The 144,179-nt window shown below is 40.6% G+C and overlaps 1 protein-coding gene across 1 annotated transcript; it reads right to left on the bottom strand.

Annotated features, from left to right (window-relative positions):
• Positions 1 to 36,172: 36,172 nt before the first annotated feature.
• SCN11A (sodium voltage-gated channel alpha subunit 11) lies at positions 36,173 to 121,269 on the bottom strand (the record flags this gene model as incomplete). Its single annotated transcript, XM_081283224.1, has 26 exons — positions 36,173 to 37,200; positions 40,126 to 40,396; positions 45,178 to 45,278; positions 51,057 to 51,198; positions 56,007 to 56,060; positions 56,221 to 56,475; positions 56,886 to 56,987; positions 59,434 to 59,607; positions 62,524 to 62,678; positions 64,398 to 64,515; positions 65,216 to 65,323; positions 71,072 to 71,503; positions 73,091 to 73,459; positions 81,828 to 81,998; positions 85,578 to 85,816; positions 86,891 to 87,020; positions 89,867 to 90,040; positions 90,863 to 91,060; positions 91,636 to 91,777; positions 94,971 to 94,975; positions 97,581 to 97,780; positions 101,887 to 101,981; positions 103,460 to 103,588; positions 118,983 to 119,120; positions 120,355 to 120,506; positions 121,003 to 121,269. The coding sequence occupies 26 exons, from the start codon at positions 121,267 to 121,269 to the stop codon at positions 36,173 to 36,175; spliced, it is 5,349 nt and encodes a 1,782-aa protein (XP_081139350.1).
• Positions 121,270 to 144,179: the final 22,910 nt, after the last annotated feature.

Raw genomic sequence — 144,179 nt, 5'->3', positions numbered from 1 at the left:
TCTCTTGTGCCTAATAAAGGTACACATTAATGTCTTCTACAAGTTATGCCCTTTCTTCTGTGTTTTGTAGGTGCATCTCTTATGTTCACCTCCCTAAGAAGTTTTATTTGTGCTCCTTGAGAACAGTGTGACTGTGTTTATTTAGGAATGCTTCACAGTGCTAAGCACACAGTAGGTCAATTCAGAACACTCACAGGAGGCTGAGAGTTCCTCCAGAGCAGGGGCTATGACTTCTTTCTAGATTGTTGTAGCACCCTGCCTGGCCAGGTAGATACTGACTTATTGAAGGAATAAAGAAATTTGCTGATTTTAGTGATCCCTTAGTATTTGGGGTTTATGTATTTACCTAATTCTTTTGAACACAGATAATATTTGGAACCTGCTATAATAACAATACCTCATACATACAATGGCTTTATAGCTTATGCTTTGCCTGTGACTAATGATATCTGGTGAGTATCTGGGGAATACTCAGTACTTTATATGTAAGGAAACTGGGCTTAAAGAAGGTGAGAGGCTTCACTAGCGACACCCAGCTGTTAAGCATCAGAACAAGAACAAGAACTCAAGATTTCCTGCTCCAAGTCTTCTGGCACCAAAAATGTCCCAGATTTGACTCTTGCCTTCTCTGGTTATTGCTCCCTGGGTAAGCCCACTCTTTTCAGGGGGCACCTGGTCCTGGGAACTGTGGCAGAGATCAGATGAGGTGGAAGGGAGAGAATCATGGCCAGTTTCTTGGTCTTCTCTGATTCTTTGAGCTCCTACATCCAGCTTTTTGTTCACGATGTACCCTGGACACAGGCTGAGAGCGTGAGGGACAAGCTCAGGGATGGGGATGTGCTGGTGGAGTCTGGTATCCCTGTCAGAACTCTGAACACCAGGGAAAGGCGAGCAGTTTGGTTTCCATGGCAACCTGCCCACCCAGTTCCTGCAGCTGCAGCCCCTCACAGGCTCCTATGGTGGGGGCTGTGGGTGCCCCCAAGCCAACCCTGTGCCCCCACATCAGCCCCCGCTGGGTTCTAGGGCCACAGCAGGCGGGAGGAAGTTCAGGCCAGAGGCAGCTTGCTCACTCTGAGTTGGAGCTTTGCCTGACACGGTTCCCATGGGGACGGCTGTGGGCACACATTGCCTGTGGTCAGACGCCCAAATCAAGACTGCCCTGTAATTCAGGCAGCAACTCCTGGTCTCAGAGTCTTTGGAAGACAGACTGAGTTTCAGGTGCCCAGCCCCGCAGCCTCCCCCTCCCCAACCAAAGGAAGATTTAAAAACTTGGGGCTGTGCAGCTGTTTCATGCATAGGGCGTTCTCTCTATGCCAGGCCCCAGAGACGCCAAGATGACTGAAGCAGTCACCACCCTTTAGAAGGGGTGAAGAAGACAAGCCACAGGGCTCATCATTTCAAAGCAACAAGGCTCAGCAATGGTGGGGCTCAAAGCAGGAAGCAGGAGGGATTCATAATCTCTGGGAAAGTTCCAGAGGTGGAGGGGGATATTTCTGGCAGAGGGAGGGGCTCCTGCAGAAATGTAGGGTGGAAGAACACACTCTATGAAATCACAGCTTTTGGGGTGGAATGAAAAGGGAGGAAAGGGGATGCATCTGGGTAATAGGTAGGACCTGAGAACTGAACTGCCCTGTGCAAAATCTGCAGAGTTGGGGTTGTATCCTATAAGAAAAGAGAGGTCACCCTATGTGGGAAGGAAGCAGGGTGACTTAGAGAAAGTTCGTGATTCAAGGAGTTCTCTGTGGATGCTGTGAGAGGACCCATTTAAGAAGAGGAAATGAGATGGGGAGGACAGTGAGGGGCCTGCAGAAGTCCTGTCAAGAATGCTGAGGCTGGAAACTAATATCTCTTAGCATCAGGGTTCTCTGTCCATGTGGGCTGTGGCCATGGTGTTGATGCTGTACATTTGTTGGAAACAGCAGGAAGTGGAACTGAGAGAGAACTGGCTGTCTGCTGGCAGATGCCTCATTCACCTACTAAGGTAAGTTCTTGGGAAGATGCTCAGAGATGAAGATCAAGCTAGAGGAAGCTTATGAGGGAGTCCCCTCAGGCCAACGACTGTAGAAAAGAGGGACAGTGGCAGTGCAGGGTGACAGGCCTCGCCAACCTCAGGCAGCTGTGGAGCTGAATCTGCCTGTCAGAGTTGGCCAATGTTAGGAGAGATGGCTGGGAATGGTCACTGGATGTGGGCCGTCCCTAGAAGGACATGATCTCTGGGACACAGCTGTCTGTAGCTGAGAGTCATGAAAGATTGGCAGCTGGAGTCTACCTCCAGGGCCCCCAGAACTGGCCAGAGAAGGATTGGCTCACAGTTCATACCACAAACTCTGCATCTACCAACTTTTCCCTGCTTGCTGTGGGACCCTTGGCAGCTCTCACAGCTGGAAAATGGGTGGATTTGGACTTGAGTGGTTTGGAAAGTCCTCTCATGTTCGCCTTTCATGTTATATGGTCCTAGCGTTGGAAAGATGGTAATCATAGCAAAAATGGCAATGTATTGAGTACCTACATCATGTACATGGATGGACTCTGCACCTTACCTACGTCATCTTGTTTCATCCCACAAGACTGATTCACCTAGTATCCCATTTTATAGATGAGAACGCTAGGGTCAGTGACGTGGATTTCCCTATACAGCCAATGGCATGTGATGGCAGGAAGGGATCTGAGTCCAGCCCCGGGCCACATTCCTCAGTGCAGGTCCCACAGCTGTGCTGGAGACTGGCTGCAGATGTGACCCCAGACTTGTAGAAAGATTTGAGGGATGAATATGTGACCTATCGTGTGAGTACAGGGCGATCAGAAAGCCTGGTAGGAGCCCCATGTCCCAGCAACAAGGAACTCAGGAAAGCCTCATCCTGCTGCCACTTCAGGGTCTATTGTTTGGGCTCGTCTCCCTCCAGAATCTGCATCCCTTTCCCTTGTAAATACCATCTGAGAGGTGAGCTCTCTTTCTCCCTTTCCACCTCCTGATTGCTGGTTCCTTAGCAACATGGTCTCCTGCAATGTCCCTTGTGTTCCCTCACCCTAGCCCTGGGAGGCAGGTGCTGTCACCTCCATTTCAAAGAAGAGAAAGTTGAGTTCAAAATGCAGGCAGAGACTTGCCTGCGTCACACGGCCATTATGAGGCAGGGATGAATCTAGACCAATCCATTTGCACAACCCTGGCATGGTTGAGGGCGTTGAGAGAGGGTCTGGATCAAAGGGGCCAGGATTACATAAAGACAGAAGCACAGAAGGATACAGTCTTGTCAGCTTCAGTGAAAGGAAGGAGAGTCATGCAGAGCTAGAGGGGTGTTGGGGCTGGTTAGTCTGGAAGCCATAGCAAGGAGACCTCTTGAACTGACTCTGGAGAGAAATCTGGTATGTGGGGAAAGCTGTAAGCAGGTGAATGTCACAGGGCATCTTGAAGGGGTTTTAAAAGGACAGATTAAATGACACTGAACTAGAGACTCAGGACACCTGTTCTCTCCTGTCTGGGTCTTAGAGTTCTTTGATGAAAAATGGGGGTGGGGGTGGGGGTGGGATGAGATGAAGTGAACTAGATTGTGGATCTCAAAGAGAGCTTGTTAAAGCAAAATCCTGGACCCCAACCAGGGATTCTGAGGCAGGAGAAGGTCTGGGTTGGGGTGAGTTCTCCCTTCCTAAGAAAGCAATAGGTCACACTGACATTCATGCTGCAGTTCCCAACCCACCATGCTGCGGCGAGCACCAATGGGATGGCCTCTCCTGCCCTGGCCTCCCAGCTTTCTAAGGCTCTGGGATCAACTTCCCAAGCAGGGCCCCTCTCCCTAAGGAGGGTCTCTGCTCACTCAGTGAGTGGGGTCCTTCTTCTCCAGGAGCCATGATTGAAAGTGGGTGCCACTAGGAATATTTATTATTATTATTATTATTATTATTATTATTATTATTATTATTATTTTGTTTTTAGTGAAAGTTTACAGATAACAAACCTGGAGCTCACAAAGGTTATTCCAGATTTAATCCTGGAGTTTATCTGAGGCCCAAGGAGTTGAAGCACCATTGTAATGGGGGACTCATGTGAGACTCTTCAGGACCTTGAATGGCCACTGTTCTGTAAGAAGGTATAATGGATATTTTGAGGGGAGGCTTGGGGTTCTGTAGGCATGAAATTAATTGACCCACTTCCCATTCCAAACTGCTGGGACAGGGAAGTTGCTGGGATAAAAGGGGGACATTCTGCATAGGGGTCATCTGAGATGAATTGGATTGTGTTTTTCCCCTAGGGTCTAAATTACCAGGACATGGATGGACAGAGTTCAATGAATCATTGGGATTCTTGACCTTTTCATGAGGAGGTGGCACTTGGGAAGAAAGAATCCTTCTTGGTGAACAGAACTGAGCTTGGAGTCTTGTTCATTTGAATACTAAAAGAGATGGGTTTTGTTTTGTATCTCAAGTTCCTCATTACAATAGGCCTGGGTGGGGGTGGGGAGAGAGATGTACTACTGCTCACATTATCTTTGAAATAGATTCATATTCATTTAAATGACAATTGTTTTAGAGTCATAATTGATCCCTGTTTTTATAATTGCAAAGTCAGAGAAAAAGATAGGTAGGAAAAAAAAAAAAGACACCCAAATCAGCAACAGCGATGTAAACCAAAGGCACCATCCTCAGACAATAGCATTTCATTGTACAAAGGCCTGTTCAAAGAAAAATGCCTCACAGGCTGCGGATTCAGAGCAAGCTGGATGAAGAGGTTTTCATAAGAAGAGAAAACATTTGGGATCTCGACCCTCTTAGCCCTGGGCAGGAAGAAAACTCAGAGACGGGCAGAAGGAGGCAGGGTGTGCTCTAAGAGCTGCGCCAGGCCCGGGAGAGTCAGGAGTCGGAATACAGCTTCATCTAAATGGACAAAGGAAATACAGAATGGATGTTAATGGATATTTCAATCCAAGATGAAATATGAGTCCAAGGAGCATTTCAATATAATATATATTTAATTGAAATGAACTACATATCTTAAATCAAGAATGATGTTAGCAATTCTATGCCAAGGGAGAATTGCTTTGTGAAATTTATTTTTACCCTAACACTTTATCTGGGGAGAGAACTGTTAGCTCAAATATTCATCGAATGAATGATTGAATGAATGAATGGATGGAATGGAAATCGGCAGAGAAGGGTAGCAAAAATGGACTTTTCATAAAGCAAAGAATCCTCTGTGCTTTCTAGGTTTTCTGCAGTGAAAAGATACTATTTGATTGTTGGAATAACATTGAAAAGAGGTTGGGGGAGCCGGTCAGGGGTCTGTTCTCTTGGGGGACAGTTTTCTAAGGTATCCACTCTCCCAGGCCAGGAATGGTGCCCTGCCCAACTATAAACCAACCACAGGATGATGTGTACTAGCCAGATGCTGGTCCCAGGACTGGGGCAGTGATCAACCAGGACCCGGCTTCTCTGTATCAGAAGGTGTGTTAGAGCTGGATTCCAGGGGAGGGTGAGCAGATGGCCTCTCCCTCAAAGAGCTTATGGTTTGGCTTTGAAGGCTCATGCACTTAGCCCATGTACCTCCAGAACAACCTGTCTGTGCTTGTGGCCATAAAGACAGCAGGCTTGGGAGCTGAAAGATAGCTGGCAGGTGGAGGGAAATGTGTCTATTGAGAAACCACTGTGGTTGCAAAGGAGAAGTGTGCACCTAACCCCGACCCTCTTGCCAGTCAGAAATGACTAGTGGGACACAGCAAAACCATTTTGCATCTCTCTAGCTGTTCTTCCTGGCAATCGGAGCAGAAAAATGCATGTAAGGATTTCACTGGGGTTCTGGGATTGAGGTGGGACTGCAGCTTTCCTGTAAGGGGCGGTGCTGTATCTGGGCTCCCTGGGATAGGAAGTCTGGAGAAGTGGGACAGGGAGACCCAGCAATGGGAGTGGCAGAGGGATAGCAATGTCATTGGCAGCTGTGCCTGTCAATCTTCAGGAATCACCCAAGGGGTTCCTAAAATACAAAGCCTCATTCTAGAGCCCCATTCCTGGAGATTTTTCTTTTCTCCTGTTTTTGGGTAGATATGGAGTTGGTGCTAAGAATTTACATTTTTCACAAATGCCCTCAGTGAGCCTGATGCAGAGGATCAAGCATTATATTTTTTTATACTGTATTAGACAGCTCGGACAGCCCGAACCAAATAGGATAGGCTACATGGAAGAGATCTCTCACTGGTCCTTTTCTTATAAGGTTAGCAATGCTATTTAATTAAGGTCCAGTCCTTGTGGACTCATTTAACCTCAGTTATCTCCTGAAGGTTCCATCCTCAAATGTAGTCAGATTAGAGGAGGTTAAAGCTTCAACCCATGGATTTTGGATTCAGTCTTCAGCCTGTCTCTCTTGTGGGAGATGGGGCTGGCCAAGGATGGTGGAGGATATCCAGAGAGAGGAATGAAGACTCTAGTGAAAGAGTCGGTGCCAGAAGGTGACTGGACATCAATGCTGCCTCCCCATTCAGATGCTCTGAAAACCTGTGTGTAGCAAGCGGGGGATTTTACTCCATTATAATTTTGTGGGGCAAGTAATGCTACATGACTTTTTTTTAAAACTAAATTGAATGGCTCTCTGTGCCCCTGTTGTTCCAGGGGACAAGAACTTCATCTTCTCATCCCTGAGGACTCTTCATCTTTCTACATACTCCTGGGGGCCAATGAATCTATCCAGTTCTTCCTTACAAATCTAGAACACTGGAGAAAGGAACTCTGGCCTTGTACCCACACTGGTCATGGTGACCATGCTCATGGTCTAAACCTGCATGATCTCTTGGAGGTGGTGGGCTACTGCTTGGTGTCCTTATGGGAAGACTTCTCCTTCTAGGACTGGGACATCTAGGGGTAGGATTCCACCATCCATGAGGCTATTTTGTTTTGATGCCCTCATCTCCCCCAGCACGTCTACTATTCCTATCTCAAAATGTCTTCCCTGCCAATTTTTTTTTTGGGTGGAGAGTGTACCGGGGATTGAATTCAGGGGCATTCAAACACTGGCCACATCCTCAGCCCTTTTTGTATTTTATTTAGAGACAGGGTCTCACTCAGTTGCTTAGTGCCTTGGCTTTGCTGCGGCTGGCTTTCAACTTGCGATCCTCCTGCCTCAGCCTCCCATGCCGCTGTGATTTACAGGCATGCACCACCATGCCCAGCTCCCCTGCCAATTTAAGAGAACACATAAAGTATTGAGGTCTCTGTTACTCAGGAAAGTTCCTTTACTAGTTCAAGAGAATATCCATTTCATCCTTTGGACCTGGATGGTTGATCCAGCCCTGCTCCATGCTCTCCTGCTCTGGAAGGGTCCCACATCATCTGTGTCCAGTAGGCCTGTGACAAGATAGTGCTCTTCCTCCGTGGAGATGGGGTTTGGGAAAGAACAGGATGAAGGTGGGTAATCTGCTGAAGTTTGAGTATTGCTGCCCTGCAAAGATTAGTGATCTACCTCTCAATCACTAATCAGTGATCAATGTTCAGGTCTCTGGGACTCGGTGCAGTATGTGACATCACTTGGTCTTGTAAGGCAGAAAAGAAACAGGCACATGTTTTATCACTGAGACCATAACAGCCAAAAGGGATGCAGATTAGCTCTTCTAGAGTGAGTGCATCACCGAATGTCAATGCAGGGAGAGAACCTAAAGCTCATCTCATCAGCCTCCTAGTTTCAGATAGCAATCAGAGACCTAGAGAGGGAAGGGGACTTGCCCAAGGTTACACAGCCATTCAGCGTCCAGGGCAGGAATGGAGCCTAAGACCCCTGATTTCAAACTCTGACTCTGTTCCTCTCATTCTCATTTGGTGTGAGCTAGCTTCCTCTGCTCTAACTGAATCCTGTAATTTACTTGGTTTTGCAAAGCTTAACATTTGGTTTTGCAAAACCGAAACTCACTATGTGATTCATCTGAGAATTCTTAGGGAAACACTGTTAGCCCATGGGGCATATTCTTCTAAGATATGAGGAAAAACACCTGTCTTGGAGCTCTGGCATGCAGCTGGGATAGCAGCATTCACACTTCTATTTCTGAGCATCCTCTCCACCTGAGCAGAGTGGACGGCTGCATCCCACCCTCACTGCTAGGCTTGGAACAGGAATGTGAGCATAGAGGCAGTGCTGCTGGCCTGAAGAAAAGAAAGAAGGTCCAGATATTCCATTCTAGCAGCACTAGAACTGCTGAGCTGGAGAATCCACTGGGCCATTACGCAAGTGCAGAGACATGCAGTGCATTTTGGCGGGGGGGGGGGGGGCATGGAAGCCACACATCTTGACCTAGGAATGCTGCAGTCCAGGCAAAGAAGGCAGAGGACTGGGGTTCCTTAGCCAGCAATGACCTTCTGTAGAAAACTGCTCTGGCCTATGGAGGGAGGGTGAGGCCACAAGGGATGGTGAGAGCAAGGGAGAACAGCACTAAGGCTACCCTAGCTGACACTTGCTGATATATTGTGTGCAAAGAGACTGATAAGGATTATATCATTTAATTCTCAGAATGAAGTGTGGACAAGGGTGGTGGAGCTGGAGGTAAGGAGAAGGGACTCCATGTGTGACATTTGGGAGCTGCAGCTGACAGGGCACGCTGGTGGGTCTGCATATAGCACAGGAGAGGGAGGAACAAGAACAGCTCCTTGGTTCCTCTGATAGAATATTCAAAGGGAGTGCTACCCCTGAACTTGCCCATGAACTCTTCTGCTGTCAGCTAGGACCCACCCTGGTTTATCAAAGCAAGTGTGTGTATGTGTGTGTGTCCTGCTGGCCACAGCTCCAAAGAGAGGGTGAGCAAAGGAGGCTGCTCTCAGGACCCCTTCCTGATCTGAGTCTGGCCCCAAAATCACATTTCCCTCTCCCCACATTTTTACCCCAGGCTGATGCCAGGAGAGACAGACACATGCAATAGGGGCATAAGAAATTAGCTGTTGGTAAAGAGAGAGGAAAGCAGGCTCACTCGGGCCAGTTTCTTGTATGGAAAGTCAGTCCTGGGCTGAGCCCAGACAGGCCTCAGACAGGCAGCCCTGGGGGCGGCTGCCGGGCTCACTGCCTGCCGAGCACTGACTCATTTATTTGGATAAGTGGTGGTTTGCCATAATTATTCACGGGGCTCCCCCTCCTTCCACAACTCCAGGCCCAGCACCAGGAGGGATGCTCCAGTTCTGTTGTGAGCAGTCCTCTGGCAAGCAGCCGGCTGGGCTGGCAGGTGGGCCCCGGCACACAGTTCTACAGGACACCCAAAGAGGCTGGTGAACTGAGGTCAGGGACAGGCAGATGCCCGGCCCCTTCACCCACAAGCCAACCCTGAGCCCGGCACAAGCATCTCTGGACATGACAGGCTTTATCTTTCTCATCTTGATGCCAAAGAAAACAAGTCAGTAATATACCTTTCCCAGAGAAAGTTCCAGAAAGCCGCTGAAGCAGCCAGTTCCTTGGAGACCTCAAGCTGTCAAGTGCCTGGAGAAAGTCAGTTAGAATTCATCCGCGTCACCCCTAGGGGCCCTTGGGTTCCAGCTCCTGGTAGAACATCCTGGGTCCGGAGCTCTAAACTCACCTGTGAGCTCGACTCTTCGGCAGCATCTGAATCATGTACTTAAAAGGGCATCAAACACCTCCCAGGAATGGGACTGGGAGTTCCTTGAGGGAACAGGACTGCTCCTTTGTCATCTTTGTACCTCCATCCAGATCTTTCAAATTCTAGCAAAAACACACCAAGTACAACATTTAATACATAGTGTTAGTAGTCGATGCTAATTGAGCTATCTTATTTAAGGATCTCAACCCTCTAATGAAGTATGGTCATTATTGTCTCTGCTTTTTAGATGATTAGAGCCTCAGAAGATGGAGGAGTGGGGCCAAGTTCACCCCACTGCTATTTGGGAGAGCAGATGTGATACCCAAGCAGCCTCCCTGTCTGGTCTGTTTTTCCCTCTAGAGATTTTTAAATATTTTTTAATATTTATTTTTTAGTTTTAGGTGGACACAATATCTTTATTTTAAATTTATATGGTGCTGAGGATTAAACCTAGTGCCTCACTCCTGCTAGGCGAGTGCTCTACCACTGAGCCACAATCCCCGCCCCTCTCTCCAGAGATAAGAGTCCTTGCACTGAGGTTAGTTGGGGTCTTGGAGCAGCCTGTCCACATCTACTCACAGACCCAGCGGCACCCTCTCTAACTCTTCCCACCCAAATTTGTGCATTTATGGTCATTTTAAATCCAATTTCATTTCCATTATTTCATTCTGAGAATGAAATAATACATAAGGACACGTTATATTGCCCTTCAGGGTTGATGATAGAATCACTGTATCAGTTAGAAGGTCCCCACAGCTGCTTGAAACAGAGACTCACAAAATAGTGGCTTCAAGGCTGCTTTTCTCTAACGTAAGGAGATATGCAGAAGTAGGTTCAGAGTCATGCAGCAAATCCATGATTCCAACAGGTCTCTTCCTTTCCATCTTTTGATTCTGCCATCCTTAGGATATACCTTTCATTTTTTAGAGTATCTCATGGACACAAGGTAGCTACTGGAGCCTTACTTTCACATCTGAATTCCAACCAGCAAGAGGGAAGGATGATGAAGGATCAAAGGGCATATACCAATGGATTTAGCCTCTTCTTTTAAGGATGTTTTCTGGAAGTCTCACCCAACAATGTCCACTTATAATATTGGCCAATATGCAGTCCATAAAAATGTAGCCTCAAGAGAGGATGAAAATTTGCTGGGCATGGTGTCACATGCCTGTAATCCTAGCAGCTTGGGAGGCTGAGGCAGGAGGATCATAAGTGCAAACCAGCCTCAGCAAAAGCAAGGAGTTAAGCAACTCAGTGAGACCCTGTCTCTAAATAAAATACAAAATAGGGCTGGGGATGTGGCTCAGTGGTTGAGGGCCCCTGAGTTCAATCCCTGGCACCCCTTCTCCACTCCTCCCACTCCCAGAAAAAGACGGGATGAAAATTGTACTTTTTTTGTGGCTGGGAAAATAATCCTTTATTTAAAAAAAAACACTATCTGATGGTTCAATTTAATCATATTTGTGAATATATATATTATTTTTTAAAACATGGAGTCAAGCACAAAACTCTATTCTCAACCAAAATTTTTTAGATGTTTCCAGATAAGATGAAAATTGACTTTAAATTTTCTCATCAGTTCAGGAGTACTGATCCCTGAACAAAATAAAAATTAAAAAAAAAAAAAGGTTCTTCTGGTCTGAGGAGAACATAGGGTTAAATAAAGTTTGTTCGGTTGCTTTTTCTTTCCAATGTGTAAATTAGAGCAAGAAGTTAGAGATTGGCAGAATTTTTTTGAGCATGGTGAAGGGCATCATAGAGTCTCCTGCAACCTGGAAAACAGACCAATAGCTAAATGAAACAAAGTTGGTAGCAACCATGGCCAGAGAGATGATTACGTGGAGTTTGGAGAACATGCAAGTGTGGTTGTAATTATACCTGTTATACAGCACAGCCAGTCAGGGAAGTGGTAGGTACAGAAGGTTCTTTTCATATCGGTCCACAAAATGTCCTAAAGCAGGTTTTCAGAGGTGGCTCCTGGATCGCCAGCAGCTGCATCCCCAGGATTTTAAATTCTCAGGCCCATGCCAGACCCACGGAAATCGTATTTTTTTTTTTTAAACTGGTCACTGTGATGGCCTCCAATAAAATCAGATTTCTTTCCCTAAGAAAAGGAAGGGGATAGATCCTGTATTAGATGTCCACCACCTTTGGCCTGGCTTTGTTCTCTGTAGTCAAGGATAACTCTGGAGAGCATTTTCATAGAAATGGAACTGCTAGTGACTTCTACCCTCCAGAACTTTGAAGGGCACTAAGCTCGTCAGTCCCTGCACTAAACTCATTTCTACAACAGCCTCACCAGCACAGTCCCTCTCTGGGCTGACCTCAGACAGGAAAACACCTAAGGATGGAGAAAACAGGCAACTTTGGCCTGGCTGTCCCCGCAACAGCAGTGAGCCTGGGGAGAGCCAATGCGCGTGACAGCCCATCTTGCACTCTGGGGCCTCTTCCCGGTGTCATCCAGGTTACTGCTGCCTATCTTAGTTCATTTTGTGCTGCTCTAACAGAATACCTAAGGCTGGGTGATTTGTAAGGAGTAGAAATGTGTTTCCATGGTCTGGAGGCTAGGAAGTCTACGATTAGATGCTGGCCTCTGATAATGGCCTTCTTGCTCCATCATCCTGTGGCAGCAGGATGGAAGGGGGCAAAGGGGACTAACTCACACTTTTATAAGGGCATTAATCCCACCCATGAAGGCAGAACCCTCAGCTCGGTCACCTTCCAAAGGTCCCACCTCTTATCACTCTTAAAATGTCAGTTAAGTTGCACCATGAATTTTGGAGGAGACCAACAATCAAGCCACAGCAGTGACATTGTCCGGGACCTCACGACTCAAAGGGTCTCATGACTCACAGCACTGGCATCTCCTGGAGCTATTAGAAATGAAGAATCTCAGTCCATTGCAGAGCTATGGGATCTGAATACGCATTTTTAACAGAACCTGGGAAATCCGTGTGCATGTGATAGTTTGAAAAGCACTGCTCTAAGGTCTGTGAGTGCCTCCTGATGCTCCCCTTCTCCCCATCCAGGGTAGGTAAGCACACCTGAGGAGCACTGGGGAGCCATGAGCCCACTGCTGAGTCAGTGAGGTCTGGTGACAGGAGGAAGGTGAGCCTGCCTGAGACACTTCTCCAGACTGATTGAAATATCAGGAAAATCATCTGCCCTGGCTTCAGTCTTCCCTGTTCAGTATGAGGGTGTGCACCGCACTCCTGCTCCTTGAAGTGTGGCCTTGAACCTGCAGCATCAGCATCACCTTGTCAGAAATGCAGAAATTCAGGCCCATCCCGAAGGAACTGGATAGGAGTCTGCCTATGAGCAGGCTCCCTGGTGATGCACCTGTGCATTAAAGCTTGAGAAACTCTGAACGTAGGCAGCTGGTTCCAGGCTCCTGAGCAGGTGTGGATGATGGAGATGACTGATTTCCGTAGCCCCATGAGTCATGTTGGGTGGAGAACCATGCCCTTTGAAGGCACAATGACTAGCAGACCCCAGGTCACGGAGCAGTGAGTATAGTGAGTCTCATGGAAGGTGCTACAGAAGCCTGGGCCAGGGAGTAGCATAATTGGGTCAAATGGTGGTTCCATATCAAGTTTTCTGAGGAATCTCCATACTGCTTTCCCGAATGGTTGCACTGATTTGCAGTCCCACTCGAGCAATGTATCCCCCATATTCTCGCCAACATTTATTGTTACTTGTATTCTTGATGATTGCCATTCTGACTGGAGTGAGATGGAATCTCAGTATAATGTTTTTTCAAATATTTTTAGTTGTAGATGGACATATCTGATTCCTGTAGCACCATTAGTCATGTTGGGTTATTTGATTGATTGATTGATTGATTGATTTTTATGTGGTATTGAGGATTGAACCCAAGGCCTCACACATGCTAGGCAAGAGCTCTACCACTGAGCCACAGTACCAGACTTCAGTGTAGTTTTAATTTGCATTTCTCTAATTACTAGGGATGCTGAACATTTTTTTCATATATTTGTTGACCATTCATATTTCTTCTTCTAGAAGTACATGTTCAGTTTCTTTGCCCAATTATTGATTGGTTACTTGTTTTTTTTTTGTGTGTGTGTGTATGTTAAGTTTTTTGAATTCCTTACATATCCTGGAGATTAATTCTTTATCTGAGGTAAGATGGCAAAGATTTTCTCCCATTCTGTAGGCTTTCTCTTCATGTCCTTGATTTTTTTCCTTTGCTGTGAAGAAGCTTTTACTTTGATACCATCCCATTCATTGATTCTTGATTTTACTTCTTGCATTTTAGGAGTCTTGTTGAAGGAGTCACTTCCTAAGCCAACATGATGGAGAATTGGGCCTACATTTTTCCCTGGTATATACCCAAAGGACTTAAAATCAGCACGCTACAGTGGTGCCACATCAATATTTATAGCATCTCAATTCACTATTGCAAAGCTATGGAACCAACCTAGGGGTCCTTCAACAGATGAATGGATAAAGAAAATGTGGTCTATATACACTATGGAATATCGCTCAGCCAAAAAGAAGAATTTGCCAGTAACTGGATGGAACTGGAGAATCCCATGCTAAGTGAAATAAGCCAGTCCCAAAAAAACAAAGGCCGAATGTTCTCTCTGATGCATCGATGCTAACACATAATAAGGGGACGGGGCAAGGGAATAGAAGTCCATTGGATTAGACAAAGGGGAATGAAGGAAAGGGAGGAGGGATGGGAATAAGAAAGACAGTAGAATGATTAGAACATAACATAAGGATATATTCATATGTGTGTGTGTGTGTGTGTGTGTGTGTGTATGTGACCAGTGTAACTCCACATCATGTACAACCACAAGAATGGGATCCAAATTAGCATAAGTTATACTCCATGTATGTATAAAATGTCAAAATGCATTCTACTGTCATGAATATCTAAAATGAACAGATTAAAGAAAACAACAACCCTGGACCAGGTCTGGAGCAGGGATCAGGTTTTGGGGGAGGAGGTTCTGACACTTCTCCATAGCTGGATGGGTACCTGGAGACAGAAGCAGGAGCTGCAGGCAGTGCCCTTGGGACAATCTTGGGCTACATCTCCCTCCTCTCCTTCTCTCTCAGGGTAGGAGGACACTTGTGAGGGGTGCACGGTGGAGTGGATGCCATCTGCTCTCTCCGTAGCAGAAGGAAGCAGAGCCCCCCTTGCCAGTCTTCCTGCCACTGAACACTTGGTTGTTAAAAAGAATCCTTTAAAACAGTTTGATGTTTGGGACTAAATAAAGCTACGCTCCCACTCCAATTGAGCTTATAATGGAGTCTAATTTTATAAAGAAGCCAATTAATGGCTTTGTAAATATAAAAGAAAGGATCCCTGCTTTTTTTTTTTTTTCTTGACCAAAAGGCCCCAGAAGTTAGTCCTGCAAAAATGTCAAATTTTGCTCTAAAGAATGGCAGGACTTCTTGGAGGAGAATAACAGGAAATGACTCACAGAGGGCACCCTGAGGCCGCTCCTCCATACAAAGGGGCCCCCTGTGCAGTAATGCCTGGCTGCTGGCCCCTGCCAATTGCAAGGAGGAAAGTGCCCCGCCCACGAGGGGGGCCCTTGCCCATCTTCTCTAGGCAGGGGCTGCTCTGTGGGGCCCTGGGGACTGCTGGCACGCTGATTGGTAGAGCTGGAGCAACGCTTGAGGCTGGGAGCCAGACAGAGTCTGGGTTGGATGCTCAAGGAAAATACATCCAGAAGTAATGCTAAATTAACAGCAAAGAATGGTCAGCCACTAGGCTCTTACCTGTACTGGATTCGCTCTGACTCTCACCTCTATCCCATAATTGAGTTTGGTGGGGCTCCTTGCAGAGCAGATGGTGTCCTCAAAGATGTCTCTCCTGATTTCAAGCTTGAGACTTTCATTTTTCCATCTGCTCCCCACCTGCCCACCCTGTACTTCCCTTCTCCCATTTCCCTTCTCTGCCTTCTTGTTCTAGTCCTTCCTCAATAGAACTCCATCCCATCCAGACTTCCCAGATCTCCAAGCCATGAATGACAGGATATTCAGACAGGACATACTGGTATAACCAGAGTATTGTTAAGTCAGCAAAACTTTCCCATTCCTGGATGCTGCCCTGAGCCCCTCTATTAGTCAAAAAGAAGAACCCACCTCAGATGGTGCAGGAAACTAATGAAATGGCTATCTGCACAGGTATGGATAGAGTTGTATCAGTTATCTCCTGCTGTGTAACAAATCACTCCCATACTTTCAGTTTCAAAACAATAAATATTATCCCAATATTTCTGAGGCATGAGAATACAGAAGTGGTTTTGCTGGGTGATTCTGGCTCAGGGTCTCCCTTAAGGCCAAATAGACAAGCTGACTGTAGAGAGGTGACAGCCATCAAAGTCACCTAGAAACTTGCCTGAGGCTGCAGAATCTGTTTCCAAGCTCATTCAGGGAATCTTTAGCAAGCTGCTAAAGATTAGCAGCTATTAGTTAGGAGACTTCAGTGTTTTGTGTGAGCCTCCCCCAGGAGCTACTCACAATGTGGTGGCCAACTTCCCTCCTAGTGAAGAAAGCAAGCCAGAAGGTAATCAAGACAGAAGTTGCAATCTTTTGTAACTTAATCTCAGAAGTTGACATACTATCACTTCTGCTGTAGGCTATTGGTCACATAAAATGAACCAGGTCCAGTGTGGAAGGGGACCACTCACAGGCACAAATATCAGAAGGCAAAGACCTGGGGGTCATCTTTGAGGCTGCTACCCCAGGAGCTAAAGATGTCGAGGCACTCAGAGTCAGGAAGCCATTTCTGCCCTTGGACTGAAGGGGCACAGGGAACACAGTGTTACTGGAGCCCAGGGAGAGCTGGAACAATGGAAAACAAGTGCACAACAGGAGCTGGAGCAGCCACAGAGTAACGCAGCCACAGCTACAACCATGGCCCCGAGCAAGGAGGAAACAGGGAAGAAATACCCCAACAAATGGGTCTCTTGCTGGTCTCTCCCACCCACTGAACCCCACTGGAAGTCCATCCACAAGAGAGCCCAGTTGATGCAGCCTGAAAGGATCTGTCTCCCTGGACATAGATCGAGGAAGATAAAAGCAGAGAATGGATCTGAGATGGGCATGCAGTGAATGGTTTCTAACCAGCACCCCTAAAGGTTCCCTGGGCACCCCCCAGCTGCCCTGGCTCCTCTTTTGATACCTCAACCCCCAACATGTCCTGGGATCCAACAACTCAAGGGTCATAACCAAACACACTTCTCACACACTGCTCACTACCCTGATTTTAGCCAATGTCAGGGACCTACTCCAACACTCAGGGGCATCCATTCTGTTGGGCCAGCATCTAAGCCTTACCAGAGGTTAAATACTTTGAATATTGCCTCTGGGAAGAACAGACAACAAGGAAAATAATTGGAGCCAAAGCAGAGCAAGACAGCTGAAGGAGAGGTGGATGGGGAGTTTGGTTTAGAAAGGGGAGAACCCACATTGACCCACTGGTCTCCATTACCAAAGCAGGCTCAACCCAGAGCAGAAACAATCTCTTATGTCCCATGGCGGAGGACTCCCCTAGTTCAGAAGAGCTGCCATTTTGGATGGGTATGAGTCTTTTGGGATTGCCAACATTTTGCCTGTGGCCTGGCATACTTTACAGGATCCCAGTGGCAGGATGAGGGGCAGGGGAGAGGAAAGCCCACATTCTCCGATGGAACCTCCTCCAAACTTATTTCTACCATGTTCCCTGCACTGCACTAGAGGGATAACAGGCATCTTCTTGGTTAGCTTGGAAGGAAGTGAAGCAGAGAAGCTACCAAAGACTGAGTTCAGGGCTGCCTTGGAGAGGAAGTGAGAAGGGAAGGGCACTCCAGCGAGGGAATTGGTGTGAGGAGGGTAGGAATCACCAGGCTTATGCAAGTACCAGCTGGGGCTGTTGGAGCCTGAATGAGAAGTAAGGAATGGGTGGTTCGGAGGTGAAATGACCCTTGAGTCCTGCACAAGAAGGCCCTGGTGCCCTTATTCCCTCTCTTCCTGGGGCCTTCTAGAGCAATTTAGCCCATGTTCAAGGCCTGACCTTGCACCTCTGGGCCTGCTGATGAAAGGATGCCCATGATGGATGCCATACAGGAAAGGTGGCCAGGTCACTGTGACCTGAACTGTGCTTTTGCATAACTCTTTGCATCTCGATTATAGTGTGTTTACTCTCTAACTGAGCAGCAACCCATCCAGAATTTCTCCCTGTTTTCAAGAATTTCTGGTTATTGGCATTTCTGCCCTTGACTGTTCCCTTAGAGACATTCAACCAGGTGTGTGTGCCCTTGCTCTTGTTCTACTACCCAAAGATAAGGGCCAGTGAGGAAGAACAGATGGAGCTACACCTGCAGGGGTAGCACAAACAGCCCTTGACATTTCCTTAATGTCAAAATTGGGCTCAGAGAGGAGATAGGCTTTGCTCAAGGTTACACAGACAATCGGTGGGAAAGCAGGGCTCTCAGCTTCCCTCCACCACCGCACTCTAAGGAAGGGCAGGGAGGTTTTCTCAGCATGGCGTGGTGGGAGTATAGGATAGTAGCTGCAGCCCCAGTGGCTCTGAGCAAAAGCTGCTGTTGGACTCATCAGAGCATTCTTAAATGTAATTGACTTTTAGGCATTAAACTTTTACCATAATGAGCTCACATGGTCTGCAGGGAGAGGGAAAGTGCCTGGTGTTTCCTGCCTCCTGGGGCAGCGTCTGGGGTGCAGAAAGCCCATCTTCCTGACTGATAGAGCTCTCTCCTGGGAGGGAGAAGAGGGGCAAGGCCTCAGGAGAGGGTAAAGGCCCAGATGCAGTGGCCAACTGGTCCTCACCAACTCTGGTTGGGCTGGGAACAGGGCTAAGATCACCCACCCAATGGCCTTCAAGCAGTTGTGTTCTGCAGTGAGTGACTACAGCAGGGCCAGGAGGAAAGACACCCCTTTCCCTGCCCATAGGGCACACCCCTTCCCTTCCCCAACCCCATTTGCTTCAGTCATCCTCAAATCTGTGCTACCATCGATCAGCACCCTGTTTAAACTTCTAGCCGTCTCTGGGCATCGGTTTGGTTTTGTTTTATCTGTGCAATGAGGATCTGGACCAGATGGAGTCAAGTTTTCTGAGCACTGTCATTCCCTAATGTGGGACTTAGAGTTCTTACACTCAGGGCTTCTTCCATGTGTGTGGGCAGCCACGTCCCTCCTCTGGAGGAATCACTTTGGTTTGCTGTCCCAAAGGCAGGTGGGCAGATGGCCAGTCTTAGCCGTCATCCCTGGAATAGCAATGACTTCTCCTTCAGAAGTTCTAAAATGAGGGATCCATTGGCTTAGGAGCCCCCACTTAGTCCCCAGACCTTAAGGGCTGAGTGTTTTTAGTTGTATATAACATTAGGATACATTTTGACATAGTCACAAAAGCATGGTACGTAATTTACTGTATGTAATTCAGTTTCTAGCACTTTCCCCTCCCCCATCCTTCCTTCCTTTGCTCTCCATTTCTGATCTTCCTGCAATTCATTTGTAGTGTTTTTAAAATTAGTGTCTTGGAGATATTCTTGACGTTGATATTCACTGTGGTATATTCATGTTTGTGCAAAGTTCAATCACATTCATCCCATTTTTCTTTTTTAAATTTATTCTAATTTGTTACATATGACAGAAGAATGCATTTCAATTCATATTACACATACAGAGCACGGTTTTTCATGTCTCTAGTTGCACACAAAGTAGAGTCACACCATTCGTGTCTTCATACATGTACTTAGGGTAATGATGTCCATTTCATTCCACCGTCTTTCCTATACCTCCACCCCTCCCTTCCCTTCCTTCCCCTTTGCTCTGTCTAAAGTTCATCTATTCCTCTCATGCTTCCCCCCAATCCCCATTATGAATCAGCATCCTTATATCAGAGAAAATATGCAGCATTTGTTTTTTGGGATTGGCTGACTTCACTTAGCATTATATTCTCCAACTCCATCCATTTACCTGCAAATGCCATGATTTTATTCTCTTTTAATGCTGAGTGATATTTCATTGTGTATATATATATATATATATATATATATATATATATATATATATACACCACAGTTTCTTTATCCATTCATCTACTGAAGGGCATCTAGGTTGGTCCCACAATTTAGCTATTGTGAATTGTGCTGCTATAAATATTGAAGTGGCTGTATCATTTCGGTATGCTGATGTTAAATCTTTTGGATATATACCTAGGAGTGGAGTAGTGGGTCATATGGTGGTTCCATTTCTAGATTTTTGGGGAATCTCCAAAATGCTTTCCATATTGGCTGCGCCAATTTGCAGTCCCACCAGCAATGTATGAGTGTGCCTTTCCTGCCACATCCTCACAACATTTATTATTATTTATATTCTTGATTATTGCCATTCTAACTAGAGATGAAACGTCAATAAAGTTTTGATTTGCATTTCCCTAATTGCTAGAGATATTGAGCGTTTTTTCATATTTTGTTGACCAGTTGTATTTCTTCTTTTGAGAATTGTCTAGGTTTATTGCATGAACTGCATATATTTAAAGAGCACAATCTGAAAAATATTGGCAAATAGTATTTAATTGTGAAAATAGCACCATAATCAAGATAGTGAACATACTCTTTATACTTAAAAGTTTTCTTAAAGGGGTATTTTATTCTTCCTTCTTATCAACCCTACCTCATCTTCTGATTACCCCTGATTTACTTTCCATCACTCTAGTTTACATTTTCTAAAAATTTATGTAAATAGAGTAATCACTTATACTTTTCATTTTTCTCAGTAACTTTCACTTTGTGAAGTTATATTGGGGATCATTCATGTTGTATGACATTGTGTATCAATAGTTCATTCCTTTGTGTTTGCAGAATAGAATACAGAAATAGACGCACACAGTAGGACAGTATTGAATGGATATATCACAATTTATTTATAAATGTACCTGTTGATGGACATTTGGTTTATTTTGCAGGTTTTGGCTATTAAAAATAAAGTTGTGGGCTGGGGATATGGCTCAAGCGGTAGCGCGCTTGCCTGGCATGCGTGCGGCCCGGGTTCGATCCTCAGCACCACACACAAAGATGTTGTGTCCGCCGAAAACTAAAAAATAAAAGATTAAAACTCCCCCCCCCCTTAAAAAAATAAAAATAAAAAAATAAAGTTGCTATTAGCTTCATGTACAAGTTTTTGTGTGAGCATATATTTTCATTTCTATTGGGTAAATACCCAGGAGCAGAATGACTGAGTTTTGTGATTGGTAAGTATACATTTAACTTCACAAGAATGAGAAAAATATTTCCCAAAGTGGCTACATCATTTTACCCACCAGCAGTGTATGGCAGTTTCAATTGCTCAACATCCTCACTAAAATTTGGTGGAGTCAATTATTTTTTTCTTTTCTTTTCCTTCAGTTATTTGGAGGAAGTTCAATTTATTGATTTTTTCATTTAAAAATTAGGGCTTATGTGTCGTATTTAAGAAATCTTTGCCATCTTAAAATCATTAAGATTTTTTCCTATATTTTTACAGAAATTTTATAGTTCAGCTCATACTTGGGCTTATGATCTATTAGAGTTTATTTTGTATATAGTGTGAGGCAAGGATCAGTGGCTTTCTATTTATTTTACTTTTTGCAATTCAATATCCAGTTATTCCAGAGCATTTTTTTCCTCCTATTGAATTGCCTTGACAGTCTCGTTATAAGCCCATCCATTGGTGGGCTTCTAATTGAATGGACTCTTGGGAGGTGGTGGAAACTTACGGGGCCTAGTTGAAGAAGTAGGTAACTGGAGGCATGCCCTAGAAGGATATATTTTGTCCTTTGCCTCTTCCTCTTGCTCTCTTTTTTTCCTCTCTGCTCTTGGACACCATGAGGTGAGGAGCTTCGTTCTCTGCCAAGCACTTCAATGATATCAACTGACAATGGAATGAAACGCCTGAAACTGTAAGCCCCAATAAACATTTTCTCCTCTAAGTCATTTTTCTTGGGTATTTTGTCACAGCAACAGAAAGCTGGCTAACACAATATCAAATGAACACATATGTGTGGCTCTATTTCTGTATTCTATTCTACTTCATCAAGGTATTTGTTTTTATTTATGCCAGTAACATTGTCTTGACTATAGTAGCTGTATAATAATTCTTGAAATCAGGTAATGTTGGCTTTTCCAGCTTTCTTCTTTTGCAAATTTGTTTTCACCATTCTAAGCTCTTTAGAATCAGTTTGTTAATTTCTGTTGAAAAAAAAAGAAATTTGATTGGGATTGCTGTTGGGAAAAATTAATAACAATATTGAGAATTCTGATCCATAATCTTTAATTATTTAGATCTTCTTCTCTCAGCAATGCTTTGTACTTTTCGGTACCCAGGGCTTTTGCACCTGGGTAGTCATATCTATCTCTAAGTATTTCACAGTTTGTTTTGGTTTTTGAATTGTTTATCAGTGGATTTATAATTATACATAATAGTGGGATCCATTGTGATATATTCATACAAGTTCATAATATAAATTGATCTGTTTCATTCCCCTGAGTCTCTCCTTTTCCTCCTGTCCTCCCTCCTCTATCTTCTTTTTCTCCTCTACTGGTCCACTTCTATTTTCATAAGGTCCTTTTTTCTCCTTTCTTCTCTCTAGCTTCTGCATAAAAAAAAATTAGCCCTTGACTTTCTGAGTCTGACTTCTTTTACTAAACATGATGTTCTCCAGTTCCATCCACTTTCTTCCAAATGACATGATTTAATTCTTCTTTCTGGCTGAGTAAAATTCCATTGTGTACATACACCACATTTTCTTTACCCATTAGTCTGTTGATGGACACCTAGGTGAGTTCCATAATTTGGCTTTAAAAACTATTTTGAATCTTAACTTACAATTGTTCATTGCTCATGTATAGAAATGCAATTGATTTTAAAATTATGATCTTGTATCCTGCTGCCTTGCTAACCTCACTGTTTTGATTTTTTTTGTTTGTGTTTTATTGTTTTTTGTTTTTGGTAGATCCATAGGATTTGCTATGTAGTAGGTCACATAATTCCTAAACAATGGATAGCATCACTTTTTTTCCCAATCTTTCTGGATGCCTTTACTTTTTCTTGCCTTATTGCTCTGGTTGGAATCTCCTGTACAAGAAGTGATATGAGCAGACTTCCTTGCTTGACCTTGAGAGGAAAATACATCTTCACATAATTAACTCTCATTTATTTTATGCCTTTCATCCAGTTGAAGAAGCTCCCTTTTATGCCTAATTTGATGACAGCTGAGAGCTTTTTTATTTTAATCAGAATGGATGTTAGGATTTTGATAAATGACTCTTTTTTTTTTCGTCTTTTGAGATAACCATTGGTTTTTCTTTTGTATTTTATCAATATGATGCAGTACACTGATTGATTTTTCAGAATAATGCCAATCATGTATTTCTGGACTAAATTTCAATTGGTTGTGATGTGGTTTTTTAAATGTATTTCTGGATTTGGTTTGCTAAATTTTGTAAAAAAAAAAAAAAAAAAAAAAAAAAAAAGAACTGAACCTTGTTCATGAAGGATATTGGTTTGTTGTTTTCTTTTCTTGAAATGTCTTTGTCTGTTTTTTGTATCAAGGTAATATTGACCTCATAGAATGAACTGGAAATATTTCCATCTCTTCAATTTTCTGGAAGGTTGTGTAAAACTGGAATTATTTTTTCCTTCAATGTGTGATATAATGCACCATGTGAAGCCATCTGCTCCTGGTATTTTCTTTGTGGAAAGTGTTTTAACTGCACATTCAGTTTTTTAAATAGACACATCACTATTTAAGATCTTTATTTCTTCTCAAGTGAGGTTAGTGTCTTTTAAGAAATTTGTTTACTTTCTTTAAGTTGATGAGTTAATCAGAACAAAACTGTAATAACCTCATAATTATCCTGATATTACCTGTGGAATCAGTGATTATATCTACCTCTCTTGTTCCTGATATTTATCATGTATGTCCTCTTTTTTCTTATTAGTTTATCTAAAGGTTTACTGATTTTTATTGATCTTTCCAAAGAAAGTTTCATTGACTTTCTTTATTATTTTGGTGCTATCCATTTCATTAATTTCTCTATTATTTAATTTCTTCTGGTTTCAATTGCTCTTTTTTCCATTTATTATGGGAGTGAAGTTGTTGTTTGGGAACTTTCTTCTTTTTTCTTTTATTTCCTTTTCTCCTAACTTAACAATTAGTGCTCTACATTTTCCTCTTGCTACTGATTTAGCCGTATCCCACACATTTTCAAAGGTTGTGGTTTTGACTTCATTTTTATTTAGTTCAAAGTATTTTTAATTTCCTTTTTGATTTCTTCTTAGACCCATGAGTTACTTAAGAGTAAATTGTTTTTTGTTTCCACATTTTAAGAGATTTTTTCCTGACATCTTCTTGTTGTTGATTTCTAATGCAGTTTCACTGTGATTATAACAACATTATTTATGATTTTGAGTATTTTAAAATGTATTAACACACTTCATGGACTTATCTAGGGAAATATTCTATATATACCTGAAAATAATGTATATTTTGTTCTTATCAAATTCTATAAAAAGCAAGTTGATTGAGTTGGTTGACAGTCCTATTCAAGTTTTTCACACTCATCTATATTTTTACCCCCATCCTGGTAGTAGTCACTCCCAACTTCAGGCTAGGTCTTTCCTTTGCTGGACAAGTCCCCCTAGATGGGTGGGCCATCACCTGGGGGCTCAGCTGCTTTCCCAGGGAATAGCAAAACCTCCCCTTTCAAACTTTGTTGCTAAAATGGGTGATCCAGAACCTTCTTGAGACCTCCATTTACACCCATAAAAATGTTTTTCAAGTGTTTCTCTTTAAACTACTAATTTTTGAGAAAAAAACTACCTGGAATTCTGAGTAGAGCTCATGAATAAGTAGAATATGAGCTACCAATGTGAGTTGGCTTCATAAATGATTTTAAAGTATCGGAAAAGTTTAGAGGGTGGAAAGAGAGTAACGGGACTTTGTTGCTACATCAGCACAGAAGTCACAATATTTTTAGATAGACTGTATGTTAATTCAGGGTGTCTTGAGTTGGGGGATTGATAGAGATTAAAGGAAAGTTAAATTAGTATCCCCAGAGCAACTCTTGATACGACCACTGTCTAACCAGCACATTTGAGTCTATATTAATAGAAGTATACTGTCCAAGGAGAGGGGATGGTTTCACTGCTCCCTGGGCACCTGATTTGAGAGGAGGTAGATTAACCAGAGTTTGCCTGGAGAAGGGGAGAGAGAATAATAAAAGGATAGAAACTCTGTCAAAATATTAGGAAACCAAATACATCAACTGAGATGAGTATGTCAAATTGGAAGAGGAAGCAGAACATCTCCTCAATGCAGGTTTCCACACTGTGAGAACTTTGAAAGCATGCATCATATCTAGAGGAGAGGAAATCACAGAAGGCACCAGAAAATTGCACCCTCCCTTCAACTTTCACGATGAGATCCCTTGTTGTCTGTGGGGCAGAGCAATGTAGTGGTTGATAGCTTGAGATCTAGAGCCAGATGCTGGGGTTTGAATCCTGACAGGGATTCATGTAGTGGCTGTGTAACCTTGAATAAACCTCTTACTTCCCTTTTATGCCTCAGTCTGATGAGGGTTAACAATAGTTTCTATCTAAGAGAGTATTCATGGTGATTTGATGAGGTCATGCTGGTGAATTGACTACCTGGTCCATAATACGTGTTCAATAAATATTATCTCTCATTTTCTTGTTGTCTCTTTGATTAGTCCTTGTGTACGGAGCATGGGATTGCCCATTCAATGACCCCAATGGTTCCATCTGGGTTGCCAGGCAACAACCTATCTGGGACCAGTGGGAACTGTGCAGGCTTTCGACTTCCCCAAAGGCATTGGGTGCTAGTAGCTGACATTCCAGGACTGTTGCAGGGCACCGCTGCTTCCTGAGCCTGATTAGTTGTAAGGCAAGCTCTCTTTCTTGCCCTATCAAAGGTAAAGAAGTAGCGGGTGGAACTCTGCTAGAAAACCACAGCATGGCCTGGCTCCTGCATGCTTCTAGGTGAGAGTGTTGAAAATCTGGGACCATGCATCTCATCTTTTGACTGTGAGTTTCTCCAGTGGAACCTGCTCTGGGTCTGTACCTCGTGTCATGGTATTCACTGTCACACCCTCCCCACATCTTTTTCTGAACCATCTCACTCCACATCATCAGGGCAATCCTCTGTCCCTGAGATCTGTGTATGCTCTCTCCCCTGATTTCACCTGCTCCTGGGGGTTCAGATGTCACCTTTGCATTGAAGACTCCTGATCACACCTTGACCTCACTCTCTAGGCCTGGCTAGAAATTGTCACCTCAACCTGTCATCTCAAACCTGCAAAGAACTTAAAATTGAATTAATTTAGGGATTTTCTTTTTCCTTAGCCACAAAAGCAAATAAAAAGAAACAAAGACTTGCTCTTCCGATACTCATTAACTTGGTAACCTGTACTGTCATCTCTCTTGTCCCCTAATTAAAAATTCTGAGGTCCTCCCAAACTTCTCCTCCACAGCAGTCAGTCGGGGTGAACATCTCAGAGTTCCACTACACTGTCCCTTTCCAGGCTCAGTGGCTTCTCCTTCACCAGGACCAATATGACAGACTCCTTCTCCTCTGTTCTACCCTGCACACCCTGTCCAGTAATTTTTCCTACACTGCTTAAACACCTTTAATGCCTCCCTATTACCTTAATAACTCTTTGCTCTGGCTTTGTCCAGGCAATTGGGTAACTCAGACTCCCTCACACTTTCTAGCACCCAGGGTGCTGCCTGCGCTGTCTTTTCCATTTCAGACACCTTCTTAAACCACCTCCACCTGTCAAAATCCTATACATTTATCAAGCTAATCTCAGATGTCTGAAGGTTCATCTCTCACAAGGTCTTCCTCTATTCACATCCTCAGAGCAGAAGTACTCCTTGGTTTCTGGCACTTGTCATAATGTATGGCATTACCATCATATGAACACCTGATTCTCTTCCTCATTAGCATGTGCTTTTGAGGCTAAGTAAGGGTCACTGGTTAGTAGCCATTGCACAAAGTGTTCTACATTGGTCCTCAAGAACACGTTTCTCGACTGACCTGAGCAGGGCTTCATTTACCTGGAGAAGGCTCGGAGGACTAGGGGACTGACCTGGCCTATGTGCCTGTAGAGCTGTTTACCATGGACCGTCAGTGTGATCACTGGTGAACAGATCTCAGATCAATATCTCTGCCTCTTGGGGGAACCTCGGTGTTCTCACAGCGTGAGGTACCTCTGGGGAGGCTAAGTTTTCTGGAACTCATCCAAGGTTGGTATAATTCAGCACTTCCTGCCTTGGCTTCTCTCCCTCAGCTCTCTGGCTCTCTTAAGTGCTGGGCTCACACATAGATTGCTGTGTAGCTCTAAGAACGTGTTGGTCATTTGCTGCCATCTAGTGAAAGAAGCATAGTTCAACCTCTTGGTATAGCCAAGCAGATCCTGTGCTCTCCCTAGGAGGCAGCTCCAGGATTTCAGCCTGGTCCGCTGGTATTCAGGTGTATGTAAGGATGGCTGAAGCTTTGCAGAAAGCAGATGATATCCAAGCCCCTACCGGGTAGTCTGATATGATAAGATCATATCTTTCCCTCTCTTCCTCCTGCTCCAGCAAAGAGGTACCCTACTGGAATGATGACCACCATCTTTTTCAGAAAAGTTCCCCCACTTCCCCAGCAAGACACAAAGGCTCAGGCTTCCCCAGGTGAATGATGGTATGCAAGTCACCAACCTCTCTGAGCCTCAGTTTTCTCATATTTAAATGGGTACATCTTATTCATTGGGCTGTTATGAGGTACAAATGAGATGACTCATGACAAATGCTTTAGCCAGTTCCCCCTGCAGAACAACCACTTGATAAATATTTGTAATGATGCTATTACTGTTTTAGTCAATGATCCAGAACATGAGACTACCTACAAAACTCAGATGCTAGCTAAAAATACATTGCATCAAGTTTGGATCTTACATACATAATCACTGCCTCAGCCCACCACAGTATCCAGTGCTGGGTTTCCATCTACTGGACAGTGGTGGCCAGGTCAAAGGCTTGGACCTCAGGCTCCAGGCTGCTGGCAGACCCATGGACTCTTCCCACCTGGCCGAGTACAGATTCCAGGGCTACACCTAGAGTTTTCCCTCTATACCTAGAATATTACAATGCAGTTTATTTGTACCCAGTCCAGGCACTTTGAAGGCTGAAAACCTAGTGCCTCTTTTGACCTCTGGGCATCTCTAGTATTTGTGGAAGTCCTCGGCTGCCAAGTCCTTCTGATAGGCCTGGGTTTTGCTATGAATGTCACAGAACTGAGTGGAGGGCTCATCTGATGTCTAAGATTGCTGGCTAACCAGTATGTCTTTTTTTTATTGGTTGTTCAAAACATTACAGAGCTCATGATATATCATCTTTCATACATTTGACTTAATTGGGTTATGAACTCCCATTTTTACCCCAAATACAGATTGCAGAATCACATCGGTTACACACTCACATTTTTACATAATGGCATATTAGTGACTGTTGTATTCTGCTACCTTTCCTATCCCCTACTATCCCCCCTCCCCTCCCCTCCCATCATCCCTCTCTACTTCATCTGCTGTTGTTCAATTCTCTCCCTTGTTTCCCCCCCCTTTCCCCTCACATCCTCTTCTATGTAATTTTGTGTAACATTGAGGGTCTCCTACCATTTCCATATGCTTTCCCTTCTCTCTCCCTTTCTCTCCCCCCACTCCTCTTTGTTTAATGTTAATCTTTTCCTCATGCTCTTCCTCCCTGTTCTGTTCTTAGTTGCTCTCTTTATATCAAAGAAGACATTTGGCATTTGTTTTTTAAGGATTGGCTAGCTTTGCTTAGCATAATCTGCTCTAATGCCATCCATTTCCCTGCAAATTCTATGATTTTGTCATTTTTTATTGCTGCGTAGTACTCCATTGTGTATAGATGCCACATTTTTTTATCCATTCATCTATTGAAGGGCATCTAGATTGGTTCCACAGTCTAGCTATTGTGAACTGTGCCGCTATGATCATTGGCGTGGCAGTATCCCTATAGTACGCTCTTTTAAGATCCTCAGGGAATAGTCCGAGGAGGGCGATAGCGGGGTCAAATGGTGGATCCATTCCCAGCTTTCCCAGGTATCTCCATACTGCTTTCCAAATTGGCCTTACCAATTTGCAGTCCCACCAGCAGTGTACAAGTGTACCCTTCTCCCCACATCCTCGCCAACACTTATTGTTGTTTGACTTCATAATGGCTGCCAATCTTACTGGAGTGAGATGGTATCTTAGGGTGGTTTTGATTTGAATTTCTCTGACTGCTAGAGATGGTGAGCATTTTTTCATGTACTTGTTGATTGATTGTATGTCCTCCTCTGTGAAGTGTCTGTTCAGGTCCTTGGCCCATTTGTTGATTGGGTTATTTGTTATCTTACTGTTTAATTTTTTGAGTTCTTTGTATATCTGGATATTAGGGCTCTATCTGAAGTGTGAGGGGTAAAAATTTGTTCCCAGGATGTAGGCTCTCTATTTACCTCTCTTATTGTTTCTCTTGCTGAGAAAAAACTTTTTAGTTTAAGTAAGTCCCATTTATTTATTCTTGTTATTAACTCTTGGGCTATGGGCGTCCTATTAAGGAATTTGGAGCCCGACCCCACAGTATGTAGATCGTAGCCAACTTTTTCTTCTATCAGATGCAGTGTCTTTGATTTGATATCTAGCTCCTTGATCCATTTTGAGTTAATTTTTGTGCATGGCGAGAGAAAGGGATTCAGTTTCATTTTGTTGCATATGGATTTCCAATTTTCCCAGCACCATTTGTTGAAGATGCTATCCTTCCTCCATTGCATGCTTTTAGCCCCTTTATCAAATATAAGAAAGTTGTAATTTTGTGGATTGGTTTCTGTGTCCTCTATTCTGTACCATTGGTCCACCTGCCTGTTTTGGTACCAGTACCATGCTGTTTTTGTTACTATTGCTTTGTAGTACAGTTTGAACTCTGGTATCGCTATACCTCCAGATTCACACTTCCTGCTTAGAATTGCTTTTGCTATTCTGGGTCTTTTGTTTTTCCATATGAATTTCATGTTTGCTTTATCTATTTCTACAAGAAATGCTGTTGGGATTTTAATTGGCATCGCATTAAACCTGTAGAGAACTTTAGGTAATATCACCATTTTGATGATGTTAGTTCTGCCTATCCATGAACAGGGTACATTTTTCCATCTTCTGAGATCTTCTTCTATCTCTCTCTTTAGGGTTCTATAGTTTTCATTGTATAAATCTTTCACCTCTTTTGTTAGGTTGATTCCCAAGTATTTTATTTTCTTTGAGGATATTGTGAATGGAGTGGTTTTCCTCATTTCCATTTCAGAAGTTTTGTTGCTGATATACAGGAATGCCTTTGATTTATGCGTGTTGATTTTATATCCTGCCACTTTGCTGAATTCATTTATTAACTCTAGCAGTTTCTTTGTAGACCCTTTTGGGTCTGTTAAATATATTATCATGTCATCCGAAAATAGCGATAATTTAAGTTCTTCTTTTCCTATTTTTATGCCTTTAATTTCTTTTGTCTGTCTAATTGCTCTGGCTAATATTTCAAGAACTAAATTGAATAGAAGTGGTGATAGAGGGCATCCCTGTCTTCTTCCAGATTTTAGAGGGAATGCCTTCAGTTTTTCTTCATTTAGGATGATGCTAGCCTGAGGTTTAGCATATATAGCTTTTACAATGTTGAGGTAAGTTCCTGTTATCCCTAGTTTTTCTAGTGTTTTGAACATAAAGGGATGCTGTGCTTTGTCAAATGCTTTTTCTGCATCTATCGAGATGATCATATGGTTCTTGTCTTTAAGTCTATTGATGTGGTGAATAGTATTTATTGATTTCCGTATATTGAACCAGCCTTGCATCCCAGGGATGAATCCTACTTGATCATGGTGCACAATTTTTTTGATAAGCTTTTGTATTCGATTCGCCAGGATTTTATTGAGAATTTTTGCATCCAAGTTCATTAGAGATATTGGTCTGTAGTTTTCTTTCTTTGAAGTGTCTTTGTCTGGTTTCGGGATCAGGGTGATGTTGGCCTCATAGAATGAATTTGGAAGAGCTCCTTCTTTTTCTATTTCTTGAAATAGCTTGAAAAGTATTGGTATTAATTCTTCTTTGAAGGTTTTGTAAAACTCCGCTGTATACCCATCCGGTCCAGGGCTTTTTTTGGTTGGTAGTCTTTTGATGGCTTCTTCAATTTCTTCCTTTGTTATTGGTCTGTTTAAATTGTGTGTGTCTCCCTGACTCAATCTGGGCAGATCGTATGACTTAAGAAATTTATCGATATCTTCACTATCTTCTATTTTATTGGAATATAGGGTTTCAAAATACTTTCTAATTATCTTCTGTATTTCTGTAGTGTCTGTTGTGATATTGCCTTTTTCATCCCGTATGTTAGTAATTTGAGTTCTCTCTCTTCTTCTCTTTGTTAGCATGGCTAAGGGCCTGTTGATCTTATTTATTTTTTCAAAGAACCAACTTTTAGTTTTTTCAATTTTTTCAATGTTTTTTTTGTTTCAATTTCGTTGATTTCTGCTCTAATATTAATTATTTCTTGTCTTCTACTACATTTGCTGTTGTTTTGCTCTTCCTTTTCTAGGTTTTTGAGGTGTAGTGTGAGTTTATTTATTTGTTGGTTTTTTCTTTTTTTGAGGCAAGAACTCCAAGAAATGAATTTCCCTCTTAAAACTGCTTTCATTGTGTCCCATAGATTCCCATATGTTGTGTCTGTATTGTCATTTGTCTCTAAGAATTTTTTTTATCTCCTCCTTTATGTCTTCTGTAACCCATTGATCATTCAGTAACATATTGTTCATTTTCCATGTGATGTAGGATTTTTCCTTCCTTCTTTTATCATTGATTTCCAGTTTCATTCCATTATGATCAGATATGGTGCATGGTATTATCTCCATGCCTTTATATTTACTAAGAGTTGCCCTATGGCATAATATATGGTCTGTCTTTGAGTAGGATCCATGTGCTGCTGAGAAGAACATGTATCCACTTGATGATGGTTGATATATTCTATATATGTCGGTTAAGTCTAGGTTATTGATTGTGCTATTGAGTTCAATAGTTTCTTTATTCAGCTTTTGTCTAGAGAATCTGTCTAATGGTGAGAGCGGTGTGTTGAAGTCACCCATAATTATTGTGTTGTAGTCTATTTGACTCTTGAACTTGAGGAGAGTTTGTTTTTTGAACGTTGCAGCTCCATTGTTTGGTGTATACAAATTGATAATTGTTATGTCTTGTTGGTGGATGGTTCCTTTTAACAGTATATAGTGTCCTTCTTCATCCCTTTTGATTCACTTAGGTTTGAAGTTGATTTTATTCGATATGAGTATGGCCACTCCTGCTTGCTTCCTAGGGCCATGTGAGTGATATGATTTTTCCCAACCTTTTACCTTCAGCCTGTGTACGTCTTTTCCTATCATATGAGTCTCTTGAAGGCAGCATATTGTTGGATTTGTTTTTTTGATCCAGGTTACTAGCCTATGTCTCTTGATTGGTGAGTTTAGGCCATTAACATTTAAGGTTACAATTGAAATATGATTTGTACTTCCGGTCATGTTTATTTATTTATTTATTTTAGTTTGGCTAGTTTTTACTTTTTGGTTATTTTCCTCCCCCTTTACTGAGATACCTCCTGCTGTTAGTTTTGGGCACTATTTTTCAATTCCTCTTCTTGTAGTATTTTGCTCAAAATGCTTTGCAGTGCTGGTTTTCTGGCTGCGAATTCTTTTAGCTTTTGTTTATCGTGAAAGATTTTAATTTCATTGTCAAATCTGAGGCTTAATTTTGCTGGATACAGTATTCTTGGTTGGAATCCATTATTTTTCAGCGTTTGAAATACATTGTTCCAGGATCTTCTCGCTTTCAAAGTCTGTGATGAAAAATCAGTTGTTAACCTAATTGGTTTACCCCTGAATGTAATCTGCCTCCTTTCTCTCATAGCTTTTAATATTCTCTCCTTGTTCTGTACGTTGGATATCTTCATAATTATATGTCTTGGAGTTGGTCTATTACGGTTTTGAATGTTTGGGGTCTTGTAGGCTTCCAGGATTTGGCAATCCATTCCATCTTTCATCTCTGGGAAGTTTTCTAGAATTATTTCATTTAATAGGTTGTCCATTCCTTTGGTTTGATTCTCTATGCCTTCTTCTATCTCGATGACTCTCAAATTTGTTTTTTTTTTTATGACATCCCATATCTCTTGAATAGATTGCTCGTGGGATTTAAGCATCTTTTCTGTGTTGACTATATTCTTTTCAAGTTGATAAACTTTGTCTTCATTATCTGATGTTCTGACTTCTACTTCTATCTAGTCTGTTTGTAATATTCTCGTTTGAGTTTTTAATTTGGTTTATAGTTTCCTGCAATTCTAGGATTATTGTTTGATTTTTTTTTAAGATCTCTATCTCCTGGTAAAGCTCGTTCTTTGCCATTTGAATTTGTTTGTTTAATTCATTTTCAAAATATACTTTTATTGCTTGGACTTGCTGTCTCATGTCTTCTCTAATATTCCTTTCCATCTGAGTTAGGTATGCCTTGAGTTCTTCCCCTATCCCTGTTTCTGATGCTTCTAGGTCCTCCTGTAGATTTAAGTTGTCCTGCATTGTTTATACTCCTCTTTTCCCTTGTTTTTTCATGATGATCACGCTACTTTCCAGCTCTATTTGATTGCTGTGTTTCTGCTCTCTTCCATAAATTTGTTTTGGTTTTTTATATCTCAGTTGTCTCTCCTTTGTGTTGGTAGACTATGCCTGCTAAAGTGGATTCCGCTGGGAAGGAATTCCGACGGCCGAGCTCCAGTGACGTCACCTCTCTGCTATGGCGGGCCCCAGGCTCCTTACTGGGGTGTCCGAATGGAGGGGTGGGACTGGACTGTCTCTGGTTGGTTTCAGCTCCTGGACACCGGTGGCCAGGTGGTCTCCAGCCGCGCAGTCGTGCTGGCAGCCAGTGGGCGATCGGTCGCCAGCGGGCGGGCAGACTCCAGCTGCCCAGTCGCGTGGACAGCGGGTGGGCTGTCGCTGGCAGGTGGGTGATCTCTAGCCACCCAGTCACGGGGTCGGTCGCCAGCGGACAGGCGGTTTCCAGTTGCGCAGATGATCGGTTGCCGGTGGGCGTGCGGTCTTCAGCCGCCTAGTCGCACGGGCAGCGGGCTGGCTGTCGCCGGCGGGCGGGCGATCTCTAGCCGCCCAGTCGCTGGGGCAATGGGCCGGCTGTCACAGGCGGGCGGGTGGTCCCCAGCTGCCCAGTTGTGTGGGCAGCTGGCAGGCGATTGGTCGCCGGCGGGCGTGCGGTTTCCAGCTGCTCAGTCGCAGGGGCAACGGGCCGGCTGTTGCCGGCGGGCGATCTCTAGCCACCCAGTCGCAGGGGCAATGGGCCGGCTGTCGCCGGCGGGCGGGTGGTCTCCAGCTGCCCAGTTGCAGTGGCAACGGACCGGCTGTCGCTGGTGGGCGGGCGATCTCTAGCCACCCAGTCGCGCGGTCAGTCACCGTCGGTCGGGCGGTCTCCAGCTGCCCAGTCTCGCGGGCAGCCGGTGGGCGATCATTCACCCGCGGGCATGCGGTCTCCAGCCACTCAGTCACAGGGGCAAAGGGCCGGCTGTCGCTGGTGGGCAGGCAATCTCTAGCTGCCCAGTCAAGCGGTTGGTCGCCAGCGGGGAGCGGACTCCAGCCGCCCAGTTGCGCAGGCCTGGCCTCTAGTCCCCTGGTTTCTCCTGCTAGTCCTGGTTTCTCCTGCTAGACCAGATTTCCCCTGAGTGATGCCTCTCAGCAGTTCAAACTGTACTCTGGGCCTGCTGTTTGTTGGGCGTGGAGGGTGGCTATTGAGACCCCCGCCCCGCACTCTATTGTTTTGATTTTTTCCGCTTTCCCCTCCCCCCACGCTGGCAATACAGGTTTCGTTTTCCCCACTGATGGGAGGGGGAGTTGAAGGTCGGGTGTCTCTAGTTTTCCCTGCGCCTTTATGCAAGCTTGCTCTGATAATCCCTCCCCCGGAGAGCCTAGGAGAGATTTTATGCGAATTCCCTGCTGTATGGGAGATGAGCTGAGTAACTCGCACCTGTTTTATTGTTGCAATCTGTCGGAGAGTGGCGGTGGTTACTTCAGCTCTTCAAGATGGTGGCCGCTGGTTTCCTTGGTGGAGTTTCCATTGTGGGGGATAGAACTGTCCCGCTTCCTTCCCCGTCTGAAATCCCGAACTCAGCCCAGAGCTCCGTGAGTGCTCAGGCGGCAGGATTCCACAGAATCTGCAGCAATCTCCCTGCTTTCTGGTCGCTTCTTGGCAGCTCCCTGCCGTCTGTAGGCGCGGATCAGTCAGTCCGGATCTCGGTCGCACAGTTGGCTCATGTATGAGACTCAATTACCGGACCTCGGTGCTGGAAATCCTTCCTCTAGGTTTCGGTGCACCCCCATTTTGCTGTATGTTCCTAACAAGATAGTTTTTTGTCATTCTAACTCGTTATTCACCCACGCAGTGGCACGGTACACGGGGTGTGATGCACTCTATTCGCAGCCATCTTGGGTAACCAGTATGTCTTATGGTCCCCTATCCTGTAGCCCAGATATTGCTTTAAAATGCTCCCTCTGTCCAAGGCAGATGTTATAACTAAGATTTCCTTATTAATTCTGGCTAATGGTATACTGAAGCCAGCTCAGGCCACCTCTCCGAAATTTATTATAGGCATCTTTTCCCAACATGTTGTTAGCTTGAAATCAGCCGTGATGGGAGTATTCACATCACAGAAATCAGTGAATGCTATAATGCAATGGTTTTTTTCCCCCTGAAGAGCTCATTGTTAAACACTTATCAGACAGACTGCTGGCACCAGCTTTAATTCCAAGCAAAGACCCACATTAAGCCACCACATAGGCAGCCACCAAACAAGAAGGAAATATTAGTGTACTATCTCAATGAAGCACAAATGGAAAAGTCTCATTTATTTATTTACTTGCTAAGTAAATATAACAGAGATTGCAGCTTTTAAAAAGACAGCTTGGTAACTGAGAAGTCAAGATTGTGCTTTTAGGTTTGAGATACACCCCCAAATACTTAATGTTGGCCAAAAAGAAAAAAAATCTGTGATAAGCAACTCATTTATTGGCAGGTTTTTATTTTTCACTTAGCACATAAAAGAGCTCTATGTGATTAAACTACATACTCACATTGGAAAATCATTCAGCAAAGGTATTATACCTAGAAACATATGGGGACACAATTTAAAATTTTAACATGATTTTTGTTTGTTTTATTCTTTTGTTTTTATGTCAGTCAAACAGTGTTTCAATCCTAACTTTAGTGAGGATATCCTCTGCAGCCCTATCTAGTGTCTTGTTCCTTACTAAAATAGTACCAGCATTTTAAACAGTTAAGGCAGCCTTATCTTATACCTCTGCAAGAATCATTTTAAATGAATACTGAACTATCACTTGTTTCCGTCCAAAAACCAAAATAGAATGGCTCATCCAGTGAGTCCATGGCTTGTTCCTATACCGAGCTGCAGACCTCTGAGCTAAGGCTGGAGGCAGGACTGTGAGGCTGTGAGGTAGGGGTGAGGTGAGGGGCTCAGTCATAGTGCACTTTGCCCTTGGTTCCCTCAGAGCTTGACAAGTCTCCATTGCAAAGTGTCTGGAATGACGCAGGAGGCCTGTCTTCCAAGGCACACTTGGTCATCTTCATCATGTACCTCCGAAAGGCCTTTTGAATAATAGCAGCACCTCTTTCCTCTTCCTTTCTCTTGGTGGTAGTGACTATGGGTTCATATAACTTCCTGAAGGGATTGGCTTCCATGAACTTTTCCTCCATCATAGCTTTCATGGTATCCAGGCCAGTGGAGTCACCAAGGACCCTAGTGGTGAAGGCAAAGAGAATATCCATGCAGTGGAGACGATCCCCACTCACCATGGGCAAGTCCATGACAAGGAACTGGAATTTATTTGGCTTGGCCACACGCAAAGGCTCAGGCAGGGCATCGGCAAAGTCAGAAAGGGCAGAGTAGTCAATAAACTGTGTGGCTTCAGGGTCAAACTTTTCCCAGACTTCATAGAATATTTCAAAATCATCTTCCCCCAGAGGGTCCTCACTTTCTTCCGTGGCTGTATTGAAGTTCTCTAAAATCACAGCGATATACATGTTGACCACAATGAGGAAGGAGATGATGATGTAACTAACAAAGTAGGCGGTGGCTACAGCTGGGAGGTGACTGTTGGCTGTGGAGTTACCTGAGTCTCCTGAATTCAGCATGGGGTTGAGGAGGGAGTCCCAGCCTGCTGACGTGGTTATCTGGAAGAGACAGAGCATGCTGCCTTCGAAAGTTTTGAAGTTGAATATGTCATCGATCCCAGCGCCTTTCCTCACTTCGGAAAAAAACTTCATACCTAAAATGGCATAAATAAACATGACCAGAAAGAGTAGAAGACCGATGTTGAACAGAGAGGGAAGGGACATCATCAGAGCAAAAAGGAGGGTCCTGATTCCTCGTGCCGCCCTGACAAGTCTCAGGATGCGCCCAATCCGAGCCAGGCGCACAATTCTGAAGAGTGTTGGTGGAAAAGGAATGTGATTCTGATTTTCCAAGGCAGAGACCATTGTACCTGGAGAAAGAGAAAAGCCAGTGAATTTCCACCTGATCTTTAACATGGGGAATCATTTCTAAGGACCATATAATTTTACATAGCACTTTCAATGGGGTCAGTTATATAAAATATCCTGGACGTACAAAGAAAAGAATCTAATTTATGAAAGGCTACTTTGGGAATTATCTCACCTAATGAGCATTATCTACATTGGATTTTTAAAGCCCACTCTTAGAGCAGCAAATGAAATCATTTCCCTCATTTATTGAATATGAAAATGCAAAAAGGATAAACTATGTATACTTGGAGTCTTTCAGAGTCAAGGAGAAATTTCTACTACTGGAGACTGGCTTGAGTCATAGCAACCAGGGAATATTGTGGAACCCTAATAACCCCCAAAGTTCCTTAACAGGGACAGGTTCTTGTTTATTTAGAGAAATTCAAATATAGCCTTGCTACAGGTGTGTGGAGGGCCAGAGGGAGACAGTGACATTGGGACGCTCCTCTGAGGCTAAGGCTGCCCCATGGATTGCTCACATTTGTCAATAAGCTCCTCCAAGGATTCCAGAGGGCTGAGCCCACAAAATTTGAGGCATGAAATTGGGAGATACTTTCTCTGTTGTGGTGGACACCCCAGAAATCGCACTTCAAGCAGAGCTTTGTGCAAACATCTGAATATTTGGCCTTAAATGTCACCCTTGTTCTCTCATTGCCTGCTCTCCAGGCAAGTGATACAGGGGTGAAAGCAGTCACATTTTGGCCCAAATATTATAGAATGGCTGGAACATGCTTGCCCTGTGTAGGCCTGGCCTTGTTCTTGCTTTGAGGATGCTCTAAGGTCATTAGGGGTCATGGGCAGTGTAAATGGTTCTGCCATCACCTAATGACTAAAGAGAACTAGTTGATGATATCCTTTACTAACTGCCCCATTGTGCCAAAGAAATTTAATTCATGGGGCTGGGGGTGTGGCTCAAGCAGTAGCGCGCTCGCCTGGCATGTGTGCGGCCCGGGTTCGATCCTCAGCACCACATACCAACAAAGATGTTGTGTCCACCGAGAACTAAAAAAATAAATATTAAAAAAAAAGAAATTTAATTCATATGTTAACTGGGAAGTCGACCCTGGCAACAAGTGAAATTTATTAAGTGCCAATTCAGCAACATCCATCCTTTAAAAAAGGCCTGTCTTCTGCATAGATATGACTTTGATTAATCAGGTCCACAGTTATTTGTCCTTTCTCTGAACTTAGTTTTTTTGTGTTGCATGTTATTGGTCCCTAGTTTTTTTCTGATACTTTAAGACAAGTATGCTTTAATTCCTCACTTGGATTGCTAACTCCTAGAGAGAGACTCACTCAACTTGCTCTGGTTTTGTTTTACTGTACAAGCTTAGGAAGGAGCTTGGGAATGTGTTGAGACAAAGCGTTGAATGGCAGATGAACTGGCAAAGGCACATTAAGTTCCACCCACACTGGTAAGTAGGATTTGGCTTAAGGGGTAAATTTTCTCATTCACTGGAACAAAATGCTATTTGACACATGTAACTGCAATGGTCTAGCAGCTGTCCAAAGCACAGATGTCAGAGATATTTCCAGGAACTGTACAATGCCAGGCACCACCCAGAAGGAGCTGTGGAGTGAACGAGCCTCTTTGCCCATCAGAGGAAGGACTCTGAGCTTCCAGAGGGCTGACCCAGACCTGTCCTAACACCATTTTCTAGCTTTTATTGCTGCTTCCAATTTCACCAGGACTTGTGATTGGAATTGACTAATAAAGTTTAAAGGTCTATTTAACTATAAACTTTATCTACATAAACCTTATGGCTTAGAAACTAGAGCAGACTAGAGATATTTTTGTTGTTGTTGTTATTGCTCTCTGGCATGGCTGTGTTGCTTCAGTAGCAACAGGAACCAAAATATTTTGCTCTATCCTATCTGTTTGATGCATCATTTCTGAGATTGCACGAAAACATCCACTTGTGAAATCAGTTTTCCTTGTTTTCGTTGCTTGTTGAACTAGGAGAAGGGCCCCTGGACAGTTTTACATAATCATAAAAAGCATTAGACCATGGTTTAGTTAAAACCAGGCTTCAAAAATCCAACAGTAAATGCCAATGAGTTAGCTACGAAGAATTTAATTTCAAAGTTGTGTGTGTTTTATGAAAAGATATCTGGCAAGGGCTGGGGGTGGGGGTGGGGGTATAACTCAGTAGTAGAGCACATGATCCCCAGCACCAAAAAAAGAAAGAAAAAAAGGTATATGGCAATAACTTTCATTCTTCTTGCCTAGGTTTGGGAAATTTATATGCTTGTAGTCTGGGACAGATCGGTGAGCAGGGTCAAAACAGTTGAGAGAAGCATGGTTCATTCACCCTAGGATTGATGTGAACATGGATTCAGAATAAAGAGAAAGCACTGCTTCTTGCTCTCAAACACTTCTGGAAGCCCAGTCTGGAATAGGCCATGGGCCCATACAGGAAGTGAGGGAAAGGCCAGTAATGTTAGATGATCCGATCACTGTGATCTAGCATCTGCGTGCATTTTGAACAAAACAAAAACATGAGCATTAAGTGCCAAATCCTTTAAATCATGGAGGGCTCATTAGAGTTCATGGTTGCACAGTAAAGGTTGATTTTGATTCAATTACCTGTATAAATCAGGCACCACCACAAGAATTTCTAAATCATCTTAATTTTGTTCATCACCATTGAAAAAACCTATTTCATTGGTGCTGACAATCAAAGGAATGGAAATTACTATCTCCTAGCAACTCCCCTTTAGAGATGGCATTAGTACACCTGTCTGTTTTTTTTTTTTTTCAGACACCACATTAAGCCTAATTTGTTGCTTTGTTGGATAGTTTGGACATACTTCCAAATTATAACGTTTACAGGTTTACTTCTGGTTCTCAGTTAAAAGCCTCTCTGGCTGCTGATTTTACTTACTAATAATAGAAAGAACCACAACCACACAATCAAATAAGTTCCAGCCATTGGTGAAGTAGTATTGCCTCAAAGCAAAGATTTTGATGAGACACTCTATCGAAAAGATGATCACAAAGGCTATGTTGATGTAATCAAAAGTAACTGTCACGTCTTCGGATTGTTCATATGATTCAGCCATCATGCCAACCATGTTTAGGACAATGAGACTCATGATGAAGATGTCAAAGACCTGGTGTGTGACCAGGTCAAACACAAGACCTTGACATTTGTTCTGAGGAGAAAAAATAAAAGAAGAAATCATTGAGTCATTTTGAGTCTTCAGAATGAAATCATGTACATTTAAAAGACATGTTAGTACAACAGAATTTGTTCTTTCTTACAAGTAGGCAGTTCCTTGAAATAAAAACAGACCTTTCCAAAGGGCAAGATATTCTCATAGATCCCCAGTGTTGCCTTAAATTTATTTAAATTTAATTAGATAACTGTTTTTAAGCTTATAATTTTAATTCTACTTTAAAGCAAAAACTGTAGATAAAAAATTCTTGGGAGCAACATAACTTTGAGGTGATGGATGATGTTGTTTTACTGAAGCAAAACAGCTCCCGTTGGATTTAATAATAAAAGGATGAACCTTGATCTCCAATATTTCATCTGTTTTGGTATTTTTACTTCAACAATATTAATGCAGAGAACATTTGCTTACATAAGTGTCTTGGGCAAAATGGGAACGAACATCTCCAAACTTCTGTTTATCAGTTCAGAACAATAAGAAATTTTATAACTTAACCAAAACTCTGTGTTCAGCCAATTCTTTTCTAATTCTTGTTAGAATAGGGTAGATAAATAGGGTTCTAATCCAATAATTACCCAAACTGAAAAAACATAAATGATTATTTCCTATTATTATTGATGATCAGCTTGCATATTGGCTTCTATGTAGCCAGTGTACTGCCCTTAATGTGACTATAAACTGACAGCTCTGGTCCAATTTCTAACTCTAGTTTGCATATACAGAAAAAAAAATCAAACCTCGAATATTTCATTATTTTCTTTAACTCTTCTGCTATGAAAGAGTGCAAAACTATTCTGAAACACAAACTCAGACCTGAGATTGGATGGCTTTTTGACTATATGTTGGTTGTTTTACAATACATGTATACATTTGATTGTTTTATATTATCATTGAATCAAAGAATGCACATACTGTTCTATTTAGCAAACTCATGGATCCCTAAGAATGCATCATGAGAACTCCCAGGGATCCATTATGGTAAAACAGCAAAAGATGATGTAGGTTTGTGGTGGTACCAGTAGGAAAAAATACCACATGCAAGTTTAAAAGCTATGCAGAGGTTGAGGCAGGAACAGTTGGAGTGTTGGGATGAAGGGAACTATGGGACAGACAAGGCAGAGGCTATTGTTTCTGGTTAGTCGGTTCATTTCAACATCCAGAGAATGAGGAGTTTTTGAGGGAAAGAGATGAGATCTGTCCTGAGCATGTTAAGTTGGAGGTGTCAGTGGGGCATCTAAGGGCCAGGAGCAGGCAGAGGTGTGTGTTTTGAGCTCAAATGCAAAATTTGGAAGGCAGATATGGAGAGTTCCATAGCCATCAACACTGATGTGAATCAAAACCATGAAAGTGACTGATGTCATTCAAGGCAACAAGAAGAAGGGTACAGATCATATGGAAGGGATGTTATGTATAAGTAGGTAATTTTCAAGCCATGTGTTGGAAGTCCTAGGATTTTATCAAGGAGTCCTGAGGAGACACTGGAAATCCAACCATTTCCCAGGTAAGGATGCATGTGGAATGTCAGTAAGGAGATGGAGAAGAGATATGTTCAAGGGTGCTCTTCAGGGAAGCAGAACAAGGGGCAAGAAGAAATGTGTGTGTGTGGGGGGCTAAGTACAGGCTTTAGAGTTAAATCTAACATTTAGACAAATAGAGATTATGAGTATAAACTACTAAAGTTTTAGATGATCAATATACAGACTTCAGAATATACAGACTCTTAAAAATTATTATTATTATTATTATTATAATTATATTTTATTTTGGGGGGGGGTACCAGGTATTGAACCCAGGGGCATTTTACCACTGAGTCACATCCCCAGCTCTTTTAATGTTTTATTTTGAGACAGGGTCTTGCTAAGTTGCTGAGGCTGGGCCTCAAATTTGTGATCCTCCTGCCTCAAGCCCCTAAATCTCTGGGATTACAGGTGTGTACCACTGCCAACCAGCACTGATTTTTAAACCAAGTAATGAAGTCACATTGTGGGGATGGGATGCTTCAGGAGAAACCAGAAGTGACTCCAAATCCTTTCCTCTATTGCTAGAAATGAAATACATCAATGCTCAGGCTAAACCAATTGTATTTTCTTCCGTGGGTCATTGCTACAGATTTTTTTTCTCAAAGTCAAAATATAAGGTTTAGATTTTAGAGATTTAAAAAAAAATCTCTATGGAGGTGAAGTTGGGGGTGACAGGTTAAGAGTTGACTTGAAGTCTTATCTCAGGCTCAGGGACATCTGGGAACATGATATTGGGTTTATGTCATGCCACACTGATCTCCGAAATAGACAAGTTAAGATCCATTAACATATTAAGATATATATGCAGTGTTAGCTGGAGAGACTGTATCAGAACCATTCGTTGAAGGCTTGACTGTGGGTTGTGGCTACACAGGGAGGCCTGGCACTTGGCACCTGCTTCCAGATAACCCCTGGATAAACATGCTATAGAAGATGGTTAGGAAAGGAGGTGACAGCTTTCCTGCAGGAAAGTCCTCCACAAACCACTTTAGGTTGATGTCTCATGTCTCGCATGCCCCTGTGCAGTGGAGGGGTCAAGGAGCTTTATCTGCGCCTGACGTTCTGTTTGGCTGTGTGCTGCACTGCTTGAAACAAACTGGTAAATATGAGGGAACATGCAGTGTCTTGTGAGTCTTTGAATTAGTGAATTTGAATCCCTGGACCAACTGGTATTAAGCCAGTGGTTGTATAATAAGCACAAGAAAACACAGTCTCTGGGTCTTGTTTTGTTGGCTCAAGTCCAAATAAGAACTTCAAAGTGAAAGGAGTACTAGAAAGTGAGATTGGTATTTTTTTAAATACCTTTATTTTATTGATTTATTTTATTTTTATGTGCTGCTGAGGATGGAAGCCAGTGCCTCACACATGCTAGGCAAGTGCTCTGCCACTGAGCTATAGCCCCAGTCCTGAGATTGGTATTTTTTTTAAGCTTCTAATTTTTTTAAGTTTATTTTGGATATAGTTTCATTTGTTTGTATTTAGCGTAAGAGTTTTTCAAACCATCTAACCAAGTCTAATAATGAAGATTATTAAAGCCAGATGTGATTGAGCTACACTGAAGTTTCACATACTGTTAACAGATTAAACCTCTCCAAATACAATTATATCATTCACCTGTGGCCAAAAATTCCCTCACTATTTCAAATGATAAATTGTAAACACTTGGCCCTGAAATTCACAGACACTTTTAGTGTAACACAAATATTTAATCCTAGTGGAACTCTGTTTATGTCCTAAAACACAGTCTTTCATTCAAAAAGAAATTAATGAGAACACACTTTCCACCGTTTTGAGTTCTGGGAATAGCAGTAAATAGAACATACCTTTGGCCATTTCAGGTTTTATGTTCAAATGAAAAATCTCCAAATTCTCCACATGCTTCATGTAGCAAGCCTGCCTTCCAATCCTTTCCTCTCAACTCCTCAGTCCCCATATGAGCCTCCCTGCCATAGAAGCTTTCCAACTCACTGCTCGGAGATACCAAATGTGCCCCCTATTTTGCAGGTTATCTCTTATCCAAAATGGTTGGGATAAGAAATGTTTTGGATTTTGGATGTCTTTGAATTTGTAAGTATTTGCATGTACATAATGAAACATCTCCGGGATGAGACCCAAGTCTAAACACAAAATTCACTTATCCTGGGTCACACCTGTAATTCCAGTGACTGGGGAGGCTGAGGCAAAAGGATTGCAAGTTTCAGGCCAACCTCAGCAATTTAGCAAGGCCCTCAGCAACTTAGTGAGACCCTGTCTCAAAATTTTAAAAAAATAAGAAGGACTGGAGATGTAGCTGAGTGGTAAAGCCCACCTGGGTTTAATCCTCAGTACCCCCACAAATTAATCTGTGCTTCATATTTACCTTCTACACATAGCCTGAAGGTAATTTTATACAATATTTTCGGTACATCCACATTTTGACGGTGACCCATCACGCGAGGTCAGAAGTGGGATTTTTCACGTGTTGGCGTCATCGCTAATCAAAAAGTACTGTATTTTGGAGCATGTTCCAATTTCAGGGTGTGGATTCTGTACTTTCTAATCCAGTGCACAGAGCAAGCACAAAGGGGCTACTGCTGTATTGACCCATAGTTCCTGACCAATCAGGATTCAGAGAGAGCAGGGTAAGCAAATTATGGCCCAGTGGTGAAAGCCAACCAGGCTGGGTTGTTGTTGTTGTTATTGTTTTATTTTTTGTCCATGAGCTCAGAATGAATAATAGCCACATTCCTTTGTCCTTTACTGTCTATGATTGTTGTATTTATTGCCACAAGAGTAGAATGCGGTAGTCGGGCTGGAGACCACAGGGCCATCAAAGCCTAAAGTGGTTGCTATCTAGCCCTTTATGGAAAAAGTCGCTGAATCCGTGATACACAGTGTTCATTATAAAGTGGAAGTGAGTAGGCGTGACCTCAGTCTCACACAAGCAACCTCACACACACTGGTCAAGAACGTTTTAAGTACAGTTTAAACTGGTTAAGTTCAAACGAGCTGCTAAGTTTGCATCAATGCCATGCACCTGTGGTGCGGTCACTAAAAACGAACATTGAACTTCTTGCCCAGGCTCTTTCTAATGAATATGAATACCTAATTTCCTTAGGATTTGCATGTATCTGGGGTTTTCTTGAGTTCTTAGATAAGTATGTAAATTGTAAAAGTTTACAGGGATGGCTTTGCAGAAAACTGAGTTCCTCGAAATCTCTTATCTAGGTTATATATTTAGAATCATTAGATTTCTCTCACCAGAGGCCTTGGAATGGGTTTTTGAGGTTTCTTGGTTCCTAGTTTTTTCATTGCACTGTAATATTTCTTTTGTTCTTCTGTCATAAAAATGTCTTGGCCACCTAAGTATAAGGAGAAGATGAGAGTTATTTATTTACCCTTAACAGGTTTTTTTTTTGGGGGGGGGGGAATCAAATTCTGAATTTTTAGACACGATTTTAAAGTTTCATTGCATTTCTATCAATAATTACTAAAATTTCAAGGGCAGCAGAAAAAGATGAACTCGAGGGGAAAGGTGGAAAGAAACAGTTTAAGGGAGAAATAAAGTAAATTTTATAATTGTATTTCACTTTTTATAACAGAGATTACAAATTGCAAACCTCTCCCAGAATCTCTATAAAAACTGCATGTATTTCAGATTGTATAAATGCTACCACATGGCAACAATTATAGGAATTAATAAAAATTTAGATTAAAAACCCTGCAAAGTCGGGCTGGGATTGTGGCTCAGTGGTACAATGCTTGCCTAGCACATGTGAGGCACTGGGTTCAATCCTCAGCACCACACAAAAAAGTAAACTAATAAAATAGTTTTTAAAAATTTTCAAAAAAACCCCTGCAAACTGGCAACTAAGATTCTCCCAAACAATAAGCACATGTAATACTACTAATAAAATTGTATAAATTCTGTTTAGAGCCACTCTCAGAAAAAAATTACAGACCTTTAAAGCTATTTTCACCCCTGAACAACAACAACAAGACAGAAAAATGGACTAGGATTTTAATTTCTGGAAATTTTGGAAGCAAAATATCTAGAAATGCTGAATCAAATATAACAGAAATCTTTTTAAATGTATAGCTGAACTTGCACAGAAAAAATCTCCAGGTTTTGAAAAATTGAGAAAGAAAGAAATTAGAGTGGTTGAGTAGCTCTAAAGCCAGAGTTGGCCTAAGAGCATTTGCTAATCTCTATAAACTAGAATCTTGGGTTTTCTTGAATGTAAGGTGGACATTCAAAAAAGACCATGGAAAAATGTTCAACATCTCTAGTAATTAGAGAAATGCAAATCCAAACTACTCTAAGATTTCATCTCACTCCAGTCAGAATGGCAGTTTTCAAGAATACAAACAACAATAACTGTTGGCAAGGATGTGGGGGGAAAGGCACACTCATACGTTGCTGGTGGGACTGCAAATTGGTGCAGCCAATCTGGAAAGCAGTATGGAGATTCCTTAGAAAACTTGGAATGGAACCACCATTTGACCCAGCTATTCCACTCCTCGGTCTATACCCAAAGGACTTAAAATCAGCATACTACAGTGACACAGCCACATCAATGTTTATAGCAGCTCAACTCATAATAGCTAAATTGTGAAACCAACCTAGATGCCTTTCAGTAGATGGATGGATAAAGAAATGGTGGTCTATATACACAATGGAATATTACTCAGCTTAAAAGAGAATAAAATCATGGCATTTACAGGTAAATTGTTGGAGTCGGAGAATATCATGCTGAGTAAAGTAAACCAATCCCCAAAAACCAAAAGCCAAATTTTTTCTCTGATAAGTGGATGCTGATCCATAATGGGGGAGGGCATGGGAAAAATGGAGTAACTTTGAGCAATGGGGAGGGAAGGAAAAGGAGGAGGTATGTGGGCAGGAAAGATGGTGGAATGAGATGGACATTGTTATCCTAGTTACATGTATGACTGCATATATGGTGCAACACTATGTCATGTACAACCAGAGAAATGAAACATTGTGCTGCAATTGTGTGCAATGAATCAAAATGCATTCTGCTGTCATATATACCTAATTATAATTAATTAATTAATTAAAAAATAAAAGACCATGGGTACCTGGGTACAGTGGCACACATCAGTAATCCCAGCAGTTTGGGAGGCTGAGACAGGAGGATCATGGGTTCAAAGCCAGACTCAGACTCAGGTGCTAAGCAACTCAGTGAGATCTTATCTCTAAATAAACTACAAAATAGGGCTGGGGATGTGGCTCAGTGGTCGAGTGTCCCTGAGTTTAATCTTCAGTATTGCCCATTCCCCGCCCCCCCCCAAAAAAAAACACATGGGCTAATGTGAACAGAGGGAAGCCTACAGGACCTGGCAAGACTCTGTTCCTTTCCAATGGCTTCCAATGACAGCATGAAGAATAAAACAGCCTCTGTCTCTTAGCAATTAAAGACACCACAAAACTCAGTCTGGACCAGGAGCAAAACACCACCTTTTCTGATACTCTGAGACTCCAGACCTCTCTTGATCAGAGTGTGGGGTTAGAATTTACTTTCTGAGTGTAGACCAAAGATACATAGCCCTAGAGGTTGACCTAGAATGTAATCAGGTTGCTTGGGGGATGATGGGGAGAAATAAATCTTTTAGTAATCACAGGTGTGTTATGGGATAAAGAAAGTGAGTCATGGTGATAATTTTAAATTTATCATCATCTCCTATGCTCTGAGAACCAGATTTTTCAGTGTGGAAAAGGAGAGATAAGATGTGATAAGAGGTTATATGAATTGTCTATATGCATATTTCTACACATATATTTCCTTCTATTCCTGAATTTGAAGTAGCTCTATCCACTAGAAAGACCTAGAAATGATGACAATTTCTGGATTGCAGTCTTGAGACATCATTTTCCATAAAAAACAAAAAGCAAAACAAACAAACAACAACCATTTCTCTCCGATAAGTGGATGCTGATCCATAATGGGGGAGGGCATGGGAAAAAAGAAAAACTAGCACTCCTTAGGGAAATGGCTGATTTTAGGTAAGGACAGAAAGGGTACAACCTAAGCCTGGAACATCTTGTCACATCAAAAAAAAAAAATACTGTCAGATGGGAGGACCTCATTTGAACCCTGATTTGAAAACACAACTTTAATAGAAATGAATAAATAAAATAAACAAACAAATCATTAAAGAATCTTAAAGACGAGGCTGGGGACATGGCTCAAGTGGTAGCGTGCTCACCTGGCATGCATGCGGCCCGGGTTCGATCCTCAGCACCACATACAAAAACAAAAAACAGATGTTGTGTCCACCAAAAACTAAAAAATAAATACTAAAATTCTAAAAAAAAAAAAAAAAAAGAATCTTAAAGACGCATTTGAACATAGATGATGAAGTATTTGATGAATTCAAAGAATAAATTTTTTAGGTGTGATAATGGAATTGTGGTTATGTTAATGTACATCATGTATGTATAGAAAATCACAGAGAATCCATTAATTTGTACAATTAATATGTGTAGATAATTGTAATAAAAATATACATAAAAAGAAATGTGTTCTGAAATATTTATGAATGAAATGATGTGATGTCTTGTCGTTTTACTCCATAAAACAAATCCAGAGGCTGGGGATGTGGCTCAAGCAGTAACGCGCTCTCCTGGCATGCGCGGGGCGCTGGGTTCGATCCTCAGCACCACATAAAAATAAAATAAAGATGTTGTGTCCACCGAAAACTAAACAATAAATATTTTTAAAAATTCTCTCTCTCTCTCCCTCCCTCCCTCCCTCTCTCCCTCTCTCTCTCTCTCTCTCTCTCTCTCCACCCCCTCTCTCTTAAAAAAAAAATCCAGGAGCAGAACTGAGTAAGGGTGTAGATGTTCTTAAGTCAATAATGTTGTGCTACTATACTTTTGTGCATATTTGAGACTTTCTACAAGATAAAACAAAAGGATGTTATGAATTGATCAAAACAATCACTTCTAATGTGAGCTTAAATCTAAAATCACAAGGACTGGCGTCCAAATTGCAGATATTGATTGCAATCAAGATGCCTATAACAGAGGTGAATTCATTGCTTCCACACTCCGGAGTAGCAGAAGCAATACAGTTGGTGTAACAATAGCAAATAACTTTCCCAGCAGACGGTAAGAAGGCTAGTTGGTACCAAGGTACATTTTGGATAAATGACAAGATTTCAACAGTAAAAAAAAAAAAAAATTAAAAAAGGCTTAAAAAAAAAAAGTAGTAATACCACAGGTGAATATTTAGCTACTTGATTTCAGAATCGAGAAATGCCTTTCATTCATAAATGTGAGAAAAGGAACCCAGAAGGACAAACTTAGCAGTTGGACTCCATTAACGTATCTGTAAGTCAAATGTCATTACAAAAAATTTAAGAAGCAAGCCACAAAGTGGACTTACTATTTAAAAATGTATAAGAAAAATATGTCATCTTCAACATAGAAGATAAACCAGAGGATTCTTTGAATGTGTTACAAATGTGTAACCTCACTAATGATCAAACACACAAATATAAAACAATGAGATAACCCTTTCCTCATAAATCTAGAGAAGATTATAAATTATACCCATCAGAATGGTGAGTAACCACTCATTCTCATATCCTGCAAGAGAAGGCTAGCTACCACAGCATTTCTGGGAGGTAATTTGATGATACTTTTAAAGCCTTAAATATTCTTTTTTTTTTTTTTTTTTTTTTTTTTTTAAAGAGAGAGTGAGAGAGGAGAGAGAGAGAGAGAGAGAGAGAGAGAGAGAGAGAGAGAGAGAGAAAGAATGTTTAATATTTATTTTTTAGTTCTCGGCAGATACAACATCTTTGTATGTGGTGCTGAGGATCGAACCCGGGCCGCACGCATGCCAGGCGAGCGCGCTACCGCTTGAGCCACATCCCCAGCCCCATAAAGCCTTAAATATTCTAATTCTTGGAACTTATCTTGAGAAAATAATAAAAAATCCAGAGGAATATTTATTATTGCTTTTAAAAGAACAAGAAGTTTATAATGACCTAAATGTCCCAAAACAGAGCATTGATCAGGATTGTTGTTATCCATAGTATGGAATATAATTCAGCCTTGAAAATTATAGCAAAAAATATTTTATGTCATAGGAATGATAACCAATGAGCTCATAAACTATAAAATTAAAAATATAAGGAATTCCAACTAAGTAAAAGAAATTATATGTTTAGTTAGAAAATTACTGGGGAGAATTATACTAAAATGTTAAGAGTCACTATCTCAAGTGGTAACCATTAGGTGATTGCTCTCAGGTGATATTTATTTTATTTTTATGTTCCTTAATTTACTACTTTTAGTATGAAGCTCCTGTGGATTTTGGAATCAGAAAAATAAACATCTGTTTATTATAATGCATGGGGAAAGACCTCTCTAGCTCTTCTTCTTCCTCAGTGATCTTTCCAAGTAAGTTTAATAGATCTGCTGAAACTGATGCTGGGAACCAGGACAAAAGTTTGTTGAAACAGGAAAGTTCATACTTTTTAATCATGGATTTTAAAAAAACACCTTGGAATGTTATTAAAATATGACTCTAGGTCATAAATACTAATCCTGGTGATTGCTATTCTATTCAAATTCAATTATTATCAGATTTAATCTCAACAACAACAATGTCCATTGAAGGATACGATAAACATAAAAATAACGACTTAATAACACCCAGATGTTTCCATTCCTTTTGGTCTTATTCTGGAGGATCTTCTCAGGCACAAGCTTTTTTTCTTAAGCAGATAATAGAGGCTTCTCGGCACAATAGTCTACATCAGAATCATGTCCCATTAAAGCCCTTGGCAGATGCCATAATTTTATTGTTTTTTAATGCTGAGTAATATTCCATTGTGTATATACACCACAGTTTCTTTATCCATTCATCTATCGAAGGGCATCTAGGTCAGACGTCATTACCCTAAGTGCATGAAGACTGCACAAACGGTGTGACTCTACATCGTGTACAACCAGAGAAATGAAAAGTTGTGCTCCATTTGTGCACAACGAAATGCATTCTGCTGTCATGTATAACTAATTAGAATAAATTTTTAAAAATTAAAAAGAAAGAAAAAGAAAAGCTGTTGGCAGAACTGAGATGGAATTTACCAAGCCAGGATAACCTAGATACTTATCTTTTTCTGCTGTTGGTTGAAGTTGTCAATAATAACACCAATAAAGAGATTCAGAGTGAAGAATGACCCAAAGATGATAAAAACAACAAAGTAAAGGTACATGAGTGGTTTTGCCTCAAATGCTGGCTGTTTTTCTTCCTGTTAGGGATTTTTTTTAATGAGAGAAAAAACAATTATTTAAGAAAAATTAAACCATCCTAGCTGTTTTACTTACAAGATCAAAGCATTTTTTTTTTCTTTTTACCAGCAACATCACACACTTAACCTCCTCCTGATGGCCCTGGTCCCTCTGGAAAGCCCTTGCTTAGCTTGAATGGTGCACATGGTAGGAATACGGGGTGGGGGAGGCTCAGGCTTTTCTTTGAGCAATGGAGAATCATTAGAGGATTGTGAGAGAGGTGTGGAATGATTCAATTTGCTTTTTGAAAGCCTCCTGAGCATGGCAAAGTATATTCCATGTTTATATAATTATGTCAAAATGAACTAATACAAAATAATTTTTTAAAAAAAGAGTTCAGCTTCTCAGGGCACCAGTGTAAGACAGAAGAGAATAGAACCTGGATATGAAGAAATGAATTAAAGCTTCAGTCTTCAGCAGAGACTTGAATGAATACAAAAGTCAAAAGATTTTGGGCTGGGGATTTAGCTCAGTTGGTAGAGTGCTTTCCTTGCATGCACAAGGCTCTGGGTTCAATCCCCAGCACCATAGGAATAAAAAAAGAAAGAAATTCAAAGATATTCCTCTTTTTTAAAAAATATTTTTTAGTTGTTAATGGACCTTTATTTACTTCTATGTGGTGCTGAGGATTGAGCCCTGTGCCTCACACATGCTAGGCAAGCACTCCACTACTGAGCCACAACCCCAGCTCTTCTTCCTCGTTTTTTAACATTGACAATATATTTCAAGTTTTCCACCAGTACTTAAATTTCTTTTTATTGTTATCTCCTACATTTTGGCTTGAAATGAACTTCTGTCGTGTGGTCTATATATTCTCATTGTGCTTTGTATGCTGATACAATTCTAAGATACGGTATCTAAATATCATTTTATATGAAGATCACAAATTTTCTTTTGGTTTACATTTGCCTTGTGTATATTTACCAATTTGTTTACATTTAACTTCTCTGAATTATGTTTTTTTATGTGTTTACATTTACTTTATGAACCAACCAAGAACTCTTTTATGTGGGAATTTGACCTACTTAGATTTATTGAAATAAAAAACATACTTTTAAAGTTATTTTTTAAAAAGAAATTCTCCCTGAGTGTCTATATATATATTTGTATTTAGAGGGAACCAAACTGGAGGAAAGGCCACCAGAGAAGGGGCACATACTCTGTAGGCAGAAATGACTAAACTGCCCAACTTTATTGAGCTACTGCATCTGTCATACAGAGACCACTGCATTTCTCATGGTTCTGTGTGTGGTTCCATTCCTTCACTCCTGAATTCCTAGTGCCTAGCACACCTCCTGATACGTAGGTTCTCATATACATGGAATGAATACATAAATGAATGAATGAACAATCAAGCTCTAGAAGGGACAAAAATTGGCTGCAGCTCTCCCAGTTAAAGAAATAGCCAAAAGCATCTAAGATTCTTTTCATCCAAGTTCCTTACATTACTTTAAAAACTTATATGTGTGTGTATAAAATTAAATAAATATTTAATATTATAGAAATACATATTTTAAATTGACTTAATAATTTCAATACACATATATAATATGCAATGATCTGATCAGGGTAATTGACGTATCTATAACCTCAGACATTTATCATTTCTTTGTGTTGAGAACATTCAAAATCCTCTCTTCTGGCTATTTTAAAATATTCAATTATTTGCTGTCAACCTCAGTCATGCAACCAGGCTATAGAACATGAGTTATTCTTCCTATATAACTGTATTCCTGTAGCCATTTATCACCCTCTCTCCTCCAGCCGTATGCCCTTCTCAGACTCTGGTAACCATTATTTACTCTCTACTTCTGTCAGATCAATATGTTAGCTTCCAGATATAAGTGAGAATATGCAATACCTGGCTTTTGGTGCCAGGTATTGCATATGTTCATTTAAGATAACACCATCAGTTTCATCAATATTGCAAGTGACACGATTTTATTCACTCATGTGGTGGATAATATTCCATGGTGTATACATACCATGCTTTCTCAATCCATTCATCTATTGGTGGACACCTAGGTTGGTTCCATATCTTGGCTATTATGAATAGTGCTACAATAAACAGGAGTGAACCTGCCTCTTTAACATACTCATTTCAATCCCTTTGAACATATACCCACTAGTGAGGTCACTGAGTCATATGTAAGTTTTATTTCAATTTTTTTTTGAGGAACCTCAATACTGTTGTCCATGTCATTACTATTTTACATTCCCACCATTGTTGTATGAAGGCTCTCCTTTCTCTGCATCCTTAGCAGCATTTGTTAAGAAATTTTTGGTCTTGACAATAGCTATTCTAACTGGATTGAGATGATACCTCGTTGTGATTTTGATCTGCACTCCTCTGATGATTGGTAATGTTGAGCATTTTTTTCTTATACTTGTTGGCTATTTGTATATCCTCTTTTGAGAAATGTCTATTCAAGTCATTTGGCCATTTAAAGTTGGATTAGTTCCTTACATATTTTGGCTATTAATCCCTTGTTGGGTGAATAGTTTGCACATACTGCCATTGGATTCATGCATGCATGTTAGGTAGATGATGAGATTTCTCTTTCTTCTTCCTGATCATATTCACAGATATAGCTAGCACTGTCGAGAGCTCCATTACCACTGAAGTATATTTATATTTGTTATTCAACACCTCTCATATAGCCTCGGGTAATGGAGACAGTTATTAAAAATACTTTTCTCTTATGCCTTAAAGACCTGGCTTTCGTCCCAGTTGGCTTGAGGCTTCCATTTATTTCAACAAAGAACAGGCATTAGGACAGAAATAATATAATGGGAAGAAAGAATTAAGGTTCGGCATCTGACATTTAAAATAAGATAACGCAATGGGCTAGTAGGCTTGCAAGTTGTTATTGCCTTGAGAAATAAGAATATCTACATTCCTTCATGTCCCTCTTTGGCCATATCAAGGTCTTAGAGTAGACAAGTTTTACGTGAGGGTGGTTTAGACAAAAGGAGGAAATTGAGGGGGGTGGAAAAGAAACATAATCAGAGCTTCAAGATATATGTCCTGATTCTTTCTCTTTGGTCTGGAGAGGGAAGATGGGGTCCAGTAAATTGAGTGAAATATGGAAGGCAAAGAAGATGTTCTTGCTTTAATCTGTATTTTTCTGAGAGGAAACTACTTCTTGGAAGACCTGGGATATATTGGGTAGGCAGGCTGACCTAAGGGCCTGGGGAAGCATAATCAGGTAGAGAGAGGTTTCTTGAATCTCTCACTTCCCATGTGGCTTAGATATGGAGTTGATAGTCATGGACCTGCCTTTGTAACAAAGGATAGGAGTAGTCTTTTAGGCCAGGGACCATGAGAAGGAGTCATATATAAGTTTTATTTCTATTTTTTGGAGGAACCTCAATACTGTTTTCCATGTCATTACTATTTAATCTGAGAGTCTGTGTGAGGCCATGAAGAATTGATAGGGGAGAATGGCCCAGGTATTTACCAGTTGAAACTGCAATATTTAATACCAGTAGGATGCCTTGTGATTTTGTAGACAAGGGTCATAATGCAGCGGTCAGTATACAACAGGTAGTGCACACTAAGACCAGAACCACAAATAGGCACCCTTCCACACCCTTCCACCCCACCACCAGCATTCATCCTGGTAAGCCACACACCTCTTCTGCCATACATCTGCAGAAGCTTTCCTTCATACCCCACACTTCCACCTCAAGGCAGATGATTGCCCAACACAAACTAAGGTTAAGTTCATGTATTCGAAAGGAAAAACGAAATGAATACATCAATATTTTAAAATGTGTCCTTTGTAACATAGTATAACTATAATATTATATTGTATATATATTTATATAACATAAATGCTATAGTATAAATTGTATATATGTGTAATATAATTGTATAATTATTATAAACACTTAAGTTTCTACTACTAGCTTTTCCTTTCCAGAAACTGGATTTTATTAACATACTCAGAATAAAGCAAATTCAGATATGTTGCTATGCATTATCTATCTATGAACTCATAATGACAGTCTGTGAATTTATAATGAGAACTAGAATGACCATAAAGACAAATTTGCATTCCCTAACGTGTCTATTATAGTACTCATACCATCTCCACTGCCACTGCCCTCTTACACATTTAAACACTTACCATGTGTCAGGCATCCACCCTGCAGACCCCCAAACAGAACAGTGCACACACATGTGCCTGATAAGAAAAAAAAAAAATACACACCTCCCCCATTGATTTCATTCTCGATTCAACCATTTGCTTACTCTGTGGCTTTGGGCAACTTTTTTTTTTTTTTTTTTTTTTACTGGAATCCAACAATCGGCAATCACCAGAATCCCCTCTAGTCTGCAGGGAACCTGGAGTCTTGGGAGTCCCTCTCTTACTCAGATGTAGCCCACTCTTAAAGTTTTCTCACAGTCTAAGACAGTCAGGTTGTCTTTGACATTTGGTTTCTTCTTCTCCATTCATTTGTAGAAGAGATTAGAGAAAAATCAAGACATCCCATGATTATATGGCTTCTGGCTCCACCTTCACATGAACAGTCTTCCCTTATTCACCATGGGGAAGGAAGACTGGACTTTAGAGAATACTGGGATTTCAGATACAAATTGGACATGATTAGAATACCGTTTTATCAAACTGGTATTTCGTAATTTTGTCCCAAGGAAAACAAGGCAGAGAACTCTCTGGCTGTGGAAACTCTAAGGCAGAAAGTTTTGGACTATCCATCATTTGACCCTAACATTCTAGAACATAGGGGAACAGGAACTCACCCCTCTGGAATCAACAGCTGCTTCCATGATGTCCAGCCAGCCTTTATATGTTGCCTGCAACAGAAGCAAAGAAACATGGATACAACTGCAGACTTGCCATCAACAGACACAGCTGATTCTGTCATTTTAAATGGAGTCACTAGGTTTTTATAAAAAATGATTTACAGTTCTTACAAGTTTTCTCCGGGGGGCAAAGTCCACCAACAGCACTTACCACTTGCAACAGAGCAAGGTAAGCGATCCCCACATTGTCAAAGTTGACTTCCAGGTTGACCCAAGTCTCATTACACTGACTTCGGTTTTCAACATAAGGAAGATATTTGCTTTTATCTTTTCCACTAATGCATCTTCCAAAATGTCCAGAAAAGAAGTTTACTCCCAGGATACAAAATATGAGCCAGAAAATCAGGCAAACGAGCAAAACGTTGAGAATGGCAGGAATGGCCCCGATGAGAGCATTGACCACCACCTTCAGGAAAATAAAACAAAAGAAGAATATAAACAAATGTGTCGGCCTCACCCATCACTTGATCACCTCAGGATGGGCCTGATGGGCGTGGCTGGTTCTCTTGAAGCTCTGTCTGACAGGCTCTACTCCTGGCTCCTGTTTCCACTGAGAAGAACTTGAGGATGAGCTTAGAAACTTAGAAGACAGCTGCCCTAGGATCCTGAAGGGAAGCCACCTCAGCTGTCACAGAAGATCTCTTGGGAGTATCCCAGACTTTTCTCCACCACTTAGACTCTAAGCACTGGACTGGGTGGGAAGAATCCCAAGAAAATCTTAGCAACACAAAGAAAAGCCCAAGTTGCAAAAGAGTTGTGGGCTTCTCTCCATATCTCTGTTAGCTAAATTTCCACCCATCCACCTGGAGAATGTACCTTCATTCCTTCAAACTGAGACAGCGCTCGAAGAGGTCTCAGTGCTCGCAGAGTCCGAAGGGGCTTCCACGTATTCACGGTGAAGAGACTGACCACGGAGACCTGGTGGGAGGAGAACCTGACTGGTGAGTGCTCCTAACTCTTGCCCAGGGTTCAGCACAGGCTCAAGAGCCCCTGTCTTAAATCAATCCCAAAGAATCAAAGGCTGAATGTTTTCTCTGATACGCAGGTCCTAATTCACAATGGAGGGAGAAGAGAGGTACTTTGAATTAGACAGAGGGAGGGGAAATGGGGATTGGAATGAGAGTAGAATGAATTGGACATTATTATCTTATGTGCATATATAATGACATGACCTGCGTAACTCCACATCATGGACAACCAGATGAATGAGAAGTCATACTCCATTTATGTATGATGTGTCAAAACGTGGTCTGCTGTCATGTATAACTAATTAGAACAAATTTAAAAATATATTTTTTTTTAAAAAAAGAGCCCCCCTTTCTGAGAGGCTGAGCACAATTGTTATTGTCAGACTGTTCTGGAAGGGAAGGTGCAGATGGAGAGTCCACTTTTCTCCTTGTCTGGCAAAGCTACGATCCACAAAAGCTGGAATAATGCATTTACATTATTTGTCCAATGAAAGACGAAAAAAAAAAGTTGAGAAATTGTTGTGAATCATAGGAAACCAAAGAGACGTGACAGTGCTATCATAGTATGGAATTGGGGCAGGGGTAGAGGGTGGACAGGTAGAAAGAACTCATCATAAAGAATCTTGTTTTGACAACTGACAAAACTGGAAAACAGACGTGGGTTTTAGTTAGGGGTCAATGCTGAATTTTCTAACTTTGAGCATTGTATTGTGATTATGCCAGACAATGTCCTCGTTAGGAAACACATGCTGACAGGTTGAGAGGTAAAGAGACATGATGCTTGCAACTCAATCTTAAACATTTTAGAGAAAAAATGGAGAGAGAGAATGAAAAAGAGTAGCAAACAGAGGAGTGACAATATTGCTAACTGGTCAAGCTGGGGAAAGAGTAGGAGGAGTTCTTAATACTATTTATGGCACCTTTTCAGTAAGTTTAAGATCAAAAATAAAAAAGTTATAAAAAAACTAATTTGTTTGCTAATTTTTTTCTTTCTCAAATAGCTCCTTTTTGTGAAATAAAAAGCATTTTTCTCTCCCCAATACTTTTCCCTTATGGCATAGGACTGAGGGTTGGAAAGCTCTGGTAAGAACACAAAATGAAAACTTAGCAATCTGCTGAACTTAAGCTGAGGGTGACTCCTTGCAGATCTTCAGTCATTCTTAGTAGTCATGAAAAGTCTTCCGAGGTTCATCTAGAATAAGGAGTTGCTCAGCTGGCCAGGGAGTTATGATGCCCCTGACTAAGCCAATGTCAAAGTTTGCTTTTTGACATTCTGCACACATCCTGCCAACTACACTGCAGTAGTAGCAACTTTTCAAATTAAGAGAAATTAGTGAATATGACAGAATGATAAGATTTTAAAATTTGTCATCAACTTCAAATATTTCTATGTGTAATTTTTTTTTAATGGACTTCTTGCTTGAAATAGCGTTGCTTATTGAAGGAGTATTAGGCACCTCTCCACGTACCCCTACTTTGCCCCCAGTCAGAGGGAGAGAAGGATGATAGAGTTTAGCTGTTCATCTGGCTTTACCAAATTACTGTCCTCCTTGCTTGGAAGAGGTGTTTCAACAGGGACACTCGTCACCTTTCACCTGGAACCTCACCCCCCATCTCTGTTCCATCAAATTTGGAAATATCGATGAGACCCATGAGAATACCCAGTGTTTCCCAATCTACTGCATTCTTCAGTGGGATGTCTTCCAATAGTTTTATCTTTTATCTACATGCTATACACAATGGCATATTACTCAGCATTAAAAGAGAATCAAATCATGGCATTTACAGGTAAAATGGTTGGAGTTAGAGAACATAATGCTAACTGAAGTTTGTCAATCCCCAAAACCAAATGCTGAATGTTTTCTCTGACATAAGGATGCTGATTCATAAGAGGGGAGATGGGAGGATTAGATGGACTCCAGATTGGGCAAAGAGATAAAGGGGAGGGAGGTGGAGGGAGGGGCCATGGGGGTAGGAAATACAGTGGAATGAGATGGACATCATTACCCTAAGTACATGTATAAAGACACGAATGGTGTAACTGCTTTGTGTACAACCAGAGATATGAAAAATTGTACTGTATATGAAAAAAATTGTGCTGTAATATTAATTGTAATTCATTCTGCTGTCATATGTAACAAATTTTTTAAAAAATAAAGAAATAGCCAGTGGCATTAAAGGTTGGGAAGGTGAGCATAGAAAGTATCATGGATGAGAGGTGGGGCACAAGGAAGGCTGAAATTACACTGGACAAAAAACATTGAGTTACAAGTACTGTGAGGAGGCAATGATAACAAGTAAATAATTTGGAGAGGCACACAGGAAAAGCAGCTCCTCAATAGTCCCCTTCCCCAACCCACCTCCACCTGCATCAGTCACAGACATAGGAAACTTACAATCACAATGATGAAATCGAGCCAGCACCAGGCACTGGTGAAATACTTCCCAAATCCAAAGGCCACCCATTTCAGACCCATCTCGAAGATGAAAATATATGTGAAAACATGGTCAGTATAATTTAGTATTTCTCGGACGTGTGGCCGCTTGTCAAGGTGAACATCTTCAAATATCTGAAATAATAAATCACACGCAGCCATAGGCCAAGCTGAATATTTGCAAAACACTCCTTGTTTACTTTTTGGTTTTCTTGCTATTGTGAATAAAAGCGAGCACATCTCCTGGTGATGCAGTTTTGCTCAAAAGAAATTAAGGTTGATTTTTTTTTTCCAATGGAATCAAATCCCTGAGTACATGAAAATGGAAAATGCCATTTCTATACTTCTGTTGCCCTCTGGGTCCCATGGTCTCTCTTCACTAGTCCCCAGAATAGAAAACACCTTCCTAGTGGATCACCACACCATTTCTTGGACTTCCTAATCTTTTCAGGGCTTGCCAAGTGTATCTTTTCAACTTTTCCAGAAACACCTGATGGCACAGACCATCTTTTTCATCTTCCTAGTCCTCTCAGTGGCTTTATGCAGTGTCTCTCCATTGCTGATGGTATTGAGTCCAAATGCTCTAAGCCCACCCTTGAGACCCGGGTCTGAAGTCTGTCATTTCCTCCAACAAGCAGCCTTAGCCATTTACCCAATTTTCCCTGCAAATTATACCATTTTCTATAGGTGCTATGACACACTAAATTTGAGCAGCTCTGGACTTGAATTCCCAATATAAATCACTTCAAATATTAAACATTCACTAAGCGTGATCATGAAAATGAGATATATTGGTTTTCAGAGAGACCCTGTTTCATGCCACATCCAAACATTTCCCTCACCTGAAGTATGTGTGTGATTCTGATATAATTAGGATATCACCTGTCCTTTTGGCCTACACATAGTGAGGATGAAAGAAAGGAGAGAGGGGAGCCTAGTATTAAACCTGCCCAAGACACAGAAAAATGCTCAGGCAGGCGAGAATTTAATCCTGCTATTGGGCATGAAGACAAGCCTATAGCACCGGGGGAAGAAAGAATGTGAAAGGGTAAAACAGCCTCACTTCCTGCTACCAAATGCGTTTTTGACTAGAGAAACCTTCCATCTCTTCCTTGCCCTGCCAACCCCATCTCAGCCTTGAAATCTGAGCTTAGCTGGCATATCCTACAGGAAACTGTCCTATTCCCACAAGGCTGGGGTAGGTACCAATCCCTACCTGTCCCACTTCACCCACTGCTTATGATCTGGCCTATAATGGAGCCATCTATCTTCCTTACTGCTCTCCAAGCTTCTGAAGGTCAGGGATTTGTCTGCTTGCCTCTTGAGGACAGACAAGTCTGATTAGTGTTATAGATTCATTTTCTCTCTCATTTTGGAAGCTTAGCATCAAACTGGTAAGCAAGTCTGAATTAGCAGAGCTCAGTTATAACTAGCCCATTTCATGATCCAGGAGGCTCTCATTATTATTTAGATGCCCAAACCAGAACTTTTCAGATTTTAACAAGCCCAGTTCACTTGGAGAACTCCTCACAAGGTAAGTTCTGATCCGAGAGGTTAAAAGAGGGCCAAGACAGCATTTCTAAGCTTCCAGGTGATGCTGATGCTGCTGGCTCATGGACCACATGCATTGGCAATAGGTTAAGTTCTTCATATTTAAAATTTTTTTTTTACAAATATTACAATGAAATGGGCTGGGTCAGTCTCCTGGTACCCTCTGCTTTGTATATTCAGTATTGCTCTGCCCAGATGCCTGCATTGCCGCCTGAAGGCAGATGAGAACTGGGATTGTGTACCTCTGCTCTGTCTCCAAATACACAATGTCTCTCCACAATGCCCATAAGTGTGTCTCTAGGGCCTTCTGACAAGCATTTTTGGCTTGAGGACTTCCCTCTGCCTAGTCTACCCACATTTACAGACTTAGGAAGGGTCCCATCAGTGCAGCTCTCCCAGCTGCCACTGAATATCCCAAATACTATTTGTAGAATAAAACCAAAGAAATCCCAACATTGGAATAAGTGTAGATCGCCAATGGACATGTAATCACCAAGAGACTACAGATAATCCTAGACCATGGACAAGCAATATAAATCAATCAAGGGAGTTCAATGGGTGGTTCTAGAAACATTTGGGTGTTTTTGTTTGTTTGTTTTTGTCTAAAATGAATTTACATTGCAGTTAAGTAGTTAAATGGGGATATATGTTGGTCACAGTCCCTGATGAGCTTTGGTATATTCTAATTCCTTTTCATGTAGAGATCGCATGGATAGAAAGCATTAGCTAGAAGGCATGGGATGCAGGAACAAGACATTTCCTTGTCTTTTCTATTTTCTAGATAATGTGAAATGAACTGTCACTCTAAATCAAGAAGGGGGACCCAGGACTCTGTCCACTTAGCCTAGCAAATTGTAAAAGCTGTTAGTTCCCTATGGTGGCCATTTAAAGGGAAGACACAAGATAGAAGGGGAGGGAATGAGGGAGGAAGAAGGAGGTGGGGGGTACTTGATAAGAGAGATTCCCAGGGAGGAGCTGGAGAGGGTACAAGAAGGACCAGAAGGTGTGAAGAGAGGAGGGAAAGGAAATGACTCTATGACTTCAGAGGCAAGTGGAGTTAGCGTTATTTCAAGCCACACAGGGACTCTTACCACACTAGGTCTAGAAGGATCTAGCAGTGTCTCCTGGTCCCCTCCTTTTAGAAAGCAGAACTATGATCCTCAGGAAAAGGGAGGATGGGAGAATTGCTATCTGAAGTAGGAAATGTGTAGATACAGCAGAAGTAGAAATTCTCCAAAAAAGGTGGTGGTGGTGGTTGGGAGTAAATAGACAGGTCTGGACTCATGTTAAGGTGCTGGTTTGGGTTCATTTTTCCCGCAGATAAAAGCATTTTTGGCTTGAGGATTTCCCAGGCATAGGATAAACTCTAAAAAGTACATCAGTGAAGATCCCACCTCTGCCTGGTCTACCCACATCTACAGACTCAGGAAGGGTCCCGTCAGTGCAGCTCTCCCAGTTGCCCTGAAATGCAATGTCAACACGGAGACCATGATAATTTACCAGCGTCCCACTGCTCAGCAGAATCACAAAGATAATAAAGCTCTCAAACCAGCTGTGTTTCACTATTTGGTAGCAGGTTTTCCGCAGGTTCCACCAAATGACCCAGGGAGACTTTCTGCTGTCCTTCCTACAGCAGGGAAAGAAGCAATGCAGACCTGAAAGGGATCAGAAGAAGCAGTAGCATTAGGAGCTCTAGTAAATTGCATTAACAGCTCCGAATAGTCACTCCTCCCTCTATTGGCATCTCTTGCCTTGTGGCCTGACAAGGCAGACAGAGTCTCTTTCCAATCCCCTGAATGGACTCAGCCATGGCCAAGAGCATGGAGTGCCCTTCATGGTGTGCCAGTGCTGAGCCTGGGCTGGGTATGTTTTCACTTTCCCTCTTGCACCATAAGGAAGGCATGTTCAGGCTAACCCATTGGTTCTGGGAGGAGGATGATAGACGTGTGGAGTAGAGAGCCGTGACCCAGTTGAGCTAAAACTAGATTAGTGGATTTCCAGACAATATCACGATTCACATGGAAAGCCATACAACATTGCACCGATACCCAGACTAGATCAACGGAATCGTGCAGGTACATGTCTATTATTGTGTGCTTCTGAGGTTTTGTGGGTTGTTTAATTATGAAATAATATATTTGGCACTCATGTACAGATTGTGTCCAAAGAAATGAGGTAAGGATAGCCAAAGGCTTCGTGAACCCACCCAAGCCATACGTGAAAGAACTGGATCAATTATCAAGAAGTCTACAAAGAGCTGAACATTTGTCCCAACACACATAAACCTTTCGCATGGATCACACTGTGCTTCTCTCCTAGTCTCTCCTTCTTCTTCTCCCAGTTCTGATGATCCTAACTTCATGGTGATTCCAACATTCCACTCCTTTCCTCATCATCTTCCCAAGCCACTATGAGGTCTCCCTACTCTGCTCGTTTTCTCCCCCTATCTTTCAGAACATCAGTAGGTTAATTTTCCTAAAAGACTATTTCTTCCCATCTTTTATCCCACTCCTCTGTCCTTCTAGCATCTGCCTTTCTTCTACATCTCCACTGTTGCCATCCGGCACCTTCTTCAATGACCAGGCCAAATGAAAATTAAGAGAACTATTGTCTCTTGAAAATCCCCAGCCTGGCCCCTGTGAAGTTTGGGGGCTGTCAAACAATGCAGAAGAGAAATCAGAAACCCCTTCTTGGTGTTCCTTCTAGACCCAGTTTAATTCCAGATGGATGGAGAAATTTTTAATTTTTAGATTCATTTATCAATTTGTTATCACTTGTTTATTGATTGATCCATACTTGTCAGATCCATTATCTGGGCCATATTCTATTTCTTGTACTAGATATACAAATATATAATTACATCGACTCATTTCATACAACAGTCCTTTGCAGTCGGTGCCATTATTATCTCCATTTTATGAATGAGGCATAGACAGGTTAACTGCATTGAACAAGTCATGTGGCTAGTAAGGGTGGGGGCTAGAATTTGAGTTTAGGAAGTCTGGATCCTGAGATGAAGGTAATAAACAAAATAGCCAAGTTCTTCTCTTGGTTTTCAACCTCAAATATATTCTGACAATGAATGTCCAGGGACTATATAATGTGGTAGACGGGTTGACCAGTGGACATTCTAGGGAAGTTTTCTAGAGTGTTTGTCCTTCTTATTGGGCTGTGTGAGTGGAGCCCAACTAAATCAAGAATTTCCTGAAATCCCCTCTGCATGGACCCCATAATAGCCTCAAGAATCTCTGGATGCCTTGTCTTTCCTTTTGTCCCTACGAAAAAGGAAGACAACTACCAAAACCACAGAGCTATAAAGATCAGAAATACCATTCAAAGACTTTTTGAACTGTATGAAGAATATGGCCACTTACCTTTAGGCAAACATCTTTCTGGTTGCTTTTGTTGGGGAACAATTCTATATAAATATCCAAAGGCTTCCTGCAGATCTATAGTGCTACATTCTGATGGAATACTGATGGCATCAGACTTCTGTGCATCAGAAAAAGGAAAGGGGGAGTCATTTATCAAGACCCTGTTTCCCCAGGGTAGTATCTAATTCTTCATTATTGATTTGCTAGGGAAGAAACCAATGAGGTGAGGGCTTTGAGATCTGAAGGGTGTCGAGTTAGATCCTTTCCTAAGTGCTCTGATCAGCCTGACTTCAGGAGAGAATTCACTAACTACTCTCCATGGCTGAGGAACAGCAAGGCATATGATGACTCGGGAAGAGTCTTTTTTGTAGGGAGGAAAAAGTCTTCCCTGAAGGTTGCCTAATCCCAGTTAGGAACTAGGCAATGAGAAGACCATTCTGCTGAGACTCTAACTTTAATCTGTCTCAATTTGTGAAACAGTAGACCCAGACCAGTGGTTCTTGTTCCTGTTGCCCTGTAAGAGACATTTTGACAATGTCTGCAGACATTTTTAATCATCCAAACAGAGGTGGGGGATGTTACTGGGCATCTAATGAAGAGAGGTCAAGGATCCTGCTAAACATTCTACAGTTTACAGAAAAATCCCATAATAAAGAATTGTCCTGCCCTAAATGTCATAGTAGCAAAGTTGAAAAATGTTCTACTTAAAACTCAATTCTGGCGATTCTTTCTGCATTAGATATTTTTCCATAATGACTCTTGTGGAGGTGTGTGGATGAGTCACATGTTCCTTCTGACAATTCCCAAAGAAAAATTACCTTTCTGGGATTTTGCACAGCCAAATAAACCTCTTCCTCAGGAAACACATCAATTTCCACACTTTGATCTCCTGGGATGGCAGGCTTTTCCTGGTGAAGGTCATCGGCCTGTCACAGAGAAGCCCAGAGTAAATTAATATTTTTTCTGGACATTTTGAGATTAAAAAAAAAAGTTTGAATTCTACGTAGCTTTTTGAGTGGCATGAGAATAGTCTGTGACATTACTCTCTCTTAAAGAATTGCCCCTGGAAGAACTCAATGTGAAATAATTCTGGGAAATCTACTAGATAAAACAGATAATTGAAACCGAACTTCAAAGTTACATAATCAAAATAGTTACATAATCAAAATACCCACCAAAAATTCAGATAATATAATAAATTATTATAAATGGTACTGATATTCATTGCCATTATATAGTAAAAATAAAACCTATAATCATGTGATAGTCTGATCTAAAAAGAGATGAGCAAAAACACTGAGAAAAAAAATTTAGAAAATAATATTTTTTTATCTTCTGGGGGCAGAGAGGGTTTCCATAGCAAAACAGGAAGCAAAATGCATAAAGAAAACTACAGCAATACAGAACTACATATAAATAAATTTGGTTCAATAATCTGGGAGTATATCTGAAAAGGATGCATGAAGTCACAGCTTAGGCAAGAATTTCATTCTATTGAAGGGTTCCTGCAAATATGACCATGATTTAAGACTATATCTACCCTTTGATCATTTGTGATAACACATATAAATATGCATACACACTTATGCATGTCCTCAAATATACATACATACGTACCTACACACAAAAAAAGGAGTAAACACACTTACAGAGCAGACACTAAACAGAAATATAAAGTTGTAGCAACAGATACTGGTGCCTAAAAATGCTTCATGTAAGAAAAGGAAACAGAGCTCTATCTGAGGTTAAAACTGTGGGGTGAAACTATTGGGATGAAGTTCTTGCAGTTAAGGAAGAAGGCTAAAAAACAATAACAACAACAAAAAAAACCTGTGTCAAATGCTCCTAGTTACAATAATAGAAATCCGTTCATCTAAGAGAAAACAGGAAGTACAACCTAAGAAATAAGACCTGGTCAAAAGTACCCACTGGTTCAGTGACCAGATCTGCAATATGCTTACTGTCACTATTAGAAAAAAATCCCAGGTTGGTAATAAGAGAGATGGTTCTGAAATGGATGTCCCAGAGGATGTATGGGAGACAATCATAGAACTTCAGCTGTAAGAGAGAGTGACAGATTCTTTCAATAAACATGAACTTTTAAACTAATGTTCCAAAATATATAACATAAAATCAATAGCCTTCCCCCAAAATAAAAACTGAGGCGAATGCATTTGAGAAAATATAAAAGCAATGTAATAAATTAAAAGAACCATTAAAATTAGTAAGTTTAGCATTTAATTTTTAAGAAAAAAACCATACAGCCGGGTGCCATGGCACACACCTGTAATACCAGTAGCTCGGGAGGCTGAGGCAGGAGGATCCACAGTTCAAAGCCAGCCTCAGCAACAGTGGGGCATTAAGCAACTCAGTGAGACCCTGTCTCTAAATAAAATACAAAACAGGGCTGGGATGTAGCTCAATGGTTGAATGTCCCTGAATTCAATCCCCCATATCGCCCCCTGCTCTGAGGAGCGGGGGAAGAAAGAAAGAAAAAGAAAAAAAAATACATAGAGTTTCACACACTTGATGACACATGAGGATCTCTGTGAACCTCCTCTCCAGGGAATAATTGTAAGTGGTGAAAAACTTCAGAATTTTTGAAGTCTCTGAAAATTGTCCTGAGAGCATACACCACAGGACAAAACACTCATTTAAGAAAACATACTAAAATTCAGTAAGGACAGCAGAAGTCTATCTATAGTATTGGAGCCAAGAGGTGCTTTCTTCTTCCAGACTCCCAACCCAAGTGAGGCAGGTATAGCCAAGATTATAAGGTTCCTTGATCCTCAGCTCCTAAACAAGGGATACAATACCTTATCAGGAGTTAAGGTCACCAGTACTTCTCATCTCCTCTTTCAGTTGAACAGTCTAAATTCCTGGTGAGTGTGGCCAAAAAGTGAGCTCCCTTTTTCCATTCAGCGCCCCCCCCACACACACACAGGACAGAGACTTGACTGTTGAAGGAGCAAGCAGCCTGAGAATACTGGGACCCTGATCATTCTCACTTCATCTTGCCTGGCCAGCAGAGGCTTTGGAGGTCTACTGAAAAAAGAAAACTGACCAGAAGAAAAGCTATTGCCCTTGTTAAGTACTTAGAATAGTGACTCCAAGATTTTTCCTAAGATGTGAGGGGATCCATAAGAAAAAAGAATTCCAGAGCAATCCACCAATAAAAAATAAACAAACAAAACAAAACAAAACAAAATGACTTTTATTTGAGAGAAAGTTCAGGCCTATGGGCATTCTTGAAAACAATGGAGAAATGGAGATTCTGTAGTAAGCAAATATGAAGAGGCTAGTAGCTTTTCTTGATTAAAGGCAATGAATTAGGTCATCATATTAACCACAGAGAACTGTGGAGAAAACATCCAAGAAGAATCTTTTGGGGTAAAATAAAATTCAAAAGAGTGTCCTTAAATGCTATCTTTTCTTGCATTTAAGTGGATTACAATGTTGAGCAATGCATGCCGATGGCATCATTAAAAATAATAATTATGCAAAAATCAGTTGAGCTTGGGGTAAAAATTAAACATCCAACTTCCTGCCTTCTATTTAAGGCTTTATTAAATGCTCTTCGGTGATTTGGAACTTACAAACACTGTCCTGGAACTCCTCCTACTATACATTCTATAGATACTTTTCCTTGATTAAAACATCTCACTGGAATCCCAGCGACTGGAGAGGCTGAGGCAGGGGGATCACAAGTTTGAGGCTAGTCACAGCAACTTGGCAAGACTTTGTCTCAGTGCTTCTAGGTTCAATTCCCAGTACCAAGAAAAATTAAAATAAGTAAATAAGTAAGTAAATAAACCTTGGTGGAGGCTGACAAAAACTTTCCTGTGGAGTAACATACTGCTCTTACTATACTTCACTGATTTTCCTACAACTTATTCTTTCCATCACTACCCAGTAAAAATACTGGTTGTTTTGGATGCACAGCTGAATAGTTAAAAATAATAAATGTTGGCAAGAGCACAAAGCAACCAGAATACTGTGTGTAGTTGCTTTGGGAAACTATAAGCAGTTCCTCAAAATGTTAAACATGTTACTCAGCAATTTCACTGCTAGGAATAACCCAAGAGAAATGAAAACATATGCCCCCACAAAAACTTGTTAATGAATGAATGTTCACAGCAGCATTTTTCATAATAGCCAAAAGGTGAAAATAGCTCAATTGATGAATGGGTCAACAAAACATACTATATATGCATAAAAAAGAATATTATTCTGCAATTGAAAATTAATGTAATATTGATGCATGTAATAGAACATGGATAAAACTTGAAAAAAAATCAGTTGAGCTTAAAATCCAGATGTGATATCAAATGAGGCTGATGACTTGACAGAGATCATAGAAGCAGAGCATCAAAGAGAGCCCTGCTAAAACAATTGTCATCTTAGACTGACTGTGTACATTCTGGGTTGTTCTCTCTGAGGAGTGATGCCAAAAACTTTGCAGTGTGTGTGTGTGCGTGTGTGTGTGTGTGTGTGTGTGTGTGTGTGTGTGTGTGTAGAGTTGTGGTTTGGGAAGGGAATGACCTTCACTATACTAGTTTAGCCAAGGCATCAAATAAATAAAGCCCAGAGAAGAGAAGGGAAACTTTGTTATAGAGTTGCTATAACATGTTAATTAAAATGTCCAATTTTAAGCAAAAATTTTAAAAATGCAAAAACCAGGAAAATGTGACCCATACATAGGGAAAAGGCAGGTAACAAAAGTTGCACAGAAAAGGGCAAAAAGTTAACAAAGAATGCAAGACAGCCATTAAAAATATGTTTAAAGAATTAAAATAAGTCATCCATAAAGAAATAGAAGATGCCATGATGACAATTATAATTCAATACACAACATCAATAAACATGAATTAAATTTTTTAAAAGGAACCAAACAAATTTTGGAATTGAAAAGCATAATAACTAAAATGAAAAATGTATTAGAAGGACCAAAAGTACACTTGAATTAGAAGAAGAAAGAACCAGTGAACTTAAAAGATGTCAATAAAGATATGCAATCCAAAGAACACAGAGAAAAAAAGAAGATAAATTAATAAAAAATAGAACTCCTATATCTCAGGAAATTATAGCAAGAATTGATAAATGGGATTATGCCAAATTAAAAAGCTTCAGCACCGCAAAGGAAACAATTAACAAAGTGAAGAGACAACATACAAAATGCAAGAAAAATCTTTGCCAGCTACTCTTCCAACAGAGGATTAATGACCACAAAATATAAATAACTCAAAACAATGCTGGGTGCAGTGGCATATGCCTATAATCTCAGTGGCTTGAGGATCACAAGCACAAAGTCAACCTCAGCAACTTAGTGAGGCCCTAAGTAACTTAGCAAAACCCTGTCTCCAAATAAAAAATAAAAAGGGCTGAGGATGTGGCTCAGTGGTTAAGCACCCCTGGCTTCAATCCCCAGTACCAAAACCCAAACCCAAACAAAATCCAAACTCCAAAATAATCCAATTAATAAATGGGCAAATGAAGTGAACAGATGCTTCTCAAAAGAAGTAATACAAGGGGCTAATTATTATATGAAAAAAAATTCAATATCTTTAGTCATCAGGGAAATGAAATCAAAACTACCTTAAGGGCTGAAGCTGTAGCTCAGTGGTAGAGCACTTGCCTCAAATGTGTGAGGCACTGGGTTCCATTCTCAGCACCACATAAAAATAAATAAATAAAGCTATATTTAAAAAAAAAAAACTACATTGAGATTTCATCTCATCCCAAGCAGAATGGTACTCATCAAGGTTACAAATAATAAATGTTAGAAGAGGATACAGGAGGGGAAATCTTCTATTTCATTGGTGAGATGTAAATTAATGGAGATGCTCTGGAAATAATTATTGAAGTTCCCCCAAAATTCTAAAAGTGGAACTACCATACGATTCAGCTACACCATTCCTCAGTATATATTTGAAGGAATCAAAGTCATCATACTGTCGAGATACCTTCATAGCCATGTTTATCTTGGCTATTGTGAATAGCCAAGTTATGGAATCTGGGATTAGTGTCCTTATTTTTAAAAGGTCCACAGGAGCTTGTTTGCACCCTGGTGCCTATGGGTCACCAATGAGAGGGCACAGTGAGAAGGTGCCATTTATGAATCAGGAAACTGACCCTCACCAGACCTGAATCTCCTGGCCCCTCAAAGTTGGATTTCCCAGCCTCCAGAACTGTGAGAAATGAATGTCTGTTGTTTAGAAGCCCCCTAGTCTGTGACACTTTGTTACAGCAGCTGAATAGACCAAGGCCCACCAAAAGCCCTCATCTCCCACCACTTCTGCACAAGCCTGGTCCCTTGGAAGACCAAGTTTGGTCCCATAACTATCTCTTTTATCATTATTATTTACTTCACTTTCCACCCTTTCTTCCCTCATTTTTGGGGAAATACTAGTGCTGCATTCTTACCAGGTTTAACCAAAGGCACTTTCTTGCTGTTGTTCCAGCCCATTCTGGTATCGCTCCCCTCTGAACTCTTCTGACACCTCCTGTCGTGCCACCTGGGGAGGACTCTAACTGAAATCTGCCCTAGGATGTGCACAGGGGTCCAAAAGAGCAGCACTACATTTTATACTCTTATTATTCCTTCATGGTGCTCAGAACAGTTACCACAACAAGAGTTTCGTGGTAATTCTAGCTTTGTAAAAATTCAGTCATACCTGTCTTTCAGCCTCCGAGTGCGTGATGGATGATGCATCATTTTTATCAGAATATTCAACATCATTCTCTTCCTCTGCAAGTGGGGCCAGCCAACTCCTATCATACCCAAGGCTGAAAGTCTTTTGTGCAGAGTTTAGTACACCAAATTCCTCCTGGGCTTCTGACCCCCTTTTCATATCTGCAGCCAGAGGAATAATGTCCTTGCTCTCTGCATCAGAGTCTGCTGTCATCTCTTTTAGCTTTGGTAAGTTATGCCTCTTGCATCGCTTGCAAAAGAAATGTTCAAGCGTGTGAATCACAAAAGAAAAAGCACGGCGGAACCGATCCAGGGCTAACTGCACTTTGGTTTTCCTGGCCTCTCCTTCTGAGATTCCATATCTCTCTTCATTGCTGAAGGAATTGAGCAATAAAGCAATGAAGAGGTTGAGCACCTGGGGCGGGGGGTGGGGGTGGGGGCGGGGTGGATAAGGAGAATGGAAATTTTAGCAAATGCAAAGGTACAGTGAATTTCCAGAACAACATTTCCCCCAAGACTTAAAGAGTCAAATGAGAGTTGTGGGTCCTGCTCTCTCCCAACAAAGTTCATCTATAAAATAAAGATTGAGGAAGGCATGGAGATGATAAAACAAAAGAGAACTTGAAGTTAAGGGATGCAAAGAGCCAAATCCAGCTAATCTACATAGAAGCAACAAGTGTGTGCAAACCCTGGCTAGGGTAAAGGAGATGAGGTAATCATCATGTGGCAAAATAGAAGGTACATGGAACTTAGGGGTCAGTTGAACCACAAGCTTGGATTTTTGCTGGAATTGCCCACTGGAATAAGGATCCGGTATCCCAAACCTCTGTGAAGTTCTCTACTATTCACACATTTTGGGAGATTATGTATTTTTTTTTATAGTCTCTTTAGACCCTGTTCATCCCTAACCTCAGTGAGGTATTAGGGATGAGCCAGTGAGGTCTGAACCAAATCTGCAACTCTTCCTTTGAAGCATAGATCACTTTAAATTTAGATCAGTGGACATCTAACTACTTGGCTTTTGCTTACACTTATATACCTTCCAGTTCAAGTTCTCCTCTGTATGTCCTCTTGCCTTTTAAGTGGACTTCTCGGGGACCATATCTCTTCAAAGCCTTTCTTGATGCTGTCTCCCCATTTCCATTGGTGATATCCTGCTCTTCTGAACTTCTGAATCATTACTGTCTATGAACATCATTTATCAGGCACTTGGGATAAAGAGATCTTGTGTAGATCGTCATATTTGTATGATAGCTTCAACGGGATTCTGGAGAATGTGCACTCAAGGATTTTTTGTGAATCTTCTGTCTCTTCATACCTTTACCAATGTGTGCCTAACTAGCCTCTCCATAAACATCAGTGCTTTCAGCTTCCCAGAATGGTCTCAAGCCAGCGTACATAATAAGCACAACAAGAAGTTTGAAAATAGATTAGGAACCAATTCTGACATGAAGGTGGATTTGTTCTCTTTTCATTCCACCTTCCTCAGTGCTCGGTTCTACCTTCCTTTGTTCAAGGTTCTTACATGATCTCATAATCTCATGAAGTTTACAATGTCTGTAGAAGTTACAGTCAGAAAAAGGCCCATAAGAAGCAAAGAGACCAATTTTTTGTCCCCTCATATATACTTGTAATATCAAGAAATCTTTCCCACATATCCCCTGTGGACATCTCTTTACTTCTTACAGACCTAATTAAGTCACAAACGCTTAACTCAGCCAATAACTGGCATAGAGAATAAGACTGGCTTAGAATAATCAGCTGGAATACAGGAGGTATTGGAACATCAGTCAACATGGGCCCTTTGTCAAGGATGATTGTTTCATGTTTATTCTACTTTCTTCAAAACGAATTCGAAAGATTTTAAAGATGTACTTGGTGTTCTATTTAGAATTATGATTATCATGAGCAGAGTGTTGTCAAAGGATCTAATACATTTGAGAGATATCCACTTTCCCCACCCCACCCCCCTTTTTGGAAAAAAAAAATATCTGAGACTCACCACAAGCTTTCCTATGATCAATATCAAGACAAAGACAATAATGCACATCGGTTTGTTAACTTCTTGCATACATGCCCACATGTTTTCGATCCATTCCCCACAGAGGATGCGGAATACCACCAGGAAGGAGTGGTAAAAATCTCCCATGTGCCAGCGCCGCAAACACGGGTCTTCGGAGACAGAACAGAGGTGTGCACTCTTTTGGCGACAGAATTTAGAGCCAAAAAGCTGCACGCCAACTACCGAGAAAATAAAGATCACGATGGCCAGGACCACGGTCAGATGTCCAAGAGCTCCAACAGAGTGGCCAATTATCTTAATTAGTGTATTTAAAGTTGGCCAGGATTTGGCTAACTTGAAGACCCTCAGCTGTTAAGAAAAAAAAATGGAAGAAAATCCAGTTAAGAACAAACTCCAACTGCTCATCTGTAAAGCAAACAACATATTCCTAAATCACAACACTGATGACTTTAAAACTTATTTCAAAGTCAAATCTATCCTGAACATGGTCACCAACTTCCTGTCCCTTTGTCATTTAAAAATAGAAATATTTCATTCTAATTTTCTTTAATGATAAAGATTTTAGGTTTAGAATGACAATTGAGCATACAAATTTTATTATATAAAATGAATGTTTTTGAATTCTAACATACCAGATGTCGGCAAACTCAGGCCCCTGGGCCAATTCCAGCTCATTATCTGTTTTGTACACCTGAGACAAGGATGTCCACTCTCAATGTAGTACTAGAAGCACTAGCCAAAGCAGTCAGGCAAAGGAAAGAAATAAAGGACATCCAAATTGGAAAGGAGGTAGTCAAACTGTCACTGTTTGCAGATGACATGATTGGATCTACAGAAAAGCACATCTAAGAACACTCTACCAAAAAAAGAGAATTATTTGAAATAGTGAACAAAAGTTACAGGATACAAAATCAATGTACAAAACTTAGTAGAGTTTCTAAATACCAATAGCAAATTATCTTTTAAAAAAAATTAAAGAAACAATCCAATTTACAATAGCTGCAAAAAATAAGTAAAATACCTAGGAATAAATTTAACCAAGGTGTTAAAAGATTTATATCATGTAAATTATTAAAATGTTGATAAGAGGAATTGAAGAGGATACAAAAAATGGAAAGTCAACCTGTGTTCATGGATTGGAAGAATTAATATTGTTAAAATGTCTATACTACCTAAAATGATCTAGAAATTCAATGCAATCTCTATTAGAATACCAATGATATTCTTTGCAGAACTGGAAAGAATAATTCTAAAATTTGCATGAAACGACAAAAGACTCAAAAGCGTTAAGGCAATCCTGAGCAAAAAGAACAAAGCAGGAAGCATTATACTACCTGATTTCAAAATATACAGCGAAGAGTTAGCAATCAAAAGTACAAAGTGTTGGCAAAAAAGCAGACCAATGAAATAGAGAACCTAGAAGTAAATCCATACATCTACGGCCCATTGGTCTTTGACAAATCTGCTAAAAACACAAATTGAAGGACAATCTTTTCAATAAATGCTATAAGGAAAAATTGGATACCTGTAGGCAGAAGAATGAAGCTAGGTGAATATCTCTCATCATATGCAAACATCAACCCAAACGGGATTAAAGACTTAAGTGTAAGATCTGAAACTATGAAAATACCAGAAAAAAACAAACAAACAAACATGGAAACACTTTAGGACATTGGATTGGGCAAGGATTTTTTGGACAAGACCTCCAAAGCACAGGAAACAAAAGAAAAAACAAAAGGATTACATCAAACTAAAAAGTTTTTGCACATCGAAGAAAACAATCAACAGAGTGAAGAGACAACCTACAGAATAGGAGGAAATATTTGCAAGCTATACATCTAACAAGATAACAGGAGAATACCTTGGGAGGGCAGGCCCAGCCCAGATCAGCCTACACAAGCCTGCATGGGGACCCAGGCTCACAGTAGGCCTGAGATTCATCCTGCCACCAGCAGACACCTGCCAGAGCCCAGCCCCTGGCATGGGACCACCCCTTTTGACCCGCAGACTACCGCAGGAGCTCAGGCCCAGACCAGATCTGCCCTTACCAACTTGCGTGGGATCCAGGTCCAGGATCCAAACTGCAAGAAAGGAAGACACATAGACAACATGAAAAACAAGGGAGGAAAGTGCCCCAAACAAATTAGGATACTACAATAACAGAACCCATGGACAGCGAAGTTGATGACATGTCAGAGAAGGAGTTCAGAAGGTTCATAATTAAAATGATCTGTGAATTAAAGAATGACCTAAATGAGCCAATACAGGCAAAAATTGATCACTCCAACAAAGAGATAAGAGAGCAAATACAGGTAGCAAAAGATTACTTCAAGAAAGAGATAGAGACTCTGAAAAAAAAAGTCAGAAATCCTTGAAATGAAGGATACAGTAAACCAAATAAAACCTCAATAGAAAGCATAACAACAGACTGAATTACTTGGAAGAACGAACATCAGATAATGAAGAAAAAGTATACAATCTGGAAAATAAAGTTGATCACACATTGAAGATAGTAAGAAACCATGAAAAGAACATCTAAAAATTATGAGACAGCATCAAAAAACCCAATCTGAGAGTTATTGGGATAGAGGAAGGCACAGAGTTTCAAACCAAAGGAATGCACAATCTCTTCAATGAGATAATATCAGAGATTTTCCCAAGCATGAAGAATAAATTGGAAAACCAAATACAAGAGGCTTACAGGACACCACATGTTCAAAATTACAACAGATCTACACTAAGGCACATTATAATGAAAATGTCTAACATACAGAATAAGGATAGAATCTTAAAAGCCACAAGAGAGAGGAATCAGATCACATATAGGGGGAGACTGATTCTATCTCAGCAGACCCTCAAAGCCAGGAGATCCAGGAAAAGCATGTACCAAGCTCTGAAAGAAAATGAATGCCAACCAAGAATCTTATATTCAGCAAAACTAAGCTTTAGATTTGATGATGAAATAAAAACCTTCCATGATAAATAAAAGTTAAAAGAATTTACAACTAGGAAACCTGCATTACAGAACATCCTCAGCAAAATAGTCCACAAAGGGGAAATGAAAAACAAGGATGAAAATCAGCAGAGGGAGGTATTACGCTAAAGGAAAACCTAATCAGAGGAGAAACTAAGTCACATTAAATATCAAAATAAACACAAATGGCTGCGAATACAAATCATGTCTCAATAATAACTCTGAATGTTAATGGCCTAAGCTCACCAGTCAAGAGACATAGACTAGCAGATTGGATTTAAAAAAAACCACAACAATATTCTGCCTCCAAGAGACTCATCTCATAGGAAAAGACATCCACAGACTGAAAGTGAAGGGTTGGGAAAAATCATACCACTCTCATGGACTATGGAAGTAAGCAGGGGTTTCCATCCTCATATCAATAAAGTAGACATCAAGCTAAAGTTAATCAAAAGGAATAAAGAAGGACACTACATACTGCTAAAGGGAACCATACACCAACAAGACCTGACAATTATAAATATATATGTCCCAAACAATGGAGCATCTACATCCAACAAACTCTTCTAAAGTTCAAGAGTCAAATAGACCACAACACAACAATTTTGGGTGACTTTAACACACTTCTTTCACCACTGGATAGATCTTCCAAATAAAAGCTGAACAAAGAAACTATAGAACTCAATAATACAATCAATAACTTAGACTTAACTGACACATATAGATTATTTCATACTTCAACAAGCAAATACACTTTCTTCTCAGTAGCACATAGGTCCTTCTCTAAAATAGACAATTATGCCACAAAGCAACTCTTAGCAAATATAAAAAAGTAGAGATACTACCCTGCATTCTATCAGATTATAGTGGGATAAAATTAGAAATCAATGATAAAATAAGAAATAAAGTTACTCCAATACCTGGAGACTAAATAATATGCTAATGAATGAACAATGGGTTGCAAAAGACATCAAGGAGAAGATTTAAAAAATTTTAGAGGTGAATGAGAACACAGATAAAACATATGAAAATCTCTGGGACACTATGAAGGCAGTTCTAAGAGGAAAGTTCATTGCATGGAGTTCATTCCTTAAAAGAAGAAAAAAATCAACAAATAAATGACTTAACATTAAATCTCAAAGCCCTAGAAAAAGAAGAATAAACCAACACCCAAAGCAGTAGAAGACAGGAAATAATTAAAATTAGAGCTGAAATCAATGAAATTAAAACAAAAGAAACAATGGAAAAAATTGACAGAACAAAAAGTTTGTTCTTTGAAAAAAAAATAAGTAAAATTGACAGACCCTTAGCCATGCTAATGAAGAGAAGGAGAGAGAAAACTAAAATTACTAACATACATGATGAAAAAAGGAAATATCACAACATGCACTACAGAAATACAGAAGATAATTAGAAATTGTCTTGAAAACTTACACTCCAATAAAATAGAAAATATCAAAGGCATCAACAAATTTTTAGAGTCAAATGATTTGCCCAAATTGAATCAGGATGATACACACAATTGAAACATGTCAATTTCAAGCGATGAAACAGAAGACGCCATCAGAAGCCCACCAACTAAGAAAAGCCTAGGACTGAATGGATGCACAGGCAATTTCTAAAAGACCTTTAAAGAAAAAAAAGAACTACTATCAATACTCTCCAATTTACTTCAGGAAATAGAAAAAGAGGGAGCACTTCCAAACGCATTCTATGAGGTCAATATTACTCTAATTCCAAAACTAGGCAAAGACACATCAAAGAAAGAAAACTCCAGACCAATCTCTCTAATGAACATAGATTGCAAAAATCCTCAATAAAATTCTGGCAAATCAACTACAAAAACATATCAAAAAGATAGTACACCACCATCAAGTGGGCTTCATCCCAGGGATGCAAGGTTGGTTCAACATTCAGAAATCAATGAATGTAATTCATCACATCGATAGAATTAAAGATAAGAACATATAATCAACTCAATAGATGCAGAAAAAGCATTTGCAAAATACAGCACTCCTTCATGTTCAAAACATTAGAAAAACTAGGGATAATAGGAACATATCTCAACATCATAAAGGCTATCTATGCTAAGCCCCAGGCCAACATCATTCTAAGTGAAGAAAAATTAAAGGCATTCCTTCTAAAAACTGGAACAAGACAGGGATGCCCTCTTTCACCACTACTATTTAACATGGTTCTTGAAACACTGGCCAGAGCAATTACACAGACAAAAGAAATTAAAGGGATACACGTAGAAAAAGAAGAACATCAATTAGCACTGTTTGCTGATGATATGATACTATACCTAGAAGACCCAAAAAAATCCACCAGAAAACTTCTAGAACTATTAAATAAATTCAGCAAAGTAGCAGGATATAAAATCAACGCCCATAAATCAAAGGCAGTTTATATCAGTGACAAATCCTCAGAAAGGGAAATGAGGAAAAATACCCCATTTACAATAGCCTTAAAAAAATCTACTTGGGAATCAACTTAACAAAATTGGTGAAAGATCAATACAATGAAAACTACAGAACCCTAAAGAAAGAAATCAAATAATACCTTAGAAGATGGAAAGATCTACCATGCTCTTGGTTAGGCAGAATTAATATTATCAAAATGACCATACTACCAAAAGCACTATACAGATTTAATACAATTCTGATCCAAATCCCAATGGCATTCCTCATAGAAATAGAAAAAGCAGTGATAAAATTCATCTGTAAAAAATAAGAGACACAGAATAGCTAAAGCAATCCTTAGCAGGAAGAGTGAAGCAGGTGGCATCACTATACCAGACCTTAAACTATACTACAGAGCAATAGTAATAAAACAGCATGGTATTGGCACCAAAACAGACTGGTAGACCAATGGTGCAGAATAGAGGACACAGAGGCTAACCCACAAAATTATAATTATCTTCTATTAGACAAAGGCTCCAAAAACATGCATTGGAGAAAAGATAGCCTCTTTAACAAATTGTGCTGGGAAAACTGGAAATCTGTATGCAACAAAATGAAAGTAAACCCCTATCTTTCACCATGCACAAAACTCAACTCCAAATGGATGAAGGACCTTGGAATAAAACCAGAGACCCTGCATCTAATAGAAGAAAAAGTAGGCCCTAATCTCCATCATGTGAGATTAGACCCAAAATTCCTTAATAAGACTCCTTTGGTGCAAAAATTAAAATCATGAATCAATAAATGGGATGGATTCAAACTAAAAAGTTTTTTCTCAGCAAAAGAAACAATCTATGAGGTGAATAGAGAGCCTACATCTTGGGAGCAAATTTTTACCCTTTGCACATTAGATGGAGCACTAATCTTTAAAGTATATAAAGAACTCAAAAAGCTAAACACCAAAAATAACAACAACAAATAACCCAATCAATAAATGGCCAAGGACCTTAATAGACACTTCTCAGAATATGATATACAATCAATCAGCAAATATATGAAAAAATGTTCAACATCTCTAACAATTAAAGAAATGCAAATCAAAACTACTCGAAAATTTCATCTCACTCCAGTCAGAATGGCAGCTATTATGAATACAAACAACAATAAGTATTGGCGAGGATGAGGGGAAAAGGTACACTCATACACTGCTGGTGGGACTGCAAATTGGTTCAGCCAATATGGAACTCAGTATGGAGATTCCTTGGAAAACCAGGACTGGAACCACCATTTGACCTAGCTATCCCTCTCCTCCGTCTATATCCAAAGGACTTAAGAGCAGCATACTACAGGGACACAGCTACATCAATGTTTATAGCAGCACAATTCACAATAACTAAATTGAGGAACCAATCTAGATGTCCTTCTATAGATGAATGGATAAAAAAAAATGTGGCATTTATACACAATGGAATATTACTCAGCAATAAAAGTGAATAAAATCATGGTATTTACAGGTAAATGGATGGAGTTGGAGGAGATAATGCTAAGTGAAGTTTGCTAATCCCCAAAAACCAAATGCCAAATCTTTTCTCTGATATAAGGAGGCTAATTCATAGTAAGGTAGGAAGAGGGAGCATGGGAGGAATAGACAAACACTAGATAAGGCAGAGGGGTGGGAGGGGAAGGGAGGGGACATGGGGTTAGAAATAATGGTGGAATGTGATGGACATTATTATCCAAAGTACATGTACGAAGACACGAATTGGTATGAATACACTTTGTATTCAACCAGAGATATGAAAATTTGTGCTCTACATGTGTAATATGAATTGTAATGCCTTCCGCTGTCATACATAAATTTTTAAAAATTAACACAAAAAGAAGAAAAGATATACAAACTCAATAGTAAAAAAAAATCATCTAATTTAAAAGATCAAAATTTTAAAAAAATAAAATAAATAAAAGATTAAAATATAGACATTTCTCAAAAGTAGACATACAATGGCCAACAACAACAAAAAAATGCTCGGCATCACTAATCATCAGGAAAATGAAATCGAAACCACAATGAGCTTTCACCTCACTCTTGCTAGCATAGCTATCATTGTTACTCTGCCCTAATTTTGTACCACCTGGGTAGTCTAGCTAATTTTTACTGGACCCTAATCTTGCTTATCAATGAAGACTGAAGTTAGTTAGTTGAGCTGGCTGAAACCAGACGGATTCAAGAGAGCTAACCAGAGTGGCTCCATCTTCACACTGAATGACACCTCCCCGCCCCAGCACCACGACAATTGGCAATGGCCCTGACAACAACCAGAAAGAACCATAAAATGAGCAAAAAGGGGGTTGGAGCCCAAATTTCCTGAAAAAAAATCTCTGTCCATTACAATTGGACTTTATTCACCTATCCCTTCCCTCTTTTTTCAAAATCCTTTATCTAAAACCTACCAACCCCAAAGAAGCAGGAAGTTGATTTGCAAGTTCTCTCCCACTTCTATTCTTAGTCAAGAACATAAGTCTCCACCCTGCTTGTGGGTGCTCATTCTTGTTATTGGTTCTATGATTCCAAGAGAGAAAAAAAGCCCCAGCCTTTGGGATCAAACTTGGTAACATTTTCAAAGAGGCAAAAGATAAAAAGTGCTGGTGAGTATGTGGAGAAAAGGGAACACTTGCATATTATTGGTGGGAATATGAACTCATACACTCACTATGGAAAACAGTATAGAGACTACTAAAAAAAAAAAAAAAAAGAAAAAGAAAGAAAAGAACTACCATATGATCCAGCAATCCCACTACTGGGTATATATCCAGTATATCAGGAAATGAAATCAGTTTATTGAAGTGACATCTGCACTCCCATTTTCATAGCAGCACTAGTCACAAAAGCCAGGTAAAAATATAAGTGACCATCAGCTAGCAAACAGATAAAGAAAATGGGCTGATGTGTTCTGAGACAGCACCTGGGGGCAGCACGCATCCCTCTCATGGGCTCTATAGTCTTCACCCCATTGATGAATCCACAATGAGAGAAACAGAGTATTGCTGGGGTTGTGCAAAAATGCAAGAAACAAGAGTCCTGACCATGGGAAACACATTTTTTAATCTAATCACCTAAAGGTCATCTTGGTGAGGGGATGGAATAGGGGTTCATTTGAGAAAAGACTCCCCGAGATTTCCAAGGCTATTACAATTTTGAGTGTCAGGAGGAGTACAAATTATGTTCTAGGGTTAAAGTTAAGATGAATTAAATTTTAGTCCAAGTTAGTCATTGAACTTACTCAAGACTCTTCAATATGGATGACTAAGTGGGATGCAGTGAAATAAGAAAGTGCCTTACCACTCTGAAGGAACGCAAGAATGACCACTTTGACCCTTGAAAGAAGACTTCTGCAACACTCAGGAGAGCTACGATGCTATCAAAAACGTTCCAGCCTTGGCGAAAGTAGTGGTATGGATCGAGTGCAATGATTTTTAGGCACATTTCTGCTATAAAAATGCCACTGAAAACCTGTAGTGAGAACAAGAAGAATGAGAAAAGACACACTTTTAAGAATGGTCCCCTGGAATTACAGAGGTTACAAAGAAATAAAAAGTACTCTTGTGATTGATACAATGTACTCTGACGTCCAATCAACAGAACCCCTTATTGTGGTACCTTCGCTCTTCTCAGTCATTGTCCATGGTGATATCAGGCTCACAGACATCAGGATGGAAAATGAATGTTATTTCCTATTGTGTTGAAAAAATAAGGTGAAACTAGATCCTTGGCTGTTAGCTGGGTGGTAGAAAATGTCAGGCAATTCTTGGGCTGGGGTTGTGGCTCAGCGGTAGAGCGCTCGCCTAGCATAAGGGAGATGAGTGAGGCACTGGGTTCAATCCTCAGCACCACATAAAATAAAATAAAGGTTAAAAAAATCCTCTTAAAAAAAAAAGAAAAGAAAATGTCAGGCAATTCCTCCTCTGCATTATCCTTACCAATTAAAAACTCCCAAATTAGAAGGGGCAGGGTAAGACAGGGTGAACAGCTGCTCCAAACACTCAGGATAAATAGCCTACATAAATGAGTCTAGGAAGAGTTCACCTAACCATTCAATCACAACATCTTGATATTAAAAAAAAAAAAAAATTGTTTTTGTTCTTTAGAGTGGCCCAGAGCAGAGAATTAGAAAACACCATCAGGTATACAAAAATGTCTTTGAGAAGCCAATATATGGGATAAACTGGTTGAGAATCCAGTATTATTTAAAATAAATGCTTCATAAATCTTTAAAATTTTGATTTTTATATTCTTAATTAAAACAATTTGCCGTAAAAAACCATAAATAATTAAATCTTATTAAAAGTAGTAGAATGTTTTTATAAACAATGTAATGATTTGTTATTATGAAAAATATGTCTAAACATGGTTATAGTTGAAAGGATTAGTGAATCAAAATAAAACCTTCAAAACTCACTGAGAACACAGGGCTTTTCATCTCACAACAAAATATCAGAGAATAAAAAGGAGGGCTAAGAGTTATAAAAAGTGCCATGTGTGTTTCATGAGCAAAAATAAATTGTTTTGTTTTTGTCTCTGATAACTAAACAAATATAAGCTTAAGAAGTATGTAAAATGTTGACTAAGTAGTAGCCAAATTAAAACTAAATATATCTCCCAATCTGTGCATAAGATAAAGCAAACCATTTCTTCATAACAAATAGCACATTATCTCTCTCTCACACACAAACACATATATAAAACACACACTGATAAATATAAATTGGAAATAAAACAAAAGTATGAAAATAATAAAGTAAAATTAAAAGTATTAAATTCTTTGGAAACATTGTCAGTAATAAGGACTCTCTACTGCATTTCTGGATGAAAAACCTGTAAATACAGGGAGATAGTTTAAAACTGCCTTTCAGGTTGGAAAAGTCTAAAACTGGTTGAGATTCCAGTATTATTTAAAATAAATGCTACATAAAGTCTTTAAAATTTTGATTTCACATTCTTAATTAAAACAAGTTGCCATAAAAAACATAAGTAATTAAATCTCCTTATTAAAAATAGCAGATTGTCTGTTTTTATAAATAATGCAATGATTTATTATTATGAAACACATGTCTAAAATAAAATGACCCAAGTTATATATATATATATATATATATATATATATATATATATATATATATATAACCATAATATACAGAAAAATTATCCAGTGCGGGGGGCCAAGAATATTCAAGTTTATTTCTCTATTTCCCCTTTAAACTCTGCTGTATGCCCCTTCTCAATGCCAGCACCTGCTGTCCTGAATGGTCATGGACTGCCCCATACCCCCTGTGACTCTCTCTCCTCCTCTTGTCTCCTTAGGCTTTAGTTGTGTAACTCTACAACATCCCAAGATGCGTTGGGTCCATTGAATTTGTCAAGCTAATCCAATTTCTATTTATGGCATTTTGGGAGCTTAATGTAATCCCTGATTGGAACAATCCCTAAACAAGGAAAGTCCAATGCCATAGAACTCCACAGACTAGCATAATCCTGGTCCATCCATTGGAGAAGGGAGGTTTGAATGTGTTTTTTCAAAATCAAGACTCAAAAAGCCCTCCCACCCACCAGCACCAGTGAGGGCAACAGATGAGGTGGCTGCCATCTTTGTATTGCACGTCTAGGGAATATGGGGCACATGGAAGGGAAATTGAAGCTTTGTGGACAGTTCTACATATTTCCTGTCTATTTTTAAGAGCTGGGGTGTAGCTACTGAGGGTGTATTTGGAAAACAATGATGTTCCTGGGGCTCCTTCTGCTTCTGAAGAGAGTAAAGAATGTCACTTAATCAGCTAGTTGGTTTCCAACTGGAAAAGGCAGCTTAACCTTAACACTTAGAATCACTATCAGTGGGAAATCTGAGAAAGAAAATAAAATCAACAAACATAAATGCATGCATACATACACATATAATCATATTTCCTGGAAATGTTTTGCAGTGCCAATACGATCATCTTTGCTGATAAGACCATGGATATTGAGTTTCTTCTTTGTATTTCCCTTATTTATATTTTCCTTTAAATTTTTTAAATCATGTACTGCTTTTTAAAATTGGAAAAGTAAATGAAACTTCATGAAGAAAAAAATAGGTGTTCTGGTGAGATTTTTTTTTAGCCCATTAACCTATTAATTAATTAAGGTAAAACATCCAATGGCTAATTATTTGTTGTTCCTGATATCTGAGAGACTAATTTTCCCTTGAGAAAAAATGTCTTCCACAAGTGGACAGGCCTTGAAAAGTCTATTCCCCTGTCTTAATTTTCCCAGTTTAACTGAGTCTAGATCCATCCCATGAGAAACCCACTCTGAATGCTCCACACCTTCTCCCCCACAGTTTCCAGGTCCTGACTCACCTTCCAGGGAGAACACCTAAGTAATGGCAGCCTTGTTTTATGACAAATGATGTTATGAGTATCTCTGGGGATCATGGTAGTCAATACCATGGGTCTCCAGATGTGGTTAATATTATCCTGATTATCCCAAATTTTAAGACGTCTACTTGTGCCAGGTGTGGTGGTAGTGGTGCATGCCTGTAATACCATTGACTCTTAGGAAGCTGAGGCAGGAAAGTCAAAAGTTTGAGACCAGCCTCAGCAACTTAGCAAGGCCCTAAGCAGTTTAGTGAGACTCCCATCTCAAAAATAAAAATAAAAAGGGCTGGGGATGTGGCTTAGTGGTTAAGCACCCCCTAGGTTTACTCCCTGCTACAGAAATAAAGAAAACAGGGTGGAGGAGAAAGAGAGAAATAAAAGAAAAATATTTTTGAAAATTAAGACTCAAAAGCCCTCCCACCCACCAGCACCACAGTGAGGTTGTTTCTGACTTACCACTAGATACGAAAGTGACCTACTACAGGGCTAACATGGGGCCCGTGGAAAATTACTAAGATGAACTGGGTAAAAATAAAATCCTGACAGTCATATTTCCCTCTCCTTCACTTACAGAGACCAAAGACCTAGTTTAGGTTAGGCCACTCACAAAATATTTGGATTTTGAAAGAGCTGTAATTCAAAACTGAAATATACTTTGTATTTCACAAAAGCCTGAATTTACCCAATTTCCGCTTTGCAATATGCTCTTCAGATATGGATCCATATTATAATGCTCCATGGACAAGAAGATGGTATTGATTATGATGCAGATGGTGATGGCCAGCTCAGTGAAAGGGTCAGTCATCACAAATCTCAGGGCCTTCTTAACGCACAGCCACCAGGGACTGCAGTTCCACACGAGGTATCTGGATGCCAGGTTTTCCCCACAGGGGAGACAAGGCTCCTGGGATTTTTCTTGTTCTGGAGAAGGAGAATGAAAGAGTGATTGAGGAGTGGGGTCTGGAGTCTCTGGCTGCTCTTTGCCCAAGTGGATTCCTTTCCCCCTCCTCTCTGGGGTCTCCAGGGGTCTGGGTTCAAACAAGACACTGACTGTGGTAGCCAGAACTAGGCTTTCCAGCCAATCACAGTGCAGAAGAGACGATTTCCCACATACAACTAGTGTGTGGGACAGTCAAAGACATCAAGCTTTGATGCTTATGGGGCCTCCAGGAGCCGGGCTGCACTGTTAGAGGTACAGATGTATACAGATGCAGAAGTCGACACTGACTGGCTGGGAACCCATGAGAAAGATACAGGCACAAGCTGTGTCCTCTCAAGACACTATGGTGATGGCTATAAAAGAGGCACTGGGGACTAATCAGGGCTTGGGGGAAGGGTATCTGTAAGCACTTATAAACAATAAAAGGCACCTTAGGAACTGCTTGAGATCAGGCCACCAGGCTTCAGTACCTCTGACTTCTATGGCACCATTTCAGGGCCTACCACAAGCCAAATGAGGCAAAGTGATAGGTTCAAAAGTGGCAAGGGACTCATATGACCCCACCCTTGCAAGGACCTGAACTCTGGCCCCTTAATTGGGGCCCTATTACCTGCTGTTAATAAGGCCATCAGGTAGTTCCACCTCGTCTGTACAGGTCTTCTATTGCCCATACCAGATTCCTGACTAACTTTAATGACAACTGTCACCTCCTGGATAAGTCAACTCTTTTTAGCTATCAGTGTCACTCAGGCCTCCTGCAACTGCCTGGCCTGCTTGTGAGGCCCCATCTGTGCTCTTGGTCTGAAGTCTCATCCTACGTCTAACTAGTTCTCATCACTACCCAAGGGCCCACTCAGAGTGGCACTCAGTTAAGGGAGGGCCCATTTCATCCAAGCCACTTTGCTGACATGTTCCAAGAAGGTACAGGAAGTCCCAATTTGCAGGATGGTATAGTGGGTCTCTTCCATGGAAGGCTTTTGGAGGACTGGAAGGGGGGATGAAGAAAGGACATCATTGAAACGAATCTTTCCCTTGGCCCTGGAGGTGGAACTTACCATGCATGGTGATGGTAAGGATGCTGACAGCACTCAGTGCCCTCTGTCTTTGGAAGGGGTCTCCGTGCTCATCAAATAGGTCCACTGGCAGGTTCTGGGACAATCGTTTGGTTTGCTCTAGAAGGGGTGGCTGGAAGAGAAGGCATGGTAGACCTTCTGAAGGCGGGGGGGGGGGGGGGGCGTGTTCCCCCTCTCCAAAACTTTACAAATTACTTTGTCTCAGTGCTATATGCAATGAAGGTGCTCAACAATTTCTGAAGGTCTACTAACTCCATCCTCAAGGTGTGCCAAATGCTCACTTTCCTTATGCCATATTTAACAGATCAGAAAAACATGGTTTGTCCACTCATATTTCTTATTGCCTGCACATTTCCACCAACAGAAATTTTACCTTGGGCTTTATTCAATGTCCACAAAGAGCAGGCAAATTTCTACAAAAGCTAGTGAGGAATGGCTGCTGGTATGAAAGTGGTAAAATGTCTAATTGGGGAACAATGTTTGCCAAGGGCAGAAGTTGGGGATAGATTTACAAAAGTGGATAGGGGCCATATATGAAGTTCTTTGAATGGTTGCTTAAATAGATTTTAAAACAGTCACTAAAAAGAATAATCAGAAAGCTGGCTGCAGTGGTGCATGCCATAAATCCCAGCGATGCAGGAGGCTGAGGCAGGAGGATGGCAAGTTCAAGGCCAGTCTGGATAACTTAGTGAGACCCTGTTTCAAAAATAAAATAAAAAGGGCTGAGCTACCATGGATGTAGCTCAGTGGTAAAGTGCCCCTGGATTCAATCCCCAGTACCAACAACAAAAAAGAACAGTCAAGCTAGCAATTGTACCTCAATAGTTGAGCACTTGCCTAGCACACAGGAGGCCCTGGGTTCGATCTCCAGTAGCAACAACAAAAAACAGTCCAATTAAATATCACAAAATCTGTATACCAAATCTCAAGCACTCTCTCAAGCTATGAACAAGGGCTTATTGATTCCCATCTTACCTACAATTCTTAAGTCACTGTAGATCAAAGGATGTAAACCTTCCATTATTCAGGAAAACTCAGAATCCAGAATGGCTTATTTGCCCACAGTTTGACCAACCAGAGTCTTTTCAATAATTATTCCCAGTTCTTGTTAAGGGGGAGGGATGATTCATCTAAGGTGTGTGGGTCTTTGTCTAGTGTTTTGTGACATGAGGAGAAAACTTTAAAAATATTAAAGGACATATTTGCAGTCTTTTCTTTATATCATTATCTAATAGAAAAAATCTGTCAATCACGAGCCCCTGCCCCCATCTCTGCAGCACAGACCCACTGCAGCGGTGGATGGAGTCCCTCTAGCTACTTCTGCAAAGGCCCTGGGCTCCCTTCATCACCCTGTCATCAGGCATGAACCTTCTACCCACACCTCCCTCTATCCACCTCAGGAGAGTGACTCTTGCTATCCTTCCCTGGATTGTGTCTTCAACATATTCCTCTTCTGATTTTTCTCTTCCTAATTAAGCCGTGTCTTAACATCATCCACCTTAATGATAAGGGTGACTTTTCTACTACATATTCCCTTATCGGCTCCTTTCTGTATAGCACAGTCACTATCCACTTAACATTCCTGCTGGGATGTCCCATGGGCACCTCCAAATTGGCACATCCAAAACTCAGCTGGCCATCTTTCCCAACTCCAAATCAAGTTTTTTCCTCTCAGTAAATGACCTTCCATTGAGTCATCTATCCGATACCTAGTCAGGCATCACATCCATGCTCTACTCAATTCAATTGCCAGACTTGATCTATACTTTTCTGCATACTTTTCATGCAGTCTGTTCATCCTTCATCCTCACTGCCCTAACCATAGTTTCAGCTCCTATCATCTCTTACTTGGGTTGCTATAGCAACCTCTTAATTCAATGCCTCTAGTCCTGTCTCCTCCCATCTCCTCTCTTCAATGCATCTAGCATTTGAAAACTGTGCCTCTGGTCATCTCACCCTTGCTTAAAATATTTCTGGGCTTCTTACCCCTTGCCCTCAGTGTAAAGGGTGAACCCACTGGCTTACTTTTCAAGGCCTTTTGTGATCATCCCCTCTTACCACTACAGCTTCTTGCTATTATCTCTGCCTCATCATACACATGTGCATGCAAACACACAACCACACTTACACATTCAAATACATGAAAGTGTTCTAATGGGTCCTGTTCTCCTGCTCATCTTTATTTCTAGGCCTTGCACACATCCCTCTCCCCAGAGAGAAGGATGCTTCTTTCTTCCTTTCATCACCCTTTCAGCTGAGGTACTGTTTTTTGGGAACCCTTTTCTGACCCATTGCTCTTCCTTCCCCCACCTCCAGCTCCCTGCCAAGTCTGGGTTGGTTGTCAGAAACAGATGCATTGAATTGCTCCATATGTCCTTGGGCCATACTAAAGGGCTTTCTCTGGGGACTCAAATTCCCTCTTGCCCTAGGATACAGCAAGTCAGAAGTACAGGGAAATGGTCTCCAGTCCCCAGAAATCTGAACCAAAGATGGACTAAAGTGGGTGCCCATGTATTCTAATACCCTCGCTCCAGAGGGATTCAACTCCAGCCACCTTCAGTGGTAACTGGCTTGATCCTGCACTTTCCCTGGGAGTCCTCCCCTGAGGATTGAAGAAAAACATCTCTCTGGGATGACTTTCCAAACAATCTACTTGCAAGCTAATGTCTTTGGTTTTGCTTCAGAGGGACCCACACTTACACACACAAGTAGGAACCGTGCATCTCCAGTACCTACTCCAGTGCCAGGCAAATAAGAAACACTCTAAACAGCTTAAAGAGGTGTTTATAAATAAGTGAGTAATTAAATAGACACGTAGATCACGTAGATACATGAAAGTATGTGCAAAGGGATGAATGGATAAATGAGGAAATGAAGAATGAGTGGATTCCTTCAATTAGATGGTCCATGGACCTGTTCCCCGACCCCAGTATTATCAATCCTTTGAACCAGACTTACATTTGAGGGAGCCTCTCCATCAGAATCGGATCCTGAAGTTTTGTCTTTCCTAGACTTTCTCTTCAATAAGGACTTCTTTTTCTTATTTCCAAAGAACTTTCTCTTCTTTGGGGAAAAAGACGATGCTTGAAGGGAATTGAGTGAACTTCTGTCAATCCCCATGGCAACCAGAGCCTTAGAAAGTGAACAAAAGCAATTAACCAACACATTATACCTCCCCATAAAACAGTTCAGATGACCTCAGCCTCCGTCGCATCCCCCCTCCCGTGGTAGTGATGCATCATTTAGATTGCTCATTGTCTTTCTGGAATATGCCAGCTCTGTCCTTGTTTATCTGGAAAACATGTCCAGATATTTTGCAGAGATTGCAGATGTCAGATGCGCGGTTGGCTCTCACATCTCTGTCACTAACCCTTACCCCATGTCCAGCATGCACTAGGAACTCAATCAATGCTTATGCCTGAGGTTGCAGATATGAAGGACTTAGAGTGGACTTCCCTCTGACACATCTCTGTAGAGAATGACAAGGCGTATAAAACAAGTCCCTGCCCTGGAAAATCTTGGAATTGAACTGGAAAATGTAAAGACAGCAGAGAAACCATGAGAATGAAGGGGTTTTCAGCAAAGGAGAGTCATCAGGCCTGTTGTTCCAGATCCCCCTCCTACCCCCAAATAAAGCCCCTGAACCAAAACATCTCCAAATTTCCACAAGAAAGCCTGGAAGAGAGTCTGGATTTATATATTCATAAATTGTCTCTTCCAGCCTATAATTTGAGACACATTCTACAAGGGTCAAAGAGCATCAGTCTCAAGGGCTCTCACCTAGAGAGGGAGCAGCACAACCAGCCCTCAGGGGGCTTAAACTCTCAAAAAAGCACAGGTGGGGAAAGAACTGGGGCCAGGACCAAGGCAGCCTTGAACCTCAGGTCCCATTGCCTCTGGGGTCCTTCTGCTGCCCTGTGCAGATCCCACAGTCTTGACCTCCCATACCCCTACCTCCTTTTCCTCCTTTAACAGCTGCTGGGCTTCCTGAAACATTTTTTCCTTGGCCTCAGTCTCTGCAGCTACATTCCTGTTCTGCTCCTCATAAGCCATGGTGACAACAGCCAGGGTTAAGTTAATCAGGTAGAAAGAGCCCAGGAAGATGACCACCACGAAGAAGAAGATTGAGTAGATCCCAGAGGTGCGCAGGGTCTGCAAGGAACAGAGCATATGCTTGCGTCTGAAGCCTCTTCCACAGAAGGGTGACCATCACTTCAAGAAAGATGGTACAGCCACAGACAACAGTTCTTCCCTCAGGCCTGGGTGGCTCCGCTGCCTCAACATCCTCTGCAGCCTCCCAGCCACCCAGAACCTACTGATACCCCGTCTCACAGGAGGAAGGGGCCATGCATACATCCACCCTCAGTGACTTTACTATTTTTGACTTCTCAATGGAATTTTTATATTTGAGAGAGAGACAGAGAAGAGAGCACTAGTGGTGGAAATTTCAGCAATATTAAGTCTGGAGAGCCATAATACTTGTAGGAAGAGTTTTTAGTTCTGTTTTTGTTTCATTTTGTGCTCTTCTTCCAAATATCACATTTATAATTTTCTTGAAATTTCAAACAGCACTTCTAAAGCAGGATGTAATAATATAGCTATTAAAGACATCAGGAATCCATGACAAAAATAGGGATGGATGGTAGGTTTCCAATAAATAAATATGTAAATAACGGACACAGGAGGGAAAGGGAAGGGAGGAAAAAGAAAGACTATCAATAGGTAACCTGTCGATAAAGCTTCTCCCAGGAATCTTGAGTCATAAGCCGGAACATGGCAAGAAAAGACCAGCCGAAGTTGTCAAAATTTGTATAATTACTGTCAGGATTAATTCTGGTGTGGTTGCACGTAGAATTGTTGGGACAGGATCTAGATGTTGGAAACAAGGGATCAGAGAAGGCATTACATTCCCCACAGCCCAGTTTCTTCCCCAGGATGTGGTTCTTCAGAGGGCCTTTGGCTCATGCCAGGAAGCCCTGGAGGAGGATTGGGAGTATTTGTAGAGTGGCCGTCCATCCCTCTGCCAGCCACACCTTCCCGGCTTCACCCTCCTGTGTCTGCTCATGGGCTTCTTTTCCCAATGGATTAATCAATAAATTCATATTAACAAGTTTTTCATTGAAAAATTAAGTGCAGTGACACAGCAATTAAACAATATAAAAGGGCCAATGATATTGTGTCCATCTGTCCCCAGTCCCTCAAGGATTATTTCCTAGCAGCATTTAACAGTTACTTTTGCAACCTGCTAGTATTCTCTGAATACAGAAACACACACACACACACACACACACACTCACACACAAATACACAATACAAAGGGGAGCATGCCTTAAACAGTCTCCTGCATCTGGCTTTTTTCTTACAATAATATAGCTTGGAGATTTTTCTATATTAGCATACAGGGGAATATGTCCTTCTCTTCAGATTTATATCATGTTTTTCAGATCTTACAGTCTTATGATTTATATTACTGCTCTGCTAATGATGAATATTTGGGTTTTAAAGGTTAATCGTCTTTTGCTCTTACAAACATCTAGGCAATGAATATCTTTGCCCAGTGGTCTTTGCCCATTTTATCATAGCACACACCATTAAATATATCCATGGGATTACAAAGGTATGCACTTGCTTCATATTTAGAAAATGTAGCATTTTGTCACATAAATTTAAAAGACTCCATTCACCAAAGAGCTTGTAATGAAATGTGTGTGCCATTCGCACATACTACAATTCAATGACTTTTAACTCTTTTACGTTTGTACCTCTAAATATATTGCTTACATTGATATTTCATGTATCAGAATCCTGCCCTGGTGGGTGAGGGTCAGCTCTCCACCATCCCACACCACTTCACCACTACTCCTGTCATTTATCCCAGGAAAATACTGTGGCTCGTGCCGACGGCTCCCCTGAGTGGAGACATTTTTTCCTTGGCTTTGGCATAGGAATAGTTGAATAGTTTTACTCCCTCGTTTTTCTGGAACACATCTCAAGTAGCTTCTTAAGAAGACTGAGTGACCTTTTACTTTTTTTGTATGAACATTGTCATCCCATATTCACAATCGATTGACAGAATTTCGTGTTAAAAATGGGTTTCCCTTAGAAATATGAAGGCATCGCTTAGCTCTTATCCTGTGCTTCTGCTGAGAATTTGGATGCCAATTTCAACTTTGGTATCTTTGTGGGTGACTTTCTTTTCCTTTTTGGCTTTAAGATCTTTTGCCCACAAGATCCTGAAATACCAAGACAATGCACTTGGCATGGGCTTTTTCTCTTGGGTGTGTTGGGAATTTCATGGGCACCAAGGGTCTTGCATCCTTAAGTTCCAGAAAAATTCCCTGCTTTTTTGTTGTTGTTGTTGTTGATGTTGTTAATATTCTTTTTTTTTTATTGTTCTGTCCTCTATTTCTGGAATTCCTACTTAGTCAAAAGTTTAGAACTTCTTTATTTTTTTAAATATGTATTCTTACATTTTCTGTTTCTGTCTTGTGTTTCTACCATCTGAGCTACCTCCTCAGCTTCATCTTTTACACTCCATTGTAGATTTTTTTGTAATCACACTTAATTTCTAATTAATTTCTAGTTTTCTGACTGTTCCTTTTTCTTAACAAGCCATTTTCAGTTTTAGGTATGTAGTACATCTCTTTTAATTTCACCAAGGGTCCTACTTAAAGTTTCTAAAGACCCACTTAGCTCTTTGAATTCTTGTTTTGTCCATAGCCACTTGTTCTGTTTCTTTTTCTGAATCTTCTTTCTGTCAAAGCCTGTCCCCCGATGTCATGGTGAGCCTGGGTTGTCCAATGGCGGCTCTCACAAGCTGATTGGGAATTTTGCTGGTGGGTGGAGTGGGATGTCCTGAGTGCTAGGCTTGGCTTTAGGGTACCTGGGGAGGAGGGCTTCCCTTGTGCCCTCACTGGGAAATGCTATGAAGTCCCAGTGCCCTCGAACTTCCAGGAGTCTATTGAGGATGGTCGCACCATACTTGATGTCCCCCATTTCCCAGTCACCATTTGCCTATCTCCTCCTCTTTGGACGCACCTTCCTATCAACTTACCAGGTGATTGAGCCTGTCCCTCCACGTTCCCATCTCAGCCAACAGCACCACACGGGGAATGGAATCTTGTGTAAACTCTCTCTCCTTTGCTCTTCCTCCCATCTTTTACAGATGCACACGCATTTGTCGTCACTGATATATACCACTGTCCTCTTCAATCCACAAGTCCTGTTTCTTCTATCCCCTAAATGTCTTTGGGACTCGTCCATTGATTTCTTCTCTTTTTTATTTAAAAAAAAATATTTTTTCAATGCTGAGAATTGAAGTCAGTGTCTAGGCCACCGAGGCACACTGTGACCTTACCCATCCATCTCTCTGCATCTCCATGGTGCAGCTTCATGACTCTCACTTGTACTCATATAGTCTTGAGAGCAACTTCCTCGTCTACTCTCTCCTTCCATTCTCTACACAGAAGCCATTTTAAAAAAATCTACACAGATAGTTGTCCTATATTAAAACCTCTCTACATCTCCTGTTTCATTTGGCACTGACAGGCTACCAGGCCCTGAACAGTTGGTTCCCATTTCTCCTCCTGCCTCCTCTCCTGCCCTCTGCCTGACCAGTTGCTGGGCTTCACGTGCTCCCTGACGTGTTTGCATGCTGAGGTCTTCTACCATGCTGTTTCCACTGTGGGGAGTGGGCGCTCTCTCCTTACCTACCGGGACCTCCCACTCCCACTTTGGGTTTGGGTCAATTCATCCTCAGAAATGCAGCAGAGAGCAAAGCCTGGAGACCCCTGGGGCCTGCCAGAGGAGGCCTGTCTGAGAAGATGACCTCAGAGCTGCCTTCGCAGAGTACCAGCTCCCCAGAAACTAATGCACTATGACCTGCACAGGATGTCACAGACTAGAAGTTGGTTTATTATCAAACTCCTGAGCTTAGACTAAGAGAGCAGTGTCTGACACATGGAGTCAGGAACATCACAAAGACCAGGTGGAAACCAAGGCTGTTGCTTTTGTAGGTCAAGGTGACATAGCTCACCTTGAATTTTGCCTACAGTATCCATACCTGCCCTGCATGGTAAGAGGCCAAAGAGTCATTATCTGCAGCAAGCTAAGGATCCCTGGTTAACATGAGGACACTGCGGGTAGAGTGTCCTGATGGGGACCATTCTAGGGAGCTCAGTAAACCTCACATTAGATTCAAGCTTGTTGCATCTTGTAAGTGGTGTGACAGACTTTCCCCTAATTCCCCAGAAAGGGCCCCATCCCCTGTCATATCTCAGCATTTGCACATCTCCCTTGCAACACACATCACACTTTGTAGAATTTACTATATGTCTATCTTCCCTGGCAGGCGTCAATTTCAAGAGAGTACAGCAGCCCTGTTCATAACATGCTGTGGGTCCTGATGTCTATTTGATATATGGGAATGGAGGTAATCTATTTCATTACAGGGCCTTGCATATTATCTTAATTTGAAATACACTCAGTAAATCTTCATTGACTTGAACTTCTCACCATAGCCCTTAGAAGAAAGGGTTTCTCATAGGCCCAGAGGGTGACCAACTCTGGGGCTGAGTGTGTGTAAATGCACAAGCAACTGCAATTGCAGTGAGAGGAGTGGTGCTCAGCAGCCAAGAGAAACAAGCTCAGACAGTCTTGCACTGAGGCAATGCCAGCGAGCCCCAAACAAAGTCCTATGTGGTTCTCCACCATGACTTCTTTAAGCCCTTGAAAGTCTTGATATCCACTCCATCAAGTTAAATGTCACTAAGTTTTTAGTAGATTTCTTATGAGCTACCCATTCAACATAATTGGGGGAAAACCTGTTGTGAACACTTGGAAATAACTTTCAATTGAATAATGCAAATCTAAACTTGCTTAAGCTGGGCATGGTCAGGCAGTCCTGTGATCCCAGCTCTTCGGGAGGCTGAGGCAGAAGGATCCTGAGTTCAAAATTAGCCTGGACAAGTTAGCAAGATCCTGTCCCAAGAAAATAAGCCAGTAAGTAAGGAAATAACTTTGCTTAGACACAGGAACTAATCGGCACTGTTTGAGAACTCTCCTCACTGTTTCTACCAGTCATTACATGAAGACTGTTTGCCACATCATTTCACAGGTCCAGAGGTGCTCTGCTTGGGGGTGGGGGTGGGGGGGAGAGTTTAAACCCCTTACCTGCTGCCAAACCAGCTGCCACACAACATGGGTTCTTTGGAATCTTCTTCCTTTTCAAAGCAATATTCTGAGAGAAGAAAAAGTCATAAATCATAATTTTTTAAAAAGCACTAAAATAAAAAAGAGCAGTAAATACACCAAATTACTTTTGAAAACAGATGATTCTGAATTCTCTAAAACCATCAAAGTTGGTGTCCAGAGAGGAACTGAGTCTTAAGCCCTCAGGAAAGAGCAAGAGAAAAAGAGGGAAAGGAATAATATACACACAATAGTGAATGAGCCAGGGACCAACCCAGGGCAGGGCCAGGTGAGGTGGGGGTAGCAGAAGGGGCTGGGCACAGACTCTGTCCTTGACCGATGCAAAAAGAGTGTAGCCACTTGAGATTCAGAACACATGGAGAAGTTATAGGGTTGACTTCAGTGTGCAGAGGGTGGGCACAGAAAGAAATATTGAAGATTCTTGAGGAGTAGATTTGGAAGTTGCTGATTCCTTTTGACCAAATCCAGGCATTGCGAACACTTCTGCAAAAGTGGGGATATAGCTCAGTTGGTAGAGTGCTTGCTTTACATGCACAGGCCCTGGGTTCAATCCCCAGCACCATCAAAAAAAAAAAAAAAAAAAAAGCCATGATGAAGCAGTAGGCTGAGATCTAACTGGCAGGGGATAAAGTGGACACGGCTCTTGTGGGTGTGGCTTTGGGTTTTTCCTTCTCTAGGAAAATCCCAAAGATGAGGAAATTCTTTAAGAAACCTATCTTCATTCCTCAGAAAACGTGGAATGGAACCACCATTTGACCCAGTTATTCCACTCCTCAGTATATATTCAAAAGACTTAAAAACATCATACTACAGTGATGCAGCCACATCTATGCTTATAGCAGCTCAACTCACAATAGCCAAGCTATGAAAACAACCTAGGTGTCCTTTAATGAAAGAATGGATGAAGAAAATGTGGTATATATAACACAATGGAATATCACTCAGCCATAAAGAAGAATGAAATTACGGCATTTGCTGATAAATGGATGGAACTGGAGAATACCATGCTAAGTGAAAGAAGCCAGTCCCCCAAATCCAAAGGCCGAATGTCCTCTCTGATTTGTGGAATGTTAACTCAAACAAGGGAGGTGGGCGAAGGGGGAATAATAGAAACCCATTGGATTAAACAAAGGGAACAAAAGGGAAAGAGAGAGGGATAGGAATAGAAGAGATAGTAGAATTAATCAGTCATAACTTTCCTGGACTTGTATTTAAATACATGACCAGAGTAACTCTGCATCATGTACAACCACAAGAGTGGCATCCTAAATAGAATAAGTTATAATATATGTATGAATAATCTGCCAAAATACATTCTACTGTCATGTATAACTAAAAAGAACAAATAAAAAATAAAACCTATCCTTAAGTGAGACCCTGGATGGATGAAGCCCTCCCTTGTTCCTAAGAGCAAACTTTGCAGGGTGGCATGAGTGGGGATCAATAAAAATTAACTACGCACAAAGGAGTGAAAGGTGGGATATTTACCATTAGCTTCAAAGTTGTGGGTACAGTTGGTCCTGATACATTTCTGGTTCAGATTTCCCATGAAGAGCTGCTGACCTACCAGGGCGAAGATGCTGAGGCAGAAGAGGGTGAGGACCATCACGTCAACAAGCTTCTTCACAGAGCGCAGCAAGGCCCCCACAATAACCTTCAGACCTGAGGAGGAGGACAGGTGAGGGTGGAGCTCCTCCCACTCCAAGCCAGACCTGGCCGGGAGTAAGGCGGGAACAACCCTGGAAATTGTCAAATTTGGAAAGTGGCCTGGCCTGGGACCCTGATGCCTTGATTCTTGTTCCAGCTCTATGTAGCAGACTGCATGTGTCACGGAGGCCCCCCACCACTCTGCCCTACACATTTACCCTGCCTTCTGCCTGCCTCAGGGCTGCTGTAAGGAGCAAATGAAGAGATTTTGAGCAGAAGCATCTCTCCCCCACACCTCTCTCTCTCTCTCTCTCTCTCTCTCTCTCTCTTGCTCTCGCTCTCTCACACACACACAGTCTCGACTTGATGAGTCATGAAGGCCCTCCACAGCAGGTGAGACTGCAACAGGGACAGGTAGACCTGTACTTAACACTTTGTAGTCACTACCTGCCATCAAGGTATATGAGATGCCAAGGGACAGAGCTAAACTGGGGTAGAGGGAGCAGAAACAGAGCTTTGTCTGGACCCAAATAATGAGGATGTCACTGTGAGCAGGAATAACTCAGATTACCATCTGCAACAGGAGTTTATTTTCATTCATTCAAGAAATACTGACTAAATAGCTATGTCCGTGGAACATTCAGTGTGCCAAGAGGGGGGAGGGGAATAGGAAAGACAGCAGAATGAAATGGACATAACTTTCCTGTGTTCATATGTGAATGCACAACCAGTGAAACTCCACATCATGGACGACCTCAAGAATGGGATTCTTATTAGAATCAGTTATGCTCCATGTATGTGTAACATGTCAAAATACACTCTACCATCGTGTGTATCTGAAAAGAACAAATAAAAAAATTGTGGGAAGGAATATAGAAAAAATATATAAATAATACCTAGTGGGCACATTTACATTATAGAATTACTTTTTTTCTTAAAAAAAAATAGGACATAATTTTGCATGATGCTGACAAATGTTTAAAATTGGCTCTCCAAGCAGAGGATAGGGAAAACCCTGGTCTATACCTTTTAAGTGTTTCCTCATTTGCAAATTTTGTGGTAGAAATACCAATTCTCCTTCACCTTCATGGCAGGTTTCAAGTTACAAACACCATGCTCCTGGAGGCAGAGTTGCTCCTGCAAACCTCTGAGTCGTGATCTTTGCTCTTTTTTTTTTTAAGGTATAAGTAGTTTTATTTTTCCATTTATTGGTTGTTCAAAACATTACAAAGCTCATGATATATCATCTTTCATACATTTGACTCAATTGGGTTATGAACTCCCATTTTTACCCCAAATACAAATTGCAGAATCACATCGGTTACACACTCACGTTTTTACGTAATGGCATATTAGTGACTGTTGTATTCTGCTACCTTTCCTATCCCCTACTATCCCCCCACCCCTCCCCTCCCATCTTCCCTCTCTACCTCATGTGATCTTTGCTCTTAAAACAGCCGGAGAGATAAACTTCATTGCAATGTGTGGAATCACTCCAAGTGACACAATTTTAATTTAATGAATGATAAACTCAAAGATAGAGGGAGTGAGAATACAAGGAAGCATCCAGCAGGAGGCCAAGCCCACCTGATGAACTTCTCATTGCTCTGAAGTCACATGGGGAGGAGCCATGAAGCCACAAGGCCACCCCAGTTCAACCAAAAGTTACCACAGTTCAGCTGAACCAGATTTTAATCCATAACAAGTGGCTTGGGTCTTCTGCAAAGCAACACATTTAGATGAAAGATGGGATGCCTGAATAATTTTTACATGGTCCCATTACTTTCAAAAAGCATCCAGAGGTCTCAGAGTGGTTCATGGGCCAAAGAGAAGAGTGAATGCATCTGCTCAGAAGCTGAATGGCCAACTCTGCTAAATGACTGCTTGAGTATATGTTTAACCTGTATAAAAATGGGAGGGGCTCAAATCCTGCAGAAGTCACTTAAGATCCAAGTCCTAGTCAACAAAAGTAGAAGAAAACGAGGAGGAATGAATTCTACATAAGTGTCCTCTGGCTGCCAGTTTCTTTATCATGATGCAGTTGCTTTTCTGAAGTCAAGAAATAACCACGCCTCTGGTTTTAAAGGATCCAAATTACCTGGGGTTTAGGTACTGGGGATAAATGGTGGAGTTTACGTCTCTGTAATTAGCACACTGGATGGTTTCCATAGTGTTCATAGATTGCCAAAGCCGCAGATAGGAGAGAACAGAAGGAAAAGGAAGAAGGATGGGGAAGAGGATTCCAGAAAGGAAAGAGTTTGAAATGAATTTTTTGTTTGTTTTGGGAAAAGGACGGGGCCAGGAGGGTAAAGGGGAAAGAGGAGAAGGCTATGCTATAATAACCTCATTTTTTAATAAACCAAAATTTATATTCATAACCAACTCTGGCTCTCTCCTGATTCACAGAGCCAAAGCACCCTCCTCACCTGGCTTCCAGAGGACCATCTATGGTTTTCCTCCCACTTCATTAGCGTCTCCTGCTCATCTCCTTTGCTGGTTCCTCCTCTTTTCCCTCCCTTTTAAAGTTGTGGTAACCTGGGGCTCAGGCCTTGGTCTCCATCTGAGCCCATTCCTTAGTGATCTCAGCAGATTTCATGGCTTTAAAACCATCTATAGGCTCAAGATTCTCAAAATATAACTCCAGTCAGACTGTCCCCTGGAATTCCAGATTCATGTACCTAATTGCCTGTTTGAGACTTCCACTTGGATGTCTCCCAACATCTCAATCACAACACATCCGAAACCTCTCCCCTCCAGTCCCACTCCTCTTACAGTCTTCTCTATCCCGGTCAATGACAGCTCCATGTGTCCACTCAGGCCAAAACTTTAGCATCCTCCTTCCCGCCTCTCTTTTGCCCACACCACACATACAATCGACCTGTCAGGAACGCCCTGTGGCTTCTCCACTCAAATTTATAGACTCTGAACACTGTCTACCAACTCTATGCCCAGCACCTGACCTGAAGTATCACTGTCCCTTGCTTGAAAGATGGCCACTTGTGCCACTTTGGGTTCTGAGAAGCAGACGCTCTGGGATCAGGTGTGCAAGAGATTTGTTGAGGGGAAATGCCTGTGAAAGGGGACAGAGAGGGAGCAGCAGTCTGCAGGGACAAACTTCGGACTCCATATAGCCTTTAACCTCTAAGACAGCAGAAAAGAAGTGGGATTGGATAGGAAGAAACTCAGTGCTGCTGATGAGTCTCAGCCAGAGGCTGGGGCACCCTGAGCCGTGAGAGGATCCCAGATCCTTCAGGAGTGGGCCACAATTAGCACCCCCGCCAAGCAGGGCAAGCCAGATCTTGGCATGAGCATGGATGCAGTGGTGACTCCAGAGGGGTGACAGCTGGGACTTTAGTTAATTGTGCTCCCTACAGCAGGGATGAGAAGCATATTTCCATGGTAACCACCATGCCTTCTCCCTGGGTTCTTGCCTCTGTGGATCCCTACATTCTATTCTCTACGCCACAGTTCCCATCTCTTCAGAGCCAGACCCAAGTCCTCCCCATGCCTCTGAGCCTCCCTTTCACTTCTGTGACTCCCAACTCCACCTGGCCCCTCCCTCACCTTGTTCCAGCCCCACCCACAACCTTGCTGTTCCTCCATCTTTGCTCCGGCTAGTTCCCATCTTGGAAACCCTCTTTCTAATATATCCGTTTATGTTCCTCCTCTCCGCCTTCAAATTTTTGCTCACCTCTCACCTTCTCAATGACACTGACCACCCCTAAGTTACAATCTGCTTCCCCTAACCTTTGTGTCTTCCCATAGCCCTTGTGATGTCTAAATTTCCTTTTTACCTTCCGTGGCACACAGCAGGTTCTGACATGCTGCATAATTTACTTATTATGGTTATTGTCCCGTGTATGTCTCCCCACTCCCAACTCTAGACCATGTACTGTATGAGGGCAGGGGGTTTTGTTTTCTCACGGGTAGATCTTAAGCATTCTAGCATAGCGTCTGGACAGATATATAATTATGTCGATAATTATTGATTAAACAATCAAATAAAAGTGTCCAGCCAGGTTTGTTTGATTCTAGTTTCCATGATGACATTTTGAAAATTTTAAAGATAAAAGAACACTCTCTTCAGCTACAAGCCTGTGTTGAAAGTCAGAGTGACTTACCTGAAACTACTGAAATTGCCTTCAAAGCTCTGAACACTCGGAAGGTACGCAGGGACAACAGATTGATTTTTTTAAATGGAAAATAAGATGCAATCCTGCAAGACAGAACACAGGGTAAGCCTGGGCTTGCTCAGTCCGGCAGCTGCACCGATTGTCTCCACCAAGGCCAGAGGAAGCACAGCCTGGGGCTTGCACCCACCCATGGGAAATCCGCAACCTAACCTCCCAGCACCACTATCATCACAGAACCTGGCAACATCCCTGATCATTGCTGTGGACCACAACCTTCCCAGGAGCCGCCTCTTAGCTAATCTTTACACACAGACACAGATGAGGCCACATGCATGGACAATAGAAATCTTCACATTTACTGACTGATTGCTAAATTCCAGGCACCAGTGTACTTTGTTAAGGTCTCCCAGTCCCTACATGGCCAAATCTGGATGTGAACCCAGGCTGTCTGTCTTCAGAGTCTACACTCAACTGTTGGGTTTTACCATCTTTCAATGACGAAGAGTACGTCAGTGTTGAACTTCAAACACAAAACTCTGAAAATAATCACACCTTCCTCTAAGGGCTTTTGGGAACCATGAGTAGGAAAACAAATGCAAAGTACTAAACACAATGCCTGGCACAGATACATAATGTTAGGTTAATAGTTGTTGTGTTAGGTTAATAGCAATGAAATGTTACTTTTCTTAATTTTTTTTTTTAATATTGCTGACTCCATCTCATTATTTAGTGCCACATCAGTATCCTCTCCTTCAGGAAGAACTTCAACCATCACCTCCTGCCATGCACAGAAATTAACACAAGTGGACCAAGGAAATAAACACAAAAACAAAAATTATGAAACTTCTGTAAGTAGCTGGGCATGGTGGTGCACACCTGTAATCCCATTGGCTTTGGAGGCTGAGGCAGGAAGATTACAAGTTCAAAGCCAGCCTCAACAACTTAGTGAGGCCCTAAGCAACTTAGTGAGGCCCTGTCTCTAAAAATATATGTATATGGAAAAGTGGCTCCCTGATTAAGCTCCCCTGGATTCAATTCCCAGTACCAAAAATAAATAAATAAACTTCTATAAGTAAATGTGGGTGAAACTCTTTGTGACTTCCCAGTAGCCAGAGATAAATTTTAGAGTCCTTCCTTCCTCCCATATGCTCTGACAATTCTATAGATGCAGAGCCCCTATCTCAGATTGTAATGGTCACTAGTTGTCCATCTCCCCCTCTAGACTGTGAGCTTCATGAAGTTGAGAATCATGCTTTTTTTTTTTCATTGTTATCAACACATATCTGGCCCAGGGCTTGGCCCATAAGAGGCTGATGTGGGGGAGTATATGGCATGAATGGCTGAATGGAGAAGAATAGGAGGATTGGTATAGGGTTTGTGCCTCCAGGCCTCCAGCCAACTAGGGGCACCGCACTGTTCAGGGCCAATCACCACTACACTCAGAGCTCTAAGCATTATCAAGCCACCTCAGTCACTCACATGGATCCACACAGAACCTGGAGAGAAGCAGAGGGACTTCTTTCCCACCCCAAGTCTCCAATAAAAATTTTAAACATCTTACGCTGTTCCAATGACAATGGAGTCCAGCCAGTTCCACGGATCTCGAAGGAAAGAGAACTCATCCAGGATAAAACCTCTTGCCAATATTTTTATCACGGCTTCCAAAATATAAATCGCAGTGAAGATGTATCTATAAAACAAGTATCCAGCACACGAGGGAGCATGATAAGTGATGGGAAAAGCAAGGAGTCCATCTGTCTTATCTGGCCTTGGTATTTTATTTCATTTTAATGTGATGTTTAATATTTGGGTCTATAACAAATCAGAGTTCAGAAAGCCAAGCTCTTCAAGCAAATTCTAGTATTTAGAATTCTAGTATTTAGTATTTATGTTTTCAATGTCTGGCGACTCTTCAGTGTCTGGCTCAATGGCTATCTTCTTGAGGATAGTGTCAGCCAACATGGGCCCTAGATCTGGAGGTTATAGTTTGTCATTGCCATTCTAGAGCTTTCACTCTGGCATACAGAAGGGGACAACTGTGAGGGAACAATGAAGAGAGCATATGACCAGGCAAAAAACTGGGTCTTCCCATATCCTGTACTCATGGATTGGAAGATTTCATATTGTTAAAATGTACTATCCAAAATGAGCTGCAGATTCAATGCAATCCTTACCAAAAAGCCAATGACAATTTTTTTTTGCAGAAATATAAAAATCTATTCTAAAATTCATATGGGATTTCAAGGGCCCTGAATAGCCAAAATAATCTCCAAAAAACCAAACAAAGTTATAAGTCTCCAATTTGCTTTTGTTAAAATTTATTGCAAAGTTACAGTAATCCAAATGGTGTGGTATTGACATAAAGACAGACATATAGACCAATGGAATAGAATACAGAGTTCAGAAAAAAACCCTTAATATCTATGTTCAAATAATTTTCAATAGAGTGCCAATACTCCTTACTGGAAAAAAAAATACCATCTTTCAACAAATGGTGTTGGGAAGACTTAACATCCATAGCAAAAGAATTAAGTTAGACCCTTATCTTACCCTCTATACAAAAATTAACTTGATATGGATTAAAAACCTAAGTGTAAGACCTGAAAAAAGTTCATGGAAGAAAATACTTGTAAATAATATATCTGATCATGGGTTAATATCCAGAATATAGCCTATAGCTCAACAACAAACAAATTAAATAACCCAGTTAAAAATGGACAAAGGAAACAGATGTTTCTCCAAAGATGATATACAAACATCCAACAAATATATGAAGAAATGCTTAACACCACTAATTATTAGAAAATGCAAATCAAAACCATAGTGATCAGCATCCACTTATCAGAGAGAATACTTAGGCTTTGGTTCTCTCTGATAAGTAGATGTTGATCCAAAACAGGGAGGGGGGAGGCATGAGAAAAATGGAGGAATTTTGATTGGGCAAAGTGGGGGAGGGAGCATGGGGGCAGGAAAGATGGTGGAATGAGATGGACATCATTACCCTAGGTACATGTAAGACTGCACATAGGATGTGATGCTACATCGTTTACAACCAGAGAAATGAAAAATTGTGCTGCAATTGCATACAAGAATAAAAATGCATTTTGCTGTCATATGGACCTAATTAAAATTAACTAATTAATTAATTTTTTAAAAGCCACAGCAAATATTACCTCACACTCATTAGGATGGCACTATTAAAAACAATTTTAAAACTAACAAGTTTTGGTAAGGATGTGGAGAAATCAGAACCCTGAGGCACTGTTGATGGGATTGTAAAACAGTATAGAAGTTCCTTAAAAAATTAAAAATAAGCCTGTAATAAAATCTGCAATCTCTTTTCTGGGTAGATACAAAAGAATTGAAATGAAGGTCTCAAAGAAATAGCTGCATGCTCACATTCATAGCAACATCAACATCCCAGAGGTGGAAGCACCCAAAGATCCTTCTTGATGAATGAACGAACAAACTGTGGGACATACATGTGATGGAATATTCATCAAACTTAAAGAGGAAGAAAATTCTGTCACTTACCTACAACATGGATGAAACTTGAGTCATTATGTTAAGTCCAAATAAGCCAGTCACAAAAGGACAAATACCGTACAATTCACTTATATGAGGCCCCTATAGTGGTTGCCAGGGGCTGGAGGAAGGGTGGAATGGGGAATTGATGTTTCATGGGAATAGAGTTTCAGTTTTAAGAAAAGAATTCTGGAGATGGATGCTAGTAATGTTGTGCAGTAAGATGAATGTACTTAATTCCACTTAAATGCACACTTAAAATGGCTAATATGGTACATTTTATATTGTAGGTGTTTTACCACAATTTTAAAAAAAATACTGAGTCTTTCATTTTCTTTTCTAATTCCTACATCATGTTTTACTCTCTAACTTTCTTCCACTACCTCCCAAAAGAGCCCCCCCCACACACCCCTTTCCTTTTATTTTCTTTTCCAGTGCAAGGGATTAAACCCAAGGATGCTTAACCACTGAGCCACATCCCCAACTCTTTTTTATATTTTATTTATAAACAGGGTCTTGCTAAGTTGCTTAGGGCCTTGCTGGGATTATAGGCATGTGCCATCACACCCAGCTCTCTGTTATTATAATCGCAAACTGTCAAAAATGCTGAGTCTACACACTCACACACACACTATGGGAACTGAAGCAGTCAATTCAATCAAACAGCCTGTTGGTTCAGAGTAAAAGAAGTGGGCCTTTTCTGGCAGAATATCTAGCTATGAATTGTCCTCCAAGCTAAAGGAACAGGTCTTAGCAACCTGAAAAACCCAAAGCGGCCAAATATAAAAGCAGGCAAGAGTTCTTCTCTGTTTCAGCCTTTTCTGAGCTGCTCATCTTTTAGTGACAAATTAACACATCAGATTAAATAATGTCTGCCCTGAAATAGCTTTTAACTTCAAGTGTGATTTACAAAGGTATGGATAGTTTTGGGGGGAAAAAAGGTTATAATTGCAGATTTGTGGGATTTTGCAAGTCCTCATCTAGATCTAAAGCAAATGAGACAGCAGCCCTAAGCTGCCACTTTTACCTGACCATTATTCTCCCATGTCCTGTACCCCACTGATCTCCTTTCTAACTGATGCTTGACCAGGAAGACCAAGATGACATCCAACACAGAGTAGAGGCATGCCCACCAGCAAGATGCTGCAGGCCTCTTTATCTGAGGATATTTTTGATGGCCTCCTCCCACACCTACTTTCAGGCAGTCACTGCCTGACCCAGTGCTGCTAGGGAAAGTGGCAGCTATATGCTCACCCCTGGCCCTGCCTTGCTGCTTCCCCACAGATAGACAAGGGCTCTTTCCTCTCTCTGCCTTATGGGTCTCTCAGTGGTGAAAACAACCTTAGAGCAAATTAGCTTCCAGTTGGACCACTGCTTCCCGTAAAGAGAGCTCATTGCACCTCACCACAAGTGCTGGGCAGGGCAAACCACTGCTGTGGGAGCGCTGTCTCCTCTGCAGGTCCTGCTCCGCTCACCACCACAGCTTCCAGGGAAGCTGCAGTAAGCAGCCAGCTGCAGCATCCACACTCTCAATCAGTTCCTAGCATGACCGCAAATCTGACCATGTTCCCCAGTGATGCTGACAGGATGGTCTCTATTCCTAGGAAATCCATGAGCTTCCCAAGACACAGTCCCTAATCTGATTGGCCTTTAACCAGATTCCAAGTCCCACTCAGCAGCAGAGAGGGATCCATAGAAGACCCATGCAAGTGGGAAGAGAATTCCCTGGAGACAAAGAGACCAGATCACACCTAGAAGTCAAAGCCTGACCTCTCACTCATGCCCCAGAAACCACTAGAATTATATAAAGGAGACCAGATGCAGCCCAGAAAAATGATAGTGTGAAAATGACTGGACATTGCCTTCCCAAATTCTCATTATAAACCTGTGTAACCATCTGATAATAAAAGCACTCTTTAAACATGTAAGTGAGAATAAGCATCACCCAGATTCTGGTGGGAAAGTCTCCAGTGATCAACTCATCTTTCCCAGGAGCACCCAACCTCGCTCACATAAGCTCTTTCCTGAGGATAGTGCATCTTTTCACTAGTGCCTCCAAGGTCTGGGAGTCCTCAGTTCCACTCCTGCATGAGGCATTAACAGGAGCCAGACAGATCCCATGTCATACCTCTAACATGGATGCTTTTGTACCTGTGTACAAAACCAAGTCCCTTGAGCCTGAGACAGTAAATGAGTCATGGCCTTAATAATCTTGTAAATGTTAGATGAGCATTCCATTCACAAGATGCTTCTTACATATGCCTACACCTGAGTGGGTCTCTGATTACTAGAGGATCTGAAAGATAAGGGTAACTAATGTGAGGGAAGTGGTGCAATACTTAAAATTTGCCAAGTACAACTTCAAGAGTATGACTATCAACATCCCTGAAAAGGCATCTGCAAGGAACTGAGTCAAAAAACAAGGAAAAACAAAAAAATACAAAAGACATTTAGAAGGTATTAAAAATTAAAATGTCACACATTAAACTCTATGAGACAAAGTTTTACCAAAAAAAAGCGTGACTCCTGCAAATATTTTCATTATTTGCAAACAGAAGAAAAATGCATGAATTAAACATTCAAAGTCATATTTTAGAAAACATTAAATCCTAATGAATGTATGATGAAGAAAACCAAAGAAGGTGGAAGAAAAGATAAATTGTGTTGTAAAATCAAGTTTAAGAGCCAGTTTTAGAAGAATACAAACAACTGGCAAATCCCTGGGAAATTGAATCACACACACAAAAAGAATGCCCATGAACATAATGATAGATGAGAAAAGGGATATAGCAAAATATTCGGAAGAATTATAAAGTTAAATAAAGCCCAATTACCTAAGAAAAATGAAAAAGCTATTAATAAACTAATCCCTTCCCATTCTAATTCCTTATATCCTATCTCACCCCCAGAAAAAGATTTGAAAACACAAGTTATTTTACTGAATAATTCTCCGTCTCTCCACACTTCAGAATGGCTCGTTGCCATGCTTTAGAAAGTATTCCAAAACACAGAAAATATGGGAAGTTGTCCAAATCAGAGAGAGAGAGAGAGAGAGAGAGAGAGAGAGAGAGAGAGAGAGAGAGAGAGAGAAAGCAAATACGACAACAAAGAGGACAGAGAAACAACCTAACAGAATTTCTGCGACAGTATAAAGGTAATTCTAAGAGGAAAATTTGCAGCATTGAGCTACATTAAAACAGAAAACCAGAAAGATCCCAAAATAAGCAATCTAAAGTTACACATCAAGGACCTAAAAACAGGGAAGAACAAACTAATTACAAAATCAGTTGAAGACAGGAAACAATTAAGATCAGAGCTGAAATTGAAAATATATAGCTTAATAGAAAAATACAAAGGATCAATGCAACAAAGAATTGGTTCTTTGAAGAGATTTATAAATAAGGTGGATAAGCCCTTAGCCAAACTAACCAAAAGATAAAGAAGACCCAAATCAATAAAATTAAAGATGAAAAATGCGATATTACCACAGACACTTCTGAAATCCAGAGGATCACTGGAAACAATTTTGAAAATATAAACTCTGATAAACTGGAAAATCTAGAAGACACTGACAAATATTTAGACACATTTGATCTACCTAAATGGAACCCTGAGGATATAGAAAAACCTGAACAAACCAATATCAAACAATGAGATCAAAGTAGCAATTAAAAATATTCCAACAAAGAAAAGCCCGAGGACCATATAGATTCTCAGCTGAGTTCTACCAGATCATTAAAAAAGAACTAATGCCAATCTTCCTCAAATTATTCCATGAAGTAGAAAGGAAGGAAACCTCCAAAATGCATTCTTTGAAGCCAATATCACCCTGATATCCACACCAGACAAAGCCACATCAAGGAAAGAAAACTTCAGGGAGATTTTCAAGATGGCGGAATAAAGGAGGTCACTTTTCTGGCTGCACCATGGAGTGAAACCAAGAAAGCAGAAAGGCAGCTTTCAGCAAAGTGGGTGAACAACAACAACAAAAACAAACAAACAAAAAAAGCAGGAGGACGTTACTGGAATTTAAAACTGGACATTCAAAGCAGATCAGGGTCTCAGGAGGTTGGATATAATAAAATAAAGAAGAAATCCCCAGCATCCACAGCCACTGCAGTGGCCAGGCTGTAAGCCCCAGACAGAGCAATCCCTTCATGAGCAAGGTAGAGGGATAAGGGAATTAAAGGAACTGGCATTTTTAGGAGGCCCGAGGTGTGTCTGGGCATGGAGCACATAGAAATCAAGGACATTCCCTGGCAAACCTGAAGAAAACCAAAGAGGGTAGAAGAAAAGGTAAATTGTGTTTTAAAATCAAACTTAAGAGCTAGTTTTAGAAGAACACAGACATAGGCAAATATTAAAAGAATTTGCAACCTGAAACCCTGCCCTTCAGGATATTCTCAATAAAATATTTTATAAAGATGAAATGAAAAAAGGGGGGTGGTTAATAGTGAAGGAAGAAACTACACTAAGGGGATAGTCAATCAAAAGACAAACTAACTCACATTAAAAACTAAAAATAAATTCCCAAATGAATGGGAATACAAATCATATCTCAATAATAACCTCAAACATTAATGGCCTAAACTCATCAATCAAAAGACACAGACTGGCAGATTGTATTTAAAAAAAAAAAAGACCAAACAATATGCTGTCTCCAAGAGACTCACTTCATAGGCAAAAATATCCACAGACTAAAGGGGAAAAGATGGGAGAAAAAAACATATCATTCACATGGATTGCATAAAAAAACAAGAATTTCTATCCTCATGTCAGATAAAGTGGACTTCAAGCCAAAGTTAATCAAAAAGGACAAAGAAGGCCATTTTATACTGCTTTGGGGGAATTATACATCAACAAGACATAACAATCATAAATATTTGTGCCCCAAACAATAGAGCATCCACATACATCAAACAGACCCTTCTCAACTTCAAGAATCAAATAGAGCAATAAACTTTAACATGCCTCTGTCACCACTGGATAGAGCCTCCAAACAAAAACTACTGTCATGTATAACTAATCAGAACAAATTTTTTAAATAGAGGGGGAAAAAAAGAAGCTATAGAAGGAAAAAATAAAATTGATAATTTAGACTTACCAGACATGTAGAACATTTCATCCATCAATACACTTTCTTCTCAGCAGCACACGGATCCTTCTCTAATATAGACCATGTCATGTATGCTATCACATATATTGGCATACAATTGTAATATTACCTTTATATATTTTTAGCATCTGTAGGGTTATTTTGATAGCTCCCATTGATATTAATTTTTGTGCTTTTGCCTTTTTCTTGATTAGACTTGTTTGATTTTTAACAAATTTTAGCTGTTATATTTTCTTCTCTATTGGTGCTTTACAAATACAATCAGGAAAATGAAAATCAAACCTACATTAAGATTTTATCTTACTCCAGTTAGAACAACAATAATTAAGAGCACAAATAATTAAAAAATGCTGGTGAGGATGTTAGGGGAAAATGTACACTTGTACACTGTTGGGGGAACTACAAATTAGTAGAACCACTTTGGAAAGCAGTATGAAGATTTTTTCAAAAGACTAAGAACAGAACCACCATATGACCCAGCTATTCCACTCCTGGATATTTATCCAAAAGAACTAAAAGCAGCATACTTATAGTGATATAGGCACATCAGTGTTTATAGCAGCACAATTCACAATAGCCAAGTTATGAAACCAGTCCAGGTGCCTGTCAATAGATGAATGAATTAAGAAAATGTGATTATATATATATATATATATATATATATATATATATATATATATATATAATAAAAAAAGAATAAAAATATGTTATTTGTTTGTGAATGGATTGAACTGGGTAACATCATGCTAAGTGAAGTAAGCCAGATTCAGAAAGTCAAGGGTCAAATGTTTTCTCTCCTATGCAGAAGCTGAGAAATAAGGGAGGAAAGGAAAAGATTCCCATGAAAAGAGAAGGAAAATCAATAGGGTAGAGGAAGGTAATTGAGAGGGACGAAAGAGGGACAGGAAAAGGGAGAAACTGCAGAATGAAATTGACCAAATTAGGCAGTGTACACATATTAATATACCACAGTGAATTCCACCTTTATGTATATTTATAAAGCACCAATTTTAAAAAGAATAAATAAATAGAAATAAGACCAGTAATAAATAGAAATAAGAGCAGAAGAAGGAGAAGAGGGGGAGGGAATAGAAAAGGGAAAGAGGAAGTACTGGGGACTTCAATGAAGTGAAATATATTCCATGCATGTATGATTATGTCAAATGAACCTCACTACTGTATATGACTATAAGGCAGTAATGAAAACATTTTTTAAAATGATAAACATTTTATCAAAGATAACCCAAGAATTAGTATGTGTGTGTATAATTTTTTTTATAAATGATAGTTTTATATAATGATAGCAACTAGTTACAAGATATAATAGGGGATAAAGATCATACTTAAAATTATGACAAAAAATGTAAAATTCACAAACATAACATTTAACAAGAAATTTGGAACCTCTATGTAAAGAAAACCTTAAAGCAAGTCTAAAAGACACAAACGAAGATTTTACTAAATGAAAAGGCATATTCTCAGTGAGTTGAAACCTCATAAGGCATCAGTTTCCGCTAGGTTAATTTACAAATTTTAACACCATTACAATAAAACTAATCAAGTTGACTATATAATTTAAGTAGAAAAATAAACCAACAGGAACAATAAAAATCCTCAAAGGAGGAACAATGAGAGTGATTTCTAGTGCTACCAGACATTACAACATCAGGCAACCTTAATAGTTAAAAAGTGTGGTCTGGAAATATGAAAATGTACACCAAGCCAGATATGGTGGTGCATGCCATAACATCAGCTACTTAGGAAGCTGAAACAGGAGGATCACAAGTTTGAAGACAGCCTGGGCAATTTACAGAGACCCTGACTCAAAATGAAAAGTTTTTAAAAAGGCTGACATGGCTCATGTAGATGTATCTCAGTGGTAGAGCATCCATGGGTTCAATTCCCAGTACTGCAAAAAAAGAAAAGAAAATGCAGACCAATGCAGAGAAGCAATATAAATGCAGAATTAATGTCTCAAATTAGAAGATAAAAGGCAGACTAGTAAATGGATAGGCATCTGGAATGAAATATGGCTTCAGATCAGTTTATCACATTTTATACTTGGATAAATTCTAAATTAGTCAGATATGTAAGTTTCTTTTTAAAAAGAAATTATAAAAACACTGTAAAAGGCTATCTTTTCTCTAATGCATGTTTTTGGCAACTTTGTCAAGAATAAGAAGATTGTAGGCATGTGAGTTTGTCTCTGCCTTTTCTATTCTGTTCCATTGGTCTACCTGTCTGTTTTTATGCTGGTGCTATGCTGTTTTGTTACTATGGCTCTAGCATAATTTGAAATCAGATATTGTGACGCTTTCAACATTGTTTTTCCCCCCCTCAGGATTTCTTTGGTTATTCTTGTTCTTTTATTCTTCCACATTAATTTTAAGATTTTGTTTTTCTAATTCTGTGAAGAATGTCACTCATATTCTGATGGGGATTGCACTGAATCTATTAGCAATTGGTATTGAGAAAACTGGATATCCATATGTAGAAGAATGAAACTAGATCCCTATCTCTCACCCTGTACAAAAGTCAACTCAAAGTGGATCAAAGACATCACTATAAGACCTGAAACTTGTCAGGTGTAGTGGGGTACATCTGTAATCTCAGCGACTGAGAGGCTGAAGGAGGAACAGTAAATTCAAGCCCAGCCTCAGCACCTTTGTAAAGGCTATCTCAAAATAAAAAATAAAAAGGGCTGTGGATGTGGCTCAGTGGTAAAGCATCCCTGGGTTCAATCCATTGTGCCTACACTCAAAAAAAAAAAAACGTAAAACTTTACAACCATTAGAAGAAAAAAATAGGGGAAACACTTCAACATATACATGAAGGCAAATATTTCTACTGAGTGCAGGAAAGAAGAGAAAGAATCCATAAATGGAATGGCATCAAATTAAAAAGCTTCTGCACAGCAAAGGAAACAATTAGCAGAGTAAAAAAGACAACTGACAGAAACAAGGATGAAATCTTTGCCAGTTACTCTCCCAACAGGGGATTAATATCCAGAACATATAAAGAACTCAAAAAACTCCACATTAAATAATTAAAGAATTCAATCAATAAACAGGCAAATGAACTGACCAGACACTTCTCAAAAGAATCAACACAAATGGCCAACAATTATATGAAAAAAAAAAGTGTTCAGCATCTTCAGCCATAAGGGAAATGCAAAGAAAACTACACAGAGATTCCATCCCACTCCTGTTAGAATGGCAGTCATCAAGAATACCAATAATGATAAATGCTGGTGAAGATGCAGGGGAAAAGGAACTCATACACAGGTAATGGGAATTTCAATTAGTACAGCCACTGTGGAAATCAGAGTGGAGCTTCCTCAGAAAGCTAAAAATAGAACTACCACATAATCAGCTACCCCACTCCTTGGTATTTGCCCAAAAGAATTAAACTCAGTAAACTCAGCATACTTTAGAGATACAGGCATACCCATATAGTATCACAGCACAATTTACAAGAGTCAAACTATGGAACCAACCTAGGAGTCCACATTAATAGATGAATGTATAAAGAAAATGTATTCTAATCATACAATAGAGTTTTATTCAGCCATAAATAAGAACAAAATTATGTCATTTGCAGGAAAAATGGATGGAACTGGAGACTATAATTTTGAGCACAATAAGCTAGATTCAGAGAAAATAGTACTATATGTTTTCCCTCATTTGTGGAAACTAGAGGGGGGAAAAAGGGATGCCATGAAAGTAGAAGGGTGACCATTAGGGTAAAAGGAGGGGTTGAGGGGAAGGGAGGTAAGAGAGGAGGGAGGGTATTGGGGAATTAAATGGATCAAATTATGTCTTTTTATACATGTGAATATGCCACAGTGAAACCCACCAGTCTGTATAATTTGAGATCATCAATTTTTTAAAATGCACCTTAAGAAAATATGGGAGGATTCTTTATAACTGAAAGCTAGAGAAAATCTAACTCTAAGTCAAAATCCGTAAACATAAGAGAAAAATTTGTTGAATTTTACTGCATGGAAAAAAATTAAGAGATAATTGACTCCTGCTTATGGTGGTGGAGGTGTGAGGAGGTTTGGAAAACCTTTCCACAAATAATGAGTATTAAACTAGATGAAATATATAAGGACCATTATTTGAAAGTCCTCAAAAAATAACAAAAGTCCAGGTGTAGTAGCCCATGCTTATAATTCCAGCAACTCAGGAGGTGGAGGCAGGAAAATCACAAGTTTGAAGCTAATCTCAGCCACTTAGTAAGACCCTGTCTCAAAATTAAATATACGCCTGGGTTCTGTCCTCAGTACTGGGGGCAGGGAGAGGTAGAAACTAAAGAGAAAATCCATTGAATTTATTTATTTGCCTATTTATTTATCATGTGGTACTGGAGATAGAATCCAGGTCTTCACACATGCTAGGCAAGCACTCACCACTAAGCTAAACCCCCATCCCATGGAAACATCCCTTTTAAAGGAAGTTAACTGCATTGCCTAAGAATTATGAAAACGTGTGACTATTTTGGTTGTAAAGTATTTTTCAACTCTCCTGCTCCCTTCTCAGCATGGACAAATGGCTGTAGCCCTAGGATATAAGGTGGCAGAGGATGGGTTTCGGAGCTGTTAGAGAAGATGGAAATTTAGGGAGAAAATCCTGGAAGCAAGAGGGAGCTAAACAGAGCCCAGAAAGCAGTGATAAAACATCCTTAAATTGCTAGAAGAAAAATTATCAAGCAAGAATTCTATAGTCAATGAAATTACTTCTCAAAGAATACAAAATATAAACATTTTCAGATAGATATAAACTTAGAGAATGTGCTAGAACTGAACCACAAAAACGATTAAAGGAGAATTAAATTGCATCATTTGCTGGTAAGTGGATGGAACTGGAGAACATCATGTTAAGTGAAATAAATTTAAATGTCAGATTTAAATGCCAGATTTAAATGTCAAGAGACAAATGTTTTCTCTCATATGCAGGAGAGTGAGAAAGGGGGGGAAGGAAAGAAAGGAATTAAAAGGGGATCTCACAATAAATAGAAGAGAAACCAATGAAATATAGGAGATCAAGAGAAGGGAAAGAGAAAAGAGCAAAGGGAAGTACTGGGGAATGAAATCTACCAAATTATGCTGTGTCCACATGTGGATACACCACAATGAATCCCACTTACATATATAATTATAATGCACTAAGTAAAATAATAATAATAGTAGAAGAGAAATCAGTAGAATAAAGCAAGTAGATAGGGGGAGGGAATAGAAGAGGGAAAGGAAAGGTACTGGGGAATGAGATTGAACAATTATGTGCATATAGGAATGTGGAATGATGAATCCAATTACTATGTACAATTGTGTTGCATCAATAAAACGTTGAAAACATAGCTACTAAAGGAAGTTATTCAGGCTGAAGAGAAATGATACCAGAAGATAATTTATGTCTACATGCAGGTATGACTTTAAAAAAGACATGTACCTACTTAAAGCAAAAGCTATAGATTGTATTGTTGGTATTGTTCTGTATATTACTTTAAATAAATGACAAATAACAAACAGATGTGAAATTATACTGTGGCAAGTTTCCTGTGTTTACCTGAAGCAATTCAATATTAACTATCAGTATATTGTGATATAAAATTATATATAAAATTAAAATATAACATTGATATTGAAGGAAACAGTAATGAAAGAAAAATAGTATAGCAAAGGAGCAAAAAAAAAAAAAACAAATGAGATAAATAGAAAAAACAATTAAAAATGGACCTTGGGCTAGAGTAGTAGATCAGTGGTAGAGCGCTTGCCTAGCATGTGTGAGGCACTGGGTTCAATTCTCACCACCACATAAAAATATTTAATTAAATAAAGGTCCAGCAACATCTAAAAAAAAAATTTAAATGGACCTAAGTTTAAGTATAATCACAACTATATTAAATGTAAATGGACTAAATATTCCATCAAAAGACAAATAGACCACAAAAGTACCTACAATATAAGTGCTCTGTACAAGAGATGCTATAAATTCAGATACAAAAAGGTTAAAAGTAAAAAGATGGAAAAAGATATACCTCGTAAACAACATAAGAAAATGGAAGAGCTATACTAATAATAAACATTAAAATGAGTATTGTTAGAAAGAACCCATTTCATAATATTAAAAATGCATACATCAGAAAAATATAATAATCTTAAATGTATGTGTGTCTAAAATAGTGCTTCAAGATGCACAAAGCAAAATTAGACAAAAAGAAAGGAATAATCGACAAATCCACGACCACAGATGGAAATTTCAAGCCTCTTTCTCACAATTTATAAAAACTCTGAGTAGGAAAATCAGTAAAGGTATGAAAGATCTGAATGGCCCTATTAACCACCTTAACTGACCACTTATGGAACAACACACCAAAGAACTGCAGCCTTCTTCTCAAGTGCACCTGAAACATTCATTCCCAAGACAGACAATAAAAAAGTTTCTCTTGATCTCCAAAGACTGAAATTCTATGTACATTTTCTCTGACTACAACTGAATTAAATTGGAAATTGATGACAATGAGACAAAGGAAATAACCAACAGAGTTAAGAGGTTAAGAGATTACCTGAAGAATGGGAGAAAGTACTTGTAAACTATCCACTGGACAAGGAATTTAAAATCCAGAATAGTAAGAAACTCAAAGAACTCAACGGAAAAATAATAATAATAATCTGATTAAGAGTAGGCTCATTATCTATGTAGACATTTCTCAAAAGAAGACATGCAAATGGCCAAAAAGTATATGAAAAGATGCTCAACATACACTTCATCAGGAAAATGCAATTCAAAGCCACAATGAGGTGTTATCTCACCCAAGTTAGAATGCCTATCATCAAAAAGACAAAAAATAACAAATGCTATTAAAAATATGGAGAAAGAGTAACTCTTACATACTGTTGATGGAAATAAGAATTAGTACAGCCCTCATGCAGAAAAGTATAGAGATTCCTTAAAAAACTAAAAATAGAACTACCATTCGATTCAGCAATTCCACTACTGAGTATATATGCAAAGGAGATGAAATCAATATACCAAAAAGATACTTGTATTTCTACATTTACTGCTGCATTATTCATAGTAGCTAAAATATTGAATCAACTTAGATGGCCATCAGTTGATGAATGAAAATAAAAAAGTATGGTATATATACACAGTAGAGTATTACTGGGCCATAAAAAAAAAGAATGAAATCCTGTCATTTGAGGCAATAACATAGAATTGGAAGTCACTGTATTAAGCAAAATAAGCCAGAAAGACTTATAACACACGTTCTCACTTGTATGTGGAAACTAACTAAATAGGTCATCTCAAAGAATGGAATAGAATGGTGGTCACCAGAGATTGGGAAGGAAAAGGGGGGAAAGGAAAACTAAAATAAATTTAAAAAAAACTCATGCAACATGTAAGAAAATACTCACCAAATTTAGAAATTTCTAATTTAAAAAACAACTTGTCTGAAAAGTCAATTAAAATGACAAAAAAAAAAATGCCCATTTCTTCCTAGCATGACATGACAATGAATTCACTCAAACTGAACAGACTACATGGACAAAAATGGGAAACTAAAACATCAGAAAGTCTTGCACATAAGGAAAGTAAAGAAATATAAATATTTTAATTACATAAGTTGGAGAAGAAAAACTGAAAGCAGGCAGAATGTTATATGATTGGTTATTAGAATATATTGATGATGGTAAATAAACACGAACTTTTTGGAAAATATTTTGTCTATTTAGAAGCATTAAAATGTTTATTTTGCCCTTGGAAACTAACTTCTAAGAATCTGTTCTGAAAAAAAAAAATGGTCATTTTAAAATAGCTTCCTGAAGTGACAATGCCACTTAAATACCAGAAAGGTTAAGTAAATCATGATTTATTTTCTGACAAAAATTAGCCATCACAGTGGATTCCTATAAAACTCAGGTAAGCACAAAGTACACTACTTAAGATGTAGACACAAATTGTGCATATTCTGTTTATTACAAATGTAATTTTAAAACTCCTTTAAAGACAATTGTTTTTTAAAAAGGTACAAAAATAAGTCTGACTCCAATCAGGCGCAGGGGCACACACCCGTAACCCCAGAAGCTCAGGAGGCTGAGGCAGTAGGATCTCAAGTTCAAATTCAGCCTCAGCAACATAGTGAGGCCCTAAGCAACTCAGTGAGACCCTGTCTCTAAATAAAATATTTTTTTTTAAAAAGGCTGGGGATGTGGGTCAGTGCTTCACACACACTTAAGCGCCTCTGGGTTCAATTCCCAGTATTAAAAAAAAAAAAAAAAAAAAAAAAAAGTCTGATTCTGCCAGCATTTACATTGGGGAATTGGGACTACTGGGGACTTGTTCTTTCTCTCAACTTGAATAGATCCTTCAGGCATCTGTTTTGCAACTCAGGACAGGTGAACGAGTACTCACTCGTAGTGCCTGTACTCAGTACTCACTCAGTAAAGTCTGTCTCAGTACTGTTTTCCTTAATGCCGATGCTATTGTTTTCCTTAATGCCGGTGCAATTGTTTTCCTTAAAGCCAGCCGCAGCCATTAGCCCACAGTTGACGATGACTGTGCAGATGATGAACATGCTGAACAATGTGACCAGCGCCCATTAAGGCAGACACACTTGTGGGATAACACTGGCTGTTAGTTACTGAGGTGGAGGTTGTTGTTGTGGGGGGACCCTCCCGGCAGCCTGTTCTGTAAGAGCATCCACCCTCTAATTGTAAGACTCAGCTGAGAACAACTCATGCCTGTCCCCTCTGCAGAACTGACCCCTGCCAAACCAAGAGCTACAAGCCCTGGAGAGCTACGCACTCTCTTCTGCAGGTCTGGCTGACACAGACTTACAAAAATCTGGCCCTTCGCTTCAAAGTTGGACAACACCATGTAAGTCTGGTGCCATCCAAGTCCCAGAGCTCCTCCTGGGATCAGGCTTAAGCAGACATAGCTGAGATCACAGTCTTTTGCGCCATCTTGCTTTCCTTTCTCCTTCTTTAGAGAGCACTCCTCTACTAAATCACTTAAATGAGAGTCCCCGTCACAGGCCCTGTTTCTAGGGAAACCAACTTAACTTCATTACCATTCTCCTCAATATTTTACCATGTTCAGTAAACCATGTTCTGTTTTCATTTCCCTTTGTTTAAAATGGTCTAGTGTCTCCCCTATGCCCTGCACACATCAGAAATGCTTAATAATGCCTGTCTTTAGCCTTTAAAACCAAGGTTGCAAACTCTGTCTTAGGAGGCTGGAGCATCATATTTGCAAAGCAAGCTCATGCTGGGCCATTGGAGGGGTACAGATGTGGTGAAACAGAGCTTGCATGCCCCTCTAAAAGAGGCGATGGTTTGTCATGATATCGATTTTTTTTCCCAGGTAGTAATGTAGCCTAGACGTGCCAGAGATTCCATTTTGCAAGAGAAGCTGGAAATCTGGCTTTTTTGTGTTACCAAATGTTTGCAGAATGTTTAAACACTTTGTAGGTCTAACACGATGCATTTGTCGAGCCAATAAGGTGTGTGGGCATCGATTTAATGTTCCTTCCTCTAAGAAGCTGTCCTTGGGTACATCTGGGGCAGCTCTTCTCCACACGGCCACTCCCAAACTGCTGATCTCTTTCTCTTATAAACTACCTGCCATTTATTCTACCTCCTTCTGAAGCCAAGGATCCCATAACAGGGGGCAGGGGCCACACCTGTTGACACCCAGCCCCCAGGACAATGCCCACCAGTGCTTCCACAGTAGCACTCAGCCAGTACTTGCTAAACAGATGAGTGTTGGCTTCCACTCCATGGACATGTATACACCCTGGGACTTGTGCACCTTTCATGTGACCTGGATGTAGCAAAAGGATATGAATTGACCAGGATTCTAATGGCTAAACTTCTGAGTGGATTGAAAGGTCCCAAAATGAACAAGGCACGCTGGGCACTGAAGCGGTAGATGGTTCTCTTCTTGTTCAACACCATAAATGTCTGCAAAACACAATGGGAATTAAATGCAATGACAACAATATGTATTATGAGTTCATTTATAGGAAATTCAAGGGAACCACAGGTTGAATCCTGGTTTGACTTTTAACAAGAACTGCAGTTTTGGACTGCAGAATCATTCTAAAGACTAAGGTACTTTTGACCAGCAACCTTTTGACTCCAGAGGGCAGTGAATTTCTCCACTGGATCAAGTGTCAAGATAACTGTTGGAGGATGGACTATTCACCCAATGGGATATGATGGAGGAAATAGAAATGTGTGAGTATTTTGAGTTATCTGTCATAATGACGGGGTTCTACTTTCACAGGTATGTCCAGGGGTGCCAAACAAATCTGCTAAATGGTGCATTGTCCCATCCCAAATGCCCAAAAGATCCCCATTGAAGAATACCAACCTGTGCCCATTCCCTCCTAGTATTTCTACCTGGGCTCTGAGAATGAAGCAACTCATGGACATTCCAGCCTCCCCACAGAAATACCTTATGATTTCTATAGTACGGGTCCAAGTCTTCCAGGGGCTTTGCTATCAGGTCACGAGGAATGTTGCCATAGAGCTTGGGCAACTTCCTGGAGGCCTTCAGGTCAAGTTGAGGTCGAAGTTGGGGTTCTGCCACAGTCTTGTCTTTGGACTTCTTTTTCTCTTTTTGGGCAGCAATTCGCTTCTCTATTGCAGCCAGAGAGTCAGAAGTGAAGGGACGGAAATTCCGCTCATCTGGGAAGATCACTGGGTAGCACCTGTCATCCATCTTCACCCTTGTGATGGAGACAAACTGAAAATCCTGAGGGAGCTCACGGGAGGTAGAAAAAAATGCAGCCCTGCCCTGGGTTTTAGTCTCAAAGGCTGATGTTATGGGGATGTACAGGAGCTGAGGTTGAGGGGGAGGATGGGAAGGAAAACAGGGAGGGAACAGGAAGGATCATAAAATGAAATCAATTTCCATGCATGTATGAGTTTGGCCAGATGAACCCAACTACTATGTACAACCATAAAGGCCTAATTTAAAAATAAAAATAAAAACGAGTTGAGGTTGAGGGGGTTGGAGGCTCATTGATTGTGTGGCAGATCAGAAGTGACTACCACTATGGGTACAGCTAAAATTTTGGGTATGTATACACAAGACCAAAAAGAAACATCATTCCTGGAAGAATACATGGGAAGCTGAATTCAGGAACCAATTAGCATAAGAAGACCTGTCTCTAAAACTGAAACCCAGACAAGGTTTTAATCAGCAGAGAGATAGCATGTGCAGACCTGTAATCCTTGACAAAGATCACGGACTTGCCCTGAAAGTAAGGGGGAATTGTGGAGGTTTTGATTTTCATAATGATGATGATGGTGACTGTAAAGGATAACACTATGAAGATTTAAAAAAAAAAATCCCTCTAACTGGTGGAAATTGACCAGGCTGGAGACACAACGTTGAAGGAAGTAGGAGGCTAGAATCAGAAATTAGCTTGGAAACTGTTGCAACAGATCAAACCACAGAGGGGGCCCTAATGGAATGGATGGATTTGTGAGTTACTGAAGAATCGTCTTGATCAGGGAGAAGATGGTCCTTACCAAGGTCCCTGGCATGGGCAGTGAGGCAAACCTTGGCACCACTCACTGAGATAGCACTAGGGAAGCAGGAAGCATTGGGGGAATAAATTCAGTTTAAAACACATGAAGTTGAAGCTGCTTGGGAAACCTGCAAGTGGAAAGAACCAGAGGCCCTTGAGTACAGGAAAATCACAGTTTATACATGTTACACTCTGAAAATAGCACACAAGGGAAAAAAAACATACTGTTAAAACTTCTCTGGAAGGAATACTGGAGAATCATCCCACTGCCTGTCTCAGCAAGATTGGTTTATGTCATAATGATGGGGTTCTACTTTCACAGGTATGTCCAGGGATACTAAACATCTTTTCTTTCAGCACCACATAAGTTAAACCCCGAACAAGGTAGATGATTGTGTTTAAAGGTAACATATCTCTTTAAACATGCATTATTCAGGTCAGCGCAATGCTAATACCATTTGAGTCACACCATCAACTGAAAGTAGACATGGGACTGTAGATTCATTACTTTGTATCCCATGTAGGGTCAAGCTCATTATTGATCGTCTGTATGATAGAATTGTACATGCTACTTAAATCAATTTTTCTCCCCTTCCTACATTCTCAGCAACATATATGATTGAGTTTGTATAAGTGATGTGGGCATATAATGAGACTCCATTGCATTTGGCTCTAGACCTCAAGAAAGATAATTAGGATGAAATTAAGTTTTTGATAATCAACGGCATATGGGTGTTAGTTAATTCTATAAAATCAATGTATTGAAAAGGATCCTGGATGACAGAAACTAGACTTTGTTAAGTTATAGCAAGGTTGCCGTGGAGGGCTACTGCCATATCTTGTGACTATTAAGAGATTGGAAGGTCTGACCCTCATTGTGACCCTGGGAGACATTTTGCCTAGGTTCTTGAGGAAAAGAGAGTTGATATAAATAACACAAAATAAAACTGGTAACCCCTGAAATCACACATATAATATTTGTTATAGATAATGAAACAGCTGAAAGATTACATCTTAAAGGTGACATTGAAAGCTGCAAAAATTGACCGAGGAGAAAAAAAAATATTTTAAAAACTATCAACTCTAATAAATTTGACAAAATAAAATAAAATGTAGCAAACTTGTTTTATCAAAACAATATGAATTGATAAATACGATCTATATGCTCAATGGAATATTACTCAGTTTTAAAGAAAAGTGAAATTATGGCATTTGCCAGTAAATGGTTGAAGTTGGAGAATATCATGCAAGTGAAATAAGCCAATCCCACAAAACCAAAGGCCAAATGTTTTCTCTAATATGCAGATGCTAATTCACAATAAGGTGGGGGCCACTAGGGAAGAATAGTGTTACCTTAGATTAGGTAGAGGGAAGTGATGGGAGGGGAGGGGAGGGGATGTGGGGATAGGAAACTTAGTAGAATAAAACAGACATTATTACTGTATGTACATATGCAACTGCATGACCAATATGATTCTGCAACATGTACACTCAGAAAAATGAGAAATTATATCCCATCTATATATGACATATTAAAATGCATAAATGCATTCTACTGTCATATGTAACTAATTAAAACAAGTAAAAAATTTTAAAAATGATGGAAAATTCAAGTACTGTTTAATTAAAGTAGGAAACTGGGACAGTGGAAATAAGAGCTAAGAACTGTACTCACAATATTTTAAAAGTTGATAAATTAACGAAAAAATCAATATGGCAATACTGATGGTAAAATTTGGAACAAATGAAATATTTATTGTGAAATTTATACAAAAAAATACTTAATTCTGAAAGTTTTTCTGGGTAGAAAAGAGACTGTATTGCTAAAAAAAAATTGACTAAATGCAAAGATTTCCCAAGTTCTATTAACAATCAAGTATGCATACCAATTTTTCAAACACTAAATGGCTCTTTACAAAACAGTTATTTAAATCTATGCTTCCAAACAATGAAAAGAAGTCAAAAGAGGAAGATGCATGGGATCCAAGACATAGAATACTTAAGCCAACTACACAATAAAGCATTCCAGGGTGAATGCCCGTCGACAGAATGAAACAGTTGTCCAGGTTAGAATGAGAATTCAGACAACTCTGAGAAAAAATGCTTCAGGTATAAAGAAAATTCTGTGCAACAAGGAATATGATGGAGAAACTGGTTTTTCAACTTTAAAAAGAAAGGTGATTAGAAATTCCATTAAAATTTTTTTATAAAGCCCATAGTTTATACAGGAAGTCAAATAAATGATTTGAACAGCTGACAGAATATAAGAATAGGAAAAAAAGAGAGTTCATTCAACCTTGATGCTTGGGACCTTCTCCTTTATGCAGCAGGTGCTATCAGAATCTATCTTCTTTACTATGGGTCAAAATAAAACTTTAGGTCTTGGAGAATATTAGCTGCAAAAATGTTACATAATAAGGGTTGTCTATTAATTTTTCATTTAAACAATCATTCTATGGATAAAGTTGAATTAATTGCAATTACAGCACAGAATGCAAATGTTATGAATGTTATCCTCTGACCCGTAGTTGGAAATAAAAAGTGAAAAGAAGCTTGAGGCCACCAGTTGCCTCAACTCAAACACTTGGAGGGTCAGGGCATTCTATGGCAAGTCAATCTTTTGAGGAACACAAACATATCTACCCCTTAAAATTATATAGGTAATCCAGTGCAAACCCACATTTAAAATACGAGTAACAAAAACTGAAAGAATCTTGATTCTAGAGCTGAATATGGCAGAGTCTCCTTAAATGTCCACTGCATTTGTACAAGGGGAAGGCAGAGGGATTGCTGTCGGTAAGCTGAATCCCTCTTTCCCCCCAGGAATACTTCAGTCATTTCTATTCAAGCACGATAAATCAAGAAATGGCCCTATAAATGAATTTAGAGTCAGAAATGACAATGACCAGAAGAATGAAAAACTAAAATGGTTAAAAGTGAGACTGGGTATAGAGATGAAAGGGGAAACATTTCATTTTTCACAGTATAATATTTTATATTATATCCTTCTCAACATTTTCCCCTTCTGAACTCTTTGAATTAGGAGCATGTCTTATTTTTATTGAATTGTAAAAGGACTGCAAAGATTCTTTCAGGGACTCAAAACTGTCTTCTCATTCAAAACAGAGAGTCAAATAGCAGATATAATCACCATGTTTAAATCCCCTTGATTCATAAAGGAAACAAGAATAACCTCAATTTGCAGTCCTAACCAGGAGGCCAACAACATGAACTATAACTCATCAGGGGACCTCCCAGAGACTGAGAAATCCTGAGGAGGGTTTACCAAACCTTCATGAAGTAATGGGGCTAGACTTAAGGGAGACCCAGAGCTCCCTATCAGAGGGCTCTGCTCCAGCTTCTCTGAGGACCAGCCCCTGCCCAGCAGTCTCACAGACCCATTGCCCCAGAACAGACAGAAAACACTCACCTAGAAAAGGGCTTCAGTTCCCTAATATCTCAGCTCCTGAGATATTCCCTCCAGTTAAGATTTGGATGCTCCAGCTTTGCCTCAAATCCATAAGCTTCACAGAAGACTTTATTGTTCATTTATTTCTATGCTGGGTGCTGAGGATGCAGAATGACGTAAAACGTCAGCCCTCAAGGTTCTTACAGTCCTGTGAGAAACCAGGTGAGTAAATGATAGAGGACAAAATCCCAGGCTGCATGTGGCTGGGCCAGGGGATAAGCACTGGGTGCTTTGGGAGCCCAAGGGAAGGTGTGGCTATGAAGAGCCAGAAGTCATTTGGCTGGAGGTGTAAGGAGGGTGTCTGAGACAATGGGAAACACAGCTCGAGGGCACTGAGGATTGGGGGTTCTTATTGATGAGTTTTAGAAAAGTCACAAAACCTCCTTGTGCTGGACGTCTTTGGTCGCCTGCAGCTCACTCTCCAGTCTTCTCTGCCTCACTCAGTGCCCATGAGCTCACCACTGGGGTCCCTTGTATTCTGGCTTCTGATTGGGTTGGCCAGTGTCTGGCACCCGCAGAAGAGTGAGGTCAGCCATTTCTCCCTCCTATCTCCCCTGTGAGGTGTCCATCCACAGGGCTCTCTCCCCAGGCCTGCAGCACCTTCCTCCTCTAGCCTCTTCTGCTGCGGGATGTTCTGGCTCCCCACTCACCAGCCCCCAGCCTGCACCGGCACCTGTTTCTATCACTGAGATCTGCCCACACCTTTTTACAGAGTCCCTTTAATAAAATGTTCTCAAAATGCTCCATTTGAATGTGTCATCTGTTTCCTGCCAAGGCCCTAGCTAATAGAGCCATCCATTAAATACAATTTAGAAAACCAAAAAGGAAATGATCACCCACAAGCCACAGCCACCTGATACATGCAAGTTTTGACATTTGGGTGTATTTCTTTTTAGTAGCCTTCTCGTGCGTGTATTTTACACTGCAGTCAGTGTCACATGTATACAAATTTTAGATGGTGATCTTCTCACTTAACCCTATATAACAAATATTTTCACAATGATAGCTGCCACTCAGTGGCATCTAACCTATCCCTGGTAAAATTTCAGGTGTGTTAATATTCATTATCTCATTTGATCCTTAAAACAATCTCATGAGATAAATATTATCCTTGGGGTCTCCTGAAACAAATGTTCTTTTGGAAATAAGTTGTGGCCTCCTCTTAAAGATCTGGGATTTTAACCTTGTATCTTCCTTCCTAGACTAGTGGATTGCTCTAATTGCTTCTCTAGGCAACATATACTCTGACACTCATGCTTTACTCTAACCATAGGGAAGGGAAGTCACAAAAGGTTCATAACTGCTCAATCAGAACATTACAGCATGGATCTGATCCATATGATCAAGAGTATCAAAGATATACATTGAGGGGCTGGGGTTGTGGCTTAGCAGTAAAGTGCTCACCTAGCACGTGTAAGGCCCTGGGTTCAATCCTCAGCACCACATATAAATAAATAAAATAAAGGTATTGTATCCAATTACAACTAAAAAGAAATGAATATTTAAAAAACATAAGATCTAGGGGGCTGGAGTTGTGGCTCAATGGTAGAGCACTTGCCTCTCACGCACGAGGCACTGGGGTTCAATCCTCGGCACCACATAAAAGTAAACAAATAAGATAAAGATATTGTGTCCATCTACAACTAAATATATAAATATATATTTAAAAAATCTACATTGAGATTTATGGGAACTATAAGCCAAAAATTATGTCATATGCTTTGAGTGGATTATTTCTTGTAATTTCCCAAGAAATATACAAGATGGGCATTATTACATCATCCCAATTTTACAAAAGAAGACATCAGGGTTTAGAGACATTGAGAGACTTGCCTATGATCATACAAGTGTCAGAGAATCTCAAGCCCGAGCAATCACTTGCTAGTCCTCACATTCTGAGCCTCCATGCAATTCTACCTCTTGCCTCATTCTTCATACTTAAAACCAAGACATGAGCCAGGCACGGTGGTGCTTGCCTATAATCCCAGCTGCTTGGGAGGCTGAGGCAGGAGGATCACAAGTTCAAAGCCAGCCTCAGCAATTTAGTAAGGCCCTAAGCAACTCAGTGAGACCCTGTCTGTAAATAGAATACAAAAAAAAAAAAAAAGGGCTGGGGATGTGGCTCAGTGGTTGAGGGTCCCTGAGTTCAATCCCCAGTACAAATAAAAAGCAAGCAAACAAACAATAACAAAAAAAACAAATCCTCAGCTATCCCCAAGGAAGCCAGAAGAAGGGAATCAGGAAGAGAAAGCCAAATAGCCCCAGCAGGACTGAGCTAGGTCTATGGCACCTTTACTGAGTGTGACATGCCTCCCAATACATCAGCCTCACTGCCACCTTCCCGTTCACATGTCAGTCCCATAGGCACTCCATTGGCCCCACCAAGACACCCCTACTCTCCACCCAAGGCAGATAGCCTAATGATAAATGTGCCTTGGAGAGTGCCTGCTCACTCCTCACTTTGGGTGGTGGCCTGAGTAAGTTCTTAGCTTGTGTGACATCACAACCATTTTCATTACCAAGAAATAACCTCTTTCCTCCATCGTAGATCCCATAAGAACATCAGAAAGCAAATAAACATGAACAGACCTTTGTACTGTTGATCTCAAACCAAAGCCAATCCCAGAATTAGCTTTCTAGCTCTCCAGTAAAGAAGTCATGTACATCTATTTCTGATGAATTAGCCACAGGGAATTCAGAAATATTTGGAGGATTTGCACCATCACCTCAGATGAAGACAAGACTTAAGCACACCTTTTCTAGAAAAGTCCAATTGCTAACACAAATTCCAGGGTAGGAGCACATACCTGGCAGCCAGATAGCTCCTACCCTGTGCCCCAGGCCATCTCAGGACAACTACCTGATTGGACCGTGCCACCTGAGCCTCATACCTGGTCCCACTGCCTCTGATTGGGGTAAGAAAGAGTTACAAAAGCCCTTTTCTTTGCCAAGTTCCAAAGTGGCAGGTTCCCGGCTTGAGAGAACAAAAGAGTGGCTTGCCCCCAGCCTGGAGGACTTACCTGACGTGTTGGTAGGGCGCCTCCAAACAGCAGTCCCAGCGATTCCTCTCCAGGCCTTCCACAGAGCAAAGCTCTCGCCGGAGTTGAAGCTCTGCTGCTGGCAGTCGACTAGAGTTCTGGGAGAGGCAGCTCCAAAGCTGGGTGGAGAGTGTAGAGGAAGGCAAACGGGAAGAGAGCCAAAGTGATTCTAAAGAATCGTGTAGGAAACCCTGTAACCGGAGAAGTGGCTGAGAGCGTTCTTACATTTATACTTTGGAAGCATCTGCCTTTAATCAGTGCTTAATCTAACTCTGTAGAAAGCATCATTAATAAAGAAACAGGTTGTTATTTTTTCTTTGGCTTCATACAAGTGGGTGAGGGAATACAGAAAATTCTATCGGAAAAGCCATGGTGTGTGTCTACCTTTGGCTTATCCTGCAGGCCCCCTAACCTGGTGGACTGGGGCCTTGCCCTCAGGACCTACTAAGTTCCGTGCAACAGGAAATTGTTTGCAAGGCACCTATTGAGCATCTCCTCCTTCAACACTGATTTCCAGACCTGGGAAAATTATGCTTAATTTTGGGTACCAAGAAGATCCCTTGGCCACCAAACCATTGGTTCACTAAACCCAAACTCCTCCATGTAAGCTGCTAGGTATTTGTTATTGTTGTTGTTGTTGTTTTGATTACTAGAAAAAAAATTTTTTTTTTAAATCTGCCTGGGAAGTGTCACACCGGAAACTTTTTTCAACCATTCGCATCTTCATGAGACTAGCTGACAACCAATTGACATAAGGGATACAGGATGATGTTTACCAGGAGGCAGGAGGTAGAAGTAAGTGCCAGAAGGAGTGTGGGAAAGGCATCACAGGCAGACTTCAGTCACACCAAAGAGGGGTTTTGAACATTAATTTCAGCTCTACCACCAAGAAGTTTAAAAGTTGTGAGATATTGGACAAATCACTTGATTTCCCTGAACCTTACTTTTCTTCATGTAAAAATGGAATGATTCTTTCAACATTTCTTACAATTAAGGAGAAAAGGGAATAATCATTGTAAAAACACTTGGCGCACACTAAATAAAAATGCCTGTTGGTTTTTAAGAGGGAAAATGCCTGGTTTCTTTTCTTTCCTAACCCAACACCCAGATTCTATACAGAGGAACCAAGACTACAGGCATGGGATTGGCCCATGGCCTAGCACGGTGTATGTGGCCTGGCTTTTTAAAGTAGGGATCAGAATTCTAAGTCCTTGTCTGGTTTCAGGATAACTCTCGGAATGAGAGAAGACCAAAAAAAAAAAAAAAAAACAAGAGAAGTACTTAGAGTTAATAAGCACTTTTTTACGTGAATAAAAACATGTGTGCATTTGAAAACACAGAAGGTCTCCAAATCCATTATCTTAAAAGGCTCTGGCATTTTTTAATATCAACTCTTTGCACTTATTATTTTTCTAAGCTATTAAGTTATAGTCAGTCTTCCTGAGCTTTCAGAGAATCTTTATAGCTCCCTCTTCAAGGTAAATGCAAATGATTTCAAGTGTAAGAACTTAAGTGACAAAGAGTAATACACAAATACAGGCCACCAGAGCAGTAGGAGATTTGCATTTGGGACTTTTCCCGAGACCTCTTTGGTTCCTGGGAAATGCAAACACTCATTTGACAAATCAAGCAGAACACCTGTGCTTAATCTACACAGTTGTCAACACACTTTCTAAAAAGTGTTCAGCATTCACGGATGAATCTTGATTGAGTCATTTATGAATACAATGGCAGTTTTCTAATTTTGACCTTCTACATGTATTAGTTGGCGTTTTACTGTCTGGAAGTACTTTCCCTTTTTTTGATGTATCTACCAATGTATTTATTTTCACCTGAACTCTTGGCTTTCCTCTATAATCTGATGCTAGCATTTATTTTGTAGAAGGTCAGAATTAGAAAACTGCAATTGTATTTATAAATGACTCAATCAAGAATCATCCGTGAATGCTGAAATAAGTGGTTTAAAGTCAAAGGAGGAATGGGAATAATTCACCAGGTCTCAATATATCTCCCCACAAAATATTTATTAATTGCACAGGATAAGAGAGAAACTTTACAGTTTCTACCTTAAACAAATTATCAAAGTTAATTTCACAAGTAATAAGATCAACTGACATCATGGATGCAAAACAACAATGACAAGATATCACTACTAAACTCACGCTGCCAAAAACACATTATTAGAATTTAACAATGAAGAAGCATCAGACAAACTTAAATTGAGGGACATTGTACAAAACACCTGGCTTAGTCTCTTCAAAAATAGTAAGTGTGTGAAAGTACTGAGAAAATGTTCTAGGTGGAAGGAGCTTTAAAAAACATGATGAGAAAATGTCATGAATAATCCTGCATTGGATTATTTTGATCTGAAGGATAATACTGAGACCACTAATATGACCTGCATGGAATCTGTGGATTTGATGACTATACTGTACCCTAAGTGGATCATGACATTGAGGTGAGGGTTGTCCTTGTTTGTGGATAATATGCCCTGAAGCGTTCAGGGTACTGAGTCTCACATTTCTAACTTACAAATATTTCAGTGATAAAAAGAGAAAGATAAAATTTATGTGGAGAAAAAAAAAGCGTTCAGGATGCTCTCACATCTACATCCCCAGAGCCACATAGCACATGCCTCCTTTGGGTGCCGGCAGGCAGCGAGGTTCTGCCAGTGTCATTCCGGCAGTTGGCCAGCTTCAGCATCTGCACCCCACCCAGGTAAGACACATCAGATTTAATAGCACCCTTGCCTCCCATCCATTTATTTGGCAAAGATGACATAGATTCTCCCCCCCTTGCAGAATACCTAGGTCCTGAAAAATACAAACCCTGCTTCCATGAGGAGCATGCAGTCTCTGAGAATAAAAGGTGAGTCATAAAACAAGCCACAGACCATCAAGGGTCTTGCAAGCAAGGACAAGCACAGGACTTTTCACAGCAGGAACAGGAAGCAACTCCTTCCGAGAAGGCTTCCAGGAAGAGGTAGAATATCAGCTGAGGCTTACAGGATGAATAAGAACTCAATTGCAGAGAAGTTAGGGATGGATTTTCCAGGAAAGGCAGGAGCGAGGACGCACAGGCCTGGAAGTTCAGGGCATGTGTAGACAATTTCAAGTGAATCTTTAAGAATGGATATTGGCTTGGGGAAGCCAATAAGAAGTAACTAATCTGAAGCAATGTTTTCCACGACCTTGAGTCAAACAATAGACATGAATGGCACCAATATGGTCTTAAGCTTTTTTTAAATTTATGCATAAGCACGGAGTCTTCTGTTTCCCTTATGTGCACCACTGCTAGGATCTCACTGCCAATAAACCATCCATGTCAACAAGTAGATGTACGCCACAGCAAAAGGGTGGGTGGCCAGAGTGAGCAGAGCATTTGGGGGAACCTCTGAGTGAACAAGCCAAGGAGAGCGGGCTTTGACTGATTCTGTGGACAACTTTCTAAAAAGTGCAGAATTTATTTCCCAGAAAGCATTTGCCTTTAGGGTTCTAAAAGAGACTTCTAGATAGATCTTTCTTCTAGATAGATCCACACAGTGGCCAATCTGCCCCAGCCACATCATGTTCTTTTCTGCCCCCTGCCCTGCACATGCCCAGTGCCTTTCTAAGGCTAAGGGTGTAGCTTATTGGGGGAACACTTACCTGGCATGCTGGAGGCCTAGTCTCTGGCACTATAAAGAAAACAAAAAGGTTAGTCTACATAGATCTTTCTAGGAAAATATGCTCATTGAGGACACAGAGTTCCATAGTCTTGCTCATTACTATACCTCTAAGCTTAGAACAGTACCCATTACCTCACAAGTGCTTTGTAATTGTTTGTAAATGGATAAAAAACCTGTTAACTTCCTCCTCCCTGAGACCCACCCCTGGGTCTTCAGTCCTATAGGTCTGGTCCTGGGAAAGAGGCCCTACCTGCTCCTCCTTTGTAGGGTCTTGCTCTTCACTCCCATCTTTGATATCCTGCCAGCTTTCCCCTTGTCTGACTCCTTCTCACCTCTCATCTGGACTGTTCCTACAGCCTTACAACTGGACAAGCCTGCTCCAGCCCCTCTCCATTCCACACAGTGGCCAATCTGCCCCAGCCAGATCATGCTTTTTTCTGCCCCCCTGCCCTGCGCCTGCCCTGTGCCTGCTCTGAGCACTGCAAAAGCTTCAGCATTCTCTTCTTGCATTTTTCTCACTGTTTTTCCCAATCCCTTAATCTCTCAATCCCTGGCTACTTCTTTTGAAGTCTTTCTTGATCATGCAGTCCCTTTCTGAGCTCTCTCGATGCAATGAATCTTCAATATTCTAATTGCACAGTGCATAGTCTATTTTCACAACCAGTTCCATACCATCTCAAAATTATCTGAGATACTATCTTTGAATTTTGGTTTGAGTTCCCCCCAAAGCATTCGACGGGCACTTTACTGCCCTTTATTTGGAAGGGGATTCCAGGAATGGGAGTGGAGAAGCAAGGAAAAGAAGTCTAAGAAGGAGGAGAAGACAATAAAGGTATGTACTTGAGATGATCATGCATGTGGCCAATTGTGGATCAGCCTCTCTGCGTCCTTCTGAGGAACTATGTGGAACATACTTGAGTGTCAGGAGAATGGAGCATTTACATCCCCTATTATCAGGAGTGTCATGGTACCCAACCTTCAAGGTTATCCAAATGTTTTATGTCTTGAAGGTCTTGTTCTTGGGTAGTCCTATCTCAAACTGAACAGAGCTGACATGTATAACTAACAGGATGTTGGAAGATCATTTCCGAAATGATCATCAAAATTTCTGTAGAAGGCATCGCCGATTTTATCTTGCTCTCTTGGATTACCCTCCATAGAGGGAGCTAACCACCAGGCTGTAAGAAAACCTCCTTCAGCCCTGTAGATTTCCCACGTTTGGAGGAACTAAGGCTTCTTGCCCACAGCCAGCACCAACTTATCAGTTATGTTAGTAAGTCATCCTGGAAGAAGATTTTCTGATCTCAGGGGTTAACGTCCCTCCTACTTCTAAATCTCTGGACTATGATTTCTCATGGGCTAAAAGAGCTTTGGAGAAAGCAGTGAGATAAAAAAGACAAGAGAAGCAAGGCAGACCCTTGAGGTGGGATGCTATTAGGATGCAAAGAAACTGTCCACCATAGATTTAGCTGGAATGGGAGGTGGGCGGAGGGAATGTGGCCAGAGCATCAAAGGCAGCTGCTGTTGTCAGAAACTTCCTAAAAGGTAGTTTCTTGTATATTCTTTTCCCTCCAGAGGGCTTGTTAAAGAGCTGTGTATATATGTAGGTGCTTAGCAAAGGTATCAACCTCAAGCTCACAAGAGCTCTTGCAACATGACAGTAAAAATTACTTCATCTTCCAACTTCTGCTGTTCATTCCTTGGGCCTATTCTTCACATTTAGTTCACTCTGCTTCCAATTGCACATATCTATATTTGAAGATTCTTTTGGTTACAAGTAACAGAATCCTAACCCTGGTTAACATAAGTATAAAAGACCCCACCTTGACAAGACACAGGGGTGTCCTACAAAATCCAAGGGAAGAGAATCCTCTCTGACCCTTATAAACTAAAACCAAAGAAGATCTGCAGGAAGTTTAGGAGGTCCTGTCTCTCCTAGTGTGGCCTAGCTTTTTAAAGTAGGGATCAGAATTCTAAGTCCTTGTCTGGTTTCTGTAGAAGGCATCACCGATTCTATCTTGCTCTCTTGGATTACCCTCCATAGAGGGAGCTAACCACCAGGCTGTAAGAAAACCTCCTTCAGCCCCGTAGACTTCCCATGTTTGGAGGAACTAATGCTTCTTGCCCACAGCCAGCACCAACTTATCAGTCATGTTAGTAAGTCATCCTGGAAGAAAATTTTCTGATCTCAGGGATTAACATCCCTCCTATTTCCAAATAGGAGGAAATAGGTTCTGTTGCTATTCTATGACCTCATTGTTCTCCTTTCTCACTATATTATTGCTTTTCTCTGTTCTTAGTAGATCTAATAGAAAAATGAACGTTCTCAACCACCATGTTTACATGTTAACTTCTTTTACTTCCAGATACCAAATACCTGGAGAAGGGACTGAGTGGGCCTACCTGGCTCAGGGTTCTGGCTTTCAACCAGTGATCAGAGGTCAGGGAGATGGGGGTCAGGCACCTGTCACTGCCACCTGTGGATGAATAAGCAAGAGGTCATTCCTGAAGGATTCCCAAATGAGAACAGCATCAACATCATCACGTTTGAAGAATTAGATGAGGTGATGCATCTAAACTTCCCTTTCTGCCCTGCGCCTGCCCTGTGCCTGCTCTAAGTACTGCAAAAGCTTCAGTGTTCTCTTCTTGCATTTTCCTCACTGGTTTTCCCAATCCCTTAATAATCTCTCAATCCCTGGCTACCTCTTTTGAAACCTTTCTGGATCATGCAACCTTTCTGAGCAACAACTTTACTATTTTGGGGGAACCAGAATAGTGTAGAGGCGAAACATACACACATGACTTAGAGGGGAAAACAACTTGACCTTCAATCCCACTTTGTTCAGCCACATCTGGTGTATCCTCTCTTTTTAAAAATTCTTGAGCCTCATTTTTTTTTCATCCAGAAAATGGCACTGATAACATGTAATGTACAAAGTAATCATGAGATTTAAATGATCTGGGGATCACCCTTTGTAAAGTCAGAAAATTATCTGTGGTTGGGGTAAGAGCTAATAATGTTCACATACGTGGCCACCCGCCAGCTGCCATGTCCCTGTCCTGTGCACAGATACAAATATACATTCTCTATGCCCACCACAACCCCTATCATGTTTAAGCTCCTGTACACTGTAGTTGCAATGAATCACTGACTTATCTGTGCAGGAGGGAGCAGGGAAGAGGTGGTTGGAGGAAAAGGAGGAAGAACAAGGCAGACAGGCATGCCGCCAGCCCCAGGCTGGGATAGGTGGCCAAGTCTATATAGAAGCCCAGTAAAGGGACTGGCTGGGAGTCAAAAAGGATATAATTAACTTAGGAATCACAATAAACTTGTTGCCACGCTTAATAGGTTTCAAATATTTTCTCAATTTACCCTGGCTTAGTTCTTCTTGGTTGGCTGTTATGGGGAGGCAAGACAGAGTCTTAAAGGGGCAGCACCACCAAGTCTGTAAAAGGGAGGGACAAACAGGTCTAACCTTTGAAAGAGAACTCTGTGGTTGCCATGACATCTTGTATCTGTATGGCCACTCCTTAGGGAACACACAGAGCAAGGGAGCCAGGAAGAAACATGCCAGAGTGAACTGTGAGGCTGCCATCTGACCCTGTGGGACCAGGGGCTGCAGGCCAGTGTCCCCTACAGAGTGGAGAAAGGTTTGCTTCATGATGCCCCACTTGATCCTTTCAACTTTCTTTCTCTATTTTCCCCTTAACTAGATAGAAAGTGGATGCTGGCACTCCTGGAGCAAATTCTAGAAATGAACCTGATGCTCCACGATGTGTGTAGGGGAGAGAAATGGCTAATAAATGAGGTTCAAGTTCAGAAGCGGAATGATTGGGTATCCCAGTGGGATGAAGCCCTTTCTCACCCAGGCTCGGGTTAATTGCTTCATGCCAAAGTCTGATATTGACAAGACTCCATCCTCTCTCCTCTAAAATTAAGAACACAAAATCTCTCACAAATGCCATGGAAAATACTTCAACCCAACCTCCAGGTATACCTGACCCTGCAGCCATTTGACACTATTAAAAGAATGTTTCCTTTCATCAGAGCACGGATGACAGCTGCCTCTCTCTCTGCTGTCACTCCTGCTGCCCCTCTTCCAGCCCTCCTAAAGAGCCTGCTCTCATAAAAAGCATTCTGAAGCAACCTGGATCTCACCAATGTTTCTGTGGGGGAGAGAAGGAGGGAGTTCCTACTGTACAACCCAGAACAAAAAAGGGATGGCCTTCCCTAATCCCACAGGGCCCTCATTTCTTTCTATTTGTCTCAATTTCCCATCATATTTCCTCTCAGGAATGAAGTACATTTCTTTCAGCATCTTAAATATAACAATTTAAAAGATGCCCCTCTCGATTTTTTTTTGCATGTAATACCCTTGGGGTCTTATCCTCCATCTCAAACAATTTATCTGAGTATTGCTTTCAAACAAATAAAATGCTTTCTCCAAGAGAAATTTCATTAAAGAAGTGTACCTCCAGCTCATTAAGTCACCATAATTTGGAATTAAAGGTGACATTGTTTTATTTAGTTTGCTCTTGATTTTATATTTTGTTTTAGAAGTTAAAAATAGATACTGGAAATCATGGTTAATTTTTTTTTTTAATGAGGCCTGGTTTTAAAAACATTTTGCTCAGAAACCTTGAGGTGAACTGTGTGTCTTGCTTGTAGAGGCCTAGAGAACGAGTCCATGGCTCTCCCTCTGTAGCCTCTCCCTCCTCAGCCTTCTCTCTTGGATTCTTTGTGATCTGTGCTCTGGGCAGTCCAGCCTATTAGCATTCTGGATCTTCGGAAGGCTGGCGAGGCCCTTTCTTCCACAACACCCAGCATGGTGTCGCCTGAAAAGAGGGCAATGGAGTGTGGTCATCTCCCAAACATGGAGGCTTCAAAGCACCCACAAAGCCCTGGGATGTTGCTCAAGAGAAGCAGGCTATGTGGGTGCTCCCTCAGCCCCTCCAAAGGCCCAGGCTTCCTGCCCTCCCAATCTCAGGGCTTATCCTCTACCATCAGGGAACATGACAGGTTCCTAAGATAGGGCAGAGCTGTTACGGGGGCCTCTGAGTTCACAGGATCTCACAACACCCATGACTCAAAGCTACAGCCCCTGCTGCCATGTCTTATTATTACCACCCCAGTCCCAGTTCAGAAACCCAAGTGTATGATGAGGGTCCTGAGAACACAGGTAAGTGTTCATTTACACAAAACACACACACACACACACACACACACACACACGCACATTTACACACATATGCACAAACCAGAAAAATAAAGACATGAAAGAAACAGACCCAGAAAATCTAAAACTTCACTGTGGCCACTATATAGTTTCTTTTGGAAGGTCAGGTTTCCCCATTCACTAAAACTAAGATATTAAGAAAGAGAGGCTCACAGGTCAAGCAGTCCCAAAGAGGAGATAAAATAGCAAACAGGCAGGGAAAGTGCTGTCCTCACTGGGAACTGGCTCACCTCCCTGTCCTCACCTCACCTGTCCTCATGCTAGATGCTCATTCTCAAACCCACACCTGTGCTCCTGCCAGGCCCTTCCCAAATTCACACAAGCATTCAGCACTGGTACAAGTCCTCTTCTTGCAAGAGCTCTTCTCACAACAGGGTCTGACCGCTTTCGGGTCCCAAGCCTGCACTACATCATGTACACTGACAAATACGGTCCCCTCCTTCCTCCCTGCCTGAGACTTGTTGGGTGAGCCTCATCCCTCCAGTTGGTTGAAAGCCAATCCAGAGAAAAGACTGTATCCTCTTCCCTGTATCTCTCAACACCCAGCCTGGAGTTCATGCTCATAAATTTTCGTCCAGTTCCTTATTGAATGGGACAAAAGATGCTAGGTGGGAGATGGCTCAGCTGCTTCCAGAAAGACACTGTGCCTTAAAGCTCAAGGAGACAGAGAGGGAGAGAGGGAGAGAGGGAGAGGAATCACTCACTAAAAGCTTATGGAATACACAGAAGAGCTGTGCATCAGAACAGAAACTCATTTAAAAGGGCAAAGGAAACACTAGATGGCTGTTAATGGTGAACTGAATATGATAAATTATTACTTAAATCACTTGGTTTCACTCTTGGTTGTTATGCACAGTTAATTGGAGAGAAGAAAAAAAGCTGCTTCAGAGCTGGGAGGTGAGAGCTTCCTGATCCTCCTTGCAGACTCGGTCTTGCAGCTTCTCCAGGACCACAGGGCCACCATGAAGGGCTGACAAGCATTGGGCCATTTTTCACTCTCCAACCTCCTGTAATGGCCAGGTCTCATTTACCAACACTCTGCTCCTGTAGTAAAGGACCATCAAGCTATTAGTAAGTCAGTGGCCTAAAGGAGAGGGAATCAGGAAGGTCAGGTGCATGGCTGGAGGTCACTTAAATTATGAGCTAGCCTCTGAACACCATCCACACCTGACCTGGGCTCCACTCTGATGTCTCTTACCCTAAAAAGGAAGGAAGGAAGGAAGGAAGGAAGGAAGGAAGGAAGGAAGGAAGGAAGGAAGGAAGGAAGGAAGGAAGGAAGATGGGGTGGCCTCAATAGCAGATTCAAACTCTGTTCAAAAACTTGAATTGTGACTCTTGCTTTCTATATGTATGTATACTGAGCTTTCACTAAATTATGTAAAGCACCAAATGGGGCAGGGGTCAAAAGGACTGTGCAGAAATAAGGACAATTTCTGCCTTCACTCACTTAGGAAGAAAGATGCAATCATATTGATCTCATTGTGGGCTGCATAGCGAAAAAATCTTTCTAACACTTAATTTAAGACATAGAATCTGTTAGTGGGAAATTTTATTATTAGTCCTGTGGCCAAAAGGAAGGAGAGGCAGGCAGAGTGGGCATCACAGCCTCAGCAACAGAGAAATTTAGAAGCACAAGGAGATGTGTTACAGAGAAGGATCTCACACACAGTATCTTCATCACAGTTAATTAACGAGGCTTGGAGAGTTTCAGCAACAACATCTAAGGGAAAACATTAAAATGTTGAGATCACGTGTCTACATGATAGTTTCACAAATACTATCAATAGGTGATTTTATAATTACAGAAATGGAAAAAGAAGATTATAAGATGAAGCACGGAAGCAAGCTTGAAGACCATGCCACTTTTCCTAAACACCCACTGAATTTATATTTTCCTAAGCACATACTAAATTTGTATTTAAACTCATATTTAAAGATTATTCTTAACTTTCTGTGTAATGGTTGCTATATTTTTTTTCGAATAAAGCTTTTGACTACATGTTTTCTCAGGAGAAAAAACGTTTTTCACAAATCTGCTAATTAGAGACTCACAGTCTCTTCTTGCAATCGGAAAACAACACCAACACCATATGTATATGATGTTGGTATACACACACACACATACATATATATAATTATTATCCACATATAACAAAATCAAAGTGCTAACAAAGAAAGGAATATGTGATAATGGTTTTATATTAAGAAACTGTGGTGCTTAAAGAAGAACCTAAAATGACATTTCTGTCAGTACAGAGAATTAGATACATTGAACAATTTTTGTAGCCAAAACAACTAAAGAATGGATAAAATATTAAAAGAGAAAAATTTAAAACACTTTAAAAAGCTCTGATGATTCCAAAGTTAAATAGAAACAGAAACCCTTAGATGGGAGAGAGCGTTGGAAAAAGCTTTTACCTGACAGACCTCTGCTAGGCCCTGGAGACCTTATGCTTCTGCTTGGATGACTGCAGAGGGGGAGGGGCAGGGCAAAAATCCCAGGACTCATCTAAAGAGGGGTGTGTAAGAGGAGTCCAGTGGTAAGCACCAAAGGGCTGCACCCAGAATGTAAGGTAAATGAGCAATAAAAGTCTGCCTCTAGAAGGCAACACACATCCTTTCTGGAGGAATTCACCCTGATCCAGACCTCAAGCCATTCTCACATATAAGATTTTAATGAAAATTAGCAGCTCGCAATCAAAACCACAAGGCATACAAGGAAGTAAATTATCATGAGTAAGAACCAGTCAAAGCAATAGACAACACAATGACTTTAGGTTCTGGAATTATCATACAGAAAATTTAAAAAGTAATAGAAAAGTTTAAAAATATGAGTGTACAATAGATCATAAAGAATGCTCTCAGCAAACTTTTAAATGAAAAAATATGCGATTTTTAGAAATAAAAATTTAGTAATTGCTACCAGACATGTAATACACAAGTTAAATGATAGATTAGACATATATGAAGAGAAAAATTAATACTCTAGAAGGTAAATATAAGAAAATTAAAATATAGCACAGATATACAAATTGATGCAAAATATGTAAGAGTGGTTAAGAAACATGAAGAATAGATTAAGAAGGTCTAATGAAAGCCTAATGGAATTTTCAAAAGGAAATAACAGAATAAAAAATACAATATTTTATAATAATGTAAATTTCCAGAATTTTTAGAGAAACACCTATCTTCAAATCTAAGAAGTTCAATAAATCCAAAGCAAGATGAATGTTTAAGAAATTAATAACTATATGCATAAGAGTGCAATTTCAGAACGTCAAAGGCAACTAGATTCTGAAAGCCACGATAGATAAAACAGATCATGCTCCAAAGAATGACAGTTTAATTGATGGCTGACATCTCAATAGCAATAAAGGAATCCAGAGAATAATAGATTAAATGTCTAATGTATTGAGAGAGAGAGAGGGAAAAAAAACCAAACTGTCAACCTAACATTCTGCACTGATAAAACTATCTTTCAAGAACAACAGTAAAATATAGACAATTTCAGATGATAACAAAGAAAAGTTTAATCACCAACAGATCTTCACTAAAGAACATTCTAAAATAAATACTTCAAGCAGAAGAAAAATTTTCCATCTGGAAAGTCTGAGAGACATGGAGGGGAGATGAGTAAAAATAGAAGTTAATATGTGGATAGAGCTAAGCAAACATGGACTCTAAAGTTCATAGTAATACTAACAATAAGAATATCTTATCTGAGGGTGAGAAGGCAGGCTGGAAATAAAAGAGTGGATAAAAGAGGCTAATAATTAAAGCATCCTCAGATACTTGCATTGTGTGATACAGCAGGCAGATTAAGATGTTGATTGACTTCAGACTACTATAAGCACACTAAAGTAACTTGCTAAAGAAAAAGACATAGTGTACAACTCTTTCCCAACCAAGAGGGAGATTATAATAAGAAAAAGAAAATAATACAGAAGATTGTTAAACATTATGCAAAATGAAATAAACCAATTACCAAAAGACAAATACTGTACACATCCACTTTTATAAGATAACTAGAAGAGTCAAAGTCAATGGAAATAGAAAGTAGAAGGGAGGTTGCCAGGGGCCACTGGGAGGGCAAATTGGGAGCTGTTTAATGGGTACAGAATTTCAGTTTTAGAAGATGAAAAATTTCTGGAGATTGTTCTTCCAACCACGTGCATGTACATAACACTCATAAAGGTAAATAGACTGAACTGTAGTTACAATGTTATCCTATAGAATTTAAAATAAAAATCCAGGCTCTGAGGGTGTAGTTCAGTGATAAAGTGCTTGCCTAACATGCATGAGGCTCTGGATTTGATCTCCAGCACAGCAAAAATAAATAAATAAATAAAAATCCAATGATGTACTTGCTATAAGACACTATTAAAATACAATAAAATAGAAATGTTGAAAGTCAACGAGCAGAAATGCATATATTGTCACAAAGTTTCCATATTTGTGAGGATTGCATCTCAGTTTTCACACACTCGAAACATCCCACAAGACACTTCTCAATGTGGCAGACTTAACTAAAGGTCTGGGGAGGCAGGGGCCTTACACCACAGAAATACAAACCATTTCAAATCCAATATTGCACTCAGTGGTTCCTTCCTTCCTCCTTCCCCTACTCTCTCCCTTGCACCCACCACCTCTAATTTTTCCTGCTTCCAGGCCAAGCAATGTGGCTTTCTCCAGTCCCTCTACCCAAAACTCAGCCCATGCCCAAACCCACACATGCATACAGAGTAATCAACAGACCTTTTAATTAATAAAAGCCTTCCTCCTCGGAAGTTAGTGATTTATTATTACACGTGGAACTAGATGTAGCCAGGAAACTATTTTAATATCTAATACTGCTCAGTGAGTGGATGATTTGAAAGCAGCGGTTTCTAACAACAGTGAGAATCAAACCTCCAGCAAACTTCTCTACAGACCCTCTTAATTAGACCTCCTATGTGGATTTGGATCCACATGCATCTGTCTTAAACAGAAGAGAAAACATAAAGGAAATGACGGCTGCTGAGTATGTTGTGATCACTCCAAAAAAGTCTCTTAAGTGCCACTCTTAATTGGCACCAGCCTCATCCAGCTCTCATAATTCTTCTCTGGTTACTTGCCTCCTGTCTGTCCTCCCTGTCCATCCACCCTGCATTCACCACTTCTGAGACCCAGGCTGCTCAGAAGACTTGGAGGTCCCCCATTAGCATGAAATAAGAATTACATAGACTGAATGTTATGTGTGGATATGAGGTATTCCCCAAGAGATCCTGTTAATGCAGGAATATTCCAAGGTGAAATGGGGTTGTAACCTAATCAGCCCACCTTGGTTTATGGACTGACTGGGTGGTGACTATAGGCAAGGTAGACCATGGCTGGAGGAGGTGGTCCCTGGGGGCATGCCCTGGAAGGTTGCATCTTCCCTGTGGCTCCCATCCCCTCTGGCTCTGGCTCTTACTCTCTGCTTCCTGACATGAGGGGAGCAACTTTTCTCCACTGCAACCCACATTGGATTATCTCCATTACTAACTCCGTAACTTCTAGGTGGAATGTATGTTTTTTTTTTCTTGACATTTGAATTAATAGACCATGTTTTTTTATTTTGTTTTGTTTTTGTACTGGGGATTTGAATCCAGGGGCATTTAACCACGGAGCCACATCTCCAGTCATTTTTTTATTTATTTATTTATTTTTTTTTTTTAAATTTTTTATTTAGAGAAAGAGTATCACTGAATTGCTTAGGGTCTCTGTAAATTGCTGAGGCTGACTCTCACTCAAGGCAATCCTCCTGACTCAGCCTCCTAAGCTTCTAGGATTCCAGGCGTGGGCATCCCACACTCAGCTAGATAGGCCATTTTTAGTGGCATAATTCAAGTTAACTTCCTCTGTGGACTTTTCGTCTTCTTGCCACCCAACTATATTACGTCTGCCTCACGTCTCACAAGGAATAGCTTCTCCCCACCAATACCACCATCTTCAATGCTTCCAGAAAATTCTTTCCCCTTAGAAAAGCAAGCATTCATTAATTGCCCATAATGTGCCAAGCCCAATTAGAACCTTCTACCATATTTCATTGCACATCACAACCACCCACATCTTACCATCTCCATCATCCAGACAAGGAAACTGATACTCAGTGTGAAGACCACAGAGGTAGATGGTGGTGCAGGGGCCAGGATTTCAAACCAGATCTGCCTCCTCTCATACCCACTATAGTCATCCACTATAGTCATCTTTCCACTGTGTTCAGAATTTTTGCCAGTTCTGCCTACCACCTACGTATTAACTCACTATTTTTATTTATATAAAGTCCATTTTCATTTCGTTTAAAAATCTATTACTACTTTCCATTAAAAACTAAGTACTAGCCATAAGTGTAATACTAAAAAATAATTCAGTGAATATAACATGATGTGATTCAATTTTAAATATAATAAGCAAAGATGAAAACAAACATCCTAAAGTGATTCACAAGCTTAGTGTGGTGTGGTCTTGGCCTCTCTAGCCTTATCCCCTCTACTCTTCCCTTGTCCTTTCTGATCTAGCCCACATAGCTTTCTTTTCTTGCTGTGATTGCTGAAGCCACAGGGTATTTGCACATGTCATTCTCTCACCTAAAACCCTTTTCCCCATCACCTTTGCTAACTTAACTCCTTTCTACTCTTTGAACATCAATGTGAGAGTCCCTTTC

The sequence above is a fragment of the Spermophilus citellus genome (genome assembly GCF_964194105.1).
Source record: "Spermophilus citellus genome assembly, chromosome: 3".
NCBI lineage: Eukaryota > Metazoa > Chordata > Mammalia > Rodentia > Sciuridae > Spermophilus > Spermophilus citellus.
The sequence above is the reverse complement of the archived record's forward strand: the minus strand, read 5'-3'. Positions and strand labels throughout refer to the sequence as shown.